We start from the raw sequence: 101916 nt of genomic DNA on the forward strand, positions 1-101916 counted from the left end.
ATCCAAATATCTGATGTGCATGCTGTAACTTCAGCCAGCAGAGTCCTCCTCCTCTGCTGCCCTCACAATGACACCATCACACAGCCACTACCTGGGGGTCTCTCTTAATGATTCATCAGTCCCTTTTCTTCTTTTCCTACCTGTCTAATTCCTGGCCAGATTTCCTCTACTGATTCTTATCTGCAATTCAACTCATCTGCCTGTCTATTCTCCCATGTTCACATATCCCTGTTTTGTTTGTGTCTCTTGATTGCATGTCCACCTTGTTATGAACAGTTTCCAGGTGTTCCCCAGAGACACGGGCAGGGCTTTCCTAGTTCCCATAGCAACACTAAAAGAAAACTACTAACTCTAGCTAAGTACCGATATTGAAATGCTAATTAGCTAATTGCTCTGTTTGTTTTCTCTAAACTACCTGGCCTCCCACCCCTCCACGCTGCCATTCTGGGACTAACATGCAAATAAAAACCCCTTAGGATCATGGGAGTATTTTTAGGAGATAAAAATGAATATAAATCAAAAACTGAACACAATAGAGGAGTCTAGATAAATGCCCTAGCTGAGGAAGAGGGAAACACATCCCCTGACTGGCTTTTAACCGTCGCCATCACCTAAGAGAGAACAGACTATATTAGGCTCTGAGAAGCAGGGAGATAGAGACAGAGAGCCCTGGTGCTGCCACCACGGAAGGAGCGGGGGTAGCTGTTGTTCTGGACTTCAGCAACAGAGTCTGCACACCACGCCTCATCCTCGGGCCACCGGTGTGCCACAAGGAAGGAGAAAGGACAGCTGCTGCTCGGGACTCCAGTGACCGGCTCTGCACGCCGCCTTCCTTCCGGCTGCCTGGGAAAGCTACAACCACGAGGGCGAGCTCTGCGTCGAGCCCCCTGCCGAGCTGATCTTTTTAATAAAGAGCTGAACACTAATAAAGGCATTAGCCCTGTTCATTTCACACCTGTGTCAGGCTGATTTACAGGTACTTTAGGGTTGGATGAAAACATTGAATTTTGGTGGCTTTTATAAACATGGCATGGCTTTTGGTACATTTTGATTTCTGCTGATGCTGTGTAATGGTTTAGAAATGGTGTTCTCCAAAGCAGTACTCCCACTAAAACTATGTGCCCCTCCCCTCTCCAACTGGAGGTGAAAAAGGTAAAGATACCATGTTGAGATAAGAACAATTCACTGGAAACTGCAAGGAGATAAGAAAATGAACAGTAGCAGCAACAATACTAATAACAAAAGGTATAAGAAATTAAATTATTCATGTGGGAAAACTCCCCATTAATAGATACAACAGATGTTTTCTCAACTGGAAGCAAGCCCTTCTTAGAAGACAGTTGCCCTTTCCCCTGCACCCAGCAACAAAGTGAGGTGGTATAGTGTGGTATTCACATTCTCTGAACAGAGACAGACATGATTCTCTCTCCCAGTATTTTTCCTGGGAAGCTGTGAAACACAGTGAGAAAGCTCACAGAAAGAAGAAAACAATTCTTATCTCTATTTGCTGCTCCTGTTGTTTGGCATATGTGGAATGTGTTACGGAGATAGTTTGCCGAAGAGTGATTTGTTAATTGGACATGGGTGATGGTTGTTTGGATTGGCCAGCTGGGTCAAAGCTGTGTCGTGACTGTCTGGAGACAGTCACAGGTTTTTCTTTAGTATCTTTTTAGTACGATATAGTATAGTGTAGTATTAATGTAATATAATTTGGCTTAATAAAAGCAATTTATTCAGCCTTCTGCAACATGGAGTCAAAGCATGTTATTCCCCCTTCAAGGGTCACTGCTTTGATAGTATAAAATAGCATCAGGGTCCTGGACATGCCTGCTCCTGGCTACTGCAAAAATGGCCCCTGCAAAAATGGCCAGAACCAGGACACCCTGCATGCATGCAGGTGAGCTTACAGGAAAGGCACTGGACAGACCTAAAGCCCTCACGGGACCTTCCCAGGCTGTATTCTGTTGTGCTCTGGCAGTGGCTGGTGACAGAGGAGATCTCACTAGATACAGCTTAGTCCTTCTTGCCTGAGCAGGAAAACAACCAGCTCCAGGCTGCCCAGAAACTACTATGCCTCAGGGACTGTTGTGCTACCTCACGTGGGACAGTGTCAGATTCCCTGCAGATGCAGAGATGGATCACACTAATTTGACACAGAACAATTTAACTTCTCCGGCTTAAACTGACAAAGAAATTAAACAGTTTCCTTTTGGGCTCATTAAAGCCATGATTCCTGGAGCCCTTCCCAGAGAACAGCCTCACCTACCAGCTGGGCTCTGGCTTTGTGGAGAATTTCAGGCAAGAATGAGCTCACCACAGTTCCTGCACTCTGGAACTCTTGGAGGTGAATCACACACCATGTAGAGGGTGAGGTGTTTTAGGAATGTTTTAACAAGGTCTGCTGAGAGCTGATGGTGATGAAGCTGTTCCAGAATACCAAGGTGTCTCTGCAGGCAGATTAGAATAGAAAATCAGACACACAAACTTCTCGATGATAGAATGGAGGCAGACAGGGACAGGTACCAGTGCCAGCCCAAAGGGTGACCCTTTCTGCCACCCCTCTGCTGGAGGGTCCCTCTGGTTTGCAGAAGGTGCTGAGCACATGGAGGGCACTGACCCAGCACTGAAGGAGAGCAGTAATAAGGCTGTGACACATGGAAGCGGCCCTCGCTCTGGAGGTGCCAGCAGCAGAAGCTCTTAGGGTTGTGAACAGGTCAGACCTCCTCATGTGTTGCAGCACTCCCAGGAACTGCTGCTCTACCTATGCTACATGCAGAGTTTTAGGGATGCAGTAGGACCCATAGACCATGACAACTCTCAGAGGGTCCCTTCACATGACTCGCAGGATAAAACAGTATCTCTCAGTCCTAAGAGTATCACCTTGCAGGTCAGAAGTCTGGCCCAAAGAGAAGGTTCCCGCCTACTTTGTGTGAAAGCTCGTCCATACCCAGAGCAATTCCCCACTCAGCAGACCCCACAACTGGAGTGGTGCTGCTTAGCTGAAAATCCCTGACACTGGACACTTTGATCCCTGAACCTTTCCTCACCAAAGGCTTTCCTGGGCAGCAAACACCTTTTCTCCAGCTTCTGATAGGGGAGCTTCTGTCTCCCCTATCAGGTTTCCAGAAATTGAACAGCGTTTTCAAGCCATGGAAACCACCATGTTGCTGTAAGATCAGTCAGCATCAGGTTAAATCTTCAGCCTGTCTCATGCCTGAGGTCTGTTTGTTTAACAGCCTTTCACCAAGCTGTTTCCACAGTGAAATCTACCCAAAATCATGAAAAAAAATTAACACTGAAAATCAACCCTGAAAATGGATTGTTTCAAGCTTCGGTGACTGCCTAGAAACAAACAGTTGAACAAGTGAGCCAAAATCTCTTTTCTTGACCACCAGGATGGTGCTTCTTTATTTGCATTGCTTGCTTCTCACACGGTTGAAGGAATGGTCATGTACAGCTGTGGAAACATCAGGAGAAACAAAAAGCAGAATACTGCCAAAAGCAGCACATGCTGATAGTAGCCAGATTAGCAGCCTAGCAAAAATTCCCTGCACGTCAAGTGCAGCTTCTCAGCATACCCAGGTAACAGAACAGGGAAGGATGGGGGTGGGGAGTGGAGGGGAGGGGGGAATAAACAGTCTGGTCTCAGACTGGAAGAAATCCTTAAGCAATTAAGTGTTGAGGTTGGGAAGGTAAAGGACTTGGCAGGAATTGTAACACACCCAGACAAGAAGGCAAAGAACAGCAAAGCCAGTCTGTCTCAGAGATGGGAAGCAAGAACCTCTGTGAGAAGTGCCTGTACTTGAGAGGTACCAGAAGGGAGACTCAAAACCTGAACATGACTGCCAGCCTAGGAAGTGTGGGAGTGATGGAAAGCCTGGCACTCCTCACCTTGGGTATCATCACAGGGGATCTGGAAGCCTCACAGACGGGGTGAATGCTGGCATCATGGGGTCTGGCTGTTGGACAATTTCTTGGAGAAGCCTTCCCGGAGACTAGGGAGCAAGACAGAAAGAATCTGCATGAGGGAATCTCTCTCCTTCAGTTCAGTTTTAGAGCAAATCTACCTTCTCTTCTAAAAGGCCTTCCATTAAACTCTGCAATCTTGTTGCAATTTTGCAACCTTATTCTCTACAATTTTGTCAAATCTAAGAGATTTTTTAATGATTTCTGTTCCAAGTCCCTGGCAGAAATGGGAACTCCTGAAAGTGAACACAACCCCTTTCACCATTCTGGAGACCCCTTGGACAAACACAGATGATATTCAAACAAAAAAAAAAAAAACCACTGAGGGAGTGAGGTGAAAAATTTCTTGATCCCCATGAGCAGCAAAAACACATCCCCTGATTTCAGAACACTTTTAATTGCAGAAGAGCGTCATTCTCAGCAGACAGTGACTCCAGGGGTTTAGGCAAAGAAATTAAATAACACTGCCTCATCCACTTGTGCACTTGGCCTGAGTGAAGTTTACAGCACAGTCCTTCCAGTCAATAGATTAAAAATAGGCCAATAGATTACAGTTTAAAAAGAGGGGAGGGGAGGGGAGGGGAGGGGAGGGGAGGGGAGGGGAGGGGAGGGGAGGGGAGGGGAGGGGAGGGGAGGAGAGGAGAGGAGAGGAGAGGAGAGGAGAGGAGAGGAGAGGAGAGGAGAGGAGAGGAGAGGAGAGGAGAGGAGAGGAGAGGAGAGGAGAGGAGAGGAGAGGAGAGGAGAGGAGAGGAGAGGAGAGGAGAGGAGAGGAGAGGAGAGGAGAGGAGAGGAGAGGAGAGGAGAGGAGAGGAGAGGAGAGGAGAGGAGAGGAGAGGAGAGGAGAGGAGAGGAGAGGAGAGGAGAGGAGAGGAGAGGAGAGGAGAGGAGAGGAGAGGAGAGGAGAGGAGAGGAGAGGAGAGGAGAGGAGAGGTTCTATGTGCAGACATAAAGAATGGGCAAACTGATGGTTGATGGGAGAAATTTTGCAGCCATTAAAAGAACTGTCTTTTTTGGGGAAAGCTTTTACAACCTGCACTGAAAATTGAACTGATTAAATATATTAATTTTTTTCTGATTTCTGGGGTTTTTTTCCTGTCTTCTCCCTTGGAGCTTATCTTCAAAACCTTAAATGAAATCCCTTTCAACTTTAGGCTATCTTAAGGAAAGGCTGTGGGAGAACAGTCATTGTTAAATACAGAGAATTTTTTCTCTCTTAATTTCTTTATCCTGGTATGTTAGAGAACAGATGATGAATTTGCTCAGGTTCTGCCCAGCTTATTACAGGCATCAAGAGCTGATTTATCTCCATCGCAAGTTCCTCCATCTGGGACAGTCCGTGATGTCTCTTCACAGTTGGTGAACAGAGATCCAGGCTGAGACATGGTTCATTAGCTAGCAGCAGGAAAGGGTTTGTTGGGAAACCAGATACAGCCTGGTAGTGCCCATTTCTCCCTTGACTATGACCAACTCCGATGAAGAGGGCATTACTGTCCCATCTCATATGAAAGTGCCAAAGCCATGATAGGCTGGAGCAGGTATCAGCCTCTGTGACATTTATGCTCTGCGTGTAAGCTGGCCTTGTTCCCCTCGACACCAAGGGAGAGTGAGTCAGGTTTCTCCACAGTTGCCTCTGCTTTCTGCATGCCCAGCCCCGGCAGTCTGGAGTTTGCTGTTTCAGGCTGGATGTGCAACAGAAGTCAACACAAGTGAAGGAGTTTATCCTGGTTCGATTCCCTGGTTCTCAACACCTACAAGTATTCCTGTTTATCTTCTTCCTCTCTGTGTATGTCCTGAGTCATGGGCAATCTCTGCATTATTGTGCTCGTGAGTACTTACCATCAACTCCACCACCCTATGCAGTATTGTCTTGGTTTGAAAAGACAGGTGTCTGCTTAAGGCAGGTAGGAACCTCCCCTGAAATAGAATATGTAAACCCCCCTCCCTCTGAATTATTATAATTTTGAAATTAAAAGGCTCTCAGGCAAAGATCTGGGAATAGGAACAACAGTTCTTTACAAGGAAAACTAAAAATACAAATGCAATAGTACAAACAAACAAAGACAAAACCTTTGACAGAGTCAGAAAAGGACCTGACAGCCTGTAGGTCAGGGTGGTGGCAACAGTCCCATTCCATGGTGGCTGCAGCCCTCCTGCAATGCCAACTGTGGTTCTGTTGGAGCAGTTGTTGGATCCTGTAGAAGGGTATAGTCTTCCTCTGAAGATCCAGTGGTGGTGTAGATGGGCCTGGTCTTCCTCTGGGAATCCAGTGGAGAAGACAGTTGCTTCTTTGGGAATCCAGGGGGAAAAGGCTGCTATGGTGCTCCAAATCTCAGATTCTATCCAGTAGGAATGCTTGGTTCCTCCCCCTGGGTGAAGCCTCTCACAATGGGATGATGGAATTTTATCAGCCATGCAGGGACACTCAATGGCCCATGAACAGAAGATATTTCCCAGAGGGAGGATGGGTCATGGAAGAGATAAAGAAAACTGCCCCATGTCTAACAGATGGCAATAGAACACACCCCCAGCCACATCTTGTATTTGCAGCCTAAGACATTGTCATCCTCAGTTCCTGTGTTGTTACCCTGAACTCCTTTATTTCTATCATCTCCACTGTACATCATCCCCTCTGCTCAAGGCCAATGAAGATCCTCCTCCACTTGTTCTTCCCATCTCATTATAGTTATTATTTGGTACTGCTCTACCATCTTCCTCCATGTCAAGCCATCCATCAAAGTTTCATTGGAACTGATCAAAACAGTCACCATCTCAAACACAACTGTAACACCACTGCTAACCCCCTTCATCTACATGTTCAGAAATGCAGAGGTGAAGAACATCTTGACTAAAGCTTTACCTAGGTAGACAAACAACTGTGTCCCAAGATCTTGTCCAGAACTGTCTTCCCCAGTCTAGCAGAAAAGCTTCAGAGACATCTCAGATTCCAAAGAAAGACTTCTCTTAGAAAGAGATGGAACTATTCTCAGCTCTTAGCTAAGGTAATTAGCATTAATATAAATATTCACGACACAATCTTCACAAACTTCACTTGCATCAACAAAAAGAATTTCACAGATCAAAGTGGAAATAACCACTACAACTGTCTAGAGGTGGAAAATTTACACACCCCTGGCCTCTCTGCTGTTATAAATTGAGGTGAATAATTTGTTCAGCCTTTCGAGAGTTAATCAGAAATTTATTGGTTACAGCAAGCAATGGCAAGCAAACAGCGCTAGGTGCAGCCGGGGAGTCAGCGCTCCGCCTACGGCTCACACCGTTTCCCCCTTCCCACAGTCTTTTTATACTCTTTTTCTTCTGTGTCCGTGGTATCTCTGGGTCTACTCTGCGCTTGCGCCCTCTGTTGCTAGGGGGTCTTCTTCTACTCTCTGGTGGTCGTTTGAGGAAGGCTCCTCTCTTCTTCCTCAGTGAAAGTCCACGGCCCTGTAATGATCTTTTCCATATAAGGTTGTATGTTATATGCACCTAAGTTCTAGTTACACAATCAGCTTAAGTAATCAACATACTAGCTAATTTCTGTCTTGCGGTTTTCTGTTATCTACACAAGGCTTCTCCTTTCTGTGTTGATGAACAAAGAGTCCTTTCTAACTTATCACAATCCCCCCTTTTCTTTTTCTTTATTTTGTTCATCAAACCTTTTTAGTTCTTGTAAACTAAGGGCTAAGGTTTCTTAGTCTCAGGATCCTCCAGTATGGGTTCATATTTGGCCTTTATCAACATGAGGTGAGCAACCTCCAAGCTCCCCTTTACTATGTCTATGATCCGATTAAAAATACATGGGCCAAAGGTTAGTCCCAAAATCAGACACATATAGAAACATGGTTCGTTGGGGGCCAATGTACATAATGACAATGTAAAACTAGGAGATCCAGACGATATCCGAGTTTGAATTTCCTTCCCATCTACTCGGGTTAATATCCATTTAAAGGGTTGATGTGAAAATTGAGAATCTCCTCCTGGCAAAAACATAATCAGAATTACAATAACGATAACTTGCCAAGGAGGAGGAGTCCTGGTTTTGCACTTAACTCATAATTCCCTACCATTCCCCTTTTAGCTTGTTGCCCTTTTTGTCTACCCAGGGTGGTTGAGTCGGTACTTTTGGGGAGATTATCAATACCCAGCCGGTAATATTTGGAGTATTTCTGCATTATTCTACTTGGGATTGGGAAGAGCCTGGTTCTTTCCCCTCTGCTTCACCCGCTGACTCGGGTGCTTCGAGCCGCGGGGATTACCATCTTCTCGGCAGCAGCGGTACTCTCCAGTGCATCCATTCCCTTTTCCCCTTCTAGCTTCATACTGCTCCCAGTTCTTATCTTTGACCGGGGATGAGTCACACAGGATTTCTTTCAGTTCTTTCCGACAACACCGGTTTACAATATGGGCAACAAAGAGGGTGTGGGAGGGGTCCCCGCCCTCCCTTGGGAGGCAGCTTCAATATAGACAAAAGTTGTCAATCACATGTTGCTCCCCTCCCCAGTTGAGGCTGCCCGTCAAAGGTTAACACACTCCCCAGTTCTAGAAAGTTCCTCTCTTCTGCTAACCCCATTGGACCCTGTTGGAATGCCACTCCTCTCCTGTATCCCGATTGGTTCATTGTATGTCACCCCATCCCGTCTCCTCCCCTCTACCCGTTACCCATTGGTTGATTTGTACCCTAGCCACTCCTATCCCTCTGCCCTTATATTCTCGGTCCCGCCCTTGTTCTGGGCTCCCTGAGTCAGTTTTCCCTCCGAGAGTGTTGCTGCTCCTTGCCTTCTCCCCCTGCTCCTTCTTTCTCCTACAATAAACCTCTCGGATCCTACTGCTCGGGAGACATCTCGTCTTTGTCTGGTGGAGTTATCCGGGTTTCATCTACCCCTCCCTGCGGACCGGTCAGTTGAGGATCACTCCCCGGACTGGCTGGGAACCCAGGGAACCCCCGGAGGACTACTATTTTTTACAATTGGCGCCTCGAACACGGTGATCGCTGCCCCGGTCTCCGACGAGCGTCTCCTGCCGCGTGAGGATCTGTGACCCTGCGCTGCGGGACTACAAGCGCCGTTCGCCGCCAATCCCAGGAGTAGCTGTTCTTCTGTTCTAAGAAGACTCCTATCTCCTGGACCTGCTGACAAGTCGTGGACATCCGACCCAGCAGCTTCAAGGGAAGCCCCGGATTCCACGACACCAGCAGAGCTCCACCACCCCACCTCAGCTTTTCCTTTCGCCGCGTTGTGGTTTGGTGAGTGCAGCTGCTCGAGGAGAGCAGCCGACGCAGGCTCTTCTCTTTTCCTTTTTCCTTTGCTCTGGTGGGGATTCTCTTCTGCAGCGAGGAGATGGGTAACCGCCTCTCCCCTGCAAGACGAGACTTCTATTCCCAAGTTAAAGCTACCATTCGGTTGGGGAATGCTTCTTTTAATAAGCGGGTCCTTAAATCTTTTGTTAATTTTATTTTTGATCATTTTCCAGACGCCTCTACTGAGGACGTCCTTTCCATTTCATTCTGGGGAAAAGTTGGGCGTTATATTTATGATCTACAAGTTTCTGGGAATTTTCGGGTCGGGAGATTTTTTCCTATTTATGATGTTATTTTTAATTTAGTTAAACAAAAAGGGGAAAGTTCGGGCCCCAGTTTTCCTACCCCTTATTCCGCCCCCCTCGCTTCTAACCCCATTTCCCTTAAGGGTGGAACGGGAGATAGATCCTGCCAAAATAAGGCACAGGGCTGCTACCGTCTCCCTGCTGCCTCCCGTTCCACTCTGTCCTTCTCTTGTGCTGGGACTGGCCACCCCAGCATGAGCCCTATCCACTCCCTCGATCCTCATGTCCCCAACCCCAGTTTTACTCCCAGTTCCAGTTCTGTTTTAACTTCACCTCAAAATGGCGGCGGCCTCGTGGCCGATTGCCCTAAAACACAAAATGGCGCCTCCTCCTCCTCAACCCCTCCAGTTCCCGCCACTTTACCATCTCCGCCCCCTTCGTCGGTTGCTGCTCCCGCGTCGGGTCCCGCCCCCCATCATGCGTCGATTTCGGTGACGTCGGGACCCTCCCATCCTGCCTCCCTAGCCACACCCCTGGGCGGGCCCCTGGTGGGTGGGACAGGCCTACCAGAAGGCCACGCCCCAGTGGGTGGGTCAGGCCACACCCCCTCTCCTGCCACTTCCGGTTCCCACGCTACCGGAACCGGAAGTAGGCCTTGCCGGAAGCAGGCCATCTTGGCCTGCAGGGTCTCCCATAGCCAGGACCCACCGGCAAGGGAGAGGCTTCGGGCCCTAGCCCGTCCTGCCTCCTCCTCGGAAGAGGATGAGGACAATGACGACCCCCGGCCAACAACCAAGCCAGGGGAGGGCTGGGCCCGGATAAGGGCCAAGGCTATTAGGGATGGGGACCTAGATCTCGCCAGGGATCTAGGCCCAATCGCGGCACCGGTTAGGCTTAAGAGGGGGAAGGAACCGCGGTGGGAACAACTGCCATACACGGAGGTGAAGGAGTTGAGGAAGGCAGCCAAAGACTATGGGAGAAATTCCCCGTTTTTCAAGAACGTATTGGACCTGACTTTTACTGGACATACCTTGGTGCAGCATGACCTTCGCTATATAGTGAAGGCTCTGCTGTCTCCCACAGAATTTCTTCTGTGGGAGATACATTGGAAAAAGCTGATAAAACCCATTCTAACTAAATATGACCTTAAGGAGGTGCTGGGAGATGGCGCCAAGGGCCTGGAGGCACTGGCAGGGGAAGGGGAATTTAGTAAACCAGAAGACCAGATCCTCCTTCCCGACAACTTGCTAGCTGACATCCGAGAAGCCGGGAAGGAGGCCCTACTAAAAATCCCCGATGGAACCACCCCCCTCCAGAATTTTACATCCATCCTCCAGGGCCCTGATGAGACTTTTATTAAGTTTATAGACAGGCTAAAGGAGGCTATAGACCGGCAGATTGAGAACGTCGAGGCCCGAGAAGAACTGTTGCGCAAGATGGCCTTGACCAACGCCATCCCGGAGACAAAGAAGATCCTGCGAGCTCTCCCCCAGGATCCGGAGCCGACCATCGCCAAGATGGTCAAGGCGTGCACAAAAGCGGCATCGATGGAACAGACTGTGGCATTTGCGGTGAGCAGAGGTGTGGGGGAGGCAATGGTGGACCTCATGAACACGCGCTGCTTCGGCTGCGGTCAGTTGGGCCATATACAAGCCAATTGCCCACACTGGCCGCCAGAGAGGTCCTACCCTCATTACAACCCCTCCCCGAGACCACTTTACCGGAATCCCCGTTATCATCGGCCGGGAAACGGGAGGCGGAGCGCGCTGAGGGGCCGCGCTACGACAACAAATGGCCCGTCCCAGCGCCCTGCGCTGCCATCGCTCCCGGAGAACCACTGCCCCAACGGCACGTTTCTCCGGACATCCGCAGCCAGGAGGACGGGCTCCGGCTCCTCAGACGGACTAAACAACTGAACAGTGCCCGCCGCCAAGTCCTCCGGAGTTCCATCCACATCATGTTTCCGGATGAGGACTTGGTCCGTGTCCCGGTAGGATTCCTGCTGCCACCATACTGTGACCACCCTGTCACAGTGCTGTTCATAGGAGACTCCATCAGCACGCCGGACGACCTCACTGTCATCCCGGAGGTCGTCTACTTCGAGCCGGGGGCAGAGCTCAACGTCTCTCTGGTTTGCCATCACCCTCCGTTCTCTCTGCCAAAAGGATCTCCTTTAGCCCTGTGCTACATTCTTCACTGCCACGGAGAAGAAGACAACCGTGACGCCTCATCGGACTCTCCACTTAAACAAGACCCTTCTGCTTTTCTTGTACACAACGTTAATAGACAAAGACCAATTATTAAAACTACTTTTATTTTTCAGGGGAAAAATATCTCGTTGGACCTGATGGCAGACACCGGTGCGGACGTTACCATCGTCCCTCAGGCAGAGTGGCCGCGCGACTGGGAGTTAGTGTCCCCTTGTGGCACAATCTCCGGCGTGGGAGGAGCCGTCAATTCCCAACGCAGTAAGCACCTCGTGTGTGTGGAGGGGCCGGAAGGCCAGATTGCCACCATTCGGCCTTTTGTTGTAGCATCTAACATCAAATTATTAGGCAGGGACGTTTTGTCCCAATGGGGTGCCCGTCTCGACATCCCTAGCCCTGCGTGGGATTTTTAGTTTGGGCCACTGCAGAGCGCACCTCCCCACCGCTTAATTGGAAAACTGATACACCGGTGTGGGTGGACCAGTGGCCCTTGCCAATCGAAAAACTTAATGCGCTCCACGAACTAGTAGAGGAGCAGGTGCGCCTGGGGCATTTAATACCTTCCACCAGCCCCTGGAATACACCTGTCTTTGTTATTAGAAAACCCGGCAAAGACAGGTGGCGCCTGCTCCAGGACCTACGCAGGGTTAACGATGTTATTGAGGATATGGGACCCTTGCAACCAGGCCTTCCCTCTCCCTCTATGCTGCCCCAGGATTGGCAGCTTGCAATCCTTGATATCAAGGATTGTTTCTTCAACATCCCGCTATACCCCGGAGATGCTCCCAGGTTTGCGTTCTCGGTTCCCTCTATCAACCGAGGCGAGCCGTATAAACGGTACCAATGGACCACTCTGCCCCAGGGAATGAAGAATTCCCCGGTGCTCTGCCAAACCTTTGTGGCACAGGTCCTTTCCCCAATTCGTCGCCTCTTTCCAGAGGCCATCATACTTCACTATATGGATGATATCTTGATTTGTGCTGCCAGCTCAACATATCTACAAGCAGCCTTGGACAGGACAGTTAAAGCTATCAAGGATGCGGGCTTTCAGATCGCGGAGGACAAGATCCAGCTGTCGTCCCCCTGGAAATACCTGGGCTTCCTGATTACGGGAAGGACCGTCGCGCCCCAGTCTCTTATCATCAAGGACGACCCACGGACCCTGCGGGACTTGCAGCAGCTTTGCGGGACCATCACCTGGATCCAACCTCTCCTGGGACTCACCACAGAGGAGCTGTCGCCACTCTTCCACCTGCTGAAAGGCGACGGCGACCTGGCATCCCCACGACATCTCACACCGGATGCCCGTGAGGCCTTGGAGAGAGTCGCATCTGCTATCAAGTCCCGCCAGGCGCATCGGGTCGCGCGGTCCCTCTCAATCCAGTGTGCCATCCTGGGTAAGTCTCCCAACTTACACGCCCTGCTATTCCAGTGGGACGACAGCCAGAGAGACCCACTCCTTATCATCGAGTGGCTGTTCCTCCCCCACCAACCCGCCAAGACAGTAACAACATATCCTGAACTCATGTCAAAACTGATCATTAAGGCCCGCCAGCGCCTCCGGACCCTCGCAGGGTGTGACCCAACATGCATTTATCTACCTCTAAATCTGGACCAATTGGATTTTCTTCTACAAACAAATGAATACTTACAAATATCACTTGACAGCTACCCCGGTCAAATTCTTATACACTATCCCAAGCACAAATTATTTAAAGACACTTTATATCTGGCTCCAAAAATTTTCAAGAGCAAAACACCACTAAAAGGCGCTCTCACGGTGTTTACTGATGGGTCGGGAAGATCCCACAAATCAGTGATCACTTGGAAGGACCTGGACAGTCAGAAGTGGGAATCTGACGTCCAAATAGTTCAGGGATCCCCCCAAATCGCTGAACTTGCAGTGGTTGTGAGAGCCTTCAGAAAATTCCAACAACCTTTCAATCTGGTAACTGATTCGGCATATGTAGCCGGGATAGCAGAGCGGGCCGAACATGCCCTGCTCAAAGAAATTCAAAACAAAATGCTCTATAGCTTGCTCTCAGAACTAATTTGGCTGATCTCCCACCGAGAGCAACCTTATCATATTTTGCATGTTAGGTCACACACAGACCTGCCGGGAGATATCACCGAGGGCAACCGGAGAGCGGACACTCTGGCCATGTTAGCTAACACCGCGAACCCAGCAGCTTTGGCACCCGCCCTGCCAGATGTTCATATGCAGGCTAAGATGAGCCACGCCTTTTACCATCAGAATGCTCCAGCTCTATGCCGCCAATTTAAGATCTCTAAGGAGCAGGCGCGAGCCATCTTAGCCACCTGCCCCAACTGCCAGTCCCACGCATTACCATCAGTAGCGACGGGGGTTAACCCCCGGGGACTGGGGGCATTGGACATCTGGCAGACAGATATCACTCACTTTCCTTCTTTCAGGCGGCTCAAATATATCCACGTGTCGGTGGACACGTTATCGGGGGCAGTGTTCGCTTCCACACATACGGGGGAAAAAACCAAAGACATTATAAAACATCTGTATATGGCTTTCTCCACTCTGGGTGTCCCAAAAACCATCAAAACTGATAATGGACCAGGGTTTGTGTCCAAACAGTTCATGAAATTTGTGCAACTGTGGGGCATTGACCATGTTACTGGAATTCCACACAACCCTACAGGGCAGTCAATAGTAGAACGGAAACACCAAGAGATTAAGAAATTATTAGAACAACAAAATGATTCGGCCATCACCACGAGCCCTGTAGAGAGGTTGTGCAAGGCCCTATACGTTCTCAATTTCATGAACTGTTCGGACCGCGAGCCAAACCCCCCGATCCTGCGCCATTTCCATAATAACACCAGGGCGCAGTTGAAGGAGAGACCTCCTGTGCTTGTGAAAGACCCTGAGTCCAAAGTTATCAAAGGTCCATACCCTCTAATAACGTGGGGAAGAGGGTATGGATGTGTTTCAACAGAACAGGGCCCCAGGTGGATCCCCGGGAAATTCATCAAACCATACCGGGAGGACATCCCTACAGAAAGCCAACCCCCGGAACACTCCCCCGAGACGCCAGCTCCATCAGAAACCACCGTCGCGTGGAGTCGAAGGAAGAGGAAGAAGACCAGACCAGTCAGCACCGCCGTCAGGACCTCAATAACTAACAGACACTTCCCGCCGGCTTGGACTGTTTACCCTCTGACCCCATCCCCTACCATCCCTCACCCTTTTCCGTCCTACCACTTTCCTCACCCCTTCTTCCCTCATACCTGACCTGATTTTGTTTTTCTGTTTTGTTACTATTTTGATTTACACGGGGGAGGATGGGGATTCAAAGGGGTCACTATCTTCATTTCCTTTATGTATCTATTTATTAGACTTTGGGCCACCCAGAATGGCAGTCACAGCAGCCAGAACACCCTGCAGTGACCGGCTTCCTGCAGCAGCACTCTTCACCATCGTGTGGCTTCACCTGGCAGGAAGCTGGATCGTACCACAGCCCAAAGAGAACGTCTGGGTCACGCTGGCAAAGTCCATCGGGCAGGAACAACTCTGCATGGCTATGGGAGGTGTAGACAACCCATTGTCTACATGCCTGGTGGGAGTCCCCCTGTCGGAAAACGATTTTCCACTCACAGCTATGAAACCCAACTCGGCGGACTCCTGGGGGAGTTGGATAAGGACACTACCGCAGGCACCACAGGAACCCCAGGAATTGGACCTACTGGGGTCCACGAGGGCTCACTTTTGCATTAGGTTTTACACTAAGGCCCCTCAAGGAAAAATAGAGTATGACATCAAAGAGGTCACACCAACTGATAAAAAATATATTAATGAGTGGTGCAACTATACGAGCCCAGTACTGTCCAAGTCCTACCCATACCCTAAGGAGCTCCCTCGGGGTGTGTTTTTGATCTGTGGGGACAGGGTGTGGGCTGGGATCCCCTCTAAGATCAAAGGGGGTCCCTGTAGCCTTGGCAGGCTTACTACCCTAACCCCCAACAAGACACAAATTCTTGATTGGAAAAGGGGAAGTCAATCGGCACGCCAAAAAAGATCTTATGGGGAATTCGACCCAAATTGCGACTCGGAAATTTATGATTGGGGCAAAGGAAAGAGGGTCGCCGCATCCATCTTTCTACCGTGGTATGCGGCAGCAAAGGCCCTCGGTGAGATTTCTCACTTAGGGTGTTGGGTGAGTAAGCAGGCCAATGCTACCTCTGCCGCCTTATCAGATCTCTTGGCGGAAGAAGAGACCACCAGGCACGCCACCTTACAAAATAGAGCGGCCATCGACTTTCTGCTGCTCGCCCATGGCCACAGTTGCGAGGACTTTGAGGGGATGTGCTGTTTCAATTTGTCATCGAGGAGCACATCCATCCAAGCCAGCATCCAGCGGATCCAGGCATTGGTAAAGGACTTAAAGACTGAAACTGGGGCTGTGGACGCTGTGAACAAGATCTTCTCCCAATGGGGTGTTCCTGGGTGGGCCATTCCGATTGTTAAAGGTTTAGTTTGGGTTTTGATTATAATTTTCTTAATTTCTGTTGCTTTAACCATCTTTAAGAAATTGTTATCTAGAACAATGGGAAATGTTTTTTTAATAAACCAAAAAGGGGGAGTTGTGGGAGGGGTCCCCGCCCTCCCTTGGGAGGCAGCTTCAATATAGACAAAAGTTGTCAATCACATGTTGCTCCCCTCCCCAGTTGAGGCTGCCCGTCAAAGGTTAACACACTCCCCGGTTCTAGAAAGTTCCTCTCTTCTGCTAACCCCATTGGACCCTGTTGGAATGCCACTCCTCTCCTGTATCCCGATTGGTTCATTGTATGTCACCCCATCCCGTCTCCTCCCCTCTACCCGTTACCCATTGGTTGATTTGTACCCTAGCCACTCCTATCCCTCTGCCCTTATATTCTCGGTCCCGCCCTTGTTCTGGGCTCCCTGAGTCAGTTTTCCCTCCGAGAGTGTTGCTGCTCCTTGCCTTCTCCCCCTGCTCCTTCTTTCTCCTACAATAAACCTCTCGGATCCTACTGCTCGGGAGACATCTCGTCTTTGTCTGGTGGAGTTATCCGGGTTTCATCTACCCCTCCCTGCGGACCGGTCAGTTGAGGATCACTCCCCGGACTGGCTGGGAACCCAGGGAACCCCCGGAGGACTACTATTTTTTACAAGAGGGCAGGTTCATTCAGGTGGAAACAAAAATTCTCAGGGTTAACCCCTTTTCTGTAAACCCCTCACCACTCTTCTGATTTGAACCTTACCCACTTATTCTCCAATTCCCCTAACTCTAATATGATTCTTGTTAATCCTCACTCTAGCTTGTAGCAGCTGGAGCAAATCCCAGTAGGTGGCTTTCCTTTGCGGCAATGGACCCACCACCGTTCTTGGCAAGTTTTACAAACAAAGCACACAAGAGGATAACAATCACAACGTATTTCTTTACACACTAGTCTATAATCATCAGCCAAGGGGTAAGTGTATCCTTTCTGTTCCCCTTCTTGGTCTTCTGTGGGATTACCCACACTGAGTCCGTTAGTTCTTCTTCAAGGTGACCTTCAGGTTTCCGGGTTGGCTCGTTACTCTCCAATGGTCAGCTGTAGTAATCGGCCTTTAACTCGACTCGCGTGGGTCTATCCCTTCTCAGCGGTCCGAATTGCTGTCTCTGTGGTGAGTAAAACAACAAAGGGGCCTTCCCAACGAGGTGTTAAAGAATTTTCTTTCCACGATTTAATGAGTACTTTATCTCCAGGCTTAATCTTATGTATTGTTAAGTCTAATGGAGGTCTTTGAGTCAACAGCCCCTTTTCCCTCAATTCTCTCCTTCTGTTCATAATTTGCACTATGTAGGTATTGATCTGAGAATCTACAAGGGTGATCTACAGGGGTCTCCATGTCATAGGGCATTCCGAATAGCATCTCAAAAAGGGATATCCCCACATCAGTTCGGGGTTGAGTGCAGATATTTAATAGAGCCAAGGGCAAACACTTGACCCAAGACATCTTTGTTTCTAGCATTAATTTAGTTAACTGTTTCTTGATTTCCCCATTCATCTGCTGCACTCTCCCAGAACTTTGCAGGTGCCATGGAGTATGATACTTCCACTGGGTCCCCAGGGCGGTGAGAACATCTTTTGCTATTTTTGAAGTAAAGTGAGAGCCCCTATCAGAATCTAGGATCTCTATCATCCCGTATCTAGGTATGATTTGTTCTTAACCACCGCATGAGATCTTGTTCTGGCGGTGGGGAATGCTTCTACATAGTGTGTCAAGTGATTTATTAATACCAACAAGTACTTGTATCTCTCTATTTTGGGTAGTTCAGTAAAGTCCACTTGTGTATGAGAGAAAGGTCTTTGTGCTAACTCTCTCCCACCCATTGGTCTCTCTCTTTGTTGTTGCTTGTTTACCTTTTGACAGGTCAGGCAATATTGGGTTACCTGTTTAGCCAGATTATAGATCCCTATACACATGTATTTGATGGCAAACTGATTGACTAAGGCCTGGGTGCCCCAATGGATTTTATCATGTATAGCCTGCAGGATTCTCATGGCTACTCCTTTCGGGAGTACTTCATCAATGGAAGCAATATTTGATTGAACTTTTTCAGTTCTGAGTGTTCCAATATAAGCCACAGATAAAAGGAAAAACTTTTTTTTTTTTTTTTCCCTTAGGGGTTAATTACTGAGGTTTTTAGGGAATCCCTTTTCTTTGTTTTATTGTCTCCTTTTGTCCATCAGATTGTAATCTGCGTCTGTCGGTCACACCAGGGGAGCACAGTGAGGCTGCCTAACAGGGCAGGACGCGTATATATACTTTCATTTGTCCACATTCACTTAACTTTATTTTTCACTTACTGTCACACACAACAAAACAACTACAACAACTAGGTACCTTTTATTTTTCAACACACTTATTACACTTTTAGGTGTCCCTGGCCAGTCCCAGTGTTCTTGGATACCCCTCAATCCAGCTGTGTTGTTCCCAACCCCAGATCCTCTCAGGCTTATCCTCAAACCGGCAAAATTTTTACTCAATCCTGGGTGCTCTCGAATACTAATATCTCAACCCAGCAAACTTAATTCTGGGTGCTCTCGAATATTAATATCTCAACCCAGCAAACTTAATTCTGGGTGCTCTCGAATATTAATATCTCAACCCAGCAAACTTAATTCTGGGTGCTCTCGAATATTAATATCTCAACCCAGCAAACTTAATTCTGGGTGCTCTCAAATATTAATATCTCAACCCAGCAAACTTAATTCTGGGTGCTCTTGGAATGTTAATCCCTCAATCCAGCAGGTTTGAATCAACCCTGGATGCTCTTGGAATATTAATCCATCAACCCAGGAGGTTTAATCCTGAATGTACTTGGGCATTCTTATCCCTCAATCCAGCAGAATTTTTAGGAGCCCCTCCTACACATTTTACCTTTTATTTTTCCCCAATAGATTATGCCAAGAAAACCCTCTTTTTACCTTTTAATTAATTTTTTTTTCTAATTAATTACCTTTTACTCCCCCCCCCCCCCCCCCACTAAGGGGTCCCACTCTTTCTCTGAGACCCAGTCCCAGTTTCCCCGGGGGGGTTCTCGCACTCTTTTTATCACTCACTTCGTCTCTTTACTGGCTGCTTTTCTCGCGAAAAAGCCGGAAACGCAGCATGGAAGACTACCGCTCTCGCTTAGCAGGTCTGGGGTAACCAGCCTGCCTGTCATTCACACACATTCATCCTCCCTTTATCCGCTCCATCCCACATAAATTTACGAACTCCTAAGGGTTCAATCCAAACTACTGGGGAGGAAAGAAAAGGAGAAAAAAAATTGCCTTAGTTCTTCCTTTTAATGCTAAGGCTGTGCCACTCATTTATCCTTTCTCAATCTTCTTCAAACACGACTCAGGTTTCGGGGACTAGGTGGCTTTTCCCACAGATTAAATTCACTATTTCACACCTTGCTTGTTCAACCCCTGGGTTATAGTATCTCGGCAATTCAGGGGTACATGCACGACACATGTATCTCCATCTATATGAAATACAATACCACCTCCTCTGACACTTCAAGCATCGGAGGAGAACTCAAGCTGTGTGACAGTCTGGTTTCCAGCAAAAGGTTGTCAATCCACACACGAAGCAGGGGATTACCCCTTCCAGACCCCGCCTCAAGGGGTTCCTAAGCGCCCGTTCAACTGGCGGTTGTTCCCAGTCAAAGGCTAGATAGCAACTTGTTGAACTTTGGTATATCCCTCCCAAGAACACTCTGTCTCTCCCTCCGTCTTCCCATTCTATGACTACTCAGTCCCCTGATGGATGAAGAGACTGACTTGGTTCAAGCTGAAACCACCTGTGGAGAGCCTGTCTGGGAGGCCGGGCTCCCTCGGCCCGGGCTTGGAGTTCTGCAGCCACTGTGGGCAGATCGCCTCTCACTTGTAACAAGAACTAAACAGCAAATCCCGTAATGCAAAGGATCTCCCAGTGACAGCTTTTAACACTAAAGGGCAGTGCTATCGCACAACAAACACTTAACTCTTAGCCTAGCCGGGTTCGCTGGCTACTTTTGCAAGCCCTTTACCAACTAGCGATGCTTGTAAGCGGTGCTTGTAACTCCTAGCTTGTACCACGCTCCCACTAGCTGCGCTATCAGCTAGCGGCGTTCAAAGCAGCTCCTCAAACCGCGGCTTGTGCCCGCGCGCCCGCTGCGCTATCAGCTGGGCCGCGCCTAAAGCACCTTTGCAAGCCCCGACTTAAGCCCCGCGCCGCGCTCCCCCAGCTCGCCAGAGACAGCCCGTGCCACGCATGCGCACCACCCGCTCTATCAGGTAGTGTGGCTGAGCTGCCCCGCGCATGCGCACTACCCGCACGATCAGGTAGTGTGGGCTGAGAGCTGCCCCGCGCATGCGCTCCCCAGCACCGCCGCGCCGCGTCTCTGTATCTTAGTAACGCCGCACCGCGCTTCACACATACACACACACACACACAAGCACACACGTCTGGATGTAACAAACACACCACACCGAAACTGGGACACACCACACCACAATCGGGACACAACACACAACACACTGAAATCACGATTTCTCCCTCCCCGAGCCGCGCTATCAGCTGGGGAGGTCCTCCCGCCTTTTCCTAGTCTGGCTTCTAGTTACCCGCTGGTTATTCCCCTGGAGCTCAGCATTCAACTCATCCCCCCCCGAGTCATCTTGGATCGGGGCAGAGGGTTCAGGATGTTGTGGTGAATGTGGAGGTAGGGGTGAGTAAAGGTTCCGGGGAGGAGAACGGGGGGGGGGGGGGGGCGTGTTGGAGGGGGAGGAGGTATGTAGGGTGGAGGGGTGGAATCGGGTAGGTCTGTATCCTCTTTCAATCTTTTCTTCTTCTCCCTAGTACTAAGTGCAAACAACTTAGTGCGAGTTTCCCCCACTATCCAGAGGGAGGCATACTTGCTCTCCTCTAAGTTGAAGGGCTCTTTAGAATTCACATAAATATTTAAAGCCTGACATATCCAATCCTCAAATGAGCCAAACACTGGCCAGTACAAATGGTCCCCTCTTATTTGTTTCCCTCCCCAAACCTCTATGCAGTAGTGCACCATTTTCACCTTGTCCTTTCCTTTCCTGGAGGGGAAAGCATCCCAATTTTTAATCATTAGTCCTAATGGGCTATCTGGAGGAATTTGGGGAAGCTTTACAGGGGTTCCCCTACCCATGGGACCAGAGGGCTTGCTTTTCCTCTCTCCCATCTTCCAGAGTGCCTTCTTACACACACCTCCATGCTTCCCTCAATTCGTGGCCCAGCCCGTCGCCGGGTGTGGGAAACGCACTACTATGAGGTCCACACTCACGTCGTCTCACAGAGACGTCTCACTCATCACACTCCGGGATCCCAACCCCAACCGAGCGGCCCCCGTTCCCTTTAAACGGGGCAACCTCAGTAGCCCCGAAGGACCACTGAAAGGTACTTACACAATCCTGTGTCTTCGCCCGGGACTCGGAGCGTAAAGATTAAGGGGTTGCCGGCTATTCTTTGCTTGCCACCGGATTTGGGTTCGTCGGTAAGGGTCCCAGAGGGAAGACTCCTAAGCGGGGCTCACTGCCAAGGCAGCGAGGGCGCCTCCCCGTGAGGAGCTTCCAACGGATAGCCCTTATCCGAGTCACGGCACCAGATTGTTATAAATTGAGGCGAATAATTTGTTCAGCCTTTCGAGAGTTAATCAGAAATTTATTGGTTACAGCAAGCAATGGCAAGCAAACAGCGCTAGGTGCAGCCGGGGAGTCAGCGCTCCGCCTACGGCTCACACCGTTTCCCCCTTCCCACAGTCTTTTTATACTCTTTTTCTTCTGTGTCCGCGGTATCTCTGGGTCTACTCTGCGCTTGCGCCCTCTGTTGCTAGGGGGTCTTCTTCTACTCTCTGGTGGTCGTTTGAGGAAGGCTCCTCTCTTCTTCCTCGGTGAAAGTCCATGGCCCTGTAATGATCTTTTTCATATTAGGTTGTATGTTATATGCACCTAAGTTCTAGTTACACAATCAGCTTAAGTAATCAACATACTAGCTAGTTTCTGTCTTGCGGTTTTCTGTTATCTACACAAGGCTTCTCCTTTGATTTTCTGTTATCTACACAAGGCTTCTCCTTTGGTTTTCTGTTATCTACAGAAGGCTTCCCCTTTCTGTCTTGATGAACAAAGAGTCCTTTCTAACTTATCACATCTGCCACAGTCATAACACAGCAATTGGCCATGTCCAGCCCTCTGGTGTTCAGGACATGCCTTTGTTACACTTCCAGAACACGATAAATGTGTGCAAGCAGCATAGCCTCAAGGGTATCTTCGAAAATAAACAAAGCTGTCTTTCCAGAAGCCATTTGTGCTGCCAGATTGGCAGTGAGCTGCAATGACCACAACACGGACCCAGACTGGCAGGGAATCTGAATAATTTATTCAAAGAAATGAGTTGGTTTTATACACTTTTTCAAGGTACAGTGTTTCCTTACATGGTAATTTTCACTACATGACCTATCCCATTTTGCCACATGTTCTGGTTTGGAAGCAAAACCAGTGAGAGACTCCAAGTCAGAAATACAATTTAGTAAGAAAAGGAAAAAAAACCCAAACCAAAATACATGCAATAATACAAAAGAAAAACCATTGACAGAGTCAGAACAGAACTTGACACCCTGCTAGTTAGGGTGGTAGTAGCAGTCCAGATGAAATGGTCTTGTTGAAGTGGTGAGCCCATAGAAAAGATCTGGTAGCTCTTGTCTTCTGGAAACCAGTGGGTAAGGGCTGCTTGTTCTGTCCCAAACTCTAGATTATATCCAGGTGGGGATGCTTAGCTCCTCCCCCCTGGGCAGAGCATCTCACAATGGGCTGATGTCATTCTATGAGTCATTCCTAGATCCTTGATTGCCCATTAAACAGAAATGGCTCCCAGAGGGAGTTATGTCTGAGTCATGTGGCAAGACATTTATGGGTGCATTAAGAGGAGATAAGGAAAAAACAATACCCCTCTTGGTTTCAACAGCTCATGAAGATGGGAATAAAATACATTTTTAATATTGTAACCTAGGACACCACCACAGCAACACACTTTCTAAATGTCCTTCTGTGGGGTGATCACGTGCTGTTCACCTGTCTTTCAGCTTCCAGCAGGCTTCTCTCTGCAGGACTCTGCCATGTGGCACCTCCTCCTCCTAAGGTGAGGCAGAGAAAAGCCCATCTCTGCTGCCATGTGCTTCTTTATGCTGCCGTGTCCTTCTGCAGGCACGTTCCCATAGTCTGCAGCTTAACTCCATCCCATCTCTTCCCACTGTGAGCCCCTGTTACCACTGGAAGTTCAGGAAAGCTCTTTCTCCCTTTCCAAGTGGACCAACTATGCTGTTTCTTTTGCTTTTGCCTCAGGCTGCAAATACAATGGTCTCTTCAGGCTATGAACCAAAACGATGGAAGCAGGTATCACACTGTAGCCTTGCACATCCTCCTCTTGGAAATCACAGACTGCAGTTAGTGAAAGGGAAAAAAAAGTGGAGAAATAAAATAATAATAATGATAATAATTTTAAAAGCAGCAATTGTAAATGTCCATCCTTTGATCATTCTCACCCACAGAAGCTTCCAATTTTTTTAACACTAATCTCATGTCCCTCTTCTTTTTTTTCCCCCATCTTTTTTTTTTTCCTGCTTACTTGTAATTTTACTGCTTGGCCCCACTAGTAAGGTGCTAGGAGGAAAATGACTGAGAGGTTTCTTTTCCATGATAGATTGATTTATTTATGCAGCAAGAGCTGTCTTTGGACCAGGGCTGTTACAACCTACCCCCAAAGGCAGTGGTAACACAGGTTCTCTTTATTAAATTCTTTGGATTAGATTTGAGTGAAATGACACTGAAAGACTGGTGTTTGTGTAAATATACACAAATAGGGTTTATTGTAGAAAAATGTGATTGCAATTGGCATTCACATTCTCTGGACAGAGAGACATAATTCTGTCTCTCAGGAGAAGCACAAAGAGAAGAGAAAACAATCTTAAGCTCTGCTCCTCTGTTTTCCCCATGTGGAATGTGGTATGGAGATTGTTTACCTCAAGTGATTGCTTGATTGGATTCTGGTGAAGGTTGTTTGGGTTCAGTGACCAACTGGATCCAGCTGTGGCTCAGACTCTTAGCAGGCAGTCACAAGTTGGTAGTTAGTTGTTGATAGGTAAGTAAGAAGTATGTATGTAGAATAGGATAGTCTATGTTTAAATAGTATATTAATGTAATATAGTATAGTTTTAATAAAGCTATCCTTCAGCCTTCTGATCTGGAGCCAGACATCATCATTTCTTCCCCATCAGGGTTCCCTTTTTTACTACAGTTGCACAGTGTTATGGATGAGTAATGAGATAGTTGGCTCTCACAATTAAGGGGTGAACATTATAGGTATGTTAAGAGAAGTTTTATAAATTTATAGTTATATTACTGCAATGTGTTCCCCCCAGCATTGTTATCATGGGATGGCCTGGGTAGTCTGGGCATTTGGGAAGGTCAGCTTGTTACTACGGTAACACCTGACCTCCAATCAGAATGTAAGACAGTGATTTCCACCACTGGACAGCAAGGAAGGAGTTGATTGACAAGGCTCTGAGAGGTGCTGGAGATATAAAAGGCAGAGCATCCATTTTGAAGATGAGCCATGTGGCTGGTAGTCATGGCAGGACTCCTGACACTGTAATTTTTCCTTATTTGGTCCTTTAGTTGTATTTTTTTGCTAAGGTTTAATAAACTTTTAAAATTTCAAAAAGTGAGCTGTCGTTTCTCACACACAGGCAAGTAGGTATGTAGTAGGGTTTTTTGTTATCTACAGTAATCTGACAACAGTAGGAATATCTCATCACCCAAAGGCCTCAAGACAGACTTGGTCTTATCAGATCAGAGATTGGCCATTACACATCCAAAACCTCTCCTCCTCCATTTTAACAAAGCACCCTGGCATCTCCACAAATGGGAGAATGTTTTGAGTCACCATCCCTTCACAGTTCAGTCTCTCACAAGGGGCCTCCTGGTGTTATGAACAAGTTCATAGGTTAATATGGTCAGAACTGTTAATGCACTTAAAGTTGTAATAAGCTAATTATATTGATTAAATAGTTGTCAAATGTTAAACCCTTGTTGTACCCCCACTGTTAACTCCCTTACATACTCCCTGGGTGTACCCCTTCCCCCTCACCTTACCTGTACTCTTGTTGCATCCACCGGGTATTCCCTCCGCTGCTCCTCAAAATGGCCACCGGAAACATCCCCGGGAAATATGCAAATTAAGAGAAGCTCAAGAAAATCCAACAAAAGACCCTAGAAACGATAAGCCAACCTAAAATTTGAAGAAGTGACTGGACCTACTGGCGGGAAGTCCCTCTACTCCAACAACAAGGTTTTAAATGTCACTGTCACTGAGTAGAACTGAACTATAATGAGGACCCTAACCGATGAGCCAGAAGAAGTCTTCCTAGGCACACCCATGAGGATGGAAGCCCCAGTTCTGCTGTGAAGCAAAACCGACCACCTTCTCCTCTGCATCGCCAAAGGGAGCAGCGGCGGTGTGCGTGACCCCTCTGGCCCCCACCCAGAGCTGATCACTTTTTAAAAGAGCTGGTCTCCTTGCCCATTCTTCTCACTGGTATCTGGGATGCAGGATGGCAAAGGAATGTTCTCCTCAATCCTGGACTTGTCTGTACTCCCAAAGCCCTTTCAAACCACAGGGCTTTTGATTAGTCCCCAGACCACCTGATGTTGCCTCCCTCCCCACCAATCCTTACCCTGGGGCTCTGGGCATTATCTGCAGAGGAGAAACCCCACCAGCAGTAAAGAAGGAGCCCGGTACCTCTGGCCATCCCAGCACCCATCTGGGAGACAATAGGAAGCTGGGGCTGTTTTTAAGGTAAATTTTCCCCCTCTGACAGCAATGCTAATTAGTTTCTTGAATGCCCCTTGTTCTTTGTACCTGAACTAGCCACCTTTGGAGTCCTGCTTGTGTCGAAAAGGCATGGCAAGACAGAAGAGCAAGAGAGAAGATGTGAATTGTTAAAACCAAAAATCACGGACAAAGACTCTCTAACTAGTCAAAGTTAGAAAGTGGTATGTTTATTATGCCGGCAGGCAGCACTGTGGGGGTCACCCCTGAAATACATGACCACGTTGTACAAGGATTTTTGCCTTCTATTTGAATCTTCCAAAACCAAGAAACTGAACAGGGGTATGTCCCAGTGGACTCTCTCCCTTTACTCGAATAAAGTTGCAGGACTCCTCTGTCTCCTTTATGGACACTGGCTTTTCATAGAGTGGCTTTTCTGCACAATCCTCAGCTGCCAGAGCACCTCCTTCTTTTCCCTTTCTGCCCCACAGAGCTCCCTGCTCCACCTCTGTTCTGGGACAGCTAGGGTTGCCTCCCTCTATGCCAGCTCCCCACAGACATGTGCACTGGCTGCTGCTGCTGCTGCTGCTGCTACTCCTCCCTTTTGGGTTTGTGAAAAATGCGTATGTTGTGATTGGCTTTTCACAAATATTAAAATGAATATTATATGTGTTATGTTAGAAAGTTATGCTGTATTAATTCTCTTAAGTAGTGTGTTAAATATAGTTTTAGGTTATAACATAATGTTAAAAATAGAAACTATGTTATGTAAGATACTTTTTAACTAGCTCAAGAAAGAGATGAGATAATCAAGAAAATCTTCACACAGAGGTAACAGCAACAAGACACCAAATTCCCTAAGAGGCCTCCTTATCGGAAAAGAAAAACTTTATTCCACCTCCTTCTCGTCTTTGAGGCGCCAACAGGATTAAGGAGGAAAGTTGATAATAACCAGAGAAATCCCTCATTTGAAAGGAATGTATGCATCATGTATGAGATATATGAATATGCAAAAGGCTATTGCTTTTAAGGGTTAATCCTTTGTTAGCGAGCATGCTTTTTTTTTGAGGAAAGCATCCCAATGTTCATAATTCTTTGCTTTATTGTCCTTTATTGTCCTAACTCTGATTGGCCAAATTATTTTTGCTCTAATTTGTATTACTATTTTTATAACCATTTTATTACTATTAAACTTTTAAAATTTTAAAACAAGTGATTGGCATATTTCACAGGTTCTAGAACACTGAGTTCCAGAGGGAGCCCAGAGCTTCAGAGAAGCTGGCCTTTAACTTGTGACAAGTCTTGCCACAGTATACAAAGTGTCTCAAGTCGACACTAACTTTGGTGCCTAATGACAGTCCCTTGACAGTGGCCCCGGTAGCTCATCCCTTTCTCTCCCAAATTGCAATGATGTCAGGTTTGCTTGTCCTTGGTTTAGTTACCCTTCATTCAAAAATTCCCAGAGATTTTTTTCATTCGTCCACTGTTGCTGTTGAGGCAGGACGGGAACAGAAGAACTCCAAGATCAGAAGGTGAGAAGAAAACTCCACTTTATTTCAAATGCATCGCTCTTTTATAGAGAGCATTGTGAAGACTAATTTCATTGGTCTTAAAGTAAAAACATCAGACACAATTGGTGCACTCTGAATGATGCACGGTGGCAGAACATATTTATAAACAATGTGAACAACAAGAGAGATAGAGAATTATTTACATTCCTTTCCAATTCTCTCCCAGGCCCAGCCTGGTTAGAAACCTCTCTCTTTCTCTCTGACTGAACTGAGAATATCCATAGTCCACTATGCACACAGTGATTCCTGGAGAGCTGCAGAAATACAACAGCAGCAGCATAGTCTCCTCTGGGGTTTTTAGAGGGAATGCCCTCTCAGAGAGCTGTTCTGAGCCTTCCTGCAGCCATGTTTTACTCCTAAAAATGACACAACTGAAAAGCTCCAATGATCAGTGACCTAGCTGAGCAGTGGTCTTAAAAAGCAACACTTTTTATCCCACTGAAGCCTAATAGTGATATTTGTTGGAAAAATGGCATCCCAATATGTTCTCTTGTGTCAAACACAAAAGTTTTGGTACAAAAGAAGAAGCTTCTGATTAACCAAATAAAAATGTAAACAAGCAACAAGAGCAGACACTGCTCTGCCTTCTTGGAGCAGGAAGCCAGAATGTCCCTCTGCTCTGTAAAGGACATCCATCTCAGCAAAATGACGAGCTCTGGAATGCACCGCAAGGCAGTCAGTGCTCACCAGCTCTGACAGCAGTTCAGCCTGGGCGGCTCAGCTCAGATGAGTGCTTGTACTACTTCAGTGCTTCCAAGAAGCATCTGGACCCCACTTGCCTCTCAGGAAATGTCTATAGATCCCAAATAGCATCCTCAATTGGAAAGAAAAAAAAAAAAAGTTTTTTTATCTTGAGCTACAGTCAATGGGAAGTTCTTAAGCTTCTGGAACAACAACTTGCACTTTATTATCCAAAACCACTGTAGAGTGCAAGCAGAGACAGGAGGCAAAGTGAATGTGGAGCCCCACAAACCCTGCTCCATCTTGAGGAAACTTCTGTGGTGCTATGTCCAGGCTGGCACTCCAGGTAAATACATAAAGGACGTCACTGACACACAGAAGTAAATCAATTGCAGGCCACCAGGATTGCTGGGGCTGGAAGTAAGGGATGCATGAGGGGAGGGGGAACTGGGTTTGTTCATTCTGGAATATCAAAGGCTTTGAGGATCCCAGTTGCTGCCTTAAGAAGCACCTGCCTAATGAGAAGATGTCAAGGGGACAGTGCTGGGTCCTTAGAGGTGCATGGTGATAGGACAAGCATTGATGGGCACACAATAGAACATAGGGAATTCCAGCTGGGTACACAAGAGAGAAAAACTACCATGAGATGGCTCAGGTGCTGGAACAGGGCCCAGAGAGTCTGTGGGATCTCCATCCCTGGAGACACTAGAAGCTCAAGTAGAGGAGAACCTGAGCAACCACTCCTAATGGAATCTGTTAGGAGTGGGAGGCTGCTCTGGAGACCTCTGAAGGTCCCTTCCCACCTACACTGTTCTGCACTGAGCAGCAGTGATAGCACAGATTTGGCAAGAAAACTTGCAATAGACTTCAATAAAACCAAGTGGGTGACCACAGCCCTGCCCACAGCTGATACCAGGTGAAAGAAACACCCCATAAGAAAGGGAGAGGAGGACAGAGGGTTGGTGTGCTAGAAGGTAACTGATGACAAACCCAGCCCACCCTCCAAATTTCTCATTGTACTCATTGTGTGGGAGGTTTGTTTAGGTCTGTTTGGAGGATACCTTGTAGGAGTCTACTAGGTGCACAGAGCAGATGTCTTCACTCCACCTCACCCTGAGCAGTTCTGGCAAAGTGCAGACATTGTCTGTCCATTGTCCTGAGGCTGTTGGGGGCAGACTGTGGAGTCCCCTCATGGCCTGCTTCCACAGTCCATCCTGCTTTTCCAACTGCTGGGCTGGTGAAGGATATACAGCAGGACAAGGCACTTGGTGAGGCAATTGGAGAACAAAGGACAAGCAGGAAGTGTATCGCTGGAAGGTTCAAAGCAGTGGCAGTGAGAAACCTATGTGGAAAGAAAAACTGTCTGGCTTGCAGAGATTTAGGTACTCATAGGCACAGATTTCCTCATCTCTCTGCAACTATTGAAACAGAGATTTTTAGAGTTAGGTTAACAAAATGAATTAAGCATTTATAATTTAGCTTGTAGAGTTATGTGTTGAATTTTAACCTTTTACGTAAGCAACCTCTGCCTGGTACAAAGGGCATAGGAAAATGCAAATTTCTAGAGCTTCTTGCATAAAGAACAATACCAGAAGAGGCAAAGAACCCAGATAAAGAAGCTCCTCTGTCTCCAAGCCTATCAAGACTGACAGACCTACTCAGATAAGCACCAAAGGACCAAAAGCGCACGCGCAGAGAGGAAAAGTTCAGCCATGAAGAAGACCACAATCTTCAGCCTCAGGACCACCGAGAGACCCCCGTGCGACCACCACAGCAAACCACGCGTGCCCAGAAGGGCGTGGACTTATTTAGCATGAGAGGCGAGGACAGGCGGGGCCAGGGGTTGAATATGCATGAAAAAGTTGTGCAATATATTACATATGGAACATCTTTAAAGAATAAAGGTGTGGGTCAGACTGAGGCTCGGGGCACAAGTTTTGGAGAGCTATCTCACTTGTGCCGGGTGCTGACATACATACCCACTTCATAACTACCCCAAGCTATGGAGTCTATTTATTTATTCCGCGTATCGCTTCACTATGACAATGCATCAGGCAGGGTCTGTGTTTCCAAACAGCTTCTTCACAAAGTAAGTGGATTAGCTTGGAAGGGACCTCTGGAGGTCTTTGCTCCAAGCCCCTTTTCTCAAAGCAGGGCCTTCAGCGCTGATGCGACAGCATGGCTGGGTGCCATTCCCTGGCAGAATGCAGAGCTGCTGGGCTCCCACACAGCGATCACAGCGACCCACGGCCAGCGGACAGTCCCTCCCGCGGGGACGGGGAGCCAGCTCTGTCCCCGGGCTGCAGGAGCCTCCCAGCCCGCAGGGGGCGCTGCACGACGGCACCGCGCGGCCCGGGCGGCTCGGCCGCGCTCGGCCCGGGGAGTCGCCCTTCGCCAGTTCGTGGGCCGGAGGGAGCCTTGTCTGGACCGGGGGGGAGTGCTGTCCCCTGGACAGACTGGCACAGGTGCGCGGGGCCTTTCCGCTTCTCCCGCAGCTCGACCGCGCGACAGCGGGCCTTGGAGCCAGTTCTGGCCATGGATTCCCTGCTGTGGCAGCGCCGGGAGTCCAGCTTTGGCCTCCATCCTTCTGCCTCTCCTCCCTGTGCCAGGTTGGCAAGTGAACTCCAGCTCCGAGAATCTCCATGTATGAGGTCACCTGAGGGGTTTCTGCCCTGTGCAGAATTTGGCCGACTTGGTAAGGCTTCTGGTGGGACACACTGGCAGGAAGGAGTCACCACTTGCTGCCCGGACATGCCTGCAGTGAAAGGGGAGTGCTCTCTGCCAGAGCTGTGGTTTGTGCCTCAGTCACCACCTCAGCCTGAGGACCTGATAGATTACATCATTACTAACTGGAATGTGAGTGGAATCAAATCTGCTCACAGCTTCTCCAGTGTTCCTGCAACAGAACTCGGGAAGCCCATGTCCCTGCATAACTCTGAAGTACATCGTTGGAAGTGGAGGTGTATGGCAATGCTTGAGGGTTTCCTCCTGTGTTTTGATTTGTGCTTTCCAAGAAAAACGGCCAGTTCTGCTTTGACCGTGATGTGAATCCAGAAGAAATTGGTGAAAATCTGCCCTTTTCCTTTCCTGGAGAACTTCTGGCCACAGGGCACAGGAAAGGTGACTATCAGCCTCAAGAATACTTCATGAGGCAACTGTGCATGTGGTGTGGCCACATGGTAGAGGCAGTCCTGAAGCTTGAGAGCCTGTGAAGCTGTTCTGGTGCTCCAAAATGACTGATACGGACACAAGGATGATTTAAAGCGAAGTTGTAGGTGCTATGAGTATCCAAAATAAAAATATGCAGCCTCCTGACCAGCACTGCCTTTTCTTCAGGGATGCTCCAGGGGCAGATTTCTGGAAGAGCAGCTGGATTTGCTAATTAACTTTGTTAGAAATGAGAAGCTTGACTCAGCCAATATATCAAGCAGCAATTCAATTTATTAATTAATATGGTAACATATGAGCAAAGACAGCGCTGCGTACAGTGGTGGGGGTTTTCCCCTCCGACTGCACACCGATTGTTGGGCTGGCTGGTATTTAGTGATCATATTCATGCATATTCATAAGCTTTTCTCAGCAGTTTCTATCTCCAATTTTTGACATCAAAATTCTATACTTCAGGATCGTAAATCTATGATGGTGATGTTTGGTTCCTTTCCAATTTCTATACTCTATTGTGATCTATTCCGGGTTTCAATATCCTAGGATGTACATCCCAGGATATGTGTCCCTGATTGTGGGGTCCATCTTTCCTGATGTGGGGTCCAGCTTCTATTTTCTAGGACCATTAATTGATGGTAGTGATGTCCAGCTTCCCTTTTCGAAATCATTAATCAGCAACGTTGATGTCCATCTTCCTTTTCCAGGATATTTTCACCATTTTGTTAGGAGCTTGGGATAAGCTCACTTCCCTCTTTTGTTTAAATCCTTTATACATTCTAAAGCTACAGTTTAAAATCCTTAATACAAAGCAACATTCTAAAGTTATAATTCAAAAGTTCTTATTACAAAACAGCTTAAGACTTAATTACAAGAAAAAAGTTCTTATCAAAAGGCAACATTCTAAAGTTATAATTCAAAAGTTCTTATTACAAAACAGCTTAAGACTTATAATCGTTAATTGCAAACAAAAGACTGGTTCAAAAGCCTTCTTCCATGCTTTCCTCAGTTGTTTATTAGAACTCATCTTTATAACTGTCCCATGGCCGTGTTCCACACATTTCACAATTACAATTACACAGGTTACCTTTATTTACCTGACACAAAACACAACTTTGTATTTCACAACTTGGTGGTTTTCTAGGCCAGATCCACTCCCCAGCCTGCTGGACTCCCTGGGCTCCTGCTGCTCACAAAACTTTGGTGCTTCTGTAGTCACCATTCCTGATGGCTGTACTGGACCAGGCATAGGCATGTTTTGTCTCAATCATTCTGATTTACAACAGGAAAGATATGATTGTAGGAGAGAGTCCCATGGAGGTTGGGCAGTGCATTCTTAATCAATTTTCTGCTTCCCCCTGAGTTTCGTGCTCCATTCCCTCCTCCAACGCACTTCCTGCAGGAGGGCTGAAATGGCTGGCTGTGAATGCATGAACAAAACAGCACAAAGAGTCAAGTTTACAAAAAGGCTTGTACCAGGTTAACTAGAAAATAAAGTGGATTGGACCCACTGACTGTCTTTTCCCTCCTTTTTTTTCACTTTGTCTCACAACCCCAGCTCTGGACCACCCATGTGGCAAGACCAAAATGGGAGCTACATACTGATTATAATCTTTGTTCTCTTTCTCCCTCTTCTGTATTTATTCCTCTCCTGGGCAAAACACATTTACCATATTTCACCCCATACTCTGTACTGAACTTCCTTGTGCAAGTGGGAAGTTTATGGAAATGCGGCTTGTTAGGCAGCACCTTGTGAAAGTGTGTAATAAGAATTTACAGGCTTGTTGAGCAACACCTTTTGAGTCTAAGCAGTGGGCTGGTTGCCAGAGTTACAGTGACTGTACAATGAAACATAGGAGTTCCTGACGTGTTCAGTGGCTTTGTTCAGCCTGGTGAGAATTTATGCTGAACATCATTCGCCTGACCAGTGGTTCATGACAACAGCAGAACAGTGCCAGGCTACCATCTTTGGCCAGGGGACAAGGAAGCTCCCAAGTCCCAGTTTCCTTTGCAGAATCCCTTGTGTCAGCAGCATGCCATGTCTCTAGGACTCACTCCATGAATTGCTGCTCTGTTTAACTGCCCTTCTTTGTTACTGCTGACAACCTTTAACAGCCTGGGATGCAGCTGGCCTCATCCTGCTGCTGGCCAACATCTGCAAAGGCTCTGTGATGTGACTGTTCCTGAGGCTTGCCCTCCGTAAAAAATTGTTGGAATTCCTGCCTTGTGTCTAGGCTGCACTACAAATGAGAGCCAGGTAAGCAATTTCATTGGACTGAGCCAGAAGAAGCCCAGACCCACTTGCACAGACTCAGCTCCAGTGGGGAGGAGAAATTCACTGGGGCCCAAGGCCATCTGAAATTAGCTGCTTCCTTTACCAAAACCAGGGAAACTGGCTTTACTGGGAGATATGTGGAGTTCAAGGAGGAATCCTCAGGTTTTTAAGTTTGTCCTGCACTCATACCTCTTTGCTGAGCCATACAGTGATGTGGACATGGTGTGGATGCTGCAGGCCGGGATGCACGGGTTGCAGCCCTGCCAGTCCCCATGGGGTACTTGGGGTGGAGCTGGCTGCGTGCAGGGCCCTGCTGGGAGTAACAAGCACACACGTGCTGTGGCTTGTTCTCCTGACTTTGCAGTAAATTATTCACCCAATGCTATACACACTTCCTGTTTCAGGCACCCAAACCTTCCCATCATTTGTCACAGGAAGAGCTCAGTCACATCTGTTGCATACAATGGGAAGGAAATCTGAAGCATGTAGGAATTTTTTCTGTTGTCAAGCTGCTTTGGTCCCTTCATCTCATTCCTGAAGAGATGGTAATACCAGCCCACAGTTTTCCTTGGACATTGAAAGAAAAGCGACTGTGCTCTCCAGAAATGCCTCAACTCCATGAACTTTTCTCTCCCCAGCATGCCAGCCCACAGCTCTTGCCAAGCCCCCACACATGCTGGGAAGGGGGTCCCTGTTCTGAGTTGCTTCTCCTCCTACTCTTGCTAAACCCAGCTCCTGCTGATTCATCACTTACCTGACCTTCACTTGGAGTACAGTGATATGCACCAGTCAGGTACTACTCCTTGCAGAGTTGCTTCCTCCTGGGTAGTTCCCATAATTTAAAGGGACGTGTTCACCAGGGCAGTAAAACCAGGTACTCCCAGGATCACAATGGCATGGGGAAATGCCTAGGGATTAAGGGAAAACAGAAAATTGTAAAAATTTCCTCCTACCATCAGTAGGAGGAAAGTACCATCCTCTTACAAGGAACCTCTGTACCTTGTAGTGGTTTGGGGGTGCTTTTCTTTGTGTTCCTTAAGTCTTGGGGCTTTCTGTATTTTCCTGTGGGCAAGGCTGGTTATTTACTGCTGGAAGCAAGGCCCACCCCCTGGCTGAGGGTGGAGGTTGTCTAGTCCCTGGCTCAAGCAGGGTCACCCAGACAAGGCTGCCCAGGGCCTTCAGGGTGCTCTATGACTCTTGGAAAAGACCTTGAGGAGGCTGCAGCTATGGCTGAGGACCCAGAGCAGGAGGTGGCTCCTGTGAGCTGCAGGACCTGGAGATGTGCAGAGCCTGACCACCTCCATCGTCTCTACAGCCCAGCCTCACACTGAAAATAGCTGATGGAGCTAGCTCTGCTTCTGCAATGAGAATCTGGCAAGAGAGAAGAAAAGTCTGCCCCTGCATTGTAAACACGGGTGAACCCGGTGGGAGGAAACGATGATGTTTGACTCTAGTTTAGAAGGCTGAATGATTTCTTTATTATGACTATACTAAATACATTAATATACTATTTAAGGGAGATACTAAAACTACAAACTTACTTGTTCTAACTACTATATCTAACTAACTCACAACTCTTGACCCTCTCCTGACAGTCCAGACACAGGTGGATCTGATTGGCCATCAGGCTCAAACAATCTTCATTAGAATCTAATTAAGCAATCACCCCAGGTAAACAATTCTCTAAACACATTCCACATGTGAAAAAAAAAAGAGTAGAAATAGTTTTCTTTTTCTTTCTTCTGTGCTACTCTATGAAAAAATCTTGAGAGAAAAAGAAATGTGCTTTCCACAGCCCTGTAGTCCCTTCCCCCTATAAAATTAGACAATATATCCTAGAGGGATGGCTCTTTCCTTAAAGACCTCTGGGCAGATGCTACATGATGACAACCAGCACAGCCTTCCCAGAGCCTGGGGCCAGGCACCTGGGCTGTCTTTGCTCATGGGCACCAGTGCCACCCCAGCCCGAACCAGTGCTCTCCCTAGAGCCAGGACTGCAGGGTGCAGGTGAGTTAAGCCTACCACAGGCTAGCCAGGAAGCAGGCAAATGCCACGAAATCAGCAAAAGAGCCTGACTCTCACCACATCCCAGTTCCCACATCTCCATCAGGCTGATGGAAAGCCTGAGTAGCCTGATGCAGCAGGCTGGGGCACTTCTGGCTGCTGTGTGATGAGGGTCCCAAATCATGCAAGTGTGATAGGGTGGCACTGGTGTGGGGTCTTGGTGCCAAAGGATGGGATCCAGATGGGATAAAGATGTCACATGGGGCCACAGCTTGACCCACGCTCTCCTAGGCAGACAGGTGGTGGCTGTGTTGGTGCCAGCCTGGGGAGTGCCCACCAACCACATGGGGTTGAGGGACTTGTGGGGCATGCCAGAGTCCACAGGAGCCCTCAAGGGTCTCCCCAGGTCTGCAAAGTACTTGAACTGATAATCTCAACTCAGGCATGAAATAACTGCACCATTCCTTTGCTCATTACAGCTTGAATTTTGTCTTCCAACCTTCACAAGACATTTTCTCTTATGAAGTTGTTTCCCTGTTCTGTCTTTCATGTTGAGAGCCATGGATGCCCTGGATGCTCTATTGCTTCCTTCCACAAAGCTGCAAGTTCCACCTTAGATCAGTAAAAAGCAGAGAGGCTTATATCCAGTGCTGCAGCAATTCCTTTTCCAGAAGGCAGAGCTGTGCATCTCCTCCAAGGGTGCCTGTTCCCAGGTGACACAAGCAGGCCAGTGGCATGCGTGATACACATACAAGAGGGAGCCAGTGCTGCTGGCTGGCTGGGACAAAAGACAAGGCTGGACATGGGGACATCTGGGGGTGTGTCAGCACTGAGACATGGATGAGGCCCCAGGTCTGGCAGCCACTCACAGCCTGGTCATCCAGCAGTGCCTGCAGGATGTCTCCATAGGAGGCATCACCCCAATGCCCATGCTGGCCTGGGGAGTGCAAAAGGAGAAGAAATGAGTCCTGCCATGACTCAGAGTTCAGGGCAGATAAAGTCTGATTTCTCCTCTTCTTCAGCCCAAGTAAGCCTAGCTCCAGTCCTGACCAGTTCAGCAGCCTTTACCAGCCTCACTTCAGTATGGGATCTTTCTTGTACTGGGGAGTCCCAAATGGAACATGGCATGCAGAAGAAAGGGGGAAAGAATTGCTTCACGAGCCCATTTCTGCACTCCTGCTGACCCAGGCTGGGACCCACTCCCCACCCTCACTGCATGGACCATGGGTGCTGGCATCTTCACCAGAGCTCAGTGCTCCCCCACTGCAGGCTCAGCCCTGAGTCCTTGGGAGCTTAGCCGCACACTGGCCTTGTCTACAGCCTTGAGCCACGTCAGCAGAGCTGGGTGCAGGGTTGGCAGTGCTGCCTGTTGGGTTCGGTAGCCCAGTGCTTGGCCCCACATCCTCATTGTCCAGCCAGACACCAGCCTTGTGCCAGCAGCTGGCAGCAGGGCAGTAGCTGCATGATTACACAGTGGGGAGCTCTGCTGCAGGGCCAGCCCTGTAACCCACTGGCTGCTTGGGTGCTGAAGGCCAGAGCATTAGGCATCCCCCCTTATCCCCTGTTATCTTCCAGACAAACCCAAACTGGGTTTTCTGTCTCTCACGCAGTCATCCACTTGTCAGCCAAGGCTGTCCTGTGCTGCCCCGTGGATCCCTCCCTGTGGGGCCCCACAGGGCTACCAACACAGCCCAGGCACAGGGCAGCCCCAGGGTGCTGGGCATGAGGGGGCACAAAGCATGCACAGGGCAGCCCCAGGGGCACTGGGACATAAACACAGCACAGTGTGGCAGAGCCCATGGCAGGAGGGCTCTGTGGATCCCCATGGGTGGAAAGCTGGTTCTCCCACATCTGGGGTACCCCCGAGCAGAGCCCTCCCCCAGCCTTGGCATGCCAGTCCCACCAGCCCTCATCCAGCTTCATGAACACAGGTCCCAGGACAGGGGAGACCTTTGTGACACATGGGGTGATGTCATGGGTGGCGCACAGCAGACCTATCACAGCCATAGGGTGGACTCTGCCCTGTCTGCAGTGCACTGCTGTCAGGGAAATCCTGATAAGGTGAGATAAGCCTACACTGCCAAGCCCCATCCATCAGGCCCCAGTGTCTCCCAGTTAGAGTTAGGGCACATGGGGATCCACAGACCACCTCCCCTGCCCCCCCCCCCCCAAACCCCAGCAAGGCAGAGCATCAGCCTGGACTGACATGACTCCAGACTAGCCCTGGAAGAAAAAACAGACCACAGGAACCTTCCTTCCTTCCTTCCTTCCGCACTTCCGCACTTCCTTCCTTCCTTCCGCACTTCCTTCCGCACTTCTGCACTTCCGCACTTCCGCACTTCCGCACTTCCGCACTTCCTTCCGCACTTCCTTCCGCACTTCCTTCCGCAATTCCGCACTTCCGCACTTCCTTCCGCACTTCCTTCCGCACTTCCTTCCGCACTTCCGCACTTCCTTCCACACTTCCTTCCACACTTCCTTCCGGACTTCCGGACTTCCGCACTTCCTTCCGCACTTCCGCACTTCTGCACTTCCACATTTTCTTCCTTCCTCCCTCCCTCCCCTCCCTCCCTCAGGTAGAGAGGTGCACCTGGACTTCAGTGGGCCAATTCTCCAGAGCAGGGCCAGCATCCTTTTGGGATGCAGCAGGATTCCCAGACACACAGGCCACCCTAAACAACGCTTCCCTGGGCCACTGGGGCTCTGGGACATGTGAAGCTCTGCCCCACAGCCCAGCTACCCTCCCAAGGTATTTCCAGGGTAGAGAGATCCTGATTCCCAGGGGGATATTGTACCAGCATAAGTTGTGCTACCAGCTGGAAAGCAGCTCTGCAGGGATGGACCTTGGGATCCTGCTGGGCACCAGCTATGCAGAAGCCAGGGATGTGTCCTCATGGCACCAGGCAAAGCTGGGCAGGGAGCACCAATGCTGCTCCAGCTGGGATTACCTGGGCAAGGCACAGATATGCTGGGGTGAGTTCAGCAAAGTGCCGTGATGGTGGTGGAGTGACTGGAGCACCTATACTGTGTGGGGTGGCTGCAGGAGCAGGGTCTGCTGAGGCTGGAGCAGAGGAATTTTGCAGAATCCTACTAATACACAGGCAAGGAGGGTGCAAAGAGACAAGAGTTCATCTCTTCCCAGTGATGTCCAGTACTGGAACAAAATGCAATAAGCACAAACTGGGGCATGGGAGATTCCTTTGAATATCAAGAAACACCTTTGTACTGTGAGGGTCAGGCCTCAGTACAGGTCACAGCAGGAGTTGCCCTGGGGGGCTGTGGTGGCTCCATCCTCAGGGATCCTCAGCTCTCAAACAAGTGTGATGCTGGGCCACGGGCAGCTTCTGCAGAGGCTGGACAGGACAATGCTCTGTGTCCTGACTGCACACAGTGGACGCTTGAGCAGGGACATGGCTACAAGCCTGTGCGGGGCAAACACATGGTTGGGCACGCACGGCACATGGTCGTACACTCACACACGTGTGTACACGTGTGCTCAAGGTGAGTGTGCAGACACCTGTGCACACCTGCACACACACCTGCATCCAGAGTCGTGCACGTGAGAGCACACTCATGAGAGCCCAGGGAGAGAGCGCGTGGGGTGGGGTGTGTGTAGCAGGGGGTGCCCGGGATGGGGGTGGTCGCCGGGATAAGGAGGAGCCAGGGCTGGGGACCCCGGCTGCGTCCCAGCGCTCTGCCCCGGGGCGGGGCGGGGCCTGCGCGACGCGGGCCAATCAGCGCTGGGCCCGTGGGGTTAAAGCGGGGAGCGGTGGGGGGGGCGGGGGGCGGAGTGGTGCGCGCAATGTGGGCGCGCGCGCTTCTGGCCTGCGCGGCGCTCTGCGCATGCGCGCGCGCTTGGCTCGGCGGGGCTGCGTGCGCGCGGGGGGCGGTGGGCGCGGGCGGCGCGCGGTACGTGGCGTTCCTGACCGCCGGCACCGGCACCGGATCCGCGCTGGTCGAGAGCGTCTGGGCTGCCCCTGGCCGCCTCCGCGCCTGCTGGGCCCGCCGCGATCCGCGCCTCGCTCGCGCCTTCCGCGCGGCCTGCGAACAACACCCGCCTGCCGCGCCCGGGGCCGCGCTGCGCCGCGCCCTGTCCGTGCTGTGGCGGCGTCGTGCCGCCTGCACCGACCCCGTGCCGCCGGGACCGCAACGCCGCCGCCGCCGGGGCTGGACTCTGCCGGGAACGCTGTGGTGCGGCGCGGGGAACTCGGCGGGGAACTGGAGCGAGCTGGGTACGGAGCGGCGGGGGGTGGCGGGAGCACCCCGTCTCCCTCCGCGGGGCCGCGCTCATCGGCCCCTCCGCAGGGCTCTTCCGCGGTCCCGACTGGTGCTGTCGCGAGCACGACCAGTGCTGGGCGCAGATCACGGCGCTGCAGTTCAACTACGGCATCCGCAACTACCGCCTGCACACCGTGTCCCACTGCGATTGCGACGCCAGGTGAGCCCGGGGCCTGAGGAAACGGGAGGCTTGGGGACCCCACCCTCCTCACCGGTTCCCTGCCCGCAGGTTCCGGCAGTGCCTGCTCGCCATCAACGACACCGTCTCCAACATCATCGGCGTCACATTCTTCAACCTGTTGGAGGTGCCGTGCTTTGTGCTGGAAGAGAGCAAGGAGTGCATCCAGTGGCACTGGTGGGGCGGGTGAGTTCCCGGGGTGCCCCGGCCCTCAGCGTGCCCTGCACGGCTGCCCCCTCGGGCACTGGCTTAGTTATGGTGTGCAGGACCTCACAGCACGTGGTGTCCCCAGGTGTGAGCGTTATGGAGTAGTGCCTCTGGCCAAGATGGTGCAGCAGAATCAGTACCACCCCAGCCTACCAGCAGAGGAGAGGGGCAGCCCCACTATGCAGCCCTCGGGCAAGGGAAGGAATTTCTCTAGAACAGGGCGTAAGCGGTTTCGACAGGAACTGAAGGCAAAGCCTGGGCGCCGCCGCCAGGCACAGAGACCTAAGACAGCCCAGCAGCCAAAGGGCCCAGGTACCACTGCCTCGGCCAGGGACAAGGCTGAGCTCACAACCAGGCACCCAGCAGTGCAGTGGGGGCTAGAGCCTGGCCGTGCAACAGCATTGACAGTGTCAGGACAGGATTTGGTTGGAGCAGAGCAAGGAGCTGGAATCTCAGCACATCCTTGGTATGGCAGCCTTGGACCCAGCCCAGCCACAGTGCTTTGTGGAGCCACCCCCGTGCCAGCTGTGGAGGGGCGCAGGCAGCAGGGTGAGCTGGTACTGTGGGCAGCATGTGCACACTGCAGCTGGGGTGGCCCAAGACCTCAGGCTGGTGGGGTCATGTGCCCATTACCTCCCTGCTCTCCTCAGGCCCGGGCAGGGGTTGCAGGTGCAACAAGCACCTGGGTAAGTGTGACCACCAGATTGCACCTCATGAGGTGAGGTACCAGCTGCACAACGTGGACAGCCGGACGCTCCTCCACTGCAACTGCACGCACAGGTGTGAGTCCAGGAGGAAAAGGGCACTGTGTGCATACAGTTGGGGATCAAAGGAGGTGGGATGCCTGCCCTGGCCAGCACCTGGTGACACACGCTCCCCTGTGCCTGCAGGCTGGCACGGTGCCTCCACAGGGCAAGGCACTGCAGTGACGTGGACATGGCTGCCCTGGCTGACCGCATCGCCATGAACTGCTTTGTGCTAGAGCTGCCTGCTGCCTGCAGCCCAGGCAGGGGGTCACAGCACAGGTAAGTGGGGAAGTCAAGGGGCCAGGGCCTGGGTGGGGCAGGAAACTGGTAGTGTAAGTGTTGGCCCCTGCTCCGCTGTGCCACAACCAGGCTGCAGAGCAGGGTCGGTGGATGTTGGTGCTGCAGGGTTACATTGATGCTCACAGCTTTGCTTTTCCAGCAGCTGTACCATGGTGACCAGGGCTGTACTTGTACCTGCACGGCAGCTCAAAAAGATTCTAAGACGCTGGGGCCATCTGCGTGTGAGCTCCAAGGCCAAGCATGCACACTGGAAGACACATGCCAGGGGAGGAACCCGCTGTGAGCAGTGCCAGCATGTCATTGTAGAGCAGACACCAGCTTGGCCCCACACAGTGCTTCGATGACACCCAAGCAGTGCTGCCTTGGGGAGGAAGGGGAGGAAGGTGCACTGTACAACAGCTGCAGCTGGGAGCTGCTTGGGGTCTGGTCCTCAAGTCAAAGGATGGCACTGAGCATGGCTGTTGGCATGACAGCATGGAGCTGGGACCACAGCCAGAGCAGGCAGAGAAACTGAGAAGCCTCTCAAGGAGCTGCCATCCATGACTATCAAAAGCAAGGGGAAAGAAAAAGGAGGGCTCAGAAACAAGGAAACCCATTGTCCTTCCCTGGTGTGCTCTGGGGCAGGGGGGATGGCAGGACATCCCACCCCTAGATTGGTGACCCTTCAACTGAGGGGCCTGAGCAGTGAGGTGCAATCCTGACCCTCTTGCCCAGGCAGGGTAGGAGGGCTGGGGTCAGTACCTGCATGCAGCAGAAAAAATAAAGGGTGGGTGGTCAGAGCATGGTGTATGGTGCAAGAGTTGAGCCTGCTGTCCCCTCTTGACACTGTGGCCCACACCCCAGGGCTGATCCTGCCCCTAGCAGTAAGCACAGTGCAGCTGGGGTGGGCAGGACCATTTATTTTGTCACTTGCACTATGTTCAGGATGAGGCACAGTGGTAGAGCAGGGAAGGAGCAAACTTTGATCTCCAGGGTACCCTGTGGTGGTCCTTGCTCTGTGCCTATCACCATTCCTGCCAGAGCCCTGCCCTGGCCTTTTGTGCTACCTCAGGTGTGAGGCCAGCACTCCTCCCGTGGGAGAAGAGTGCTGCACTTGGAAGTTCATAAGGGGGTTCCCCAAACCGCATTAGACCAGCTTTGCCTACCCTCCCCTGTGTGCTCACCTTGCAGCCCAGGGCAGGAGCTTGGGCTGGGAACAGCAAGGGGGAGGTCCTCTACCTGCCAGGCACACAACAGGGGTGAGGAGTCGCTGCAATAAATAAGGGAGGGAGTGTCTTGGCAGGGAAGTGGCACAGGAAAGCACACAGCAAGCGCGCTATGGGGAGGAGCAAGGGAGCCACTGCATCAGCGGCCCATGGGACAGCTATGTCTATCCAGTTCCTGGGGGCTGTGCCCCTCCTTTGGGGAGGGGCCACAGCCTGGGGGGCTGGTGGGGCTCATTCTCTGGCAGGGATAATAGCCCTGGTCTGTGCTCTCCCGCCGCCGGCCCAGGGCCTGGTCAATCATCTCCAGGCGCAGTGCGGGCAGCAGGCCCAGATTCCGGGGGTCAGCCCTGGCCAGGGAGCTGTCAGCAGAGACACGCTGGAGGCCACTTTGCTCCTGCACAGTCTGGTAGAATGAGCTGCTGTCTGGGCTCTCAGCTGCCTGTCCCAGCTCCTTGCTTTTGACTTCATGGTGCACCAGCTCCTCCTGGGGCAGATGGATGGTGGGAATATTCTTAGGGAGGCTGCAACGGCTCTGGGGTGAGGGGCTGCGGCTTGTACCCCTGTCCCGGCTTGATGGCCGCAGGATGAGGCCCTGGAACTTGGCCAGGCTGGGGCTTCGGCTCCGGTGACGTTTCATCTTGCCCGGGCTGGGACTACGGGATTTGGGAGCCAGGAGGACAAGTGTACTGTCATCCTCTTCTGAGCTGCTGCCTGAGCTGTCTGTAGAGCTGCTGCCCTCCTCTGACCTGGGTAGGGAAATCTGCACCCCTGCATCAGCACTGCTAGCTGACCCTGGCAGGGGACTGTTGAGTACCACACCAGCTGGCCTCCCCCATCCAGAGATACCACCCCCCCCATATCCATCCCCCTTCACCCTCACCTCTTGGCTGTGCTCACCTGGAAGGGCTCAGTCACACCAGCAATGCTACTGGAGGTGTTGCTGTAGTATCCAAGGATGTACTCGCCATTCCCCTTGGGCAATGCTTCCTCAGAGAACATCACCTGCAGCCCAGAGACACCTGATGGGTTGGCACAGGGGTGTCCCCCCTGCCACCTCACCTCCAACCCCAGCTAAAAGCACAAATCTCTGCTGCCAATACCATGAGCCTACCCCATACTTGGCAAAAAGCAATAATGAGGTGCCTGCCTCCCCCACTCAGGGGCACAAAGGGGCCATTGTGTCCCCACTGTGGGGCAGAAGTGCCAGCAAGACAGCAGGGCTGGCCCCAGCTCACCTGTGCACAGAGCTGCTTCTCCAGGCAGCGCTCCCCGTCATCACTCCTGGCCCAGACATAGGACACATAGTCTTTGGGGTGCCGAAAGCCCACCTGTGCACAATACATAGGACAATACAAGTGAGTGGGACAATATGAGCCGCACTCGGCACAGTTACTCTTCAGTCTCCTGCTCAGCCCTCTCTCCTCACAGAGGGTGACCCAAAGCTGCCCGCTGCAGGTGTACCCTGGGGCCCTGTGGGGCCCACAGAGCAGGGGGAGGAAGGAACCGCTGGACCAGAGCCTCCTGAAGCAGGACCACATCATGATGCCAGGGAAGGGAGGGCACAGCTGCATGCCCTCACCATGTTCACTGGTGGGGGGTAGCTCAGAAGGGACCCCGCAGTGCTGTGCAGCGCTCCCCACTCCCTCCAGCCCCAGCAGCCCCCAAGCCCCTACCCGGTAGAGTCCTATCCAGTCCCAGGAGCTCCGGTGGAAGCCAACAGCCATCTTGTACCTGACAACTGCTTGCTCAGGCCTGCTCCACTCGTCAGCCACATAAATCTCAACCAGGGGCTTGTCCACCTTGGAAGCAAACTGTCAGAGACAGGTATGTCTTGAGAAAGGGCATGACAAAGAGCTGCCTCAGCTGCCCAGAGACCCAATGCATATACCCACAGCAGCCCCCAGTAAGAGGCAAGGCAGCTGAGCTCACCAAACTGAAGTAAGCCCCCCCCCCACAAGACTGGACATCCCACCCCTGCAGCTCCTGCCTGTGTTCCCAGCAGCCCTGGACAGTGCTCACCTGCACGGCAAAGATGGCAGCTACTGGCTTGTGGTCGCTGATGGTGTATTCCATATGACTGCAGTAGCATAGCTGGCTCACTGACAGCACACTCTGGCTGGGCCCGTGCCCACCTGTGCCCAATCCCTTGCTGGGAGGTTTTATCTTCCAGAGGATGCGGTCAGTCCAGGCAGGTTTTCGCTTCTTGGCACTGGCAGGGCACAGAGGGGCATCTCTTGCCTGGCAAGGGCAGTGGGCTCTGACCCATACTGCCTCCCCCTGGCACTACAGTACATGTGGGCAGAGGATGCAGCTCATCTTGGCACTCAGCACAGCTGCAGGGACAGACCTGTGCTGGCACCAGCACTGCCGTCACATCCCAGTCCAGCCAGTGCCTGCCCCAGCATGGCTGCTCTCCCCTTCTGTCCACACCAGCACCTGCACTGGCTCTGAGGCCCACAACTCCTGCATCTCTCAGCCTCACCTCATGCCCAGCTCTGCTCTCCTACCTGCTGTCATACTTGTTGGTGCCCACATCGAACTTGAAAGTGGGTGGGAAGTTCAGGGGTCCCTCCTGGAAGCCTCTGAGAACAGGCCATGTGCTTTTGGCAATGTTCAGCTGTGGGGAAGAGAATGCATCAAGGAGCACAGCAAACCCCATAGCCAGACACCTCCACAAATCCTGCCAAGATCTCCCCACCCTCACACATTGTGACATCCCAGTCCCATTCCTGCCAGCTCCCACAGCTCTCAGGGTTTGTCCATCTATGCCAGCAGCTAGTCTGTAGACTCAATGCTTCAGCTCTTCTTCACACACTCATGAGGGAAGTGTGCCCAGATCCATCCAGACTGACCTGGGATTCTGCTGTCCCCTCCTCCCCCAGAGACATGAGAGCCAGGGCCCTTTGTGTCCTACGAGTTGCAAGAGGACATGCCCTGTCCCACAGCTGCATGGGCACTTTTGGGAAAGTCAATCACTGCTAGGGGTCCAGTGTAGGCTGGCAGCATGTCCATCCCTCACCTGATCCTTCTCCCAGAGCTGGCTCAGGACATTGCTGTCAATGGCGTACTTCACAAAACAGATGTCCAGGCTCTCGATGCGGAAATTGAGGTCCCCAAACCAGAACACAAGGCTGTGGATGGCAGCAAGGACAACAGGCTGGAAGGGCTGAGGCTACCAGAGCCAGGGACAGCAGGGGTAAGATGTCCCCAGCCTGGGGGCAGCCTTTAGCCCACAGCACAGGTGCTCTTGGGAACACTGGCTCAGGTCACTGCTCAGCCAACAGCCTGGCCAGCTGCCAAGATTCTGTAGGTAGGACCAAGTACCATTAGCCAAATGGGCCAGACTTCCCCAAGCTGAAACCAGGGGTGGAAATTTCCACAGTGAGGCACCATTGGATTCAGATCACAAAGCCAGGACACAGGGGCAGAGCTGGCCTCTCTGTCTGACTGGTCCCAAACCCCAACAGTGCTAGTAAGGTTGGAATTGTACCAAGCCCTGAATGTGGTGAGACCAAGACCCCTCTATAAACACCTACCCCACTATGCTGACCCCATGCTGCGCCAGCTCTGCAGGCAAGACCTAATCTCCAAGCTGTGCTGGGATGCTGGGGAGACCCCAGACCCTACATGGAGGTGGTCAAAGACTGGGATTGGCACTAGAGCCCAGACTGGGGAGCAAAGTGGTGGGGTACGCACTCATGGTCCAAGATGCCGTTAGCCACGGGCCCCTCAAACTGCTGCATGTGCAGTATGGTGGCAAAGTCCTCCTTGCGCTGCTCCGCCTTCTCCAGGTGTGCTGGCAAGTGGCAGTTCAGGAAGCAGACCATGTGGCCGAAGATGGAGAGACGAACACTCACCCCACCCTTGTTGCCCTGCACCAAGAGGATTCCATGACTCCTTGGGAAGCCAGCCCCTTGCACTCTCCCCCCACGGCCACACTCACCCAGTATCCCCCCAGCCCTGTCCTGGTGCAGTCTGTCTGGATGTCCTGCAGGAAGGGCAGGTGGTAATACTTGGCAAACACCAGCAGGATCACACCTTGCATCCGCACTGTGCTGACCTGGAATTTGAGCAAGGGCTGGAGTAGGATGGTAGAGAGCCTGGGGACAAGGGGACAACTGCCCCCACTCCAAGCCATGGGGCAGCACCTCCACCCTTCGTGTGCCACTCCATCCCACAGGTGACTTAACAGCTTATTTTATTCAGAGATCTGTGCATACTCTCCTGAGCACTGACAGCCAAACCTGAGCCTCAGTGATGCTGGGCTTACATATGTTCTGAGGCAAATGCCTTGGGGAGCTGAACCTGTCTGGAAGAGCTGAGCCTGCCCTGAGTCTTGTAGGCTGTTGCCAGCAGCACCAGCCAGTTCCTACATTCACCTCCTCACCCTGGTTCAATGCAGGGGGCAACATAAAGTCACCCCAAAGCACCAGAGGGGAAGCATAAGTGCAGGAAAGGCGGCTGGGTGGCACAAGTCAAACAACTTGCTGGGTGAGGTGCAGCAGTGGTCCCTGCTGCCTGGATGGTTGCAGGCTGTCCCTCCAGCCAGCTCTCCCACTGCACCTCCCTCCCAGCTTTCTGTTCCTGTGTCCCACCTGCCTGGCAGGCAGAGAGAACACCAGCAGCCAACTCCTTTAGGACTCCTTACCAGGATGAAGTGGAAGGGGCTCAGCACATCCATGAAGAGTTCACTCCACTGATCTGTGAAGAGGGCATCCTTCAAGCGCTTGTTTATCTTGGAGTTTACCTCCTGCAGCCTGAGAGGAAATGTACAGGTCCTTCAGCCACACCAGGAAACCATCTATGTCCCAGTTAGTGAGAACTTGGGAGAGGTGCCAAAGCACAATGCTGGACAGCAGGACAGGGTGGAAGGGTAGTTCAAGGGAAGACACTGATTTTAGAGCACAAACCAGCCATGTCCTTGCTCCAGTGATTCTGGGCCATGTGGTAGCAGGAGGCACAAGTGGCCCTGAATCCAGGAGGCCTTAGCCTTTCTAAAGCAGAAGCAGTTAAGCTGCACAGGGTTGAGCAGAAGCCTAAAGCCCATCTCTGTGTGCAAGAGGGGCTTATTGGGCCTTTCAGTCTCTACAGAGAAGTCATATCCCAACAGCAAAAGGTGTCCAGATGCATTCAAGCTGCGTAGCTCAGAGCAGCAGCAACCAGAAAGCTAATAATGCTCCTCCCAGCTCGGCAATTAATAAAGAGAAGGAATAATGTCCACAGAGAACAGCACAATCAGGAAACGTCTTGCCCAAAAATATCAAGCGCTTAGAGCACAAGGACACAGGTCAGAGGAAGGACACAGCCAGGCAGAGATGCCAGGAAGTAAGGAGTAGCAGGACACCCTGACCTGGCCAGAACATGGTCCCAGCAGGTCCCTTACTATCAGCTACACCCCTCACCCCATCCATCCAGCTCAGGTTGACCCCTGCCACCCACACAGATCCATTCCACTGGCCTGCAGGGGACTGAGAGGCTGGCTCCAACACAACGAGCTGGCTCCAACATAGCTCCAGCAGTGTGTCAGTCCTTACACCACTATGCCCCTGCAACTGGGAGCTCGGGGGGCAGTCCTGAAGGCAGATCCAGCTTTTCCACCTCATACCTACAGGAAGAGGCTGCTTCCTGCTCCCTGTGCAAAGACAGCATATCCCTGGCCTTAGGAGGAATTCACACACCATTGCAGTCCTCAAGGGACAGCCACCTTCACCTCACTAGCCTCACCACAGTGCTGTGGTACTGCCCTTTCAGCAGGTCTGTGTACCAGGGGCATGGAGCCAATCCAGCCTCGGGAGAGCAGCAGATCTATGCCCTTGATGCCTGCATACCACATGCAAAAGCAGAGGAGGAGAATGCTCCCAGAGGACTTGGCCAGGTGAGTCAAATGCCTTGAGAGGCCTGACCCAAGGACTGCAACAACTCACAGCAAGAGCAGGGCTAACTTGGCCCAACATAACCAACCTCAGGCTTGATGAGTATTCGAGTCTAATCAGTACTCAAGGGTTTCAGTTCCTCTCAGCATTCCCATTTTACCAGGAGCTGATTTTCCATCACCTTTTCTGACATGCTATCATTTATGATGCACACCCCTCCCTGCTCCTCATGCCCCAGGGGAGGCTGGGGCTGCAGCTCATCCATTCCTTATCCCCCAATGCTTTGGGGATTCCCCAAAAAGGGGATTCGCCAGAGGGGGAGGGGAAGGAAAAGGGGGAGCTGCACCTCATCTTCTTACCCAATGGCGATCATATCCACATCGTTTGTCTCGCCCGTGTTGAGATGCAGCAGGGACGTCACATCATTTGGGGGCATGGCTGTACCTACGTTCCAGGTGACCACTGTGATGCTTGGGAGGACAAAGGAAGAACAGGCTAACACAAAGGCTCGGAGGGGTTCCTTGTAACCCTGTTCTGCCCCCAAATCCACCAAGGAAGCTTTTTGCTGGCAACAGAAGTAGCCAAGGCTGAAGCTTAGTCATGGCATATACACCAGGTCCTTAACTCCCGTATGAGAGAGACAGGTCCTTGCCTCTAAGATCCCCCAGGATCTGCACCTGAAATTCTAGAAACCAACACAAAGAGCCCTCGTTTCCATCTCCACTAGCTGACACAGGCAGGCTGTGAGACAGGGTGTCTCTGGAAAACCGCTTCCCCCGCCTTCCCCAGGAAGGCTCAGGCTCCCGGGGAAAAAAAGGACCCGGATCTCAGTTCCCAGCCCTTGCCAGCCACAAAGGCCAGGGCAGTGCATGTGACAGCAGTGCTGCAACCCCGCAGCGGTGTCCTTCATCAACGCAAAGCCACATCCGTTACAACACATTAATGCCATTGCGCAACGGGCACCAGCAAAGGGCCCGCAGGCTCTTTTGGTAGTGACAGGAGCCTCAGTCACAAGGGAGACGATTCAATAGGGAAGGAGAGCAGCACCACGCTAGCCCCAGTACTCGGGGATAGCCGGGGCAGGGGCAAGGTAGCACTCACTGCACAGTCCGTGTCTCTGTCACGATATCCTGCACGAACAGTGGGCACCAGACATCCTCACTGCCGGGAGCTTGCCTGCAGCCCCGCACCCCAATCCTGCTGAATCCGCCACAGCGAGAAGAAGGGGCACAGCGGGTGCTGCTCCCACGGCACTGCGAGCCCCGTCCCCGCGAGCGCCCCGCGGCCCCACTCACCGGAACGCGCCGTCCTCCGGGGCTCGTCCCGGACAGTCCGCAAGCAGATCGCAGACGTCGCTGGGGCCGAGACGACCGAGGGGCCGGGCGAGGACGGGCAGCTTGCCCGGCTCCGCTCGGGGGCTCAGGCCCGCCCACCCGCCGGCGAGGAACTCGCTGGACGCAGCCTTGGGAAGCCTGGGGGCGCGAGGCACAGCGGGGCCCGCCCAGGCCGCGATGTGGTCGCTGGACTCCGCTTTGGGCAGCATCTCCCGCCACTCCGGCGGAGCCGGCGCGGGGAAGGTGACCCGGCCGGGCGCTGCCGGGGACGGGGGGCTGCCCGGGCCGGGGGACAGCAAGGCCGGCAGCGGGAGACCCTCGGGCGGGGTCTGGGCCTGGGACCGCTCCTCGGTTCCTGCGCGCCGTGGGCAGACGTGCCCGAAGCCGTGCCCGTCCGGTCGGGAGCTCCTACGGCCGCCCGAGACGCCGCTGCCGAGGAAAGGCGTCGCCGAAACCCCAGCGTCGGGCAGGAGCCGAGTCGCGCTTCCGCGGCCGCGCGGGGGGCCGGGTCGAGGCCCCGCGCCGGAGGCCGAGCCCCCGTCGGCGCTACCGCGCCGGGCCGGGTCCATCGGCGGGAGGACACCGGAGCGCCCCAGCCCGGCCCCGCCCCGCGCACCTTGCGGCCCCGCCCCGTGACGCACTACACAGTGACGTCAACGCCCACCACCTGCGCGGCACCTTAAAGGCGCAGGAGCGACCCCGCCCCTCGCTCACCTGCCGCCCCGGCCCGCTCACGTGATGGCCTGTGCCTCGCCTCCTTCGCCTCTCGAAAGCCTTTCCTGGCGTGTGCGCGCCTGCCCCTTCACACCTATCCTTGCAAGTGCACACCTGTTCTTATGCATGAACACCTGTCCTTGCACACCTGTCCTTGCTCGTGCACATCTGCCCCTGCAAATGAATGCCTGCCCTGGTGCATTACTGTGTATATGACTGTTCACCACTGCAGCTGTTGTGTCAGCTTGTGCCAGATATTTCTGTGGTCTGCTGCAGAGTGTTTGCATTGTTGGTGAGCACACACACTCTCATGCAGCAGTCTGTGTGTGTGTGTGTGTGTGGTTGTGTCCAGCTGCGTGAGTATTTACATATGGGCTGTGTGTGCTGCATGTGCATCTCTGCATGTTTATTGGTCTGTGTGTGCAGTACTGTGTGTGCAGACGTGTGTGTGCAGCTCTATGCAGCTCTGTGTGTGTAGCTGGGGGTGTGTGTGTGTCTGTGTGCACATTGTGTGGCATTGTGTGTAGGTGCTGCTGTACCTGTGTGTGGCAGTGCCCATGTGCTCCACTGAAGCACTTTGTACAGGCAGGTCTGAACACCTGCACTCAGGGTGCACACACACATACAGGAGTCTGGGTGGCAGGTCCATCCTCATCCTGTGCCTGCTACAGTGTCTGGGGAAGGCTGGAGCTTGAAGAGGAGGAGGACCCTGGTGAATTAAAGAGCGAGGCTGAGGAGGATACTGGTCAGAGAGTACAAGATCCCTGGGTCCCCATGGGACTCCGTCAGGAGCCAAAGGAATGTAGGAAGTGGCTCCCTGCCATCGTGGAGGGGCATTTGCAATGATTTGTGATCAATGGTGGCAACTGGGAAAGGACTGAGGAGAGTCAATGTCACTGCTCTGCACTGGACACAACACTCCAGGGATGGCCTCATAGGAGCCTCCATGACCTCCTGTGGCCTGCTGACAACAACCCGCAATGCAGCTCAGGATGTCATTCACCTGCTTTGCCCTGAGGAGATGGTGAGCTCATGGTCAATGAGGGTCAGGGTGTGCAGGGTTGTGTGGGGTGTGTGTGTGTGTGTGTGTGTGTTGGTATGTGCAGTTGGTATGTATGTGTTGGTGTGTGGTGCTGGGGTGTGCGTTGCTGTCATTGGTATGCATTGTCTCTGTGTCGGTCAGTGCAATGGTGTGTTCTTTGTGTATGTGTAGTTGTTTGTGTGTGTTACTCTGTGTGTTGGTGCTGTTGTGTGTATTGCTCTGTGTGTGTTGGTGTTGTTGGTCTCTGTGTGTTGATCTGTGCTCTACTGGTGTGTGTTGCTCTGTGTGTATGGTGCTGTTGGTGGAGGTGCTATTGGTCCGTGTGGTGCTGGTCTGTGCACAGTGTGTGTGTGTTGGTGTTATTGGTCTCCATGTGTCAATCTGCACACACTTGGTGTTGCTGTGTGTGTGGTGCTGTTGGTGTTGCTGTTGGTCTCTGTGTATCAGTCTGTGCACGGTTGGTGTGGTGGGTTTCAGTGCTGGCTAAATGCCAGGGCAGCTATTAGAATGTGGATATTCTCAGTTCAGTCAGAGAGAAAAAGAGACATTTCTACCAGGCTGGGCCTGGGACAGAGTTGGAAAAGAATGTAAATAATTCATTATCTCTCTTGTTGTTCACATTGTTTATAAATATGTTCTGCCACCGTGCGTCATTCAGAGCGCACCAATAGTGTGAGATGTTTTTACTTTAAGACCAATGAAATTAGTCTGCATGATGTTCTCTATAAATAGAGCGGTGCATTTGAAATAAATCAGTTTTTCTTCTCACCTTCTAACTAGAGTTCTTCTGTTCCTGTCCTGCCTCAACGGCAACATTAGAATATACTTATTAATTTCCTGCTGTGACATAGAATTAGGAGGAAGGCAAAGCAGGCTTAAAATTTGAAAAGGATATAAAGAAAAGTTTATTAATAGTGACTACAAGAAAGAATAATAAGAATTCAAATAAAACTTTTAGAACACTTCTCCCCCCTATAACCTTTTCTTTCTCTCTATAAGTTTATTACTTTTAGAACAGTCTTTCTTCCATTTACTTAGGGACAGAAATCTCACTTGTTAATTTATGAAGACTGCTCTATAAGAAAACAGTTCTCCTGTGGCTTTGAATTTCTATTAATAGTACTCGCCAGGAAAATCTGCAATTGTGAAGTCCTTCCCATTTTTTCACAGCTTTTCCCAGAGCTCTGTTTATGGGTCATGCCAACTTAGGGGGTACTATTTTAAAGATGAGCTGTTTAAGAGCAAAGATTCTCTTGATCTACCTTTGAAATAATCATTTCTGGGAACAGAGGTCTTCTTTTCTCCCCGGGAGCACAGGGTCTTCATCACTCTTTTCCCTCTCTGTTTAAACTTCTTATGGGATCACAGCTACTTTAACATCTGCTTACTTTAACATGGAAGCCTTTGCTAGGTATCTACCATTTGAACGATTCATCTCCCCATATTTTTCAATGCATTACAGGGAAAAAGAGCCTGATGTATCAATTATATTCCTCTCCATATCTTTATAAGAGGATTTTCAGCCTTAAACTAAAGGCATCTCTTCATCCTCCCGTCTGGGACTTCACTTCTTCTTCACTGACCTCAGTGTCTTCAGGTTGTTCTTCTATGTGTTTGCACTTTGTCCTTTTCTCTCACTCGAGGAAGGCACTGAAAGAGTTAATATCTGACCCAGGGCCTGCAGTTGGTTACGTGACACTGGGCCCTGTAGCTTGCAGCCGGAGCTGCGGCTGGGCTAGGGGGCAGTTAGGATCTCAGCAGCAGGGGCTGATGGCTTCTCCTCCCCCTGCCCGGTGGTTGCAGGTGAACCTCAGTGTTATGGACAAATTCAATTGGGGAGGCTAATTATAGATAAATCAATTAACAAGAATTTATTAAGCAAGCGGTATTAAGCAAAAAAAACAGCGCTGGGCAGCCGGGGAGTTTCCACTCTGCCACGGCGCACCTTCCCCCTTTGACCTTTTTGGTTTTATAGTCCCCCCTCTTTTTCGGTTGACGTATTTTCTCTCGATGTACTCTGCGCCGGTGCAATTGGTTGCTAGGGGGTCCTTTTTCTCTCTGCCCTTGGTGGTCATAGGGATGAAGGCTCCTTATCTTCTTTGCCGGTTGTCCTTGGCCTAAAAGTTAGCTTGTATATAGTTAGTTACACAGTCTTCTGTGCTAGCTGCATTTGCACAATTCTTAAGCAGAATACTTGTTGTTTATCAAACCACCCCCCCCCTTTTTTTTTCCTCTTTCTCTTCTCACAGTCTGAAATTTTCTATTCAGTTTAAATTCTTATTTTCTTTCAATGTTCGTTTTAATGAACAAAGACCTTTTTATTACAATCCCTCCTCTTTCTCTTTACCAATTTGTTCATTAAAACACTTTAACTCTTGGTGGCTTAAGACCAGGGTTTCATCTACTTCTGAGTCCCTGGGCAATGCTTCGTACCTCTCCCTAATAAGCATTAGATGAGCTGCCTCTAGTCTTCCTTTTACAATGTCTATGATTTTATTAAAAATGCAAGGTCCGAAAGTTAAACCTAGTAACAACAATATCACAGGACCTGCAAGTGTTGATAGTAGCGTGGTAAGCCAAGGGGAGCTGTTGAACCAAGTCTCATACCAGCTTTGCTGTGACTCTCTCTCCCTCTTTCTCCGTTGGAGGCCTTCCCTTAGTTTAGTCATTGTATCTCTCACAATTCCCGTGTGGTCTGCATACACACAGCATTCCTCCCTAAGGGCAGCACATAATCCTCCCTGTTGCAAGAATATTAAGTCCAATCCTCTACGATTTTATAATACTACCTCTGACAGGGATCTTACAGACTTTTCAAGGGCTGAGATCGACTGTTCAATGCGGGCTAAGTCTTCATCTACAGCAATCCTCAAGGAATTAAATTCTTGATTCTGTTTTACTAATGATGCCACCCCGGTGCCAACACCTGTTCCACCTACAATCATTAGGGTAGCCACTGTCAAGGCTGTGAAGGGTTCCCTTTTTGATAAGTGATGTTCAGAAGTGACTTGAGCATTAAACACATATTCCTCAGGATGATAAATGATTTTAGGGACTATTACCACTTGTATGCAAAACTCAGAGACTTCGTTGAATAGGTCAAGAGCAATACAGGGTGTAAGCCCCCCTCTGGAGCATATCCATTTAGTATTTTTGGCTGGAATCAACCATTTTGCCAGGTTACTCCTATGCTGTGCTTTACTGACTGTTTTACACAAATGTTTCTTTTGCCACGGGACTCTCCCTATGCATCGTCCCTTTCCAGTTACTGCTGCTAACGTTATCCCTTGGGTTTGGGGGTCTTTCCAGTTACATTGTGGCGGATTGCTCCCATTAACTCGCTTGGGTTTCTCATTGAGCCCTACTGCCTCATAGAAAGGAGGTTTAATATCAAAGCACAGCCAGCATTGTTCAGTAATGTTAGGTCGTGTTACATTGAGGACTTGGTACGCTGCCTGCATAAGTTTCCAAAGGGTACTTTGCTGGGGATCCGGGGTCGGGAGTATGAGGGTCCCGTTTCCGGGCATTGTGGTGTCACTGGTCCCTATAGCTGTCTCGGTTAACTTCTCCTCAGCAATTACAGAGTTAGGGCCTATGGGTAGAGGATCATGTGGTAGGATTTCCTTTTTTATTTGAATGTACCCTCCACGATCCTTACCCGGTTCCCAACACCTTACTCCCCAAGTTTTTCCTACCAGCCATCCTGGGTCCAGGGGGTTGAGCACCTGTATTTTCAAGGACCTACAATTCCCCATATACAGAATTTCTCCTTGAGTGCCATACCATGGAACTTTGCATCCTTTAGGATACCATGAGACCTGTAAAAATTTATCTGGATGGGTGACAGCCCAGGCAGTTGCTATGGTTTCACAGCCCCAATATCCACATAGATATTCCCCAGGGTAATTACAATATCCCCTCCCAGGATTGGAGCTAGGACACCAATAGATAGCGTGGAAGTCAGGTTTACTCCATCCCCACACAGAGTTCACCAAGTCCTCATTAGTAACTAAAAAAGTAGGCGCTACAGTGGTGGCATTTTGCTTAACAACTTTCCCTTGGTCTATTTTGGTCAGAGTCCAATTAAATGGCTGGTGTGCATAGTCCCCTTGTACAGGCCAGGTACAACATATAACTAATATGTACAGAATTTGCCAGCAAGGGTGGAGTCCAAACCGCCCCAGAACTTGATTATCATTATTTCCCCCTTCCCGCTGTTTGGTTTGACATGTTATTGCCGGGCTCACCTTTACCCTTGGGAGATCAGTACCCTTGAGGCAGTTCTTGAAATACCTTTGAATTGTCCCAGTTTGAGGGCTTTTTCCTCCACTGCTTCTTATCCCTCTGCCTCGCTCGCCGACCCGGTTGCTTCGAGCCGCGAGGTGTACCATCTTCTCGGCAGCAAGGATATTCTTCAGGAGGACCCTTACTCTGTTTTTGCTGCCTCTTTTTGAATGATTCCCAATTCTTATCCTTCACTTGCGGTGAATTACACTGAATTCCAGGTAAAGTCTTCAGGCAATTCCCTTTTATAATTTGAACAATTAGGGGAATTGGTTCATTAGAGTGGTAACAACAATTTTCAGGCCTAGCCCCCTTAGTAAACACCTCCCACCACTCTTGGGATTCCCTTGGTAGGGTCCCATTCTCTTCTCCAATCTTTAGGACTGACTTTGTCAGTTCTCTTTCTAATTGGTAACACCCTTTACAAATACCCCTAGGAGGGGTACCTCTATAACTATGGACCCACCACCGTTCCTGGCAGATTTTACAAATATAGCATACAAAAGGGTAACAATCACAATCCTTATTTGTACAATAGACTCTAAAATCATCAGTTACAGGATATCCATAATCCAATATCTCACTATACCAGCTGGTTTGTACAATTTTTACTGAGTCCATTAAGTCCGTTTAAATGTGACCTTAAGGTCTCCGGGTTGGCTGGTTATTCTCCAGGGGTCTTCGGCAGCAGCAGCAGTAATCGGTCCCTTTATTCGGCTCGCATGTGTCCATCCCTTCTCGGCGGTTCTGACTGCAGTTTCTGTAGTAAGTAAAACAACATAGGGGCCTTCCCAGTTTGGGATTAGTGAGGTTTCTTTCCAGGTTTTTATTAACACCTTATCACCTGGTTTTATATTATGGATTGCTAGGTCTAAAGGAGGTCGTTGCACTAGTAACCCAGCTCTTCTAAACCCTTCCCGAGCCTTTATAAGTTGCATGACATATTGGTTAATTTGTTGATTACTTATTCCAGGGTGGTCTATCGGAGAATTCATGTCATAAGGCATCCCATACAGCATTTCAAATGGAGAAATTCCAATATCTGTTCTGGGCTGAGTTCGTATATTTAACAAGGCTAAAGGTAGACATTTTACCCAGGATAACTGTGTTTCATACATCAATTTAGTTAGTTGTTTCTTAATTTCCCCATTTACCCTTTCCACTTTACCTGAGCTTTGTGGATGCCAGGGAGTATGATATTGCCACTTCGTTCCTAGAGCTGTAACTACTTCTTTAATTATTTTGGAGGTAAAGTGTGGCCCTCTGTCTGAGTCTATTACTTCTACTAGTCCATAACGGGGGATTATCTCTTCTAATAGTGTTTTTACTACTGTTTGTGTAGTTGCCCTGGAGGTAGGGAATGCCTCTACAAAGTGAGTCAAGTGGTCTATTATCACCAATAAGTGTTTATACCTTCCTACTTTAGGCAAATCAGTAAAATCTATTTGAATGTGGGAAAACGGTTATGTGCCAATTCCCGTCCCCCCATTTCCCTTTGTCTCCATTGCCTCTTGTTGACCCGTTGACAGGTTAGGCATTGTTGTGTTATTTGTTTAGCTAAGGTGTGCATCCCCATACAAGTATATTTAATTGCAAATTGATCTATTAATGCTTGGGTACCCCAGTGTGTTTTTGTGTGAATTGCTTCCAGGATTTTTTGAGCCACTGATTTTGGGAGTACCTCACGGCCATCTGGTAATTCTTTTCTATTTCCCTTTTCTATAATCCCCATTTCTTTTAGTTTTTCCTGCTCCTTTTCAGTGAACACCAATATCTGGATTGGTCCATGTAGTATACAATACTTCTTGTTGGGATTCTTGCAAACACAATTTATTCCACACATCCCAAATTCTTTCCGACAATCGTGACAAGGTTCACTCTCTAAATCAGCTCCACAATCGGGGCAGTCTTCCCTACCCCTTTTGGTAATTACAGTTTCCTTTAACACTCTAAGAGCCGCATTCTTTGCCTCTTGATCAGCGACATTGTTTCCCCTTACTTGGTTACAGATCCCGCTCTGGTGGCCTTTTACATAAACTACAGCGATACCTTCAGGCAACCTTAGAGCTTGCAGTATTCTCCTAATTAAATCCTCATGAATTAATCCCTTTCCCTGTGAGTTAATCAAGCCCCTTTCTTCCCATATCTTTCCAAATGTATGTATTACCCCATAAGCATATTTTGAGTCTGTATAAATAGTTCCAGCTTTTCCTTTTAACAGCTCTAAGGCCCGTAATAGAGCATATAATTCACAAGCCTGTGCCGACCACCCTGAGCTTAATGGCCCTGATTCTATTACCTCCAAAGTTTTCCCATCAATTACAGCATAACCTGATTTTCTTTTTCCTTCTATTACTCGAGACGACCCATCCACAAATAATCTCTCACCGTCTTCTAATTCTTCTTCCTCCAAATCAGGCCTTATTTTTGTCTGTTCTTCAATAACTTTTAGGCAATCATGTGTCAGGTTTTCGCTAGGTTCTCCATACAGGAATTGAGCAGGGTTTTGGAGGGAAGTGGTTTCTAAGCTTAACTTTGGTGAGGAAATCAGAATTCCTTCATATTTTAGGAGCCTAGCATCTGTAATCCATTTCTCTGCTTTTTGCTGTAACACTCCTCGAATGTTGTGGGGAGATAGTACATGTAATTCCCCTCCAAAAGTTATTTTTATTGTTTCCTCTACTAACATTGCTGCTGCAACTATTGTTTGTAAACAAGTGGGCCAGCCTCTAGATACTGGGTCTAACAGTTTTGATAAATAGGCCACCGGTTTTTTACTCCCTGCCCAATCTTGAGCTAATACTCCATATGCTGTACCATCCTTAATGTTTACAAAAAGATAAAAGGGCCTTTTTAAATCAGGAAGACTGAGAACCGGTGCATTTACTAATTCTGCCTTGAGGTCCTGTAGTTTTATCTCATCTTCCCGAGTCCACTTAAGCAAGCCTTCTTTTGTTAGTTTCTCATATAGGAATTTTACTTTCCCGCTAAATCCCTCTATCCATTGTCTACAGTACCCAAACAATCCTAACAGCTGTCTAACCTCCCGCTTTGTCCTTGGCCCTGGCATAGCTAAGATTCCCTTAACCCTTTCTGGGTCTAGTTTCTTCGTTCCTTGACTCAGTCTATGTCCGAGATACTTCACCTCTTTTTCCACAAATTGTAATTTGGATTTTGACACTTTGAGTCCTTTCAGGCTTAGAAAATTGAGTAATCTTATACTCTCTTCCCTGACAATTTCCTCTTCTTTCCCAGCTACTAACAAGTCATCTACATACTGAATCAGGACAGCTCCTTCTCCCAACTGAAAATCTGTAAGCAGCTGCTCCAGTGCCTGGCCAAATAAATTAGGGGACTCTGTAAACCCTTGTGGGAGTACCGTCCAACTGAGTTGTTGTTTCCTGTGGGTGTCTGGGTCTTCCCATTCAAAGGCAAAATAGTCCCTACAACTTTCTTTAAGGGGACATACCCAAAATGCATCCTTTAAATCTATAACACTATACCACTGATTTTCGGGGCCTAACTGACTTAATAAAGTATGAGGGTTAGTTACTACAGGGAATCTTTCTACAGTCCTTTTGTTAATTTCTCGTAAGTCATGTACCAAACGGTATTTCCCATCGGGTTTTTTAACAGGAAGGATAGGAGTATTAAAAGGGGACATGCAGGGTTCTAATAACCCTTGTGCTTTTAATCTTTCAATTTCAGGTTTGACCCCTTTCCTTCCTTCATTTGGAATTGGGTACTGCTTAACTCTAACTGGGACTTCAGGATTTCTTAATATTATCTCAAAAGGTTTTATGTCCAATCGGCCAGCTTTTTCTGGGGTATACCACACTTCAGGGTTAATTTTCTGTTCGTCCTCTACCCGAAGAGGACATAATTTAATATTTAGCTTCTTGTCATTTATGTCGATTCCAATTCCTAATTCAATCATCAAATCTCGTCCCAGTAAGTTATAGTCAGCCTCTGGAACTAACAACAGTGACCCTATACCTATTTTGGAGCTGGTTTCAAAAATCACGTCTTTGATTACAGGCACTTTAAAGGCTTCCCCTTTTGCCCCAACTACCTGTATTGTTTCTCTTGATAATTTACACCCTGAGGGAAGGGTTTGAACCGTTGATCTCTCAACTCCTGAGTCCACAAGAAACTCATATTCTTGCTGCTGGGGACCAATTTTTAGTTTTACCAGGGGCTCTGTTTTTTCCTGGGTCCCCAGCAAATAGAGCCCCTGACCCCCTCAATCTTCCTTGAATTGCTTTTCATCTGCCAACCTTTTTCTGCATTCCCGCCGAAAATGCCCTCTCTTACCACAATAAAAGCAGCTTCCTTGTCCACTCTCCTTTTCTCTTCTCCCTTCTTCTACCTTCTGGCCCTTCAGCTTACTTCCCTGGAACTGATTAAGCGTTCCCCTCTTCCCTTCACGTACCACAGCCATCATCACTCTTGCTTGTTTCCTATGTCCTTCCTCCTCTCTCCGTACATACACTTTCTGAGCTTCCCGCAACAATTCATCCAGGCCTCTACCATGCCAATCCTCAATCTTTTCCAATTTTCTCCTAATATCAGGCCAGGCTCTGGCCACGAACTGGGTCTTTAACAACATCTGTCCTTCTGGAGTGTCAGGATTTACTCCGGAGTACAGCTGAAAAGATCTCCGGAGCCGTCCTAACCATTCCGTGGGGTCCTCATCTTTCTTTTGACTCTCACAAAAAGCTTTATTCACATTCTGCCCCTTAGGGACTGATTCTCTGATCCCCTGGATAAGAATTGTTCTTAAGTCTGCCATATGTGTCCTATGTAGGGGATCTTGCTTATCCCAATTAGGACACTGTAAAGGCCATTTAGTATCTGCTTGGGGTCCTGCCTGATGGTCTCTATCCCAAATTCTCATACCGGCTGTCCTGATCATCCCTCGCTCCTCAGATGTGAATAAAATCCCCAGTATTGACTGCATTTCATCCCACGTATACACGTTGGGCCCCAGAAACTGATCCACCCGCTCTGCAACTCTGAGGGGGTCTTCCAATAGATGTCCCATTTCTTTCTTGAACTCCCTCACATCTCCTGAATTAAGAGGTACCTCCACATAACCTATTCCCGGAATTTGGGCTGGTTGTCCCTGCTGACCAGCATTAGGATTAGGGATCATTCCCAAAGCTACTTCCCTTAATGGATATAGAGCTTGCCTTTCCCTCTCGCTTTTCCCCCTTGTTAGGCTACGAGTAACACGACGATTTTCCTCAGGGACCGGTTCCAGGATTTCTACTTCCTGGTTTTCAAGATCCCCCCCTTGATCTAAATTGGGGTAGACTACTGGTGGTGCTGGTGGAGGTGGAGGAGGGGGAGGTATGTATGGTAGAGGGGGTGCAGTTGGAACCTCCTCAGGCTTTTTATTTTTCTTTTTTTCTCCCTGGGTGCTTAAGGCAAAAAGTTTTGCTCTTGTTTCCCCCACTATCCAGAGAGCAGCGTACTTGCTCTCTTCCATATCAAAAGGTTCTTTAGAATTTACATAAATGTTTAATGCCTGGCAAATACAGTCCTCGAAGCTTCCAAACACTGGCCAAAATAAATTATCACCACGGATTTGTTTCCCTCCCCATACTTCCATACAATAATGTATCATTTTTGCCCTATCCTTCCCTTTTCTTGAAAGGTATTCATCCCAAGATTTTATTATTAAACCTAACAGACTGTCAGGTGGTATCTGGGGAAACTTTACTGGGGTCCCCGTCCCCATGGAATCAGAGGGCTTGCTTTTCCTCTGTCCCATCTTCCAGGACACCTTCACACACACACACACTCGCGGCCCCCTGTTCGTGGCCTAGCCCCTCTCGGGGTCTGGAAACCGCACTACTTAGAGGTCCACACTTGCCTCGTCCTAAAAGGACGTCTCGTACGTTATGTCCTGGGATCCCAACCCCAACCGAGCGGATCCTACTTTTATACTCACGCTGTCCTGCGTCTTCACCTGGGCTTCGTGCACAAAGATTACAGGGTTACCGGAATCCCTTTTGCTTAATACCGAATTTAGGTTCGTCGGTAAGGGCCCGAGAAGGAAAAGCCTGCACCAGGGCCGCTGAAAAGGCAGCGGGGCGCCTCCCTGATTAGGAATTCCTGCCCGTTTGCCCTTATCCGAGTCACGGCACCAAATTTGTTATGGACAAATTCAATTGGGGAGGCTAATTATAGATAAATCAATTAACAAGAATTTATTAAGCAAGCGGTATTAAGCAAAAAAAACAGCGCTGGGCGGCCGGGGAGTTTCCACTCTGCCACGGCGCACCTTCCCCCTTTGACCTTTTTGGTTTTATAGTCCCCCCTCTTTTTCGGTTGACGTATTTTCTCTCGATGTACTCTGCGCCGGTGCAATTGGTTGCTAGGGGGTCCTTTTTCTCTCTGCCCTTGGTGGTCATAGGGATGAAGGCTCCTTATCTTCTTTGCCGGTTGTCCTTGGCCTAAAAGTTAGCTTGTATATAGTTAGTTACACAGTCTTCTGTGCTAGCTGCATTTGCACAATTCTTAAGCAGAATACTTGCTGTTTATCAAACCACCCCCCCTTTTTTTTTTCCTCTTTCTCTTCTCACAGTCTGAAATTTTCTATTCAGTTTAAATTCTTATTTTCTTTCAATGTTCGTTTTAATGAACAAAGACCTTTTTATTACATCATCAGCAGCAGAATCTTGGCCGAGGCAGCCCAGCCCTGGCTGCTTCTGGGCCCAGCGGACCCAGCTCCACCGGGCTGGTGGCAGGGCAGGGTTTAGTAGCAGCAAGATGTCAGCAGCCGCAGCCACGGCCCGGCCCGGCCCCGGCCCCACGGCTCCCCTCTCCTGCCCGGCAGCCGATGGGGCCCGGTGGGCTCCCTGGGAATGGGCCCGGGCCCGGCCTGGCTGAGACGGGGTCTGGGCCGGCCTCCTTACCTCTTTGCCGGCCAGAAGGGAAAAAGATCCTCCTGGGCTTTTTTGTCTTTAACAGGTATCTTCACAGAGGCGTGTACAGTTCCCTTAGTAATTTAACAAATTGTCAATTCTCAAGACTAATTACTGATTTATCTTTTTGTCAGGGACAGAGGAAAATGCTAACAGCTTCTTTTAGAAAGTCACTTCCCTGAGTGCCTCCAATACAAAACCAATACAGTTTGTCAGTGTGTTGCTGCATGTGTGGTGCTGTGGGTCTGTGCACGATTGCTGTGTGTTGCTGTGTGTGTGTTGCTGTGTGTGTGGTGCTGTTGGTGGTGCTGTGGGTCTGCGCGCGGTTGCTGTGTGTTGCTGTGTGTTGCTGTGTGTGTGGTCCTGTCGGTGCTGTGTTGCTGTGTGTGTGGTGCTGTTGGTGCTGTGTGTTTCTGTGTATGTGTTGCTGTGTGTTGCTCTGTGTGTGGTGCTATTGGTGCTGTGCGTTTCTGTGTGTGTGTTGCTGTGTGTGTGGTGCTGTCAGTGCTGTGTGTTGCTGTGTGTGTGTTGCTATGTATTGCTGTTATAAATTGAGGCGAATAATTTGTTCAGCCTTTCAAGAGTTAATCAGAAATTTATTGGTTACAGCAAGCAATGGCAAGCAAACAGCGCTGGGTGCAGCCGGGGAGTCAGCGCTCCGCCTACGGCTCACACCGTTTCCCCCTTCCCACAGTCTTTTTATACTCTTTTTTCTTCTGTGTCCACGGTATCTCTGGGTGTACTCTGCGCTTGCGCCCTCTGTTGCTAGGGGGTCTTCTTCTACTCTCTGGTGGTCGTTTGAGGAAGGCTCCTCTCTTCTTCCTCGGTGAAAGTCCACGGCCCTGTAATGATCTTTTCCATATAAGGTTGTATGTTATATGCGCCTAAGTTCTAGTTACACAATCAGCTTAAGTAATCAACATACTAGCTAGTTTCTGTCTTGTGGTTTTCTGTTATCTACACAAGGCTTCTCCTTTCTGTGTTGATGAACAAAGAGTCCTTTCTAACTTATCATATTGCAGTGTGCGTGGTGCTGTCGGTGCTGTGTGTTTCTCTCTGTGGGTTGCTGTGTGTGTGGTGCTGTCGGTGCTGCTGTCAGTCTGTGCACGGTCAGCGCCCGCGGGTCTGACGCCACCCTCACACTGTGCGCACGCATGTGCGCATGTGCGCGCACGTGAGCGCACGCGTGTCTGTGTTTGCAGTCGTGCGCGCAAGTATTTCGCGCGCGAGTCGCCGCGCATGCGCGGTGCCGCGCCGGACGTGGCAGCGGCGGGAGACATGCGGGCGGTGGTGCCGGGGCCGGGGCCGTGGCTCCTGCTGACGGTGGCCCTGGCGGTGAGCGGCGGCTCGGAGCACCCCCGGCTTCGCGAGACCGTGCTTCGGGACCTGGCCCGCGGCAAGGTGGAGGTGAGCGCGGGTGGGCACCGCGGGATACGCCGGGGGTGAACCGGTGCCCGCAGCTGCCTGACGGGGTGTCCTCTCCCGCAGACATGCGGCGGGTGACGGCTGAACCGCCTCAGGGAGGTACGTACTGGGGCAGGGGCGGGGCTGGGAGTCGGGGCTTCCCAACGCTGAGCCGGGCTCGACCGGCCACTCTCCGCAGGTGAAGGCGTTCGTCACCCAGGACATCCCGTTGTAGTACCTGCCGGCAGCGACTGCAGCGCTGGGGTCCCGATGGGATGGGTGGCGGATGGGATGGGATGGGATCGGTGCGGGACAGGATGTAAGGGAATGAAGTACGGGAGGGGATGGGCTGAGGGAGGATGGGGCTTTGTGAGGAATGAAGGACAGGGTTTGGTGAGGAGTGGAGAATGGGTAGTTGGGGAATGTGATGAAGGATAGGATGGTATTACATGGGAAACAGGATGGGGTGGGGGACAGAACAGATAGGATGGAAGGCAGTGGGATATGAGAGAAAATGAGCCAGGATGGAGGATGGTACAGGATAGACAGGAATGGTATGTGATGGAGGACAGAAGACGATATGATGAAGGATGGAATGAGATAAGGGTTAAATGGGCCTGATCAGTGCTGCCCACTCCTTGACACATTGCCCAGCCATAACCTGGAGATGAAACACCTGCCTGGTGCTGACCCTGAGCTTGTGCTCCTCAGCCTCCGGTATGAAGAGCTAGAGGTGAGTGGGCAGTGTGGCACCTGCTGCCACAGGGCCTGGGGTGGTCAGTGCCCCACAGGTGCCAGGCTACAGCCCCTGTCTGGGTGCAGAGAATTCCCCTGAGCGACATGACGCGGGAGGAGATCAACCAGCTGGTGCAGGAGTTGGGCTTCTACCGCAAGGAGACACCTGATACCCCTGTGCCAGAGGAGTTCCAGTTTGCCCCTGCCAAGTCTCTGCCAATACTGCTGCCCTGCCATGTACCCACTGCTGATGGCAAGACCCCATCCAAATGTGACAAGGAAGAACATCCAGACCTCTAGCAAGGAGCGTCACCCTTAGGACAGGGTCCTGCAGCCAGTCCCCAGTGTGGGGAATGAGGGCATTATGGCAGCTGGACATGATGTCACAGGGCGGCAAAGGTTTTCCACCCCTGCTCTTGCTTGTGTGCTGGTTGATGTCCTCCTGTCCTTCAAGCCCATTATCCTTGGCCAGTCAGAAGGAGCAGCATTCTTTGCAGTCTCTTGCTGTGCCCAGACGTTTCACTGCTCCCAGCACTGGGCAGCAGTATCCTGCCTGCATGGGACAGGATGAAACCCTCAGCAGAAAGCGCCAGGTGCTAAGGGTGGATGTGCTGAGTCCCAGAGGTGGGAGAGCTGCCCCAAGAACGGGGCTTTACCCCCCAGCAGGGTTTATGTCATATCCAGCTCCTAGTAAAGCTTTTATTTTGCAGTCATCTGCACTGTGTCATCTTTTCAGAGGGAACTTGGTGGTGTGCATCCCAAACTGCTCTGTTCTAAGCACAACTGGGTGCCCCAGAGCTTCTCACAGAGGCAGGAGAGGATGGCACAGTCATAGTCACTGCTGGTGAGCGACATACCAAGCTACAGAACAACTGCTGTTCCTGTGCCACCCCTCCCCAGCATGATAGAGGGGTGAGGGTGGTGGGCACTGTAGCATGGGATGAGCTGTTCTCACACGGTGCAGGAGGATGGGCATGAGACCATGAGTGAGTTCTGCAGTGTTGAACCAAAGCCCCATGGCTGCATTGGCCCAGTGGGGACATCTGACCCTCAGCTACGGAAGGCAGTGAGGCACAGCTGCACTTGACTACAGCCTTGCTGGCCATGTGGGATCTTTTCCCTATGCCAGGCCTGGGCCAACAGGGGGCAGTGAACCCTGGTCAGGGTGGCTCAGATATGGACATCATCAATGAGGTGAGGAGCAGTACACGCCCCAGTTCCCTCCAGGCTGGGTAAGCAGTTGTGTTGCAGGTAGAGGGCCCTGCAGCAGCTGCACTGCCAGCGTTCCCCAAGCACTGGGGTGTGTGATATGCCACTGGCAGAAGGACCTGAGCCAGAGGCATTGCCCTAGATAAACCTTTATTATCTGGCTGGTGTTGGTACAGATGTCAGCACAGGTGTAGAGATGTGACAGAGGGGTGGGCAGCGCTGAGCACATGGGTGGCCTGAGCTGGAGAGGAGAGTGGGGGCAGTTGTCCTAGCTTCTCCATTAATCTTGCACTCCCCTGGGACCCCTTGCTGCTACCTCCTCCCCAGCCACAGGTGCCCCTAATGTGGAAGTGCCTCAGGTGCATGTGGAGGGGGGAAGCAGGGAGTTGGGACGGTTGTGGAGCTGTCCCCAGGGAGGTGACACCAAGCAGGGCCTGCAGTGGGCAGAGGCTTCCTTGCAGAGGGCCAAGGGAACCACTGACAGGTGCTGCCTGCAGGATGCAGCATGATCCAGACCCATGAGGTGGCCCAAGTCTGAGGGCACAGCTGTGCCCATGACACCTCAGGGACACAGGGATGGTACCCTGCAGGGCAAATAATTCCTGGAGAACAAATAACTTAAAAGGCTGGAGCAAGGTGGGGGGCAAGCCAAGGTGGGAGCATCTCCAGCAGCGCCCACCTGGCTCTGCCCACAGCTGGCCGAGGCAGAAGCAGCTCTGCCAAGGCAGAGGTGTGGGAGTGGCCTGGTGGAAGAGTTCTCCTGTCCCCAGTGCCAGACCCATGGCCCCCCAGACCCTCCCAGGCAAGCAGTTCCCTTGCCCACAGGCAGTTCTGGGGTGAGGGCAGCAGTGGGGGTGGGAAGGGCACGCTCTAGCACTCTTTCTGCCGCATGCGCAACTCGTGGCGACGCAGGTGGTTATAGAGGGACTGCACGTAGGTGAAGACGCACTTGGCGTCAGGCTTCTTCCCCATGATCATCATGTCTTCAACCTCCACCAGCGGCACGCAGTCCACCAGCGTCCTGCAGAGATGAAGCCTTCAGCATGGCCTCAAGCAGGCTGCCCCCATGTGGGGGCTGGGATGGGCACCCCACACTGCCCAGGGCCTGCTGGTGTGGGCACTCCTGCCCTCAGACCTGCTGAGCTCCTTTACACATCCCCCACCCCACCCTGGTACCCACAGCCCTTCTGCTCCTGACATGGGGAAGAGTATGTGCTGTCTGCCCCGAGAGGTGCCTGCCCCAGGGCAGGGGTTGCCCAGCTGTCTGCACCCCTGACTCCTGAGACGCTCTCCATCCTACTTCTTGGTGCTGGCAATCATCCCCTGCTAAAGCTGTGCCCACCCTCCTCCAGCTGATGCTGATGGCCTCTAGGGAGAGCCCAGCCTGGCTGCAGGTGTCTGCTGTGCCCCTGCCTCAAACCCTACCAAGTGGTCCAGGGAAAGCAGGGGGTGGGTCTTGGTTATGTGCTGCCCTTACTCCTGCCTCAAACTCCAGCCCTGCTCTTTTGCCTTCCCCCAAGCCCTGCCAACCTGGCTCCCTCCCTTGCCCTGGACTGCAGTCCAGGGGCTACCTGCACCAGGCCCAGCACACCCTACTGCTGGAGTGGGCACTGCCCTGCCTCATCTCACTCAGCCTGGCCTATCTCCTCCTCTCCTTGCCCCACCACAGTGCAGGGGTCCATGCAGGACCCAGCTCCAGGAGCTACCAGTCTTGTGGCACCCTGGCAGCTTAGCTGTGGTTGTGTCCCCATCCCCATAGTAGCCTTGGGGCTCTGCTGCTGCCCTTTTGGTGGGGTGGCCCACTCTGCCTTGCCATCCATCCAGTTCCCTGGGCCATGTCTCTCCCCAGGCTGGGGCTCCCTGGGTGCTTGAAGGGACTGACAACATGATTAGGAGTCACGATGGCAACCTGGAAGGGCATGGAGGGGAGCTGGCCACCTCTTGTCCTCTCCTTTCTAATGTGAGAGAAGGGGGGGGGGCCCAGAAGCAACCCTACCACTGCTGCCAACTCTCCTGGCCCTGCCCAGGTCCTGCACCTCTACCAGGCATTGTTCCCTCTTCAGGCTGCTGCTGCTGCTGGATCAAGGACTGCACTGGCACTGGGGGCAGTGCTGACACAAACTGGCAGCACCTGCTGCTGCCGTGGCCAGTTCGGCTGCTTTGGCCTGGGCTGCTCAAGGTTCTGCCCAAAGGATCTGGGTGCACAAGGAGGATCTCCCAAGGCAGGGCTCTGCCCCCAAAGACAGGGTACACAAGGAGGGTCTGAACCCTACGCTTGCCACCCACAACAACACCCTCAACCCCCAAGCCCCGTACCTCCCCTCTCCCCTCCTGCAATAGCCCCAGTGCACATGTTGACCCCCTAGAACAGCCCCACCCCAAGGAACGACCCCAGCCAGTACCAGCCCCTGGGGAGCACCAGGGCCCAGGAGAGGCCCCCACTCTGGGTCCCATGGCTCCAGCCATTGCATTAGGTCTCTGCTGCCTGCTCAGTGGGCTCCAAACCCACAGCTTGGCTGGCACCAGCCCCACCTCATGATTTGGCCACTGTGGAGATGGTGGGGGATGATGCTTGGGGCCTTGGGAAAGCCCTTGCCACTGCCAGCCTGGCTTGGGGGCTAGTGGCAGAGCAATGGCAGTGCACAGAGAATGACTCTGCCCTTATAAAGCCATTGTTTGGGCCCTGGTGTGTCAGCATTGTGCAGAGCCAGGGGAGCCACAGCTCTAGCACCAGCCAGGATGCCCTGAGACAGGCACAAACACTGCAGGACGAGGCAGGACCTGAGCCTTGAGTCACACTTTCCAGGCTCCTGCTTTTGCCCATATATGAGCAGGCAGCATCTTGGAGCTGGGCATGCACCCTGGGGCAGGGGAATGAGGCAGCAAGTGGAAGCAGTGATGCTTCAGCATCCTGGGGGGCCACCCACACTCAGGCAGCACCATTCAGAACACCTTGAGTGGCATCCCTAGCAACTGACCCCTGGTCCAGGCTCAGCCATGGGGGCAGGGCTCTGTTCTAACTACTGCCCTCCCCACAGCTGGAGAGCAAACAGCACTCCAGGGTGACACAGGCCCCCCTGCCCAAACCTCCATAGGTGCTATTCCAGAAGACCAGAGCCTGGCCAGCTGTCTGCGCCCATCTCCTGCTGGGCCCTGTCTGGCACTGCCAGGACTCGCCCCTCACCCATCAGCATCCCCCAGTCTCGTCCACAGCTGAGGCAGTCAGTTCCCTGCCGAGCCATGGTGGGCACATGGTGGGCACATGGGCACTTGGAGGGGAAGGTTCTCACCATCGGTCCTGGGGGGCTGACAATGGACTACGACTTTTTGGTTTTTACCAGCCCCTTCTGGACCAGGCAGCGATAGAATTCCTGAATGTATGTGTACACACACTTCCAATCTGGCTCGCGCATCCGGACCATGTCCTCCACGTCCAGCAACTGTGGACAGTCCGCGTGCTTCCTGGGTGCAGGGAGAGAGAGGGGCAAGCCAGTGACCGCAGCCCAGTCAGGGAGGGGAGGAAGAGAAAACAAGAGACACAGATCAGTGCAGTTCCCATCCCACTGGCAGCTGCTCTGCTCTGGCATGCTCTGGGGATGCACATATGCAGGGGCAGGAGGGCTCCAGGCACCCCATGCCAAGGCCATTCAGTGATATTGGGGGGCACAAGCAAGGGGGAGAGGGGCACGTGAGTGGCGTGGAGAGGCGTGAAGTCCAGAGGGAAAGACAGACGAAAGAGGAGGAGGAGTAGGAGGACGAGTGAGGTGTTCTGGTGCGCCAGGTGCTTGGGGAGCGGGTTCCAGAGTGGAGCGGCGCTCTATACAGCTCCGATATAGAACCGCTGGGGCGGGGGGAGGGGGGGGCAAGCCCAGCCCTCCTGCCCAGCTCCACTTGGAACCGCGCGACACAGCCCTGGTGCAGGAAGCTCGGGAAAGGACGCTCACAAGAGCTGGAGGAGGAGGAAGGATGAGAGGCCACCTGGCTTCCAGGCTGGAGAGGTCGATGGCTCTCTCAAATCCACGCACCAGTTTCCCAATTAAGGCAAAAAATCCATTAACAGGAGCGCCAAGAGCCAGGCCCACAGCCCCTTTCTCGCTCCACCAAACAACACCACGGCACCCTGGGAGCTTGTGGGAGTCCCCATCTCATCCTGCCACCTTGGACATCAGCAGGATGGGACCCCCACCCCCAGCCCTGCCCCTGGGCAGGGTGCTGGAAGAGAGGAGTGGGTGGATGGGAGAAAGACAGAAGGAGAGAGGGGCTGGCTGCCAGCCCTCCAGCTAGGCGCACTCCCATCTCTCAGCACCCAGGAAAACCAGAAGCAAAAGTGGAAGGGAAGAGACTGGAGAAGGTGCAATGGTGTTTGAGCCCCTACAACTGTGAAAGGAGGAACCTGGCATAGGCAAACCCTCTCCCCCCACAGGCTGCAGTCCCACACCTGGTTCCCCAGGATGGAAAGTACTGCCTGAAGCCAGGTGGGCTCATAGGGCTGCTGCTCTGCCTTTGGGTGCTTTGCCCCACATCCAGGAACCCAGACCCCCATACCCACCCTTGCCACACCAGACTGGGTTGCATTGGCCTCTTGTGACTCTGCCCATACAGCTGCTGTTTGCCCCTGCAGCACCTAACCTTGTTGCATTGCATGGGGGGAATGACACTTACAGGCACCCACCTCCAGTACTATCACCTCCATGTGTCCCCCCTCACCCCAGCAGCGAGCAGGAGAGCCACCCCAAGCTGCTCCAAGCCATCCCAAGTCCATATGATGGCAAGAGAGGTACGTACTCTGCAGAAGAGAAGGCCACCTCAAAGTTTTGGCGGCGGTTCTGGGGCGTCAGCTTACTGTAGTCAAATGCATCAGGGAAGAAATTGTGGACCAAGGCACAGAAGGCCATGCCATCACTCCAGCTGGATGAGAAGTTCTGGATATCCACGTGCTGAGAGAGCAACAAAGTTACCAAGGGACAGAGTGACTGGCCTTGGGACAAGAAGAGGAGGTGGCACCCACCTCATAGCCCCGGGTCTTGGCTCTGCACCAGTCCAGCAACATCTGCTTGATACTGTTGGCATTAGGCACGCCAAAGCTGGAGGAGCGCTGCACAGCAGTCTGTGATGCTGCAGGGTTTGAACTGTGGCAGGAGACACGGGGTGTTATCCATAGCTCCAGGGTGTTGTTATTTGTGCAGCAATTACTGCCCTGGCCAGCCTGCCCTAGGCCCAGCCTCACCTCCCACCCTCCTTCTGCAGCTTCTCCATCATGGCTTTGCGTGCCTGTGAGGCCGACGTCTTGGGCAGACTCTGAGCCTTCATCAGTTCCTTCTTCTTCTCCACCTGACGCCGCTCCAGTGCAGCCAGGCTGCTCTGCCGAGAAGCGCTCTCATCTTCACGGTCAAAAATGCTGGGAGAGAGACAGGCAATGCTAAAGAGACTGTGGGCAGCCCAGAGGGGGGCAAGCAGTGGTCTCAGCCCATAGCCAGCTCTGGAACTCTGGAGACCTCCATGTCCCTGGGATAGAAGAGAGGTGGCTTAAGGTCCTCAGCTGGCAGACGTATCTCTGTGGCCAAGGAAGGACCCATGAGAACCTCTGAACACAGTGGATGTATCTCAAGGAGCAGGAGGCTTTGGGGTCACATTTGCATGGGGACACTGCAAGCTGGGTGGAGGGTTTGTGCAAGCAGATGAGTGACAGGGACCATGTGGGGCTGTCCCCACAGGCACATCTGCTCACCTGCCTGTCTTTTTGGATGAGGAGCTGTAGGATGATTTAGTTTGAACGAAAGTGCTGTTGCCATCTGCAGAGAGAAAGGAAGGAAAGAGGCCCTGGGCAGGAGCTGAGGGCAGCTGTGCCAGGAAGGCAGAACTCTGCCTGTACTAGGGCAGTGATGGTTCAGCAGCAGTGATGCCCCAGGGTTACACCCTGAGGATGCTATGGGGAAAGGGCAGGAAAAACTCTTACTGTCTGATCTCTTCACATAACTTGACTCCATGGTTGTAGTACGAGAGGTCTTGGTGCCATCACCTGCAGGGACAAAGCAACAGGAACCACTGGGCTGGGAGGAGCAGCACCCACAGATGTCTACTGCTGCCAAGCACATTCACACCCATGCAGTGCAACAGGGAGAAGTCCCAGGTGGTAGAACCATGGGCATGGCAGGCAGAGGGAGGACAGAAGGCATGTGCCCCCAGGCAGAGAACAAAGAAGCAAGTGCAAAACAGCAGGGAGCTGGGGCATCCCTCAGCCCCTGCAGCCACTCAACTTGAGCCATCCAGGGACTGGGAGAGCAGGGATATAGGAGGCAAGACACAGGGCAAAGGTGCAGATGAGGCCCTGCCATCCTGACAGGGCTGGGGATTCAGAGGGAAGTCACCAGAGCAGAACCCTTAATTATCCCCAGCCAGGCTCTGGGCAAGCCAGAGACTCAGCTCTGAAAAACTGTCCTGCTCCCAGGACAGTCTAGCCAGACTCAGGACAGGCAGTGAATAGCAAAGGAGCTATGGTGGAGGAGCACTGGGAAGGATTCTGCAAGGTCCCCAAAGGGCTGGCACACCCCTCCCACCCAGCCCAGCCCATACTAGACTGGACAAGACGCTCAGTCTTGGTGACGGTGCTGCATGCTGAGCCATCGGCTGACTGAGTGCTCTGCGTGGTGGTGGTCTCTGTGGAACGGCCAGCCCTTCCTGTCACAGATTGGCTTCTAGCCTCCTGCAGCCGCTGGTCCCGCTCCTTCTCCCGCTGGTCTGCAAACACAAGTATCAGCAGGGAAGTGGGGTGGTGGGCATGGTTCCTGCCACAGCAGGGGTCCTGCAGCTGCTGCTGGCCCACAACTGGTTTGTGGGAAGGATGATGTCCTTGGCCTCACAAAGCCAGGGGGGCAATAGAGGAATCAGCACACACCCTCCTACTGCTTCTCCGCAGCTGGACAGCCACACTTCAACACCCTATATTGCCACCACCACCACTCTGACCCCAGCAGAGATCACCATCCCCGAGTACCTCGCTTGCGCTGGCGCAGCTCCCGCATGGCATTTCGAATCAGCCGTCGCTCCTCAAAGTCTGTTGTCCGATCCAGCTGCAGGAGGTGGAAGTCATCATTAGTCTTCTGCCATCAGCTTGAGGTCCCTTTACCTTCTGCAGGAGCCCGAACCAGAGAAAGAAGTACCATCTTATCCAGAACATCCTCATCCTCAATCTTGCTCAGCTCCTCGACATTCAGCTTGCTCCTTCTCTCCACCTCCTTCACTTGCGCCTTCTCCATGCCGTTGGGCAGCTGTGGTTCTCGCCTTGGTGACTTCTGCTGCTCCACCACCTCTGGCTCCATCTGCAAGGACACCACCGTGCAGCTGAGCCCCCTGCCAGCTTGGCCACGTCCCCACCTCTTCTCAGGGTCCGGGCCCTGACATCACCTTGACACCTGCCCAGTGCTACAGGCAGTGAGAACCCTGGAGAGGATGGTGCCACATGGGGCCTAAGTGCTCTCAGCTGGTGGGATGCCGCAAGCATCTGCAGCGCCCAAGGCATGCAGGGAAACATGACAATCTGCAGCACCCCATGCCCCAGGAAGGTCCAGCAGTCCCTCTCTTCCTTCCAGTCTGGCTCCCATTAATACCTCCAAATCCTCTCTGCTCTCTGGTAGGAGGTGGCTGGGTCCCCCAGCAGGCAGGAGTTGCCCAGGGCTCTGGGCTGGGCAATGGCTGTTACCCAGCAGTGGGCAAAGTGCTCGCAAGGCCAGTGCACACCATTAGCAGCACAGGGATTTCCATGGAATTAAGGGACTTAGTGTAGAGAAGAGCTTGTATAGGAGATCAAGAGCCTTCCTCCACATCCCTGCCAGGATCTAGGCGAGTTTGGCCCCTGCCGGAGCACAGTCAGGATGCCAAGTCCCTTTCAGCACAACCCCCCAGCAATGCATAGCAGGCAGTGGGCCAGGCCCAGAATAGGGCAAAGAGGCACTAGGGATGACAGAGTGGGGCCAGAGCAGCCATGCACACACCTGGCCCCATCCTGCATCCTGTGACTTGGTAAACTGATCCATGGCAAAGCCACAGCAGGAATTGACACTGGCCACATGTGCCCATGCCACCACCTGTGCCTGGTGCTGTGGTGGGGGCAACACTACTGCCTGTGGCTTCCCACCTGGCACACGGGGCATACGAAACAGGTGGGTGCACAGCCCCGCCACAGTGAGCCCAAGGAGTGGCAGATCCCCATGGTGCCATGTCCCTGCGCACCACTGCCACAGTCATGCCTTGTGCCAGGGCTACAGATATCCCCCAAGAGCCCTGGGGGCTGGTGACCGCCTCCCTTCCCCCTGTCATGGGGCAGGGCTGCCCACACTCACGCTGCTGTTGCTTCGGGAGAGATGCAGGGTCGACTGCTGGCGCGTACTGGAGAAAGTGGGTGGATGGGCCACAGGGCCACTGGGCTCCTCAGTGCCCTCAAAGTGGGCGCAAGGGTCCTGTGCTTCCAGAAAGAGGGTGCTGATGTCCTCCCCGGGGGGCGCCTGCAGCCCTGGCGCCAGCAGATCGAGGCGGCGGCCCAGGCGCCCCAGCTCTGCCCGCAACTCCAGGTGCTCCTGTTCCAATGTCTGCAGTGCCTGCACCAGCACCTGCACTCGCTGCAGAGCCCGCTCCAGTTGCCCCTCTGCTGCCCCCCGGAACGCCACCAGCTCCTGCCGCAGCTCTGCCAGCTCAGCCACCCCAGCCTGCGTCAGCCCCTCCAAGCTGAGCCCTGGCATGGTGGCGATGCAGGCACTGTGGCGAGCCCCGCTCAGCTGTCCTGCTGCCCTTTATAGGGCCCAGGCACCCCCCCCCAGCTGGAGGCTGGCCTGCTCCCTGCCTGTGGGCTATTCTGGTCCCAGCAGCTGGGGGTCCCGTGCAGGGGTGCTGAGCCAGGCGCCACACTTGGCAGCACATTCGGCTGTGGAACCAGGTGGTTCAGCAAGGGGAGCCCTGCAAGTGGCCCCCCCCGCCCCTGGAGGCTTCTAGGGCCAGATACCAGCCTGGGGGCTGTAGGACAAAGTGGTGAGAACCAGCCCTGACCACTGCAGTGCTGGGTGAATGAAAAAGCCAACCCCTGCTGTGTTCTTCTGTCCAAGTGCTTTCCCACTCTGGGCCAGCACAACATTTCCAACCCCAGGCTGGCACTGGTATAAGGGCCTTGGTCACAGCATGGATTTTAGGTCTTCATACCCCCGTGCTTCATGCCTGCCCCAGGGGGAGCAGGTCCCTGCACAGGTACAGGCAGCACCCCACCAATGAGAAGACATGCCACTGCAGCTACTGCGCCCAGGTCCCTACAGCCTGCCGGTCCTCCAACCAAACCCTACCTGGCAGGGCTGCCAGCACCATTGCCTCATCCTCCTCCTCCTCCTCATTGCCCACCGGGAGCATAGCTGGAGGCTGCATCTCCTGCCAAGCAGCCAACGGGTCTCAGGTCCCCCATCTCACCAGACAGACCCACTAATACTTTAATGAGAGCTGACAAGTGCTCAGGCCAAGCATGTCCAACCACCTTAGCACAGGGGAGTCACCCCACCGCAGCCAGCTGCTCACAGGCAGGACCTGCTGGCAGGTGTGGGCAGCACCTGTGGGCACTGCTTGCCTCATGCCGGCAAGGGCTGGGCTGAGGATGGGGTGAAGCCAGTGGTACCACAGCCACCAGTATGCCCCAGGCCACAGGTGGTACCACAGCTACTGGCAGTGACACAGGCCTTCCACAGCGCTGTTCCTGCAGAGGCAGCTAGGCGTGCGCAGGGCCATGAGTGAAACATAGCCACGTTTGACATCCTGGCTCCTGCCAAGGCAGCACACGGGCGCCTTGCATTACCCTAGATGGGCAGGAGCAGATTAAAGCACTTGAAGGGCTGTCTCCTGTGTGCACCCAGCCCAGGATGGCCACTGCCTGCTCTCCCCACAAAGACACTGCAGAGAGGTTGCTTTTCCAGGTTTTTTTCTCCAGTTGCACTCAAGAATCCCTCCTAGGCAGGCTGGGGCTTTGGGCACTCTCCACTCAGGATGGCATAGCAGAAACATGAAAGACCCCAACCCACAGCTCCAGGGTGCTTTAGAGACCTTTGAAGAGTAGCCCCCCTCCAAGGCAGGCTCCCCAGACACATGGCCAAGGTCCATCCCCACGAGGGAAAACAGAGGGGTGGTTGGCAATGGGTTTTTCCCTGAGCTGTTGCCACCCTTAACGGTATTTAAAACAAAGGGAGACCAACTAAAGATTCCTTGTCCCCCTCTGCCCACCTCCCCAAGTGTCTGAGTACATGGTGGCACAGTCCAGAGTGCAGGAGGCTCATTTGGGGCTGTGCAATCACACACAAAGTCCAGGGTCTCTTGATGAAAAAAAACCTATCAAAACAAAAGCACCAACCAAAACAAGACAGAGCCTCTGGAGCATGCTGCCTACACTAATTCCTTGGTCCCTGCTCCCCACCCCAAGCCCTTGGAGCTGCCAGGCAATGGCCAGGTGGGATACAGCCCCACAGAGCCCCGGGCACTCACCTTGGTGACATTGCTGCTGACACTGCTGATGTTGCAGATGCTGCTGACGCTGCTGGGGATGGTGGTGATACGGATGGGGGTGCTCCGCAGATCCAGAGTCACCTCTGCAAGGGGAGCAAGAGGCATGTGGGGTCTGACCCAGCCCACAGGCTCAGCCCCACAGCTGGGGAGTGGCTCTGGCTGGGCTATCTGCCTGCCCCACACATCCTGCCCTGGCAGTGAGCACTTAACTCTGGCACAGGGAAAGGGCTTTGGGGGCAAGCAAGAGATGGGGCAGTTGAGACCCCTCACTGCCCTGGCTTATCATCCTCCCCAAGGAAGGGAACTTTCTGCAGTGTTTCAGCTGGAGCCAAGACCCCCTGGTGAGAGGGATGGCCACAGGAGCAGCCACACCTGCGGGCAAGCAGGGTTGGGGCAGGGCTGCAACAGACACGGTGCAGCAGTGGGATGGGACAAAGCAGGATGGCGTGGGCTCCCCTGAACCAGCAGGTCAGCAGGGAGAGGATGGGGCAGGGCAGGGACTGGGGAATGACCACAAACATAAACACAGTAAGACAGTGGAGCTGGGGACAGGCTGCAGGGCCAGATGGTCTCCCCGAAAGGAGATGCCCCAGGCAGGATGAGAGTGCATGCCAAAGGATGAGGACTACCAGGCATGCTTTGTTCTTCTGGCAGCACTCAAATGTCCCTGCTGCTGATCAGCACCCACCTGGCCTGGCTCAGCCTGCCTGCCTCCACCTACCCATTTGTGCCCCCCAAATGTCAGTGCCCGACGGCCTACTGGCACCCACCTGCTCCACTGCCCAACTGTGCACATTGTTGTATTAGGAGCACAGTCCTGTAGCACTTACAGCCCACTGGATGTCCATTCCCCTGCGGTGCCCACCTTCCTGAGAGATCCACACCTTTTCCAGTCCCACCTCCCTGTACAACACCCATGCTCATCACCCCTACAGTGTCAAGCCTCACGACAGATGCCACCTGCCCACCGGACCTCTCCTGCGCGTCCCGTACCCCATCAGTGCCCACCTGCCCGCTGGCTGCCGGGGGCGGCCGTGATGCGGGGCGCCAGGGGCTGCACGCGCCCATCCTTGATCTCGATGGTGAAGAAGGTCTTCATGGCGTCGAGGCGGGAGCCGACGGGGCGCGGGGCCGGACGCTGCTCTGCGCCGCCGCTGCCCCGCGCGTTTTGAGCGGGCGCCGGCGGGGCCGTGCGGGGCCCCCGATGCCATTGGGCGGCCCCGGCCCCGGCCCCGGCCCGCCCCCCCGCGCTGCCCGCCCCCGCCGGCCCGAACCGCTGCGCGCGCTCCCGCACCGAGCCGGCGGCGGGGGAAGGTGGGGGTCCCGCGGGGCGCGGCGCTGCGGGGACGGGCGCGGGGTCACTGGACTGCGGCCGCCCGCGCGCGTCCCCGCTGGGGCTTGGCCCCGCACCGCGCATGCAGCGCCCCGCGATACACGCTGCCCCCCCCATCCTGGGGTGCCCCCTGCGATGCATGCTGGCCCCGCCCCGGGATGCCACACCGTGCATGCAGCCCCCCTGGGTTGCCCACACGACGCACAATGCCCCCGGAGTGCCTGACCATGCATGCAATCCCTCACGTGCTCATGGGAGGTACTGCTGTCCCCCAGAGAGCCCATCATATAGCCAGCATTTTCCAGGGTGGCTGCAGCCCCCCAAAGCCTCTGCTCCCTCCCCCCACTGGTGCCGGATGCTTGTGCACATGGATAGGAGGGACGGATTCTGGGCAGGAAGCAAAAGGGCAGGTGGGCAGCCAGCAGCATCCTGCGGCAACCTGGCACTGCGGAGCTCCACACCTGCCCAGGCTCCACCGGGGACATCCCACCACCGGGAAGCAGAGAATGGAGGCAACGACCACTAGGATCTTACCCGTGGGGCCAGCCAGGCAAAGAGAGGAGGGCACCAGCTCCCACCGGTGAGTATTCAGGCGAGCCGGGGTCCCCATGACCTCCTGGGTGGGCACTGATGCTTGGAAAGAGACAGGCCAGGGAAGGAATGACACAAAGGGGGCAGAGAGTGAGCACGGCACAGCTGCTGCTGGCATCCCCCCACTCAAGCACAGCACCGTGCAGTCTCCCTCCCCATCACTCTACACTCCCCAGAGTTTAGTGCCAAAATCCATCAGCACTTTTGGCTGCCCTGCACCCCAGGCATGGGCTCTGTCCTGCAATGCAAAACCACACTGCAGAGGGTAGGCTCTGTGCCCAGCAGCGCAGTGGGGGTCCCTGGGATCTGCGTTGAAAGGTTGGGATCACCCCTGTCCTCACCAGGCCCTGGCACACCATCGCCTCTGCAGAGACGTTGAAGGGGCCAGGTGGCTCAGCCTTCAAGGGTGCAGGCAGGGCTCTGCCCTTGGGCTGGAGTCATTGGTGCCCATGGAGGGAGGGGGCTCAGCTTCTCCTCAGAATCCAGGTTTGAGCCCCCTGTGAGGCAAAGGGGAAGTCAGATCCTGCACACTTGCCTCTACCCCAGGGCTGTACCATGTTGCAACCCACCACCCCTAGCATCTTCCCAGGGCTTCTTCCTTCCCAGGAGCCAGCAGCCTCCAGGGACTCCTCAGGACAGCAACCTCCGCCTATGAGGGCAGCACCCCTGACCCGTGAAGCAGAGAGCTGCTTTTTGGTTTTTCCCCATTTCCTTTTGGCACAGCCATGGGGATGGTATTCCCATCAGTAGGAAGAGGGCAACTGCTGTCCACTGGAATTCCTCAGGACTGTGGGGAGGCCCTGCAGGGTGCTGGGCCCAGGGTGGGGGTGGTCAGAGACAGCCGTGCACAGCTCCCAGCCTTATTGGGACAAAGAATGCAAAAGGCCAGGGTTTGCTACTGGCACCGATTCCCTTTCATGGCCCTGCAGTAACCCGGCCAGAGTGGGAGCCCCAGTAAACAGCTTGCCTGGCACCCAGTTCCCTGGGTGGGGTGGGCATTGCCACCACTTGGCTAGGCAGCAATTGGCCCCCAGCTAGGGGTGGCCTTTGGCCTGGCCGTGTCCTGCACTCACATTCCTGGCCCAGCACATGTGGGCTGGAGTCATGTCCCCAGGGCTGCCTGGGATGCTGCAGGACAGGGGAGTGGGGGGGCTTTGGGGTGGCACTGCCCAGCTGGCAGGGGGCCAGCTCTCTCATGTCACCTCCCCTCAGGGCTAGACTTACCCACTGATGGCCTCTCATGTCTCCTGCCTGGCACCAGCACCTGGCAGTGCACCCCAACATGAAGCTGTGGGAGTAGAGGGGCAGAGCACTCAGCTGGTGCATCAAGCTGGCTTCACCCACAGACTGCCAGCCCTGGACAAGGAGGGCAGCAGTAGCTGCCACCAGTTTTGTACCTGGCTGCCAGCACTGGGCTGGCCCGGGATGAGTTGCTCCCCTCTGGGGCTTTGCGCCACACTGGGCTCTGGGGCGCTGGCAGGGCTGCCCAGGTTCCCTTCTTTCCAGGCTGCCTGGGGCTGCCCCAGGGGCTGACCCTGCTGCAGGTCCTCATCACCATCTTCAGGCTCTGGATTGGGCTCTGGGGCTGGCTGCAGCTCCAGGAGCACAAGGGTTCCTGAAACCACAGCTGTGGGTGAGAAGAGACTGCTCAGATAGCCTGCAGCTGCCTGCAACGCATCCTGCAGCCCCTCCAGGCACCCGGCTGCCCTGCTCACCATTGTGAGATAGTATGCCCTCCATCATCCTGCATCTGGCCAGGCACAGCTCTGGCCCCAGGCATGCAACCCAGACAGCATTTTGCCACGGACATTTGTGGGGACTCACCCTGAGCACTGGGTTTCTGAGGGTCTCCTGCCTGCTGGCTGCACAGTTCCTGCATCCCGGCTGGGACATGCTCCTGCTCCACCACATCCTCTCGTTTGCGGGCCTGGGGGGAGTAGAACCAGCCCTGCTCCAGTCTCTCACTGGGCCACCATGGCCCACTCCAGCCAGGGATGCAGAGGCTGTGGACCCTTCCCATGCTATCCACGTCCCTGCCTGCAGCACGCCATGCATGCTGCTGGGAATTGACAAGCACAGGAGTCACAACAAGAGGCTCAGGGGGACAAGTGTCCCCACACCCTGCTGCATCCTGTGGGCAGGGAAGGAGACAGTGTCTAGTGAAGAGGGACACCAAACCTGCCCCATAGGACATAGAACCACACACAGGTGACAGATCTATCTCTGACATAACTCTGAGCAGGCCTAGGGTGTCCTGGTGTCAGGTAGGGAACAAGGTGCCAGTCCTGGCTGTGCCAGTGCCTCTAGCAGCACCATGACTCTAGGGCAGGGGGAAATGAAGAGGGGCCCATACCCTGAGGGGGCACAGGAGAGCCAGGCCCCAAACCTAAGAATGGAAATGGCCACATCGAAATCAGCCAGATCAAGCAGAACAGCCCTCTCAGCTGCTCAGTGATGTCCAGCCCAGCCAGGGCTTGGGGACAGCATGCCAGCAAATCTAGATGAGGAGGCAGACAGTGCTGAAAGGTGGCACAAGGCCACATTCCTTTGGCAGTCTCCTGCTACAGCCCTAGGGCAGGTGGAGGAAGAAGCAGGGCTGGATAGAGGCAGACAGGAGAACCCACACCTTCTTTCCTGGCTGCGAGTACACCCATTGCTTCTCCTCTTCCCACCCTCACCCTCAAAGGGCAACCCCACAGGGTTGGATGCAGAGATCTCCTACCACCACAGAGTCTCTGCAGTCTTCCTTGCTGCACTGAAAACCCCAGTTTGTGCTCATTCCTTCCAGTTCTGCCCACCAGCTTATCCCTCCCCCATCCAGAAAACTCCCAGCAGCTTCACTCCAGAATGAGCCGTGGCCCCTCAAAGGCTGGCAGGAACAACCATCATTAGAAGGGGGACAGAGAATCGAGGTTTCTACCCAAGCAAGGGAACTGCTGCAGGAGAGATGAATAGTTGTAGCATCCAAAGAGCCCCATCCCCAAGAACTGGAGCAGAGATGGGTGCACCACCCGCACCAAGGGGCTCCCAGATCCCCACCAGGTAGCAACCCTGGGAGAAGTCCAAGGGGCACCCTGGCCTGAAGACCCAGCCCTAGCTCACCACTGCTGAGGCCACACTGGCACAACCCAGCCATGTTTCCCTGTCCCCAAAGACCCCAGCCCCACCTTCAGGTAGGTATGCACAACTTGCCCAGGGCTCTGTGCTCCAGACAGGCTGGCACAGGAATCCCAGGAAAGGGTGAAATCTTGAACAGTCCCACCCCCTGCAGTGCTCTACACACTCACCACAGAGCCTCTGGGCTCCTGGGCAGGGGCCTGCTCCACAGCCTCCCCGTATCCACTCTCCTGTGGCCCAGCTAGTGCTGGCTCTGCATCGTCCTGCTGGCTGCTCTCCCCGCTCTTGTCTGTGCCTGGAGGCTTGGTGCTGCCCTCACCACAGCTTTCTTCACTCCCAGTAAGGGCTGGTGTTTCAGCATTGTCCCTCTGGACAATTTTCATTTCCCCAGGCACAGTGGGGGGATTGCTGCCATCCCTTTGGTTGCCCTGCACATTCCCAGCCAGGGTCACGGCTGGGTGGGAGCAAAGATGGTTTTCAGGAAGGAGTTGCCCACATCTCATACTTTCCAGGGCTTCCCCCCCAGAACATGGGAATGGTGCCTCACCTTCAATCTCCTCAGCCCGCAGCTTACGGATGGCAGCTCGGATCAGCTTGCGCTCCTCATACTCACCTGCTGCCCGCAGCTGTAAGAGGGAAGGATCCAGGAAAGCCCCAGCACAGGGTAACCCATAGTCAGCCCCAGCACAAGTTCCATCCCAGCAAACAGTCTGCCCCGGCACACAGTCACTCACCAGTTTTGTCAGTTCCTCCACGCTGGTGATAGCTTCGAGCTGCTCAGACAAGGCAGCCAGGGCTGCCTGCTGCTCCTCTTCCAGGCGCTGGGACCTGAGCAGGGTGAAAGGGGTGGCCATCTGGGAGCTGTCACAGGTGTTTGCAAGCAAAGTCCCCTTGTGGGCAGGTGGCAGATCCAGGCAACAAGCCCCACCATGTGCCAAGCTGCTCTGTGCCAGGCTGCTCCCACCCTCACGTTCACTCAAATCTGTCCCAGCCATAGTGGGGCCAGGTACCACAGTCCCCATCTCCCAGGGCAGAGGCAGGGAATGATCACAGCTCACAACAGGACTCACTGTGGCCAATTCTCTTTGTTGTCCTGTCGGTGGCTGCTGCGTTCTGGGCGGAAGCGCTTGGATGCCAATGTCTCCTCGTCCCGCTCCAACTCCTGCCGCTGCAGCTCCCGGATAGCTGAGCGGATGCGGCGCCGCTCAGCCAGGTCCAGTGTGGCCTCCAGCTGGGTGCACAGGGCAGGGCTCAGCACTGGCTCTGACCACTGCGCCCGCATCTCAGCCCTGGTGCCACCCTCTGCCACACTGCCATGAGCTGCCCACACTCTGGACAAAGGCGCTGTCTGTGTGTGGCACCCACGTGCCCAGTGCATGCTGCCCAGCACTGCCAGGCCCTGCGGGAAGTGGGCATGGCCCCCCTGGGGCAGGATGCTGGAATCAGCCATGGTGAGGAGGGGCTGTCATGGTGGCACCGAGACCTCTGGGCATGTAAAGGTCAAAGTGATGAGCATGGAAAATGAACACCCACCAGTGGTCCTGCTGCCCGCAAGGGTTGGTGCTCTGCCCCTCCCAGTACCACCAGCTCTGGAATGAGTCCTCCTACCCATGCCAGCCCCTCCAGCAGTGAAGGGACAGGACAGCCCATTCTCTTCTCATCCCATGTTCCCCAGGGGGTGCTGGTTGAAAGGACCCCAGCATCCCACCAAGGAGTCCTCTTGTCCACCCTGCAGCCCTCCCCACCCTCATTCACTGCTAGCAGATGGCAGGCGGCTCTTGGTACCAAATCCATGAGTGGGATGTGTCCTAAATCCAAGTCCAACTCTTTATGTGTGGGAAGCACAGCCGCAACTGCCCCACAAATGCTCTTCATTAACATCTCACAGGCACTCCAGGTGCTCCTCAGCCCACCCAAGGCCAGCACCTGGCATGGGCATGCAGAGCTGCTCCCCCTCTTCCAGACCAGGTCACAGCCCAGCCCCACTACCAGCTCCAGTTTTCCAGAGTGCTATGAACACACCTCCTGATGCTCAAGGGGCGGAAGGCAGCCAGATCTGCAGTGAAAGGCCAGCCAGGGCAGGCAGGGCCCCACTATCCTCACACTGTCCTGCCGTAGGACATCAACACTGCCCTGACATCAGGAACCCAGGAGGTGATTTCCCATGGAGCTTGTTAAAAATAAACCCAGTGACCAACAGCAGCTGCTGTCAGCATCAAGCCCCATTGCACTGGGAGAAGCCATGGCTGTGCCATAGGACAAGCGCATCAGTCCCTTCCCTTCCTATCCCATGGGCCACTGACAGGCCACCCATCCAGGCTCTCTGGGTTCCACTGCAGCAGGGATCCAGGGTCAGTCTCTTGACTGGACCTGAATTGAGCCACAGTGGGGGCCCCACTGCACTACTGTATGCAGACTTCTCTGCAGAGAAGCTATCTCTCCTGAGAAGCCATCGCTCTTTGCCCTCTCTGCTTGGAGGCTGGTGATATGGGAGGGTATTCCCATCTTAGTGAAACCAGCAAACACAGAGCAGGCACAGAGATGCCATGTGCCACTCCAGCAGCAGCCAAAACTGTGGTCCTCCAACCCTTGCCAGCCACAAAGCCCAACAGGGAGCATTATCCTTCCCCAGCTGGAAAGATACCAGTGGCCAGGACTACCATCTCCGAGGGCAACTCTAAAAACAACTCTAAACACACTCTAAAAACAACTCTAAAAACACACATAACATCTGGGAGAGCTGCCTGGAGCCAGGGTACTCTTTCCTTCCCACTCCAGCAGCCTCTACTATGCCAGCAGGCAGTACCATCCCTTCCAGCATCCTAGCCAGAGCTGAGACCTGCAGCCTGCTCTGGGCTTTTATCCAAAGCAGGCACCTCTGCGACCACAAGGCCAGGGAAGCAGCTGGAAAGAGCAGGAGCCACGGCACTGCCAGAGCAGTGGGGGGTGGGGGACAGAAAACCAGCCCCTCCATCCTCATGGGCCTCTCATTTCCCATCTGCCCTGGATGGCTGCTGGCATCCCAAGGATGCCACTACAGTGGGGACAACTACTACCAGGACAAAGGCATGGTCCAGCAGCAATGGCAGCCAGCCTGGATGCCTGGCTCTCTGCAAACAGGGCAGCATCAATGGGCTGGGAAGTGGTGGAATTTGGTTCAGCTTAAAATGAGGGGCTGGAGTCAGAGCTTTGCGGTAAGGGCAGCTCTCCCTGCAGCCATCCAAAGGCTCTGAGGACAGGAAAACAGTCCTCAACTGCATATTGGGTGACCAAGGCCTTGGCCTTTTCCTAAATAAGCTGCTGGCAGTGAGTGGCTTGGCCCCAGCAGTGGGGAAGGTGGGGGGAGAGAGGAGAAGGAGTGTATGCACAGCAGCTGCAGAAGTCGTGAGTGCCAGGAAAGGACACAATGAGATACCAGCTCTGCAGACCCTGGTGCAGACCCTGGTGCTGTGTGGCACCCACGTGCCAGCTCTGGGTCTGCCCTACCCAGGAGTTTCCAGCTGGGACCTGACCTGCACCCAGGTCCTGGAAGGCTTCCCCCCACAGGAGAAATGGCAGGGCAGGAGAAAATGCCTTATTCCAAGCCCACGTCAGCAGGGAGCTGGGATGAGGCAACTGAGCAGTAGCAGGGGAAAGCATGACGGAAACCACAACAGCTGCGAAGGGACCAAGGGGCCCAACCCTGCCAGCACAGGAAGGCTCAGGGATCAGCCCCATGGGCCCTGTCCAGCTGCCAGCAAATTAATGGTTCCAAGCAAACACCCTCCTCGGCACAGAGAGTGCCTTTGTGAAAGGGCACTGGCACAGCACCCATAGGCTGCTTCCCCACTGGTGCCCAACACAACAGTGCTCAGAGCCCTGGTGCAGAGGGCAGCTCCTCCAGGAGGACTGCAATTAGCCTGGCATCCATCCGGCTCTTTGAAGTGCCACAGCACACAGCAATTTGGAGGCTGGAGCGTGGCCACAGGGAAACCGCTTTGGGACATTGGATGAGCCTGGCACATTGAGCACCTCCTACAGCCCCAAGCTTCACTGTCACCTTTGGAAAGAGCCATGGGGAGCATGGCTGCCCCCTGGGCAGAGGAAAGCAAGAAGGACACTGGATGACAGGGACATGGCAGGGATGCAGTGCTTCTCAGGGCCACTGAAGATTTGCCAAAGGCTACTGGGTATAAGAAGAAGGAGATGTCATGGCAGCAACTTTCCTAGCTCAAGCCTGCCCTGCCTCTGTCTCCAAAGCTATTTAAATCCTCCTTAATCAACCAGACTAAGAGTTGGAGGGGCTGAGATTCGGAAGCATTCCCCAGCCCAAAGCTGGCAGACCTCAGCCTGGAGCTCAGTACAGCTGTGAGCACTCAAACAATCTCTTGCTTCTGGACATCCACCTAAGGGCCATCTATCCCCCACAACTCCCTCCTCCAGCTTCTCTATGCCCTTGGTCACCTTTATGCTGCACCATTGGTTCATCACAACTGGCCTCCCTGGGACTGGGATACCAGTGGGCAGCTGGAGAGGGAATCATATGGATGCCTATGGCAGGAGTTGCAGGACAGAGGCTTCCTGGCAGCTCCCAGCCCAGCCAGCATAGGAGTGAGGGACCTCCTATAGGTCCCCCAGCCTCAAGTCCCCCAGCCTCCTTCTTCCAGTTTCCCTGGGGACATCAGATGCTGCTGCCTAGGTGTCACTTGGGAGAAATGTAGAGAAGCAAGGCAGAGTGGAGAGCTGGGGAGAGCAGAGAAGAAGGGAGGAAGCAGTGGGAGAGGCAGTTTTCCCTTATATGGACTAACCCTCTTCCAGCTGAGTGGAGCCAAAAACCTAACCAGAAGAAAAATAATTCCTTCCCTGCCTCACTTCAGCTCAGATGAGGCTTTCCCCAGCCTGTGCCACACAGCACAGAGAAATGTGGGTCACAAGCACAGTGACCCACTTTGCTCTGGAGAGGCGAAGTCTCAGCACGTCAAAGAAAAAACATCCATAGAAGCAGTGCTTGCTGCAGGATGAGATCCACTTCCCTGGGCTGGCCAGACACCAGGAACCCACTGCTCCTGGGGCTCCATCTCAGATCAGAGACCTCTGATGGGACATGGCAGAGCTGGAGCACTGGCAAGATGGGAAGTCACCCTGACCACCCATCCCAATGCCTCTGGATGGATGGCCCATTGGCCCCAACATCACCCCATGAGAAGCAAGTGGGCTCCTCAGCTAGAACCACGGGCAGGTCTGCGTATCGTCACTCAGAGCTGCCTGAGGGTTGCAGGACAGAAGGCTCAGCCGGGGACCCACTGTACAGCCCTCACTTCCTGCCAGTACCCCGACTCTTTCCTGTTCCAGCAGACCTGCCTTCCTGGCTGACTCAGCTTCCTGCTGTGACTATTCCCCATCGCTGGCCCGGGCCACCCCGGCTCAATCCCCGGGACAGCCAGCACAGCCCTAGCCCCGGGCCGGGGGTCCCTGGGGTTGCCCAAAGCCGGGCACTTGTAGGGCTTTCCCAGGACACCAGACCTGGCCGAGTATCCTGAGTCCCGTCTTCGGGACACGGAGGCCCTCGTCCTCCAGAGCCCACCGGCCGCGGCAGCGCACGACTGTAGCTCTCGCTCCTGGGGCAGTGCTCCGGCCGGTGCTCCAGAAGCCGCCGCGCAGGAGGGGATAGGATGCCAAGCCATTGGGCAGAGCCCGGGAAGTCCGCCTGGCACCGCGCCAGCCCCGGCAGCGCGGGAACCCGCAAGGGGAGAGCGGGGAGCAGAGAACTGTGCCAGCATAGGAACGATTCCCCGGGATCCGCCGGCCGAGATGGAGCCGGGACAGGCAGTACGACCAGGCGCGGTTGCGAGCTAAGGGCTAAAAGCGGCCAGAGCTGCGGGGCCAGAGCCTTCGGAATCACCAGAGCTCGTGCTGGAGCTCACCCCGGTCCAGAGCCCGACCCAGGCCAGCGCGGGCCCCTCCAGGTGCTGCCGCCTGGGATGAGCGCTGGATCTCCGGCGCTACATCCGCTCCCAGACATGGCTCTGGAATCCCTCGGCCGAGCAACAGACCCGAGGCCCGCCCGGTCCCATTCTGCCTGCGCCTGGGACAGCAGCCCCCGGCCCGGGGGGGTTCAAGGAGCCGTGGCACCTCCAGGCACGATCCGCCCTCGGAACCGCCGCGGGCGCGCACCGTACCCCGAGCCCCGGAGCAGCCGGGGGACTCACCAGCTTCCGCAGCGCTCCCTCGTCCATCCCGAGGAGGCTCTCCTGAGACATCCTGCCCGTTGGGCCCGCGCTGCTGCGGCCAGGACTCGGTGGCGGCCGAGACAACAAAGCACGGCCGGGACGGCGCGGCCCTGCGCTGGGTTCGACTGCGCTCCCGCCCCGCCCCGCCCCGCTCCCTCCCTGCCCCGCTCCCTCCCTTCCCGCTCCCTCCCTTCCCGGGCTCCGCTCCGCTCCCGTTCGTGCTCCCAATAGCGCCGCAGCCCCACCGCTTCCCGCCGCCTCGCCGCTTCCTATCGCCCCGCCTCGCCCCGCTGCCGCCAGCCCGGCCCGGTGCCGCCCCGCCAGACCTGCGGGTCCCATATCCCGGTGCCCAGCCCTGTCCCGGCACCGTGCACCGGCAGCCGTGCCGTGCCGTGCCGTGCTGCTCTGGACTCACTCCCATCCCGGACCCTATGCCGATGCCGATGTAGCGGAACTCGAGCCTGGCTCCCTTGGGGTGGCACCCCAGGGTGTATCGCTGCACGCAGAGTGTCCCCGAGCCCAGCCGGGCCGCCAGGACTCCCCATCTGCAGGAGCTGCTGTGCCCCTCGGCTGGCAGGATGCGGGGCAGAGAGCCACCAGCACCTCCTGCCCAGAGGCCCTCCCCACTGTGCCTGGGGGATCACACCGTGGGATACCCCTGCATGCTCTGGGGAGCTGTTAGAGCTGCTCCCTAACACCGCTGCAGGACTAATGCTCAGGGCACCTCCAAAAACTTGTGAGGGCTCCCTGGGGATGTGTTGTGCCCCCTACATGGTCCTATTGCTTGCTCCAACTCAGAAGCTGCTTGTGGTGTCCTTGTCCTTACATCCTATTCCAGGTCCTAGAAGGCAGTGCTGGGACAGCCAAGCCCTGATGTCTCGCTGTCAAGAGGTTTCCCCTGGAGACCCCAAGCTCCTTACATGCAGTTGAAGTGCAGCCCTGCTCTGTAGAGGACAAACTTGTTGGGGCTCAATCTTGTTTCTGGGCAAAGGCCAGAAGTCTTCCCTGGAGAGGTCTAAGTACTTGAGGTACTGTGGGCTCTGCAAAGTAGGCAGCTGCCGTCTGCCTCCAGCTCCTAGGTGAGGGGGAGAGATGCTGCTCCCTGCCTTGTCCAGCAACCCAGAGACCAAGGGGCTTCTCCAGAGAAGTTCATGGAGATTAAGTTCACTGCTTTTCTGGGAGTTCCCAGCAATCTGGGAAGATGGGTGGGATGGAGCAAGACCACAACACCATCTGACACAGGGAAGAACCCACCACAGTAGGCCAGAAAGATGGGGTGTGGTAGAGGTGCCTAGAAGGTCCAGCAGTTTCCATACTGGGAGTGTTGGTTCAGATGTCTCACTTCAGGCCTGTTTGGCAGGGTGGGTCTCCAGCTCCACTGGCATCCCAGAGCCCTTTGCTCCCCTAGGTTCCTCAGCAGCTCTCCACTCTCCAGGCCTGAGCAGCATTGGGCTCCACTGGAGCATGACAGCCCCTGCCCAAGCAACTAAAGCCAACCCCTCCAAGCACTCTGCTGTCTAACATAACATCACCCTCTGCCAGTCTCAGCAGCAGCATCATCTTCACTTGCTGGATGATGCCTGCCATGTCTGCCACAGAGCTGCCATACAGGGGTCTGCCCTGCCCTCCATCTCTGCTGTCACACAGCCCCTCAGGGACCAGGCATCAGCACACTCAAGGGTCTGCATCACTTTGCACCTCTGCTGTCACGTGGGAGGAGGCACTGCCACATACCCAGCTCCTGGCCTTCAGGCAGCACAGCTGGCAGCAACTCATCTGCCCTTGAAGTATGGGGGCGACCCCACTGCCAACCTTCAGCTATTGAAGTTACATCAGATTTGTTCCCCAGCCCCCCTGCCAGCAGCAGCACTGGGCAGGGCAATGGATACTGATGTGTGGCTGGCAGCATGGATGGGAACCTCCCTTTTCTGCTGTATGCTGGCATTTCCAGACGAATCTGTCCCATATGGAGCACCTGGAAGCAGAAGCATGCTAAGCTTTGTGGATAAAGTAGCCTTGGGTGCACAGCTCTCTGCATGTGCAGTGGCACTTATCCTGCCTGTGCTCCCACAGATCTGCACCACTCCTGGCTCCATCCCCCCAGGTAGTGATCCTGTCACATCCTCACTGACCCACTGCCACATCCCCTGGATCTACCCACCACACAGCATATGCAGGGCTTCCTGGGGGTGAGGTGGGCATGCAGACAGCCAAGCACAGACTCCAAGCAGACCTCCTTATTCCATGAAGTGGAGCAAGGAGATATTTACAAACCCCTTGGAGAGCCCAGGGCTTCAGCTCCAGGCCTGGCTCTGGGAGGACTGTGGGGAGGCTGCCCTGTACATTGGTGCAGGGCAGGTGAGGGACTGATCTCACCAGTTTGCAGCAATCACAGCATGCTGTTGTGTGTTCTGTGCTGACAAAGGTGGTCATATTGCCCAGTGGATGAGATGAACCTTCATCGGGGGCAGAGGCCTGGCTGGGTGCACAGGTCCTGGGGGCTCCCCCAGCCATGGGAAAAGTGCAGCAAAGGGAGGAGGGGCAAGAATCCTTTGGGTTCCATTTGAGGATGCTAAACATGATGTTAAATAGCAGTGATGGAATTTTATTGTGCAAACACATGTTTGGAACTGGTCTGTGCACCTGCCTGACTTAGGGATGGGACAATGCAGACAAGGGTAGGGATGTGACTGTAGTGCCAGGCAGGGAGAATTCAATCAATTCAATTCAATTCAATTCAATTCAATTCAATTCAATCAATTCAATCTCATTTGGGGCATAGCCCTTCCTCTGTGCACAGGAGCACAGTGTGGGGCCAGCACTACCCTGCTGTTCTGGCAGCACAGACCCTCTGGCAGTGCAGGGCCACACAGGCTGCAGTGGGCAGAGGAGGGTCCTGGAATCCATCTCTTCTTCTTCCCCCTGAAGCTTTCCTGGTTTCATACCTCCTCTCCTGGGAACTTCTGAAATGCACAGACCTTTGTCTAGTCCACTGTCCACACACCCAATATTTTGTGACTGCTCCCAAAATCACAAATTGGCTTGACCTGGCTGGCCTCAGTCCCAGAGGAAGCCAGGGAGGAGAGACCTGTCACCCCAGGTGGATGTTTGGGCCAGGCACCCACTCCTGGCTGACCAAAGCAGCAGGATGAGCTAAGGGGGGTGGGGGAGGAGGAGGAGGAGGAGGAGGAAGAGGAGGGAAAGGAAGAGGGAGAGGGAGAGGAAGAGGAAGAGGAAGAGGAAGAGGAGGAGGAGGAGGAGGAGGAAAAAGGGGAGGAGAAGGATAGTTCTTGGCTTCACTGCACTGTGCTGTTTGCCCATGGCATGCACATGTGAACCCTGATGCTGCCACTCCTCTGTATGCTGACAACAGGGCAGCTCCCACAGGACACCATGCTATTATCAACAGGGACATCGTGGTGGTTGAGTTTTGGAGCTCTCAGACCTACTTCCCAGGGCCCCCCATGGCAGAATACCCCTGTGGTTCCCAGCTGCTCTGGGCAGGAGAGAAGCTCCTCCATCTGCCTGAGGCTGCAGAAGTTGGGCTCTCCCTGCCTCCTCTTCCTCCTCTCACTCCTGAGAATTGCAGCCTTGGGTGTGATGATGTGCCAAGATCCTCCTTGACAGTAAGTCCCTGGGAACTATGCAGCTTGTTTAATTCAGAGGCTGGCATGAAGAGAGGCCAGAGCAGCAGGACCTGGGGTGGATGTAGTGCTGTGCCCTCTTGAGAGATAACTGAACCTGGGCATGGATACACCCCAAAGATGGGTCAAGACAAGGGATGGGTTAAGGGCTGCCCTTGAGTGTGGATGAAGGCTGGGCAGCACAGTGGCCAGGGTGATGCACAGGAAGGTGTCCTGGGACACACTGTGCACCTGGAGGGCAGCAGCAGCAGGAGGGCAGCAGTATGGCAGCTCTTCTGCAGCCAGACCAGCCACAGGGACCACCTGCCTGCACAGAACTGGTGCCACTTGCTTAGGACAGGGTACTCATGCCTAAACATGTCCCCATTTCTCAGGCATGATTCACATCCTGCTGGGAGCCAGGGTAGGATGAGGTAGGTGTGATGGATCCCTCACATCCTGCTGCTGGCAGGGGCACTGGGCAGCCTCCTACCTGCCCAGGGGTGCTGCTTCATCTGGGATAGGAAGGAGCCATGTGACAAGGAAGGTCCCACTTTTGGGGTGCTACATTGCCCAAGGAGGATCAGTGCTGCCACATACACTGAGGGCTCCAGTTGTCCCTCTTGGCTGGCCAGTATGGGGACCAGCATGCGGAAAGCACATACCACTTCCCCATGAGCTAGAAGCAATTTGTCCCAGGTGCGGGTCTTGGGGGCTGGATCTCTGTTGTGCCTCTTTACCTGCATAGAGGAAGAGAATGGGCAGGTCTATCTGTCTGTCTGCAGGCTCTTGTCTGTTGCTCGTGCTGGTACAGGAGTAATGCTGGTGAGTACTCGGGGGCTTAGCCTGCTCAGGGCATGCACCTGCGCTCCTGGTGGAGCCTCTCCAGAAGGTAGATCCACACACAAGGTGCTGGGTTAGCACCCTTCCTGCTCATGCCCACCCTGGTCCAGCTCAATTTGTGGTGTGGGGGTTGCAGCACTGGGGCACTGAGCTCCTGCCCCACTACAGCCTTGGCTTGTAGGAGTTAAAGCCCAGATAAGTGAATACATTTCCCTCCACTGACCTTTGGCCCCTGTCCTGCACAGAACCCCACAAGGATCCTGTGAAGTGAGCAGTCTGTCCCATTCCCTGCCATGCCACAGGACTCACTGGGTCTATCCTTCAGCACAACGTCTACCACAGGAGCCTGGATCTGCTTCTGCTTCAGTGTCTCTGACACAGCCTGCTCCTACCTGGGCACCTCTTGGCCATGAGTCCACCTTGCCTGTGCCCCAGGAAGGAGGGGAGAGGGAAACACTCTCGGTATCCAGCACTGCAGCAGCCCAGGAGCCCAGGGCACTGCACAGCACCCCACAATGCAGGATGCAGCCACAAGCAGGGCACCATGTCCACCAGGAGCAGAGGGAGCCCACAGGCAGAGGCTGCCATGGAACTAGCATCTGCTCAGGACATGACTCCCCAGGCTGCAGCCTGTTCCCTGGCAGTGGGCCCAAAGGACTAGAGTGCTTGAAAAATGTCAGGGCCTTGGTGTCAGCATCTCCTGCGACCACAGGGCTGCCAGCCTGCAAAGAAGAGTGGGAACCTGCCTTCCCTGCTGTATGCTGGCATTTCCAGATGGATCTGTGCATGGCAACATGTGTTCCCAGGCTGAGCGCACGGTCCCTGTCCTGCTGCACAGCTACTGCTGCCAGGGCCTGTAGAGGCACTCTGTGGCATCTGAACTTCCCATGGAACTGTGCCCCTGCTTAAATGGCACTGGTAGGCTACAGAGTTTCCCCTCCAGCCTGCCCAGATGCCCAAATGTCCCTTGTCTTACTGTCCTTCCTCCAAGGGGTTGTATCCCTCCCACCGTGCTGACCACAGGACTCTCACTCTGCTTTTCTCTGTGCCTTGAGCAGTGGTGAGAAACAAGGTCCCAGGGGGACCTCAACTCCTGGCCACGTCAGAAACTCCATCTGAAGCTGGAGAGAAATATCTTTGTGCTATCAGAACAGAGGGAGGCTCCAGCTCAGCTGCAGCTCTGGGATCTCACATGAAGCCCTGGCTGTGTGTTACACTGAGGGAGGCTGCCTCAGTATTTCCACAGACAGGACATTCCTGAGAAGTGACCTGACAGCAATCTTCCCTTCTGCCTTTCCAATTTCTCTGTCATACTGAATGAACACAGCTCTTTTTCCCTCCCTTTTTAAGACACCACAAAAGCCCATAAATCAAATGTTGAGATCTGCTGTGGCCAAGAAAGGAAGGATTTGGAAAAAGAACAGGGGTTCAGGAAAGATGCCACTCCTGGTCATTTACCCCTAAAACCCAGGCTCCAGACATCTCCAAATACTGCTCAGCCTGGAGAAGAGAAGGCGCTAGGGAGACCTCATTGCTGCCTTCCAGTACTTAGTGGGGGAAGGTAGTGATAGGATAAGAGAGAATGGTTTTAAACTGACAGAGGAAAGATTTAGATAAGATATTAGGAAGAAATTCTTCCCTGTGAGGATGGTAAAGCACTGGCATGTTGCCCAGAGAAGCTGTGGCTGCCCCATGTCTGTAAGTGTTCTGGGCCAGATTGGACAGGTCTTGGAGCAACCTGGGATAATAGAAGGTGTTCCTGCCCATGGCAGGGGAATGAAATGAAATGAAATGAGCTTTGAGGTTCCTTCCAGCCTGAACTATTCTGTGAAACACGCCAACCCTTTCAGGGCTTTCTCAGAAGACTAAAGCAGCCATCTGCATCTCCAAGAATCCTGCCTGTTTGTTAGGAGTTAGGGGTTTTGACCACCAATACACTGGGAGGCAATCAATGAATTGTTTTCCAGACTGCCCTAAAAAATGGCTTTATTTACAAGCTGTATGTCAACAGCAAGATGACTCTTCTTGCAGGGATGGCTTTGGGGAAGGTCCCCCAAATCACTGGGACTAGAGACCAAAGTAGCACTACTGTGCCACAATCAAGTGCCACTTGCCACAAGCAAGGCCAAACAGGCCTGGGTAGAGGTGGCCAAACCCCCTGGACTGCCCAGGTCTTCTCTGCAGCCTTGTGCCAAGGCAAACAGACTGCTTGTCCTGGAGCTGTGACGCTGCCTGCATGGAGGGAGACACAGCCCCAGGTGCAGGGTTCAGCATGGCCCACACTCACAGGCTGGCTGCAGGCAGCCCTGGCTACGGGCAGCCCTGGCTAGAGACACAGTTTCACCTCCAGGACTGAGAGGCTGTGGACAAATCTGCCTCAGCATTCAGAGGTTGCTCTCTTGAGGTCACTGGCAGCATAGAAACTGCATCACAGGCACCAGTGCTATATGACTCCAAAAAACCTGGAAGCTGTAATGTTATGGAGCACCTGTACATGACCAGACCTGGTATTTGCTAACGAGCCATGTCACATGCTGACACAAGACAGTTGGGTGTGCCACTCCCAATGGGTCATGTCCTGCCAACAGGTGGAGGGCCTGGCTGAGTGTCACACCTCTGGGCTTTCTGCTGCCTGTGGCTGGTGATGGCTGCCCCATGCTCCACGACTACCATGTCCTTATGGACCAAGAGGATGAGGTTTCATCTGTTACTCTCTGGTGCCAGGTCTGTTTGCCTCTGCACCTGTCTCAGGCAGAGGCCCTTCTGTCTCATTTACATGTAAACTATTTAAAGACCAGACTATTTTCTGAACATATTTTCTCCTTGTAGACACTTGATTCTCCCTGGGACAGTCACAAGGAATTAAGAAGACTTGGAAAATATTCCTGAGTATACTCTTCAAGGCTGCTCCTCCCCAGGACCACGCTTCTCCTTTCCCTCAGCTCCATGCCTTGTCCTCTTGCACTACCCAAGTTTTGTGGGCTCATGAGGAGGTAATTTTTGGCAATGCTGCACCTTCTGTGTGCAAAACATCAGATGTTTTCCTAGCTGTAATAAATCTCACTAGTTACTGCTCTTTTCCATTATTTTCATAGTGGTTCGTAGACTTTTCTCTGATGCATAGTTGGCTGCACTACCAACACCCTTTTTCTGTTTCCTCCCGGCTTTGCACAAGCTCAGATATGAAAGCTGGAGACCATCTGTGTAGGGAGCAATACTCTTATGCCAGGGCATTGCTTCTTCTTGTTTTCTTGTCTAGATGGCTTACGTAACAAAGAACCAAACAGACACCTGGTCAGGAGTCTTCCCTGCCCAGTCTGCCAACACTTGCATTGGACTCCTAATCCTTGCTGCTATGGCTAATATACAGCAGACAGGCTGAGCTGTTGCATTAAAATGCCCTATCCACACACAATGAGATTCACAGAGCTTTTCACAGAACCACAGAATAGTCTGAGATGGAAAGGACCCAGAAGGATCATCAAGTCCAACTCTTAAGTGAATGGCCCATAGGAGGATTGAACCCACAGCCTTGGAGTTACTAGCACCATGCTAGTAACTGACCAACTGAGATTGCTAGTACTCCACTCAACATTTCACATGTGGTCTCCAATTAACTTTGGAGATAGAAGATTAATTTATCCACTGCAAAGCCAGTATGAACAAGTATGCAGCAAAAACTCCCACCAGCATCCCATGATGCTCTGCTGGCTCCCTGTGAAGTGCTTTCCCACCCTTACCTTTTCTGGAGGTCATCCTCTTAAGTCCCAACTTCAGTCACTGAACTAGGGTCAACTGCAACTCCATCGTGTATGGCAGTTACAAACCAGCACTTTGCTCCTTTTGACTCATTTACAGCTGTCATGTGCATCCCAATCCAGCTATCTCCTTCCATTATATTCTTTCTCCCTCCTCAGTGGTATGATGGCACATAGAGAAATCTTAAAATAACCTTTCACCAAAACTCTGGCATTCCTTGCAAGTTGTGCCCGCATTTCAATGTCTCTTATGCTGTGTTTGGTCTCTCAAGAAGCTGCTCTGCCTGCCACCCAAACCATGCCCCCCATTCCTGTCTCCACTGCAGCAGCTGTGATGCAGGACACAAAAATCAGCTGTCACAAAGCAAAGCTTCTCCCAATCACCTTGCAGCATTTATGTTTTATTCTTAACACCCACACACCTTTAACATCCTGCATATCACCAGGTGGTGTTACAAGGCTCCTTCTCTTCTCCCAGTACCTGTTAAGATGTTCCTGGCCCCAGGTACACATGGTAAAGTGAACCAGCAGAATGATGAAGCATATCATCAACATCCACCAAGATCATAAAATGGATCAAAGTCTCCATCTGATGTTACAAAAATTCCTCACAATTCTTAAGATGCTTCTAGAGTGGACTTCTCAAACCACCCCATGGAAACACAGCAGGGGTACTGCCAGACTGGTCACTGAGGAAACACCACAGAACACACATTTGTAACTGCCAAACTTCCCACCGAAAGCAAAAAGAGCAGGCAGCTTGTCCCACCAACTACCATGTGTGACAGACACCATTGCTCCAGGTTCCCTTGAACCACATCTTATGCCTAGCCTTGTGGCTCAGCCTCAGTGGCAGCAGGAGCCTCCAGCTGGTCCAAAACCCATCAGCTACACCTCAACACAAGGCTGGGGTGGTGGCCTCCCAGCTGAATGTGCTTCTCTGTGCTGGGCAGAACTTGCACCAACATGCTGCATGCTGTTACTTCTCTTGAATCCTTTGGCCTCCAGTCCTCTCATCTTTTTCCTTGTTTCAGGGAAGCACTTGCTCAAGAGACACCCAGCTCCTATCAGTTACTGGCATCCCAAAAGGAAGTTGGGCTTCACCCGTCTGCATACCTGGAAGCTGGTGCCTGCTTGTTCCAACAGCTACAGCCCAGCAGCCTTACCTCGGCTCTGCCACAAACTTAGGAGAGGGGAGAGCATGGCCAGCTACTTGTGTGTTCTGATGGCAGTCATGCCAAGGTGCATCCCTCAGTGCAGGCTCACACTCCTCTCTGCCTGGTGCATCTCCAGACCATGCATCCAGCAGACACTTGTGAACACTGCAGAGCCCTGGGTGCAGGGCAGGATGTTTCTCCACAGCAGGGACCATGTGGTATGCCTAAAACCCTTTCCACACCATGAAACTGGGCAGCACCTTTGCCATCCAGTGGGAAGGCAAGCCCCTCAACAAGCAAAGGCTTTGGAGAACCTCAGGGAGGAGCTGGCAGGGACAAATTCCAGTTGTGGCACTTGACCCACACTGCCTCCTCTTCACCATGCCGTGAGCTCCAGGGATCTCACAAGCTCAAGGGCCCCCCATTCCTGGCAAGTGACCCCTTCCCTGCACAGCTGATGCAGGGGGGCAGGGAGGCTTGTTTTCTGCCCCCCAATTGTCCCATCCTCTTCTGATGTGCGTTCTTTCAGACTCCTCATTCGAAGCGCGTAAGTCCGTCAGATGGAAAACTTTTCCCAGGATTAACTAAGGATAAATTATTTTCTCCCCCTTGCTATGACAGTGGCTGGATAGAGACCTTAGCTACATGTGAACAGTGGAGGGAAGCCCTATCATGGTCAGAACCTGAGCCACATAATCAGCAAATAATTAAATCTCTATGAGGCGGGGAAAGGAAGTACTGACTTAGAGCAAAATACTTAGATTCTGTGGAATATTGGCTAATTACAATATTTTTCTTCAAACAGAACATTTATAAGAACACTGAAACAAAAATTTGAGAACACTGTATACCAAAGCCTTCAGTAATTCCTCATGCAAAAATGTTCCCTCGTTTTCCAGGCAGCTTTCCCATTTAGTGTTTGGAGTTGGGACTTCGGGTGGGACTGAGTTGCACTGACAGGTCTGATGGCATGTATCCCTGTGGCCTGGAAATGCTGAATCGCACCTCCCAGTTTGAACCAAACGGCTGGGTGTGCTGGAGTGTGGGGTATGCTGGACTGTCAGACGTGCTGTCGACTTCAAAGACCCTGCCAGCAGCAGCTTGGCAAAGGGCCTGCAGAACTCTTCCTAGGAAGTGGGAGGGCAGTTTATGACCTTCCTCTGTCTTTCAGTCCTGTCTGGAGGGCTGCAGAGGGATGTGGACACAAATGAGATTCCTTAAATGGCTTTTTCTGAGATTCTGATGAACTGAGCTGCTAATTTAAGTCACACTCACTGCTGGCATGGCAGGGGACTTGTTCAGTGATGCTGGGGGTCACATCCCACTACCATGGCTGCAGAAGCAAAGCAAACTCACCCACAGAACCCTAGCAGATTTGGTGTCACGCTGATGCCCACCCTGGCCCCTAACAGCCCCATCACATGCTTTGCCTTCCATTTTGCCCCCATTTACCCCCACCATTTGAACAACCTAGCCCAGTTCTTTCTCTCCCTGGCTCAATTTCTGCTGATTTTGCACCCTTGTTCAGTGATTGTAGCCTTGGTGAGTGATCCCAGTCAGGCAGCACTGCTGATACTCTCACCACTTTGTCTGCTATTTCTTGCTTTTTGCTCAGCCTTTGGACAGGGCTGGCATCTCTTTGGCTTAGCAGTCACCTTTCCATTTAACCTCAGCCCAGAGCCAGACACTTCTTTTAAATTTTGCACTACTGTCATTAATGCTGGTATTTTCCTACATTTCAGCCAGTGCCACCTGATGCAACACCAAAACTGACTTTCAACACAGGCTGCAGTCTCTTCATTGACTTTCATGTACCTGTTATTCCATATGCCAGTAGGAAACAAGCCACCACGACACTCCTGTGAGCCTATGGATACTCTGCTCTTCCTTATATTAGGTGGGGCGGGGTTAGGGAAGGAGTTTGGGAGAGGCACACAGGCAAAACCACTTTCACAAAACAAAATCCTTTGTCTTTTCAAAATATTATGCAGATTATGTATTATGCAGATCACCAATGCAGGACAAAGAAGCAGGGCTTAGGATGTATTGAACAAGCAAGATTATATCATACATCCTCCAAACTGATGGGATTATAGGATTGATGAGGACTGGTCAAACCATCATGCGATGATCCAACTGTGCTGATAAAACATTTCCTGAGTTTGTTTCTCTTAAAGAAAACAACTAGGTTTGGATGGAAGACCTGAGTGAAAAGAAATAACTTCAGGGTAAAGTTCCTGAAAAAATGATACTGCCTCACAGATTCTTCTTTTTTGGCCTCCCAAGAACTTCCCAGCTTCCTGATAGTCCTAGCTTAGGCTAGGGACAGTCTCCAGAGCTGTGCACTAACAGAGTGCTGACAGCTTTTTCCTACAGTACTTCTGCCCCATACACCATCTCTTGACTGCCAGTGACCAGCTTCCCACAAACCATGACATTCCAGGGAATATATTACACATCTGTGAAGTTCCCCTCATTCTCTCCCACCAAGGCAGTCAGCCCTTCATGTTGATGTCAGATTCCTATAAGGCAAAAGGGCAGCTCAGGGTTCCCGTGCACCTTGCACTTGTCTAGAGCTAAAGCTAGGGGAGATGAATGCTTTCAGAGATGACTAAAGACATTTGATCCATGGTGGCATTCCCAGCACATGCTAGAGGAGCAGTTATCTAGTCACCACTGAGAGATGCTTTGATGGGAATGACTGGCAAAGTCCTGCTCTCTCCATAGCACTCCCATGTATATTCTGTACCAGATGTGGTGATGCATCTGTTCATCTCTTTATTGCTACCACAGGTCAATCTACTTGCATGTTGCTTCCACGAGACACCCAAGAGATTTCCATAAGCTTTTCATTATAAGAGTATGTTTTTGGATGCTTTCAAGTTGCCAGACTGAAATTACCTGAACTACCCATGTCAGGAACACATCCATCAGCCTGGGTTAAACAGACACTCTGAGCTGGACCAAACCCACAAGAAACACAGTCCACATATTTCAAATAACGAGACAGGAAAAACTATTTATTCATAAAAATAATTGTAGTAGTTAGTCACCTTGTTAAGAAGCCTGTACACCTTCTTATGTTGGTCAAAGCCACAAAACATCATACAGTTACAGTTCAGAGCACAAAGCCTCTGGGCTTGGGTTCTTTGCAGCATCCCTGTGGAAAATCATCCAACCTCGACCAAACTATCAATTTCTGACAATGAGTTCATGCCATCCATAACTCTTCCAAGTTTGTGAAGAAAAGTCTTGTATGACACCACAATCGCTCCTCTTCTACCATCTTTTCGTAGGGTCTTCTGCCTGTCTTTCCTGCCAAGGCACAGAGTGTTTTCTGCAGTAGGACTAAGGTGGTGACATGATGCTGTAACACCTGTGACATTTTTTTCATGTTATCAATTCATTAATCAAACCCAGGGTCAGGACACTGGGAGCCTGACTGGCAGTAGAAGATCCTCCCTGTTCACCATTCTGCTGACAATTCACTCCAAGATGTCTCCCTGCTCTCAATCACCCTTTCCACTCTTCTGCAAACTCATTTACAAAGTAATTCCTGACAACCAGTGTCTCACTGAGAATGGTACCTAGACTGAAAGAACTAATTTAAATCAATGATGTGACTTCCCCTGAAAACGAAGCATGGAGAGGTTGACACCTGGCACTACAGAAAAGGCCTCTGAACTGCTGTGCCAGTACTTTCCACACATTTAGGCACTCATCTTTGAACATTTTGCTCTTCATGTCTTGAAAGCACTGATACACAGGATGTTCATAAAACTACTGTTCCAGAGAAGAACTGCAGGATTTAAGCTTCCCAACACAGGAGAAAAAGACACTTCCATGAAGAGAGGTCCGACTTCATGATACTTACATTTAGTCAGCAAATTGCTCTGCTACTTGATGTGAATAATGGAGAAGCTGGGCAGACATGCCTATGAACACAAGAAACAGGGCTGCCCCACATCATACAGGGAATAACTCCTTACTAGGAGAAGCCAGGAGGAAAATACTTCCTTCTAAATGCTTGACTTCAGGGTTCTGTTCTTGGATTATATTGAATCGACATGGAGATACAACTCATGCCCAAGAAAAGGAATGCTTCTGATGCTTTTTGACATAGCTCTTCTCTGTGAGTGAGACTGGCATGCTCTGTCTAAAGGAGAACACCTCACATTGGAGGCAGCAGCATTCTCTACTCACGGCAGAAATTCCCATTCTGTACTGGGAGACAATGAGAACTCATCATACAGCAGAGGCAGCATACTGCATGACATGAAAATGAACCAAAAAGCTGTGAGGCAACATGACTTCAACCCCCTAAAAGGAAGCTGCTTTGAAATTCTTTCTACAAATTCAGGGCAATGGAAAAGAGGTCCATGCCAATCTGGTTACTGGGGCTTGCAACTGCACCCAATCTTCTTAGAAGTACCAAGGTGAATGCTCAGTAGAACAGCACTGACCTAGAACTTCAGCAGCTTCCGTTATGAGGTAGACAGAGGACCTTGCATCCAAAGGCAATGCCATTTTTTCCTTCCAGAAAAACAAAGG

The 101916-nt window shown here is 52.6% G+C and overlaps 4 protein-coding genes across 15 annotated transcripts; 2 read left to right on the forward strand and 2 right to left on the reverse strand.

Moving 5' to 3' along the window:
* Positions 1-20492: 20492 nt before the first annotated feature.
* Positions 20493-65711, forward strand: SELENOM (selenoprotein M). The gene is made up of 6 exons (XM_053993948.1): positions 20493-20941; positions 64062-64266; positions 64348-64383; positions 64463-64497; positions 64918-64996; positions 65086-65711. Exons 1-6 carry the CDS (start codon positions 20934-20936, stop codon positions 65296-65298), a joined length of 576 nt encoding a protein of 191 aa, XP_053849923.1. The 5' UTR covers positions 20493-20933; the 3' UTR covers positions 65299-65711.
* On the reverse strand, positions 34587-50456 carry INPP5J (inositol polyphosphate-5-phosphatase J). Of its 4 annotated transcripts, none has more exons than XM_053993946.1 (12): positions 49849-50456; positions 48913-49023; positions 47329-47437; positions 46624-46740; positions 46377-46552; positions 45700-45811; positions 45188-45297; positions 44700-44889; positions 44354-44491; positions 43916-44008; positions 43578-43682; positions 34587-34670 (listed from the first exon to the last, which is right to left on the reverse strand). In XM_053993946.1, exons 1-12 carry the CDS (start codon positions 50454-50456, stop codon positions 34602-34604), a joined length of 1938 nt encoding a protein of 645 aa, XP_053849921.1. In that variant the 3' UTR covers positions 34587-34601. The 4 variants fall into 4 exon arrangements, with proteins under 4 accessions (XP_053849921.1, XP_053849920.1, XP_053849918.1 ...); XM_053993945.1 differs by lacking the exon at positions 34587-34670 and adding an exon at positions 42360-42724; XM_053993943.1 differs by lacking the exon at positions 34587-34670 and adding an exon at positions 42633-43440.
* On the forward strand, positions 39569-42254 carry PLA2G3 (phospholipase A2 group III). Its single transcript, XM_053993947.1, has 7 exons — positions 39569-39998; positions 40072-40204; positions 40274-40408; positions 40515-40978; positions 41080-41209; positions 41320-41454; positions 41618-42254. Exons 1-7 carry the CDS (start codon positions 39569-39571, stop codon positions 41817-41819), a joined length of 1629 nt encoding a protein of 542 aa, XP_053849922.1. The 3' UTR covers positions 41820-42254.
* SMTN (smoothelin) lies at positions 63411-88091 on the reverse strand. Of its 9 annotated transcripts, none has more exons than XM_053993938.1 (22): positions 87964-88091; positions 82846-83006; positions 82510-82603; positions 82323-82401; positions 81946-82229; positions 80483-80585; positions 80056-80285; positions 79883-79946; positions 78602-78700; positions 77743-78072; positions 76714-76817; positions 74547-74663; positions 73368-73526; positions 73202-73277; positions 72781-72945; positions 72164-72226; positions 71936-71999; positions 71435-71605; positions 71216-71336; positions 70993-71144; positions 69498-69669; positions 63614-63701 (listed from the first exon to the last, which is right to left on the reverse strand). In XM_053993938.1, exons 1-21 carry the CDS (start codon positions 88012-88014, stop codon positions 69525-69527), a joined length of 2832 nt encoding a protein of 943 aa, XP_053849913.1. In that variant the 5' UTR covers positions 88015-88091; the 3' UTR covers positions 63614-63701; positions 69498-69524. The 9 variants fall into 9 exon arrangements, with proteins under 9 accessions (XP_053849909.1, XP_053849914.1, XP_053849908.1 ...); XM_053993937.1 differs by lacking the exon at positions 63614-63701 and adding an exon at positions 67138-67228; XM_053993934.1 differs by lacking the exon at positions 69498-69669 and having other exon boundaries at positions 63411-63701; positions 80056-80273.
* Positions 88092-101916: the final 13825 nt, after the last annotated feature.

This window comes from Vidua macroura, chromosome 18, assembly GCF_024509145.1.
Source record: "Vidua macroura isolate BioBank_ID:100142 chromosome 18, ASM2450914v1, whole genome shotgun sequence".
NCBI lineage: Eukaryota > Metazoa > Chordata > Aves > Passeriformes > Viduidae > Vidua > Vidua macroura.

What these genes read in the sequence shown, in the direction of transcription:
- PLA2G3 (XM_053993947.1), top strand. Translation starts at nt 39,569, where the DNA reads ATGTGGGCGCGCGCGCTTCTGGCCTGCGCGGCGCTCTGCGCATGCGCG. An exon ending in GGGGAACTGGAGCGAGCTGG is followed by an intron (nt 39,999 to 40,071) that starts GTACGGAGCGGC and finishes GCCCCTCCGCAG; the next exon opens with GGCTCTTCCGCGGTCCCGAC. An exon ending in CACTGCGATTGCGACGCCAG is followed by an intron (nt 40,205 to 40,273) that starts GTGAGCCCGGGG and finishes CCCTGCCCGCAG; the next exon opens with GTTCCGGCAGTGCCTGCTCG.
- INPP5J (XM_053993943.1), bottom strand. Translation starts at nt 50,456, where the DNA reads ATGGACCCGGCCCGGCGCGGTAGCGCCGACGGGGGCTCGGCCTCCGGC. An exon ending in CCGGAGGACGGCGCGTTCCG is followed by an intron (nt 49,024 to 49,848) that starts GTGAGTGGGGCC and finishes TGTCCTCCCAAG; the next exon opens with CATCACAGTGGTCACCTGGA. An exon ending in GTGTGACTGAGCCCTTCCAG is followed by an intron (nt 43,441 to 43,577) that starts GTGAGCACAGCC and finishes GCAGGGGTGCAG; the next exon opens with ATTTCCCTACCCAGGTCAGA.
- SMTN (XM_053993933.1), bottom strand. Translation starts at nt 88,014, where the DNA reads ATGTCTCAGGAGAGCCTCCTCGGGATGGACGAGGGAGCGCTGCGGAAG. An exon ending in TGGAGGAACTGACAAAACTG is followed by an intron (nt 82,402 to 82,509) that starts GTGAGTGACTGT and finishes TCCCTCTTACAG; the next exon opens with CTGCGGGCAGCAGGTGAGTA. An exon ending in GTGGCCTTCTCTTCTGCAGA is followed by an intron (nt 63,702 to 70,992) that starts GTACGTACCTCT and finishes AGATCATTACAG; the next exon opens with GGCCGTGGACTTTCACCGAG.